Below are 122,069 nucleotides of genomic sequence, written 5' to 3' on the forward strand. Positions count from 1 at the left end.
GAAGGGTGCACATCACAGCTTGCACGGCCCATGGTGGTGCCTATTTATTACAGTAGCACCAAACTGGAAACCCCACGTGCTAGGCCCTATACACGCACACGTAGCAGGAGAGTCCCTGCTGCAAAGAGTTTACAGATTAAATAGACACGGCAGATGAAAGGCAGGAGGGGAAACAGAACCACAGAGAAGTGAAGTAACTTGCCCAAGGTCACAGAACAGGTCAGTGGCAGAATAAGGAGTTTGAATTAAAAGGTGGGGTTTTTTTTTTTGGAGTGGTGACAATCTTTAGTTACTCATCCAATTTCCTTGTGCTCTTTGAGTTCAAAACTTTAGCCATCCTTTCAAATTAAATCATAACCTTCTAGAACCAGTGACTGAATTATCGTGGAATACCTGCGTAAAGAGATCAAAACTGATTGGAATAAATTGGCAGTTGTATTATTTTTAATACAAATTATTTGGTTCATGAGGTTTTGAGCAAATTAACCCATGACAGAATTAAGTGGAAGGCTCTTAGTGGTAAATGTCTTGTGAAATCCCAATGTACATAAAAACACAAGGAAGCATTTATCCATGGTTTACTCAAGGTAAACAATGCCGTGTGTGTCTGGTTAGAAAAATATTTTACCATAAGTTCTGTAAATGTTTTTCTCCTCAAAGATACTGAGAAAAGACGGAGTTCATTGTATTGGCATTATCATCTCTACCCACAAAACCACTCTGCTGTGATGAGAACACCCTTGCACCGCAGAAAATTGAGGAAGTGGTAATGAACAAAATGAAGCAAGACACTGCCTCTGATGTTTGAAATATTGGAAAATAGTGGCACCTAATGGCCAAATGAATACTATATTTCCAAGGAACGCCTCTATCTTTCTACGTATTCTTATTGATTTAACACATTGTATTGTAGCTCTGATCAGGGTTAAGGTCCTACTGTGCTAGGCCCTGTACAAACACATACAAGCCACAGCCCTTACCTCGAAGACCCCTAACTTTTCTTTCCCTTGATAAAGATGGTGGCAATGGTTTTCTAACCATCTCATGCATCTCATTCCTGAGAAAAATAAGAATGTATACTGTGTAAATACTGTCTACATGTATTCATAGCATGGGGTTTGCTAATCCTGCCACTAGATATTTTGTTATGTGTGGTTATATGTAGCCTAGTAGTGACATTTCACATAGAACACAGATTCCGTCTTCACACCTCCGACATCTCTTTGGAGAGCCCCTTTGTGGTGTGACATGGCATTGTAGCAACCCAACCCCACTCTCCTCCTCGGGACTTCAGCGGTCTGGTAGTGTGGTGAGGTGGCCCTCTGGCCACTTCACATGATAGTTCGACTCCTTTCGGGGTATCAACATCCCAAACAAAGAACATCCAACAAAATAATGGCAGATACCAGTGTCTTTCGCTCCTCCTCCCCCCCAGTTTCACTCTTCTTCCAGGACAGTGGCTCACAGGGATTCTGCTTAGAGTCCCTCAGCAAAATCCAACCACCTGACAAAAATACAAGTTAAGCAACTTCCACCCATCCCAGGCTAGAACTCTGAGTCCATCTTAAGTTCTCCTCAGTGCTCCGCCCTTCTGCCAAACGCCAACCCACAGGAATACCCACTACAGGAGCTAACTCCCTCCTGTACTTCTCCCATGGTTCCCCCTCCACCAGGTTCCTGTCAGGCCTGCTCCACAGAGGGGGAACTCAAGATCCCCTCTTTCCTAGGTCTCCTTCTCTAAACTGAACTCCTTTTTAACTCCTCCTTGAGCCTAACACCCCCTCCTATTGGAACAAGGTGGGGCTAAAAGTGCTCTCAAACTGTACTTACCCCCTTCTCAGCCAGTGTAGAGTTTGTATATCCCATCAAACCACTTTAGAGTGACAAAAACAAAACAAAAACCCAGGCTAGCATTTAAGTGCCAATGGTGTGAAATGTGTTGCTGGTCCTGATTTTCTAGTGGTCAAGTGTCAATAGCACCAAAAGGTCTAGAGAAAGCTTTCTTGCATTTGTGTGTATAACTGTATGCACACTTTGCATGTGCACCTACAGATGGGCATGTGATTTGTGTGCGTGCACCTCATGTGATAGATACCTGTTGAGTCAGATGCGCTTGCACACGGATCGTTAGTCAATGACTGTACATGGGCTTGTGTAACTGAGAACCCCAAATTGCCATTCTTGATCAGACAGTAACCCAGCAACCTCGCTCGGACAGAAGCCAGTACAAGAAACCCTGCAGTAGGCAGTTTTGGGATAATTTTCCTAGGAGCAAGTTGTCTTCCTAACCTCCACTAGTTAGAGGTAGTTTAAGTCCTGAAGCATGAGATCTGGTCCCTTCATATAGGAAAACCACTACAGAAAACCCAATTATATTGCACCATACAACTGTAGTCAAAAGCTAAATGCATCTCGAGAACACTCATTGTAATGCTTATTGCATAATGTAAACTCAGAATAAACTGTTTTTGATTGCTTTGTATGCCTTAGGCTGAACAATTAAGCTATTCCACAAAAAACCCACCTCTTATTAACATACCCTCAGTATTTAGGGGGAGAGTCTTACTAATGATTATTTTGTCTCGCTCTGTCTCACAAACACACAGGTATGTCTACACTGCAGTGTAAGCCCAGGGTTAATAAAACTTGAGTTAGCAGACCCAGGGTCTGCTAACCTAGGGCTTGAGCATCTACACTCATTTGTAACCGCAGGTTAGGAATTGTTGAACCTTGGGTCCTAACCTGGAGCTTCAGTGCTTGCATTGCATTGTGCGGGCCCAAGTCCAAACCACTCATATCCCAGACTTCCTAGCAGCCTCCCAAAATGTGGTTGCTCTAGGCCTTTGTTCATGGTGCAGTGTGGGAAAACATGACTGTCCAGAGGACAAAGAAAGTTAGTCCATAAGATTGTGGGATACTTTCAACAGACTCCCAGAGCATGAGTCTAGTCGTGCTGTGTCTACATTGCAAAGCAAAAGGATTGAACCCTGAGTGCCAGCTTGACTCAGGCTCAGATCCTCCATCCCTGTTGGATCTGGGTTAGTGCAATTTGTGTGTGGACAGAAGCTTGGGTTAGGCTTGAGCCTGACTTTGAACCCTGGGCTTACATTTCAGCGTAGACAAATCCAGACATCTAAATACAGTTAGTTAGTTACCCTTCAGCAGCCCTCCACAAGGGGTGGGGGGGAAACAGTTCCATAAGGGGCGGAAACATTGATATTTATTGTATAGGTGTTTCATATCAGAAAGACTTGCAGATGTAAATTCTAACCTTCTGGAAAAAGGGTATAAACAATGCTGCTGTAGTGCCCAGAAAAAGTGAATGACTAACTCAAGTGCAGAGCATCTCATTTCCACCGAAAGCTCTTGTTGTTTAAAAAAAAAAAAAAAAAAAACAAAAAAAAACACCCACCACCAACAACAAAAACCACCCACACACCAAGCGGCATTTTTGGCCTTGCTTAGAGGTTGCTTAAAATCATGGGATCCTCTCAGCCACACCAGCAAAACCCAGTCTCCTAAAAGTTAAGGGCTAGGTTGCACTACCTTTACTCATTCACATAAAGCCCTGTTGAGTAAGAGCTCGCTCACATGAATGAGAGTTCGTACAAATGAGTTCCAAATATCTGCCATTTCAGAGAAGCAGATTTACTTAGGTTTTACGCTCTTGGGCGTAAAGAACCATCTTTTTTGTTACACCTGTGCGTACCTGTGTTACACCTGGTACAACAAGGTCCTGATTATGGCCCTTTGGTCCTAGTGCAATATAAACATCCAAGCTTGCTGGGAGCTGTGAGAGTGGGGAAGTGAAAGAGACCTGGGAGTGGGTTAAAAAATTCAGATATCATTTTGGGTGCAAACCTAATGATCTGCTGTAATTTCCACGAAAGTCCTTCCTGGTAGGTTATTCACAATGTCGCTCTATTCTCATCCCCAGGACTGTTTAGCGCTACGTCTCAAAAAAAACTCTTTAATCAGTTACTTTGGTCCCATTTTCCAGCACAATTATTTCATTAATGATGAACTGCATTTGTAAAGCTGTATATGAAAGGAACCCATTTGCACAGATTAGGGCTGCCAAGTTGTGGGAGAGTTAAGGTTCTTTTCCTCTACTCCCCAACTCTTCAGAGTCCATGGTCAGACAAGCTTCCCATATAAATTGAAGTGATATGCTCTTCTAAAACTTTAATTAAGTGTATTTCTATGGAATCTCAATTTGATCATAAAAAAATAATGTTTAAAGTAGTTTAATGTTCACCTGCCTTTCTGTGAAGGAGATGGATGAAATAGTTTTGATTAATTTTTCCATTAGTTGCCTGTTAATTTGAATCATGAAGACAGGTGAGAAGGAAACTTACTTAACGTACCCATCCTGAGAAGATGAAGGCTCGATTCTAGTTCCCTTGCTGGTCCCCCTCCCTTCCTCCAGCTATTTTCTGTTATCAGAAAGTGGGCCAACAATGTAAAAACTTGCTTGTTACTGCTCCCTCAACTACGGATACTCATGAAGTGCAACTGGGCATAAACCATCAACATCCTTCTTCCAGAAAACCTGCCTTACAGAGACAGACAGAGACACTAAAGCAGCAAAATCTGTTTAGTTTAACCTTCTCTTGGCTAAGAGGTGGCTCAAGTATCCACAACGGCAAAAGACTTCTATTAGTTGAGGGCTCTTTAAAATTTAGCAGGGAAAAACAAAAAACAAAAAACAAAGATGACCCAATGGCTGGAAGATGAAGCTAAACAAATTCAGACTAGAGATAAGGTGTGATTTCCCCCCCCTTAAAATAAAGAGGACAATTAACCATTGAAACAACTTTCTTAGGAAAGGAGTTTTTCTTCATCACTTGAAATCTTTAAATCAAAGAGATGCTCAAGCAGAGCCAGAAGTTATGAGTTTCATTCAAGAGTCGCTGGTTGAAATTCTATGGCCTGTGGTACGCAGTAGGTCAGATTAGACCATCAGAACAGTCCCTTCTGGTTTTACCACTAACTGTATCACACTGACAATTTGTGTCTCCAATACAGCTGCTTTATTCCAAGTGGTATGGTTTTCACACCACATCATCTGGAAATGACATTTAAAATTTGCTATGGACAACCGTCATCAGAAATTCAGGAAACCTATAAATTCCTTGCACTTAAGGTCAGAGGTGCCGGAGTATTCTGGATCCATTTAGTCCAGTTTCAGATTCAGATATGCCGCTGGTAATGATGAACTGGGAGGTGTATTGTGATTCTACTTGAACATATTTGCATAGAAAGTGTCACATGGGAAAATTAGTAGTTGGAAAGCTTTATTTTTAAGCAGTCATAAAAGCAATAATTACTAATTACAAGGCAAGGTAGGGAACCACAGTGAAAGCATCACAGCGGAAATGATTGGAAGTCCAGAGTAAGAACAGAGATACCGCAGATGAAAACTGAAATGCAAGAAATTAGTGTGTTAACTTCCAGGACCTTAGAACAGGTGCACAAAACACCCACAGGAAATAAGCATGCCTTCTGAAATGGTGCTGTCTTTACACCTAGAGTGGAGGCGGCAGAATTCTGAATGGCAAAGTCAGAGGATACTATTTCAGGACATCATGACCTCATTTCCAGCCCAAATAAGGATAATAAAGACCTGACCAGTGTGGTTGATGAGCTGGAAAACAAAAGAATTAAAAACTGGAGGGTTCTTGGTGCTCCTAAAAAGGATAAAGAGGATTATCTGCGAGGCTTTTGTGCTCACTCATTACCAGACTTACAAAGCCCATCAAGGGGTGTAGGGAAAAGACTTATTTACAGCTGCCAGAAGACTCTTTGCTGAACCAAACCAAGACGTCGTTCCACTATTTCACTCTTTTCTGTCCTGTGGCAGAATTCAGGAAGCTGCTGGAGTGGTTGCATTATTAGGATCCTGGGTTTTGATAGAAATATTCTCACAAACTAAACCCGATCCCGCAGTAGTGAAGGCTGGTTTGCCACAGTGTAGAAGGTGCTGTGTAACAGCTCCTTTACTTTTATTATTAGGTGTACAGAGAAAGGGAGAGGAGCAGTGGGGGAGGAAGAAGGGGTCATTTGGCCCCATCTATGGTTTAAGGAGAGCCAAACAAGAGATGTGGCTACTGTTGCCCAGCGAATCCAGCCATGGAAGGTTTTGATTTAGCGAGCAGGCTTGGTAGATGTCTGAAAGTAGAATGAGAAATGCCAGTGTAGGACAGTCGTTCTGCAGTTTCCTTGCATGTCTAGTCCAGGAAGATGAAATAGGAGGAAAGGCATCCTGAAAGGAGATGCACCTGAGACCAGGGAGACAGGCTGGCAAAATGGGTCAGTGCTACTTTGACTTCAAAAGAGCATGTACCCCAACTGTTCTCTGATGGGAAACCATGCAAAAATAATCCACGTGCTAACGCAACACCATTTTCATGGACCTGAAGTAAGCATTGGCCAGGAAAGATTTTTTCACACTCCGATATGAAAGACACCCCATGTGGAAGGTTCCATAGTCAATAGGAAATCATCCCCAATTAGGCTAGAAAAAGGAGGATTGTACCATCATTTATTGGCATTAAAATAATGCCTAAAGACCCCAACCAAGATAAATATGCCCAATGGCCTGTGATGGAACACTAGGTAGGGTGGAATCTGAGTTACTACAGAGAATTCTTTCCTGGGTGTCTGGCTGGTGAGTCTTGCCCACATGCTCAGGGTTTAGCTGATTGCCATATTTGGGGTCGGGAAGGAATTTTCCTCCAGGGAAGATTAGCAGAGGCCCTGGGGGGTTTTCACCTTCCTCTGCAGCATGGGGCACGGGTCACTTGCTGGAGGATTCTCTGCACCCTGAAGTCTTTAAACCACAAGTTGAGGACTTCAATAGCTCAGACATAAGTCAGGGGTTTGTTACAGGAGTGGGTGGGTGAGCTTCTGTGGCCTGCGTTGTGCAGGAGGTCAGACTAGAAGTTCATAATGGTCCCTTCTGACCTTAAAGTCTCTGAGTCTATGAAGGCCCTATTGTGCAAGGCACTGTACCAGGTAAGAGATAATCTCTGCCCTGAAGAGCTTACAATCAAATGGAGAGCAGTTCATAATGTAGGCCAAGTACTACTGTACACCTGGAAGTGACTCAGTGTGGTGCCTCCTCTTGAAAATTCCTTAGATGTCACTGAAGTTTGGCTGAGGGTCAGGAAAGGTAGCATAATAAAAGAGGAGCAAAGAGCATTTGTCCTCAACTTTCCCAGATCCAGCCACCTGGGACGGCACTTTTTACCCTGCAAATGTGTTTCTTGTGAATGGGAATCTAGAGGAGATAATGGCGTTTGCATTTGATGAGAACAAGACCAAGGGAACGCACAGAAAAAAAGTCTATTTCAGGTTCAGACAGAATGTGACTGCTTAATGGATGAGTGGGATGCAAGACCTATTAAGGGAAAGTAGAGCTATCACCACTACGTCAGCAGACAGAGGGTAGACGACTGTGCTAATGGACACAATGGAATACCAAAAGGTGGTACGGGACAAATGGTTAATGCAGGGGTAGGCAACCTATGGCACGTGTGCCGAAGGCGGCACGCGAGCTGATTTTCAGTGGCACTCACACTGCCTGGGTCCTGGCCACCGGTCCGGGGGCGCTGCATTTTAATTTAATTTTAAATGAAGCTTCTTAAACATTTTAAAAACCTTATTTACTTTACGTACAACAATAGTTGAGTTATATATTATAGACTTATAGAAAGAGACCTTCTAAAAACGTTACAATGTATGACTGGCACGTGAAACCTTAAATCAGAGTGAATAAATGAAGACTCGGCACACCACTTCTGAAAGTTTGCCGAACCCTGGAGTAATGTATTGTGTTATCAGAAATGCACAGGTGACCCAACATTGCAGTATAAAATGGAAATGAACAATATGATAATGGGAATTTATAATTTGCATTGGTAAGGACAAAGGCATGTTTCATACACAGGAGTAGTCTCTTCCCTCCTCCCCCTCCCCCACAAAAAAGGCTACTGTACTCCATAAGAAGTATAAATCTTTAATCAGCTCACCAGAGCTAGCCCTGTCATTCCTGGTATAGATTCACTAGCACAGCCTGCTTCTTGTTTTATGAACTATTTCACTCGTTAAGAGATTTACATCCTATTTCCAGGATACAGACTTATTGAAAGAGCAGATCTTATCAGATCAATACAAGATTTCTAATCTAGTTCCACATCGATAGTCCCTAGAGTGAAGTAGAAGAGCCAGTTACAAATATTTTAATTAGGTCTGTCAAGCAATTAAAAAAATTAATCGCGATTAATTGCATTGTTAAACAATAGAATCTCATTTATTTAAATACTTTTGTATGTTTTCTACATTTTCAAATATATTGATTTACAACACAAAATACAAAGTGTACAATGCTCACTTTATATTTTTGATGACAAGTATTTGAAATAGTATTTTTCAGTTCACCTAATACAAGTACTGTAGTGCAGTTTCTATCATGAAAGTTTAACTTACAAATGTAGAATTATGTACAAAAATCTGCATTAAAAATAAACCAATGTACAATTTTAGAGCCTGCAAGTCCACTCAGTCCTACTTCTTGTTCAGCCAATCGCTCAGACAAGCAAGTTTCTTTACATTTGCAGGAGATAATGCTGCCCTCTTCTTGTTTACAATCTCAATTTCAGGTGACAAGAGGCATTCTCATGGGACTATTGGAGCCAGTGTCACAAGACATTTACATGCCAAATTCGCTAAAGATTCATATGTCCCTTCATGCTTCAACCACCATTCCAGGGGACATGCGTCCATGCTGATGACAGGTTCTGCTCGATAACAATCTAAAGCAGTGTGGACCCACGCATGCTCATGTTCATTATCTGAGTCAGATGCCACCAGCAGAAGGTTAATTTTCTTTTTTGGTGGTTCGGGTTCTGTAGTTTCCGCATCGGAGTGTTGCTCTTTTAAGACTTCTGAAAGCATGCTCCACACCCCGTCCCTCTCAGATTTTGGAAGGCACTTCAGATTCTTAAACCTTGGGTCTAGTGCTGTAGCTATCTATAGAAATCTCACATCTTCTTTGTGTTTTGTCCAAACTGCTGTGAAAGTGTTCTTAAAATGAACAAGATGTGCTGGATCATCATCTGAGACTGCTATAACATGAAACATATCGCAGAATTCAGGTAAAACAGAGCAGGGGACATACAATTATCCCCCCAAGGAGTTCAGTCACAAATTTAATTAACGCATTATTTTTTTTAAATGAGCGTCATCAGCATGGAAGCATGTCCTCTGGAATGGTGGCCAAAGCATGAAGGGGCATACGAATGTTTAGAATATCTGGCACATAAATACCTTGCAATGCTGGCTACAAAAGTGTCATGCAAATGCCTGTTCTCACTTTCTGTTGACATTGTATATAAAAAGAGGGCAGCATTATCTCCTGTAAATGCAAACAAACTTGTTTCTTTTAGCGATTGGCTGAACAAGAAGTAGGACTGAGTGGATTTGTAGGCTCTGAAGTTTTACATTGTTTTGTTTGAGTGAAGTTATGTAACAAAAAAATTCTACATTTGTAAGTTGCACTTTCACAACAAAGATTGCACTACAGTACTTGTATGAGATGAACTGAAAAATACTATTTTTTATCATTTTTACAATGCAAATATTTGTAATAAAAATATACACGTTTGTAACTGAAATCACAGAATACAAGATATATGAAAATGTAGATAAATATCCAAAATATTTAATAGACTACCAATTGGTATTCTATTGTTTAACAGTGTGATTAAAATCACGATTAATTTGAGTTAATCGCATGAGTTAACTCAATTAATCGACAGCCCTAATTTTAAATCACTGATAAATTTTCAAAAGGAGATCCAATACCACCCAATGTGATCCCAAACTTTCCTTGTGGTGGTGAAAAGAATAGGACCACAGTAATAACTGTCTCTTTATGCACAAAGTCTGTGAAGAAAGGGTGGATTCACACCATACTTTACTATCACAGAGGCTATGATTAATGAGAATTAACAGCTAATTATACAACACTTGGATGTTACAGTTTGTAAGAGAAATTAACAGATGTACTGAGTAAGTTTCATAAATATTTGTCCAATAACCATTTGAGGAATGCTGCTACTTACGGAATATATTATTCCGTATGTATTATTATGTATAATTACATACATATTTTATGTCTGTCTATCACGGGATGTGAAAGCACTTATAAACCTAAATAGATATCAACTATATAATGAGATCACTAAATCCATCACCAAAAATGCAGACACCTTTGAGGAGAAAGGCAGCAGCTGTTTAACAGCACTGAACAACATTGCATAACCGTTAATTCTGTTGTAACCACATAGAGAATTAAAGTAGCAGAAAGTAGCTCCTGAAGGTAGAATGTGGTGAGGACTGGAATTAATACCTCTCCTTTCCTCTCCTCATATGAAGAGTGCCAGAGCATCCTTAATGAGCACAGGTGGTCAGAACTCCACTTTTACAGGTGACCCCGAAAGATATTACTATCAACAAAACACTACTGAAAAGAGGACTGAGGAAGTTATGTGTGAGGTTCTCTGGTCTGTGTTATGCAGGAGGTCAGATTAGATGGATCATAATGGTCCTTTCTGGCCTTAAAACTCTATGGAGTTATACAAGAATCTATTGTAGTGTTGACTTTCTAGAATGAATAGCAAATACAGGGCAAAAGACCATTTAAGTATGCTAGTGCATATTTGGGAAAGATGAAAAATTAGTAATACATTTAAAGACTGCCTCTAATTTCACAGACAACAGGAGAAAAATTATTTTGAGTTGTGTTTGGTAGAGAAGTCCTAGTATGTCCTCTAAAAGTCACTTGTATTCCACCACTCCACCAACCTTTGTATTTTATAAGCTGCTCCATTTATTAACAGGTAACCAGAATCCAACAAACACAACGTAACAATCCTAAATTTCATGATTTGAATCTATATGTAGCCCCTGAGCATGCAAAAGGCAGCATTGGTTGCAATGGGAGTTAGGCACCTAAGTACAGTTGAGGATCTGGACCTTTAAACTGTTCCCTTCCAGGCTAACTGACTGCAGGGATCTTTGAAGTAAGAGTTTCCATATGGGGGAAAAGCAGCAAATCAGTTGGTGCAATCAGCAATAGTGGTCCCAGCCCATTTGGTTGACGGGGAAGGTAGTCCCATCCCTGTGGGCTTTTTGTCAGGCAGTGAGAACAACTTTTGCTTAATATTGGTGTTTGGGTGAATGTGGCTTTCTTCAGGCTAAATTAACTTGGTGGCCAGGGTGGACCTACCACCCTTCTCTCTGTTCTGTTGTAAGCAAGATGATAAAGGAGAGTTTATGTTCAAATGTAGATACCAATGAACAATTTCTCATCTATTATGAGCAGAAGAAAGCTGATCTTCTCTGGGGTATGTAAAGGTGAACTGAAATGCATTAAAAAACATATGGATTAAAAAATCCAACAGAATTCAAGCATATTTTGACTATGATGTGTTTTAAATGAGAGAGTTGAAAGTTAGTCTCTCCTAACCTATCAAGATCTGGCCTCGAAGAGCAGTGCCAATAATGAGGTACACCTCTACCCCGATATAACGCTGTCCTCGGGAGTCAAAAAAAAATAAAATCTTACTGCGTTATAGGTGAAACCACGTTATATTGAACTTGCTTTGATCCGCCGGAGTGCGCAGCTCCCCCCCCCCCCGGGAGCACTGCTTTACCGCGTTATATCCAAATTCATGTTATCTTGGGTCGTGTTATAACGGGGTAGAGGTGTAGTAGATTATACACATCCAAGGCTAACTTTTAAGGGTGACCACTGTATTTACAGTTTTTAAATTCTGCTAGTGTATTCTGCTAGTGATTGAGGGGAGAAGTGTCAGATAGCTGGTTTTTATTTTACATTTCTTAAAAAGCATTTTATTTCACCTTCATCGGTCTTAAATGGCCCTTCAGAGTGTACCCATGTGATGGAAGTAAAAATTAAACAGCGATCAACGATAGCTGCAGAATCACTTAGCCAGATGAGTTAGTGGGTCACAGAGAGAGAAGAAAGTTAACCAAATAAACCAGCAGTAGGTGCAGCCTCCAAAATTTGCCAAATGAAGCTACCCCTTGGGATGACAATCCCATCTGAAAATAACCAAAAGGAAACAGAGTGGATTGAGTCTTGCATCCTGATCCTTGCTTTTTCATTTATCTTATCTCAGGCAGACTATTTATGCAATTGATTGGTTCTACTGGAAGTGTTGAAGGCAAAGATTAGTGAGGGGAGGTGGAGGAATAGGGAACAGGTTGCCTGAGATGGATCACTCTGCAAAGCTGTATATGAAAAGTACTGTTCATATCAATAAAGGCTGGGTTTTTCAAAGGGACCAAAGGGAGTTAGGTGCTTAAGTCTAATTGAAAGTCAATGGGAGTTGGGTGCATGGCTTCCAGTTATACTTTTGAAAAAATCTCCAACATTAATATTTTCCTCATTCCCCCCCTTAAAAAAACTACATGGCAATTACCGTCTCTCAGTTGGCCTGGAATCAGCAAAATGTGCAAGTCTGAAGGCTGGAAGTGAGGAGTTTGTGGTTTTAAAGGCTTATTTTGTAGTCTCAACTACTTCCCTTCCAGAAGAAGGAAAATGACTAGGACATCACCTCGAGAGGGAACAAGCCTCTGTCCAACGTTCCTCAACGCCAAATGGCAACTGCCTCAGGAATAAATGCCCCTCCCCCAGGCAGGCTGACTCCCCTGCATTTAAAGGTGAAAACAGTCTGGAGACTAACCCTTTCCATTACAAAGCTTCATCCGCCAAGCACTCCTCTTTAAACCAGTCGTTACATATCGAGCTGCAAAAGGAGACAGAACAAGTAGGATAAACTCCTCTCTGCCCATCATATACAGCTCAGGCCATGGGAGGGTGCAGCAGATAGCTTATTTATTTCACTCCTCTGCTTGGCTTTCACCGAGGGCGTGCTTTCCCTTAAAAACCCCCAAACATTCTCCCATGTGCTTCATTCACTCCTGACCGGGTCAGCGTTAGCCTGCCAACACAGTTTGTGGCATTTTATATAAAACTTTACTGTTCCGACTTTCCAACCGGTTAACAGCCCTTGCCAGCAAATAAAAGCCTCTGGTGGCAGGTGAGTAAAGCGATTGAGAAAGCCATTAATAAAAAACACCCTGAAAAGGAGGAAGCCACCAGTCGTTTAAAATGAGTCTGATCCTCTGTACCCCCAAACAAACTCCCTGAGTAAAGATGGAGAGCTAACAGGTTTATTATCCTCTCTTTGGTTGTAGGTCATTATTACGGCATTGTTTTCACACATACCAATTCCATCTTCACTCATACCTGCCATAAAACAATGTGTGTGGGTGTCTTTTTAAAGAGGACTAGATACAGCTGCCCTCGGATTGGAGACTTGTAAGGTGGCTGAATATTGCTCTGCCAATTTCAAGTATGTGGCCACGGAATTGGTCTACGATAGCAGGACGGAGCTTTTCTGGGCTGTGAAGCACAATGGGGCAGGGCTTTCATCAATGAGGGGGAGTGGACACAGCCACACCTCCCATGGGTTAGGGATGATGTTGAATAAGGCCACTGTGGCCAGCTACAGAAATATTAAGTGTTAAACTATTGCATGAATGATAGTATCTCTCAAAATTCATGTGTTGAGGTTCAGCGACTTTGGTCCATTGGTAAGGATTGAAGTGACCCTACCTCCAAAGGCTATGCGGCTATAGTCTCACTTGGTGTAAATCAGCATCCCTCCACTGACCAGAATGGGGCGATGCTATTTCACACCAGCTAGGGAGGTGCCCCTTGATTTAGGGACACCACCAGTTTAAATTAAACACCTGCCCCCTCCCTCCGTCTCTGTTAATATGGTGCAGCTAGCCCTGTAACGGACAGTAAGGCTCACTCTACACCACTCTGGCAGCCCACAGGGGCTTTAACGTGGGTGGAAATGGCTCTCTAAGTCCCAGAGGAGGGGACCTCCCCCCCCACAGCCAGTGCAGAATTGGCTCCAGGGTTTTCCACTGGCCGTGCTCCCAGTCCCAAGCTTACGGGCAAGCTGAGGACTCATCCACGTGTGCCCAGCGTGTACTACATTACAGCTTTTCTCTGTATCCCGGGGCCCATGGAAACAGAGCATAAATTAGAGCAACCTCAGCGCTGTTCTAACTTGGGTCTAGGCACAGACCCAGAATACAGAGAGCTCAAAAGTGGTCATTGCCCCATGTGCAAAGATGGGATAGCTGAGAACCAGGCCCACTGACTGTCCCTAGGAAACCACCACAGACATTCTCTTACGAGCATTACCTTTCTTTTCAGCATGTCTGTTGGCTGCCGTAAATGGAGCAGTCAGTATTTCTTGCCAGCACCATTTTTGATAGGTTTATCCCAACATGCATTTCACCAAGTCCCATGGAGACTTTCAGGCTGACAAGGAAGAACCAACCCCATTGGGTGAACAGCAGGAGCCATCGGGGGCTTGTTTGGCAGTTCCCCCCCGACCTGGAGAGCTCTTCATGTTAGCTGTAGTTACTAGGTCTGCATTTAGTATTCATTGCAATCTTCGTGAATTCCTGCACTGTTCATGGGGCTCTCGCATCTTTTTCTATCAGTATCCTATCGCTGTAATTTATTATTAGTTAAGAATTAATAGACACTTGGAAGTATGTTACTTTTTCCTCTTATCTTCTGGCGCTTAAAGGCATTTCCTGCAGGAGATCAGACATTAAATCTGTCATGTAAACACATTATTTTGTCATGTAATGCATTATGATCATACACTACCAGGAAAATGAACAGCTCTTAACAGCTTGTGTTTGATGTGTACTGTCACCAAAACCCAGGAAGAATTTATAAGGTGTTGCAGTTTAATGTGTACCTGTTTAATAGGGTTCTGTGTATAATTCAAAATATGGTTCTTACAAGAGGTATGAGATACAATGAATTTCAATGTGAATTATAAAGCTTAATCTAAAACTCCATGTTTTCTCACGCTGCTGATAATAAGATACAGGGAGTTGTTTATATGCAAATAAATCATGACTCTCTCATTTTTTGTCTCGGAACGTTCCTCTCTTCATCAAGATTTGTGAAAGTATAGACGTCACACTGAAAAGTGCCACACATCATTACTGCATGAAAGTTCAATTGTACTGGGGAAATTGATGAAAAACTGGAGTGGGAAAGTTAATTGGAGAATGCTGCCCCTATGGAATAATATTCAGCCAGTCAAGCTTGGCAAAGTGCAGAAGAAAGGAGTTAATTAAGGGCTTGGAGAAGTGGTGGTGAGTAGGTTTTGTGGGGGCGGAATCTCCATGCATTGTATTCACATGTGCTTCCTACAGGATTTATCATACAGCAAGTGATAGATTTTTTTTCATAACAGGGCTTCCTCGGCTGAGTCCAAGAACATCAAATGGTATCTGGGCATCTAACTCCTATTGAAGTCAATGGGAATTAGGAACCCAAATACCTTTGAAGGTCTGGGCCTGAGAGCCAATATGAAATACTAATATGGTCATCATTAGCACCTGAGAGACGCAAAGAAGTAGTGTTTTCTTCCTTTAATATTATATAGACACATCCACAGGAGACATCCAAAGGTGAGCCAGGGATTTTTGCCCTTCATGAGTCTGGAGTCACTGTCACAACCACCATCTTTGCAAGGTCTTATTCGCTAGTCCTTATCCACTTGCAACCCTCACTTGGTAGAAGGTAGAGCAAGATCAAATTTTCTGTTTGCCTTCTCCAGCTAATGGGCCACATGGTTTTATTGACTTAATGAATTCACAGATTTGACACCACTCATAGATGAAAGTATAACCCGCACAGACTCTGAAAGTGGTCTACTCCTCCCCAGGTTCTACATTCATCACTATGTCCCTCCTTGGGCATCTCTCTCGTGAGAACTGCTCAACAAACCTTATAAACCAGTTCCATTGATATCACTGGCACCGGAGAGTCCGGACTCCAAAGCGATGGAAGCGTCAATTCCAAGGATCAGAAGTTGCTGCAGTAGGCGCTGTTGTGAGTCACTATAGAACTAATGGCCCAGCACGGTGTAAGATGGGCAGTGGGAACTGGTTGGTTGGCGGTGCTCTCTCTCTCAAACAAATTCCTGACTACATTAAGCTCCCATATCCTTTTTTGTAACAGGATTGAACTGAAGTAATGTCCCAGTCTCTCCTAGCATGCAATAGCCGTGGGCCCTGCACAAGACCACGAGTAGGGAGTGTTCTCTTCCACCCATGGAGAGAGGGGCAGCTGGAGCTATAAGTTGCCTGGGAAAATAGAAATGAAAACATTGTATCCTGCCAAGGTATATTCCCTTGGCACCTACAAACAAAGAGACTGGGACAACACATGTGATCACTCACAATTAATAAGGGAGGAAAATGCCTAAATATAAGAGCAAGAGCCTCTGATAAATACGTGCTGTTAAGAGCTGCTTTAAAGATTTGCACACGAGGAACAATTTGCAGTGCACAGAACAAAATGTTGTATTGGTCCTACAAAACCCAGGAACAATGCTGCATGTGTTTGAGCACTATTTCAAGATACACAAATCTCCCTATACATCACTCCTGTGACAAGGGCCAGGCTTCAACACTCAATCAGCACCAATTTGCACCCCCCTCCCCAATGAACACATCTCTGGCCTTCACATTCTCCATTGCCAGAGAGATGGAGAAGTTTAGCAGTACCCCGCTCAATAAATCTCAAGCACTGGAGAGCAGACTCCTCATAATCCTCCCCCACTTTGGGCTTTAAATTAGATACTGGCTGACCTGGAGAAAGGAGAGGAGACATGAAGTAGTGGTCAGGGCTGGATTCCTGGGTTCTCCTGCCGGTTTTACCATTTGTTATTCAGTGATAAACAGGTTGCCCAAAGTCAGAGAAGCTAGGATTCTGAGAGATCTGTAAAATACTGAAAGTGCTTTACAATAATTCATTAGTCTCTCAACAATCTTGAGAAATTTTAATGGACGATTGTTAAGCACTTTAAGATACTCAGATGAAAGATACTACCAAGAATACTTGGGAATTCTTCAGCACCTTGGAATAAAGTGTGAATGACCTTAACATGAACATTTGGAGGCCAAGAGAGTGATGCGGATTTACATCAGCTGGGCATCTGGCCCCTGATTGGCAGACTAACCTTTTACCAAAGATAAAGAAACAGTTAAAAAAAAGCACAGTGCTATATGATGTACAGTGCAGTCTTACACATATTATTAAAGAGGTTTTATTTTTAAATAGGGTTGCCAGTTTTGGTTGGATGTGTTCCTGGAGGTTTCATCAAATGACATTCATCTTTAATGAAAGATTAATCTTTAATTCCTGGAGACTCCAGGTCAATCCTTGAAGGTTGGCAACCCTATTTTTAAAGCTAGGATGCCATAACTGACGGAGGACATCTAGTCCAACAGCTAAACCAGGGAGTCCGAGCCCCAAAGAGAACTGCAGAATTACCAACAATGTCCGTGTTAGCGGGATCAGATCTGAGGAGGTAGCTGGAGCACATTGTGTTTCTAACAATGGTTTTAGAAGCTTTATCAGTGGGAACAAGAACCCCAGCAATCAGGGGTGCTGGAACAATTTGTATAGTGGGGGTGCTGAAAGTCATTGAACTCAACTGCAAACCCGGTATATGATGGAAACCACTTCAAGCCAGGAGGTGCGGCAGCACCCCCAGTTCCAGCAAGGGTATTTTATTTTCAAACCAGTTGATAAATGAAAGGCCTCATACTATTAGCCCTGATTCATATGTAACCCCCCTTTGACCTTTTGGGTTTGTAGAATGGGGTCCTAAAACCCTCTTCCAAGCCCTTGGGTTAGAATTCAGCCCAGCTTGAGGCAATTCTAAGATTTATAACAAAGTTGTTCACATTTAACTGCTCCCCCCATTTCAAATGAATTGTGCTTATGTATTCTCAGAACATGGATCACCACGAATCTCTCTGGTATTCAGGAGGTTGGGATTTGTGCATTTCCTTAATTACCTCCTCAGCTTCTACATTAGAGAGATAATGGACCAAGGACAAACACTGAGTGGCTGCTGCTTGTATTCCACTCCCAGCTCACCTGAGAAAGAGATTCCCCATTTCCTGGGAGTGGATTTAACAGGGCGAGGGGGCACTAGCTTAGCTTTCATCTCTGGGCCGATGAGTTCAATATCAAAAGGGCAAATGGTCGAGAACCTGCCAGTGAGAGTTTTGTACATTTAAGAAGTGGATCCAGTGACCAAGTCCTCAACTGGTGTAAACTGGTACAGTAGTGGAGCTCTATCAATTCATGTACATTGACAATCTGGCCCAGCAGTCTTTACCCTTCAGATTCTAACAGTTTTAGAAGTAGGTTAAAAAAAAAAAAAAAAAAAAAACCACCACGAGGCGTAGGTGATTCACAAGTGCTCCTTTAGCACTCGAGCGCTAAGCAAGGTGGATTGCCAGGTCTACCATGCAATAATGTCAGGCACATGGGTTTTGTTTCACTAAACGAAAACTTGACATGATGCAAGGCTAGGTCAGCCTGAACTCCATGAATAATTCAATGGCAGATTAAAAAAAATAAAATAAAGGATTTTGTGTACATGAAATCATCTCTATGTATTTAGGAATGAATCTGAACAGATTTAAAATTAAACAGCTTAATTCACTGCCAGGCGAGTGATCCAAAAGTCCAATAAATAATTCATCCTGGCAACAGACGCCGTTACTCAGCCAGGTCTATGACGCAGATCATGTCAGGGGGGGCTTGTTTTGTCTAAGAAAGACAACTTAATTCAGTGCAAAGTGAATAATCCAAAATCCCATAAATGATTCATCACTGGATTAAAAGCTATAGATTTCTCCATAGAAATTCTCTGCCTTGCATTAAATATGCATGTGTGTGTGTGATGGGTATTATCTACTGTACAGCTTGGCTAAGATTGATACCAGCTCCAGAGTTCTTGGGAGTAATTTTGAAGCCATTAATCCTGATTTGATGTATATCAAGGTATGAAAAGGGGTTACCTTCAGGGAGCTGTGCTCCAGTGTTAGCAGCAAATGAGGGGGAAGGGGGACGTGAAGAGAAACACTAGGCTAATTTCAAAGCCTACCACAAAAGTTACTCAGTGAAAGAGAGAGAGCTTGATTCTCCTTGCCTTCCAACTCTCCACTGGTGTAACGCTGTTGATTTCAATGGAATTACTTCTGGTTTGCACCAGCATGTGCAAGAGAAGAATCAGGCCCCCTGAGTTTTAATTTCACAGAACTGACGATACATGATTTTTAACTGGTTCTGCTGTATAGTGCTCTGACTGTGCAGGGTGCTTCAAGTGGCTGGAAGATACGGTTATGTACCTGCCACAAGGGCCTGATCCAAAGTGGTGCTGAGGTGCTCAGAATTCAAAATCCAGCAGCCTGCTTGTTAAGTAGCATATCTTGCCATGAGTACATTAAAGCGGTGCTCCATGATCTCTTCTGTCTGCCGCTTGCTTTCCAAGCTGACTTTAAGGTGTGGTGGGTTGTTGTTTTTTGGGGGTGGGGGAAGAAGGAGGAAGGGGTGCAGAGAGAAGGGGTTGTTACTGATCATGACCTAACACAGGGGTGGGCAAAGTTTTTGGCCCGAGGGCCACATTGGGGTGGCAAAACTGGATGGAGGGCTGGGTAGGGATGGCTGTGCCTCCCAAAACAGCCTGGCCCCCGCCCCCTATCCGCCCCCTCCTACTTCCCAGCCTCTGACTGCCCCCCTCAGAATCCCTCACCCATCCAACCCCCCCACTCCTTGTCCCCTGCCCCTAACCACCCTCTGGGACCCTGCTCCCTGGCCCCTGACTGCCCCGACCCCATCCACACCCCCGCCCCATGACAGGCCCCCTGGGACCCCACGCCTATCCAGGGGAGGGGATGGGGGCTAGCCTCCCCAGCTGGGAGCTCAGGGGCCGGGCAGGACGATCCCACGGGCCGGATGTGGCCCGCGGGCTGTAGTTTGCCCCACCTCTGACCTAACAGGTCCTGAACTAGAGTTGGCCTGACAATGGGAATATTCCCTTTTGGAAATAAAATTAAAAATACCACAGTAAAACCAGTAAGAAAGAAGAAAGAAACCCAAAGGCTTCCCCCCCCCCCCCGCCCTTTTGACTGTTTTCCAACTGGAGAGAAAGAGAGACGCTCTTCCTGGGACTAATCTTCCCGAGAGACGTCATCTCTCCATCTGCTATGCTGATGTAGCTATAATCAGCAAGGACCCTTCAGTTGGAGTGAGAACACTCCTGCCAAGGCCCTCCCTGGGGGCAGAACTGGGTGAAAACTCTTAGACGAAGAGTTTATTTGCAAAAGCATTTTCAGGTTGATCAAAACTATTGTGAATTTGGGTGAAACTGGGTAAGTAGTTTTGACCTATAAAAGGGGAAATATGTCAAAAGTCCAGGTGGGGGAGGTACTCTCTTTTATTGGACCAACATCTTCATTTAGAAATATCAGACATTACCTCCCCCGCCTTGTCTCTCTAATATCCTGGGACCAACATGGCTACAACACTGCATATGAAGGAGTCAAAATGTTTTGTTTCGACATTTTCTAAACGAAGCAATTTTACTTGGGTTTCAGTCACGATGTTTCGAAATGTAGCGAGATTCCATTTTATTTATTTAAAACAAACACGTTAAAACTAAACAAAATGAAAGACATTTTGGGTGGAACACAATTGTTTTTTGGTTCAGCCACCAAACTGAAATATATTTATTTTGCTCAGCTCTCGTTTAAAGGCCTCTCATCTCTGTAACTCCCCTCCCCCCCTCCCCCAAACACACAGCCCTCTGGCCAGATCATTTTAACATCTCTCCTTTCCGGGGTATCTGTGTCCCATACCAACAGAGTCCCACACAACAGTGATCATTGCTAGGATGTTCCACCCCAGCAGGGCTCTCTTCCATCCCAATCTGACAGACTAGCCTTTCAACAGAGCTCAAAAGCAAAACAAACCACAACAAAAGCAATTTCTGCCCCTTCCTCACATTTAAGGTTTTAATCCCCCCTGGGTCCTCTCCTAGCAGTTTTTCCTGCAGAACTCTGACTCGCCAGAGTTACCTCCCTGCAGTCTTCCCTCTACTCTGGATCCTCCACTGCTGTCTACCACCAAGGAGTCCTCTATGGATTCTACTTCACCCCTCCTAAACACCCCGGTGCAGGTCCCACTGGGAGAGGAAACTCCCTCTTGAAGCTCCTCTTCAGTTGAGCACCCTCCTTGGGTTTCTTCTCTGGAGGTCCAGCCCGTTGTCAGGGCTCACCACTGGAGCGTGCTCCACCAGGTAGCTTCTCTGTATCTCTCTGGGCTCTGCAGTACTTAGGGAAGAAGGCTGCAGTCTCTCTCTTTCCCTGCAGCACCTTCTATCCTGGGTTTCCTCCCTTTATGGGAGCCACCCAGGTCCTCCCTCAGTTGGGATTCATCTTTGACTTGGACAAGACTCACCCTCCAGGTGTGTTAACTGGCTGTCAGCTCCCATTAATCTTTTCACCTCCTGTGTGGGGAGTAGACACTCTGTCACAATAAGATGCTGAATCAGACTCTTTTTAATTGGTCCGGGGCAGCCCGAGCCATGGATAGTGCTGCTCTTCAAGGAGGTTAGAAATCAGGAGAAATAAAATGAATAAATCATGCAATGCATCGCTCATACCACGGACATAGGCAGGAGCTCCAGGAAGAAGTTGCATCACTGACAGGTGCAGGAACCTATTTCATTGTAGTATTAGTAGAACTAAGACAGCCAAAGGAGCAGGCCCCTGAACCAAAGTCAGTTGAAAGATTCCCAATTAATTCAATGGGCTTAGAAAGCACAGCCTGATTCAACGACCCATTGAAGGCACCTCATCGACCCTAAGCAGCGTCACACTCTAACTTGGGCAAGTCTGCATGTCTTGTGCTCCGTCACAGTGAATTCCTAATGCACAGTAGCAGCCTCATCCACCCGTGTCATCCTTGCTGCTCCGCAGTGAAGTTTATATGGCTCATTTGTGCCACCTGCTGTCACTTGTGAAAACATCCTCCAACGACTCATTTCAATGAGGGTTGAAATATTCCACTTTCTTGCATGCATTGTTGGTTCCTTCCCCACCTCCTGGGATGGTGTTTATTTTTACTCCTAATTCCCTATGCCCTCACCCTCAGTAACATTCTTGTGTTATTTCTTAACCTGCAATTATAGACCACGCTTTGAAACTAAGATTTATTTAAGCATCTAGAAGAGAACATTAAAGTCAGGAACCAAGTACAGGGAAGTAATGAAATACACCACTAAGATGGAAAGGGACCATAAGTCTATTACGAGAGGTCTCTTATTAATCTTAAAATCTTTTCATTTGTTCCTCTGGTTTCTTCTTGGGGGATTCTTAGTCCTATCTTAAAAATGCAGACAAGCCAGGTAGTGGTTCTTTCCTGTTTTCCGATTACCCAGTCCTATTCCTAAATATACCTCCGTTTTTAATTCCTTTTCTATACCTCCTCCATACTAATTGGAGTAGTTCAGACAGTATCTTCTCACTTCAGACTTCCTTTAGCCAACTTAAAAATTGGTCATTTTGATACAGCCAATCACTCACAAGTGCTAAATCCATGTAAGATTACTATGGTAAATCCTGGATTAATTAACCACATCACTTCATGGAGCAGCGCCATCCTCCCTTTAGACGTCCCAGATATAAATTCTATTTAGTCCAGACATTGAATCTAAACAAATCAAAACCCACTTAGGTCCAACTGCAGCTTCCCAGCGTAATGCCATCATTATTGCAATAAATTCAGCAATGCAGAGTGGTTGGGGAGCATTAAAGCTGGAGGATATTTTGCTAATTTAAAAAGGTGGTGATGCAGAAAGTCTTGTGGGCTCCGTGGTAGACACATGCCAATGTTTCAGCAAACCGCTTGGCTTGCTGGCAAGCGGAGATGAAGGAGTCTCTTAAAGCTCCTAGGCTTCTACCTTTCCCTCCACTAGGCTCACCCAGGCGTAGGCAGAAAACACAATGAGGGGTGTGCATAATGATGCCTGGAGAGGTGCAGAGACCAAACCACAGTGGCGTTCATCACAGCAGGACTGTTCTTTGTTAAAGCCGGAAGTGGGTGTGTCAGTTGGTTGACTTTTGGGAAGCTGAAAGAGGAGGAAGGGGCGTAGAATGCATAAACATCATTGCCACTCCCACTGGCCCTGCAGGAGCGGCTGCTGCAGCAGCAGCGTTGAGTGGTCAAATATTTTTGATAGACCAAGTATCAGAGGGGTAGCCGAGTTAGTCTGGATCTGTAAAAGCAGCAAAGAGTCCTGTGGCACCTTATAGACTAACAAACGTATAGGAGCATGAGCTTTCGTGGGTGAATACATCCGACGAAGTGGGTATTCACCCACGAAAGCTCATACTCCTATACGTTTGTTAGTCTATAAGGTGCCACAGGACTCTTTGCTGCTTTGATAGACCGGTTTATTCTAAAGTGAAGCCTCCTGCAGGAGTGGGTTGTTTTTGATGAAAAGAAGCCTAAAATGTTTTCTCTCAACAGGGTTATGTTCCATTTTGTTCTAATATTTAATAGAATAGTTGTTTTTAATATGAAAATATATACAGACCACCACCACATGGGCTGCGTGTTCCAGGTTGGAACAAGGCATTGCAAGTGTCTGAGTTCCCATGGAACAGAAATTCCAGTTCCTGAACAGCTCTACTGTCGAGGATCGACTGGCTGCCCCTCCTCACTGTCTGCCTAGTCAAGGGTGGGAGTTGGGAAGAAGCACTGATCACCAGAGACCCAGCGTTTGAGGAGAAACAGCTGCCAAGTCTCCTTCACTGCAAGAGTTTTCCCACTGCTGTTAAAGTAGGAAAATGCACCTGGCTGCTCCTTTGAATCTGACAGCTCATCTGCATGTTTTTGGCCCCCATTTCCTGTGACAGTCCATGGAACAGTTATAGAAGGAAGGTGTTTGGCCAGGCTGGCACATGCATGCCCATGGGAGAAGCAGGGAGCCCCATTTTTGCCAGGCACCAGCAGAAATAGCAAGTGGGCAGAGACCCTCGAGAGTTGGGTGGGGAAAGGCTGAGAGACACCTTAGAAGGAGCAGGAGATTGAAAGGAGTGACACTATGGACTAGTGGGATCCCTCCAGCAGAATATCACAGGAAGACCCTTATTCAATGAAAAGACATTAGATTTAACACCCCACCAATCAGTTTACAGTGTTTCTGGCCTCCTCGGAAATCTGCCTTTGCCATTAAGGAGTTAACTTAGAAATCTCAAATATTGGACAGAGTAAATAGTGTTTCCTACTGCATCACATAGGATTTTAAAGCACCACCTTAAAAGTTAATTCTGCCAGCAATGCTTTGTATTACCTTCATGCCTAATCCTCCTTCCCTTGATCTGGATTCTTCTCCTAGGCTTTCTAAAAAAAGTTTCCAGATGCTTATGGCTCATTTTTTAAACACTCTTTCCTTTCTGAAAGCTGCTGCTTTGATCTGATTTTTCCCCCCTATTCTGCTCTGGGATTGAATTCCTCAGGTTTCTGTTTTCTTTAGAGAAAGGCATAACTTCCCTAGTTATCTCTCAAAAGACTCCCTTTAACTTTTCATTAAATGCACAGACAGCTGGTATCAGCTCCTCATGAATTAGTTCAGCACATTTCCATTTAAAATATGTCCCACCTGACTTCATTAAAATTCCAGCCAGGTTCCTTTCTGTCTTGTCATTTCCTTTGTGCATTCAAATCGGAGTAAATAATGGGGGGGGGGGGGGGTGGGAGGGAGAATTGTTAGAAACCCAAGTTATTTATAGCTTCTCAGTTGCATTTTTGGGATTTGTTTCCACATGGGCAGATTAGATCAAACTGACTTCGTTGGCTAAATCCCTCAATTCTAGTGCTGTGCCCCAAAATGTTATAAATACAACCGTCATCACAGAGAGAGTGCCAGATCCTCAGCTGGTATACACTGGTCTCACTCCACAGAAGACAGTGCTCCACTGAAATGAGAGATTCTGATTTAAACCAGCTGAGGACCTGATCAAACCCTTAATTGGTAGACCCTGGTTGAAATGAAAAATTGACTGACTTCATCATCAGAGGCTCCTAGATTTTTGTTGTTTAAGGAATTGCTTCAAAACCAGGAGCCCCTCCTTATCCTTTAAACATATGAGAGTGTGTCTTACTCACACCACTTTCTGGAGCCAGGCATATCATCTGCAAACTCCCCATGAACAGCTCAGCCACAATACCCCAGCTATTCTAGTCCAGGGCACAAAAATGGTTTCCATGAGGACTGACTCCAAATTGAGGCTTTTGATCCCGGAGTCAGGACCTAAATAGCTTTGAGACTCATTCCCCACTCTGTTACTACAGTTCTACTTCGCTGTCCTGCCCCTGAAGGTGGAACAGCAGAGTAATGAAACTGGCATAAACAACTGGGGGGGGGGGGGGGGGGGAAATCAGGCCCTGTTAATTCAAGTAAGCCATTTCTTCCACTCAAATACCATTTCCAGAAAGTCACTTTCCATTAAAACAGCTGCCACCTGAAGCTTAAAAAAAACAACCCCCCCCCCCCCCCACACACACACATTTAACTTTTCACACAACCAAGAACTTCCCACTGTACCAGCCTCAATTCATGATTCTTTCCTTTGAGGCCCAAATGTTTCATTGGCTAATCTATTGTCCTGCACCTGAATTTCCACAGAACCATGCTACTTACATCAATCTACTGCAGGCCTGCTTTCGCTTCCAAGCTGAGAGTATACAATGGATCCCAATTTATCAGCCACCCAGCCAAGTTGATTATGAGAGCACGTACAAATTTAGCTGAAGACGAATGCTAGTTGAAAGACAGACAGGCAAAAGCACCATGTGAACAGAGGTTCTCTCCCTGCTGATTGTCAAAAAATGACACACTTCATTCTACAGCAATGTATCAGCCAGGTGGCCCTGGAGCTATACAGGGGCTACACTTGCAATAAGTTGACTGGAAGAGAGGTTTAACAGTGCACCGCTTCCATTATTGTCCAGGGAGAGACCGCATTTTCAGGGATTTACACAAAGGAGAATTTAACCGTATCCCAATACTGACCATGTCATGATACCTTGCAGTGTTGTCCTATTCCTATAATGTAATACCACAGTGAGCTGATAAGACAAGTGTTTGTTTCATTCTGTAGCACTGTAGGTGTCTAGTACTTGTGTTAGTGGCAAACAGTCACCCCCTGGCTTTTCAGACACAGGAGATTAAGTCTGGAAATTAGCCCCCCAGCCTTAATCCTTCAGTAGTGAACAACTTCAGAGAGCAGATCTGAGTTTGAGAGGCATTGAAAGGGCCCAATCGGCATGCCTGTCCCCTGGGAACACCTACAGAAGGCAACAGGGGGATATGCATGGGGGACTTGCAAACAAAGTCTTACTAGTTGTTTCACCCTGTAGAAGGGTTGACTCACCATGGGTGCACCCCCTCATGGCAGGGCACGGTGTAGCAGCCCTTTCTGCCCTCATTCCCGCTGCCAACAGTCACTCTGGTGGTCTCTCTTCTTACCGCTCAGCCCTCCAGCCAGGTTGGGTTTTAATCCCACTCTTTCCAGGGTAACGGAGCATTCAACTAGTAATCCTGTGTCAGGTCTGTGGCCCCTGACTCTGGGCCCAGTGGTCCTTACACCTTTCTCTCCAGGCTCTGGGTTGTCCTTATCCCCTTACATCAGGGGCTCCATATTGCCTTCCCCCAGTGGCTGGTGGGGAAACCCAGGCCCACCCTCTCTGCTGGGTTCTAGACCAGGGACTCTAGGACAAGCAGCCATGGTCTGCTCGGTCAGTCACCTTGCCCCTTCCTCCCTAGGCGCCTTCCTACCATTAGTCTTTCCCAAGGCTTTTCCCCCAGCCCCTTCCTGGGCTCTGTGTAACAAGCAACACCTCCTAGGGTCTCTCTCCAGAGGGCCAGTTCCTGCTCCTTCAATCAGGGTCAGCCACAGGAACGACTCCAATCCTGTGTCTTCTGGATAACTCCACTTATCCAGTGCCCAGAGAGTCACTGCAGAGCTTTTCCCGCTCTTCCTGCAGCCCCAAACTCCAGTCCAAATGCCCCTGAGGCTTTCCCCTCACTGCCTCTGGCTTCCCCCTGGCTCAGAGCTCTCCAGCTCTGGCTTCTCTCTCTGCCTTTAGTCCAGGAGAGGAAACGCCCAGCTAGTTGTCTCCTCCCTACCTTCTTTCACTGCCCCGTGCTGCTTTCTTTATGGAGAGCCAGCTGGGTTCGATCCCCCGTTAAGCCTGGCCCACCCTCCAGGTGCAGCCAGGTTGCATAACGGGCCTCTCAGGCCCAGATTAACCCTTCCATTGCCTCTGTGGGCTACGCACTCATTAAAATGAACCAATAAACAGGGCTTCACTTAGTGACTATTCACTGCCCAACCTTCCCAGAATCAGGGCTGAACGTGTCATTTCTAAAGGGCCCAGGGGCTCCCATCAGTACTTTGGAGGCGATGCTCTGCTCTGCTCCCCTTATACCACTTGGGCTGTGCAATGGGGAATGGAAACCACCCCCAAGCCCTTGCTTGGGTCCCGCAGTGGGTGTGGGGGAGGTGGGGAATGTGGAACCCCAGTGGGTGTAACTCAGTGGTTCCCAAACTATTCAGGGTCATGCCCCCCTTACCCCTCTCTGTGCCCCTCCCCCCCAGAACTGGGGCCAGGAGCGGGGCTGAGGCTTGGGGGAGGAACATAGATGGGGTAAGGGGGCTGCAGCTGGGGGTGGGGCTGGGAGTAGGGATGGAGCTGGAGCTATAGCCAGGGGCTGAGGCTGGGGGCAGGGCCGGCTCCAGGCACCAGCAGAGGAAGCACATGCCTGGGGTGGCACATGCTAAGGGGCAGCATTCCGGCCATTCTTGGGGCCGCACAGTCACAGTCCGGGTTTTTTTTTTTTTTTTTGCTTGGGGTGGCAAAAATGGTAGAGTCGGCCCTGGCTGGGGGTGGGACCAGCGGCAGGTGTGGAGCAGTGGCCAGGACACGGTCATCAGGGGCTGAGGGCTGAGCCACAGCCAGGATGTGGTCAGGGGTGGGGCTGGGGGCGGGGCCACAGCCAGGACATGGTCAGGGGCAGGGCCACAGCCAGGATGTGGTCAGGGGTGGGGCTGGGGGCGGGGCCACAGCCAGGACATGGTCAGGGGCGGGGCCACAGCCAGGACATGGTCACGGACAGGGCTGGGGGCGGAGCCACAGCCGGGACATGGTCAGGGGCAGGGCCACAGCCAGGATGTGGTCAGGGGCGGGGCTGGGGGCGGGGGACACAGTCAGAGGCTGGCGGCGGGGCCAGGCATACTGCTGGGAGCCAGGGCAGCAGCTGGAGGTGGGGTTGGTGCAGAACTGGCCTCCCTCCTGACCTGCCGTGGGGGCTGGTCCAGGCCCTGTTGTGCCCCCCCAAACGTTCCTCACTGCCCCCCTCAGGGGGTGCGCCCCACAGTTTGGAGACCTCTGGTGTAACTGATTCACACACTTCAGTTTTAAAGTCTCACGGTGCAGCCCAGGGAACCCAGTTTCAATTTGTAATCAAATACAAATTGTTATTAACCCAGGCACATTTAAGGCCATGATGTCCAGCCCAAGGAACACAAGTAGCCCCGATCCACAATTTGGTCACATCTGATTTAAACCATCAGCAACCTCATCTCTTAATTTTTCTTTGATTCTGCAAAAGGAATAAGAGTTAATGTTTTGGGTTTTTGACATTGCAAAACTATTAATCATCCAGGTTAGTTCTTCTCTTTATTATTGCTCACGCCACAGCATGTATTCAGGCAGTCAGGTTAGGAGAATATAGGGAACGGTAAACTCTATTCCAGCAGTAATACAGCACCCCCTGACTTCAAGTGGTTTCCATCACATACAGGGTTTACAGTTTGGTTCAATGGCTCTCAGCACCCCACTATACAAATTGTTCCAGCGCCCCTGCTGTTATTAGTAAATAAGGCTCAGATCCTAAGCATATGTGTAGTCCAGTTGACTTCAGCAAGATTACTCATGTGCTTTGAAGTTACTCATAAGCAAGCAGTTCCAGGGTTGGGGTTTAAGAGACTAAGAATTCTGAGATGCAAGCAATAGGTAAAATATCTTCTAATAGAGGCCACTTTATCCAGCAGTTTTAAAGATGTCTCAAGAGGAAAAGGCCCAGATCCTCAGGGGATCCCCTGGAAGTTAGGTGCCTAAAAACCTTTGAGTAAAATCTGCTTCTAGGTTTTAAAGTCCCCACAGTTCAGGTGTTTGGATCTGGGTTTTGGTTTGTACCCATCATTATTTCCAGGGTTAGCAAGGAATTAATCCTTATTTTCCAGCCTAGCATGAAAGAGCCTCTTTTAGATGCTGGATTCCACAGGATCGTGACATGTTCCCTGTGATACTGAATGGCCGTCAGGTATCTGCTGCAGTGTCAAAAGGGTATTCTCTTCTTCTACTCCATTGGGAATTTGTTCTCCAGATAAGTCTGAGCTGTAACAAGAAGTGCAGATTATTATTGGGGTAGCAAACAAATACATGGGCCCATCATGGTGGGCCAAATCCTGAGATCCTAACTTAATCTTTGCCTGGGCAAATTCCTATTGAAGTTTGGGGAAAAGAAAACCATTGGGCCAGATCTTCAGCTAATGCAAATTGGCATCTCTGCATTGTCGTTAATGGAGTAATGCCGATTTACACCTGCTGGACCATTTCCATTTAAAAAAAAATAAAAATTAATGGCGATATCCTATCTCCTAGAACTGGAAGGGACCTTGAAAGGTCATCGAGTCCAGCCCCCTGCCTTCACTAGCAGGACCAAGTACTGATTTTGCCTCCAATCCCTAAGTGGCCCCCTCAAAGATTGAACTCACAACACTGGGTTTAGCAGGCCAATGCTCAAACCACTGAGCTATCCCTCCCCCCACATTAAAGTGCAGGTTAAGCGAGGGCTTCAAGTCTCAGGCTTGTAGGTGTAAACTGATCTCCATAGGGGATCGGAAAAGAATTTCCCCTTCTCCCATGTTCAGCACAGTAGAATTGGTTATGTGCACGATAAGGCGGATGGCTGGGGGCCGCCTTCCACTGAAAATTCAGCTACTGACTACTGGTAAACATCTGCACTTGATGTGCCAGTAGTCAAATTGTTTACAGACCATCCTCTATTCTGACTAAGCAACAAAACATTTCAGAGTATGGTGAAACGATCAGAAATCTCAACTCCTAAAATGCATAGAAAGGAATAAATTATTTGCGTCAGTGGGATCCAAAGAGGATGCTAAATTGTACAGTAGCTGTGAGATAAACCCCTGTTACAAAGAAAGAATTAGAGTTGCCTTACTCCTCTACTGAGACCTTCATCACGCATAGTATCCTCTTTTGCCTCTTTGGCATGAACACCTCTTCACTGTGGACTGAACATGAAACTCTTGTGTTGTCATGTGTCAGCAGAAGAAACTGTTTTCCTGGTTGGGCACAATAATGGGCCAGATTCTGCCTTCACTTGCTCTGGTGTAAATCATAACTCACCCCATTGAATTAGATGGAGTTATACTAGTGTAAAAGTTGTGCAAGACAGAGGAGAACCAGGCCAGTTGTGCACACCAGATTCTCTTCTCTCTCGTTTACCCCAGTGTAATACCAAAGGGATTATTCCTGATTTACACCCATGTAGCAGGTCAGTCAGGTCCTTATGTGCCATTTCCTCAAGGTGTTTGATCAAATCTTGAAGTGGGTTATTTAGTTCACTGAACTGAGGTCACTACATGACATCAAGCACCACCATTAGCAGTTCTTCAGTGTTCTGGTTGTCAATTTGTTACTCCATTATGTGCAATTTATAAGCAGCAATGCTGGAGTGTCTGGAGTAAAGTGGTCTGGAGGTCAGTGTTCTAACAGCATGTGCAAACTGTCCTGCTCCCATTGCAATCAATGGCAAATCCCATATTGCCTTCAGTAGGATCACGCTTGGACCCTTTCTTGGGAAATGACAACACAGATTACCTTTTTATCATATGCAGTTGATACTTCCTCGAGCGTTTATCTAGAAACAAAGCAGTGCTAATTAGAATCTGACGAGGAAAAACAAACCCATAATTCTTATGAAATTCTAATGCACTCCGACACAAAGACAATGTTGCAAATGTTGCAAAATTTGTAGCAGCTAAGCAGGGACCAGTGCCCTTACCTAAGGGTGTGTCTACACAGCAAATAAAGACCCATGGCGGCAAGTCTCAGAGCTGCGTCAATTGACTCAGGGTCGCCGGGCTTGCACTGTAGGGCTAAAAATAGCAGTGTAGACATTCAGGCTTGGGCTGGACCCACACTCTGAAATCCGGAGGGGATGAGGGTCTTGGAGCCTGGATCCAGCCCCAGCTTGAACATTTACACTGCTATTTTTAGTCCCACAGCGTGAGCCTCATGAGCCTAAGTCAGTTTACCCCAAGCTCTGAGACTCGGTGCTGCTGGATTTTTTGCTGTGTAGACGTACCCGCAGTTATACCGGCCTGTGTCAGGAGTAACTCCAGTAAACTCAATGTATTTTCACAAGTGCTAAACCTGTGTCAGTCAGATCAGAATCAAGCCATGTGTGATGAACGGGCTTTGGCTCCTTAGAGGTTGCTTCCTACCCATTACGGCCAGCAGTGAATTCCTCCTAAACTCTTCCAGTCCTGCCTGTCAGGAAAGCAAACCTCCACCAAACGAACGGGGTGACATGATCTCCAGGGGAATAAAGTACACTGAAGTGTTTAAAAGTCAACTCACATGGATACGTGTGTAAGCAGTAATGTTCTGGAGTGAAATAGGTTCACTGCACTTGTACAGAAAAACGTCACCAGTGCAGGTTTTACTGGCTGCCACTTCATCAGGATTCTCCTCACTCGAGGAATCAAGGTAACACCGTGATAAGGTTAATTCCCCTAGCCACTTGCATGAGAGATCATCCTTTTGATAAGCAATAAGTGCTGTGAGCCTCATTCTCTTTTCACGTTGCTTTTCCATTACACAGGTGTTACTCCATTAACACCACTGGGAGAAACAGGCTCTGTATAGCCACCAAACTCTGCTTCAATTGAGTCACTCCAGATTTAAACCACTGTAACCGAGAGCACAATTTGCCCATTGTACATATCTATATATCGAACTGCTTCCAAGAACAAATTCTGTAGTTTTGTAGTGCTGTTACTTATGTATTAAGCTTAAGTTTTTAAGCATCTGTTTCCCTGTGTCTGGATTTGCAATTCAACATCAGCCTTCCGTTATGCAGCTCCAAAATACCTTCAACCTGATTCTCCTCTTTAACGTCAGTGGTTTTACATCCGTGTAAAACTAGCATGAGGTTAGAATCAAGTTCCTTCTCCATAGTGGGTTGGTTATGACCAGACCCCACTTTTGGCCCAGTTTTCACTAAATAAGAACAAACTGTTTTCACATATTTGCAGGCAGCAAGAATCAAAAGCACTCAGGCAATGAACAGCAAGATCTAATGTATAGTTCACATCTGCCTTGTGTCAGCAATTCAATATTTCAATTCAATATTTGGAGGACAGAAAGATGCAAAAGAGATCCACATCAGACCAGCAGCCAATGCAGAGCATTAAGATGGACACCTACCCTCAAATACTTACATGTCAATAACACTACCAGCAAGAATGTGAAGAGAAGAATGACCGTCACTACCACACTGATGATTACTGTTGGAATTTCATTTTGTAGGTGCTAATGGGGGGGAAGAAAGCAGAAAAGATTTTTAAACTATGATTTTTCTCTGGTAAGTTTAATTGAGGTCTGGTTGCTCTAACCAATAAGTACTCTGAAATGTCTGCAATCAGCAGGAGTTTGCAATGTAAATTTCAGGATGGATTTTCTGAGCCTTCCTCATGAATACTTAAGAAAAATCAGGAATTCTACATGCAACTTTGTGGTATGTTTTGAAAGGTAGTTGGAGTGTGTATTGTGGTAATTCCAAGCTTATTTTTGTTTTGCATAAGTTGGAGATTTGGCAAAACCACAGGTTGCTTTTGCAAAATCTCCTTGGGTGGGTTTTGGTTAAGCAGACCCCAAACCCAAACTAGGCCTCCGTTTATCTGAACCCACAGGGCCAGATCCTGGCCCCCATTATGAAATGGTTGTCTCTCCCAACCAACAATATGCAGTGTTGCTGTAGCCATGTCGGTACCAGGATATTAGCTAGACAAGGTGGGTGAGGTAATATCTTTTATGGAACCAACTTCTGTTGGTGAGAGACACAAGCTTTCGAGCTACATAGAGCACTTCTTCAAGTCTGGGAAAGGTATAGATCTGTGTAGCTCGAAAGCTTGTCTCTCTCATCAACAGAAGTTGGTCCCATAAAAGATATTACCTCAACCAACTATAGATTTTTAGACTTCACTAGCCAAGAAGGAAAAAGTCAGATTCACAGGTTGTAGCACAAAGCCATCAGTGAACACCACTGGCTGAACCTCAAAGATGGGTTACTTGGTGTTTGTCCCTTTCAAACACTGCCCTGTTCCCATGGCAGCAGACAGAATGGTTTGAATCTGAGGAATTTTATCTGCAAAGTACATGAATATTTTATACAGTGAGAAAAACTTAATTCTGGAATGGAGGGGAGGCAGCAAAGAATCATGGTGCCCAGCACATCTGGAACCAGGGCCGGCTCCAGCTTTTTTGCCGCCCCAAGCAGTGGCCAAAAAAAATAAAATAAAGCCGCGATCGGCAATTCGGTGGCCAGTCCTTCCCTCCGAGAGGGACTGAGGGACCCGCCGCCGAATTGCCACCAAAGACCTGGACGTGCCGCCCCTTTCCATTGGCCGCCCCAAGCTTCCTGCGCTGGTACCTGGAGCCGGCCCTGTCTGGAACAGTTCTGGGGTGCGAGACTGGGGAGGCATAGGAACTTTTCCTTGCCACTCACACAGCCATTGGCATCTGATCTTATAAAAATCTGTATGTTGCAGTTGGTCAGACTCAACATGACACACACTCTAGCCCTCTCCCCTTTCATGTCAGGTCAGCTGGTACAGGTCATCCACACACAACTGATCTGTAAGGACAAACTAGCCGAAAGGCTGCTGTATGGAACAGTAGAGGACAAAAGGTAGGTGACATGAAAAATGGCACAACACATCAGCCAATTAGGGTGACCAGATGTCCCAATTTTATAGGGACAGTCCCGATTTTGGGGTCTTTTTCTTATATAGGCTCCTATTACCCCCCACCCCCTGTCCCGATTTTTCACACTTGCTGTCTGGTCACCCTACAGCCAATGTTTCTTGCACCTTCCTTTGAACCATTTGGTTCTGGTCACTGTCAAAGACAGCATACTGGACGAGATGGACCATAGGTCTGAGCCAGTCTGGGAATTCCTATGTTCCCACGTAACAATTTTAAACCACCTACCATGCTACTTTGCAGGCAGTGTGAACTTAACATAAAACACTATTTAAAAGACTGACAGCTCAGGCAGGCTGTTAGCTAATCAGACATTTCTGAGCAGGGCTGGGCTAATAGCAGATTTTTGAGTTCTGTGGTTGAGCTGAAAAATAACAATCAAAGAAATAATTTTGTTCAACTCAAAATACATTTTGGAAGGTTTTGTTTTGTTTTCCAGGGTTTTAAAACTTTCAGTTTTTTACATTCTGGCACAATATGTCTTTCTGAAACTAAAGGCAAAATGTTTTTGACATTTCCAAAAAGTAGATTTTAAACTTTTTTTTCAGCTCAAACGCTTCATCGATTGTGACCTAAATTTACAAATGGTTTCAGTCAAACCAAATTTGCATTTTTTGGTGGAAAAACTGTTTGCATGAAAATTTTTGCCCAGCTCTGCTTCTCAGACTTAGAATAGTTTTTACCTGTGCTGGATTATCTACACTTTCCTCTGACTGGAGTTTTGAATCTTTTGAAGTCTCTGACAACAGAAAAAGCAGAGAATAAAATGAGTATGGGCCAAAGTCTGATACCCTTGTCGAACAGAACCTAACTATATGAAGTCAAATTTGTGAAGGTCCTACTCACTGTGAGTAAGCATGTCAGAATCTGGCCCCAAATAAAAAAGAAGCTTTAAATTGTAGGATGACTCTCATTCATAGCTTAGGAATGGCAGATATTCATCAGGAAATGTGTCAATATTCATCAGGAAAGGGTGAAGTCACAAGAACTAACAGTGAAGAACAGCAGAAAGAAACTTACCTTCCTGTGACGAAATTTTCACTCCGGTGAGCATGCCAGTAAATCAGATGTGGTGAATAAGGGCTAAGACCATTCAGTTTAATTTCTGTTAGAATTATGTGTTACCACGGTAACTTGAAGATGCTGATACGATTTAAAATATCACAGGAAAAATCTGTAGTGTCAGGTGTTTCCCCACAAATGCCCCTGCAATTATATTGCAGCTTGATCCGTCTATCTGAGGTGTCTATATGGTTTTCATTACTGGGGTATCGGAGCATCTCACAATCTTTAATGCATTTATGCTTACAAAAGCCCTGTGAGATAGGGATGAGGTATTATCCCCATCTGTAAAACTGAGGCACGGGCAGACTAAGTGACTTGCCCAAGATCCCACAGAAGTTTTTGGAGTATGGAATTGAACCCTGAATTTCTGAGTCATAAGTTAGTATCCTAAGCACTGGGCGGGCTTTCCTCCCTTGCTCTTAAGCAACATATAACCAAACAACGTTAAGCAATGTTAAGAGGGCCTAACATGAAAGTGCAAACTGCTGTAAAATGTAAAAAGCGAACAATGTTAAGAACCATTAAGAAAGGGATAGATAATAAGAGAGAAAATATCATAATGCCTCTATATAAATCCATGGTACCCCCACACCTTGAATACTGTGTGCAGTTCTGGTCACTCCATCTCAAAAAAGACATACTAGAAATGGAAAAGGCATAGAAAAGGGCAATAAAAATGATTAAGGGCATGGAATAGCTTTCATATGAGCAGAGATTAAATAAAGTCTGGGACTGTTCAGCTTAAAAAAGAGACAAATGAGGGGGAATATGACAGAGGTCTATAAATCATGACTGGTGTGGAGAAAGTGAATAAGGAAGTGTTATTTACCCCTTCACATAACACAAGAACCAGGGGTCACCCAATGAAGTTAATAGGCAGCAGGTTTAAAAGAAAACAAAAGGAAATACTTCTTTACACAACACACAATCAGCCTGTGAAACGCATTGCCAGGGGATGTTGTGAAGGCCAAACCTATAACTGGGTGGAAAAAATTAGATAAGTTCCATCAATGGCTATTAGCCAACATGGTCAGGGACGCAACCTTATGCTGTGGGTGTTCCTAAACCTCTGACTGCCAGAAGCCGGGACTGGACAACAGGGGATGGATCACTTGATAATTACCCTGTTCTGTTTATTCCCCCGGAAGCATCTGGCACTGGCCACTGTCAGAAAACAGGATTCTGGGTTAGATGGACCATTCGTCTGACCCAATATGGCTGTTCTTATGTATTTTCTTTAACTTGTAAAATAAGGAAACTGTGGTCCCAACACAGTGAATTTCTGATGCATCACAAAGTGCAATGCTCTGCAAAGCTTTGTTTGCTCATTTCTTATTTAAACCATGTTCACAGTGAACTTTAAATCACGCCCTGGTGATATAGTGCTAGCAATGGACTGGCCTTTGTTTATAATGGACCCAGTTCTGCAAGGTGCTGACGTCTTAGAGTTGAGAGCAGTAAGCTCCTCACAGGAGGCACTTAAATGCCTCACAGGATCGGGACCCTTGTGATTAAAGAGCAGCCCACTGAACTCAATGCGTTACTGGGTTGGGCATGTTAATATTCAAACAGACTGCTGCCGTGACATTACAGATCATGCTCGGAAGGCAAATGTGTGATATAAAAAGTAACCACATGATCTATACTGGCAAAAACATGCTGATGCCTGAATGAGTCACATGCACATTCACCCGTACATAGAAAAAGACTTCCTAAGACCACATGTGTGGTAAGTGTTTGAGCGTGGGACTTCACTAAATGGTAACTTAACTGACTACCATTCTAGACTCAAGCCAATCAATGTGGTGAACAAGATATCATCAGTATTTCAATTTATAATGAAGATTTAGATGGATGTGAGGGAAAGTTTGTTATTTAGAATTTAATTACTGTGCTGAATATAATTACATTTGTTATATTAAAAAATGAAGCTGTGTTTTTATGTATATTAAATCCCCCATTGTGGACAACAGTTTTCCATGTACTTCTGATATAATATTCTGTCCTCTTTGCTCCCCCTGGAGCTGTTTCCCTTTTTATTTATCTTGAATGAAACAAAAATAAAAATTTTAAAAAGACATGTGAGTGGAGCAGTGGAAAGGTAGCTAATAAAAAGGGACCCGATTCTGACTTGACTTACAACTCCACTGCTTCCGGACTGGGCCCCTCCTAATACAGAAGGTTTTATCAGTTGGGGCCTGCGTCTAGCATTCTTCTGATCCAACTTCAGGCTACTGCGTTCCACCACCTTGGAGTTCATTAATTCCAGAAGCACATTCCTCCAGGTGCTGCTTTTGCAGGGATATACAACAATGAATGAAATGATGTGTGATGCTTGTCATTAAAATAGTAGGGAGCAGTTTGCCAAACTGGCCTCCTAAATTACACATGCAAATGTAGAGTTCGCCTGCTTACGCGGGAATTTAGGTGCTCGGTTAGATGGGGATATTGGACTTGTGCATGCAGGTCAGCTGGCTAGGTTTGAGCATTTAGCCCACAGAATTTGAAATGTTTGTTTAGACAGAGAGGTCAATTTAAATCCTCGCTTTCACTCCAAGATTTCACTAGCAATGTACTAACCTTAACTTATACCACGCTTAAAGAGCAGTTTGCTTTTAACCAATGTATTGCGTTGAACACATCTGTTTACAAAGGACCTAATGCAATGGCATGATAAATGGAATTAAAGCCAGCGGCAAAAATTGGCCTCTCTTTTTGTATTCGATATCATTCAGCTGCTCTTCCGTGTTTTGTCACTTACCTCTACTTCACTCCGTTCTTGGGAGAAGTAAGTCATAATTCCTTTGAATGGGTGTGTGAGAGTGTGACTCATTTAAACAGTGGTGTGTTGTTTGCTGGTTCAGGCTCTGTGGTTGCTCTTGATACCACACTGTTCCATTTAGAGTTCCAGCTAGAACATCAGCAGGGCAGCCCTTTTGTAAAATAATGTACTCAACACAATAACACATTCACTGCATTTCCTCCTGGGTTGGGTCAGGTCCATCTGTGCTGGATTCCCATCCCGATCAAAAAGCAATATTCATCTGATTTCTGGCATAAATTCCTCCTTAGCTATACTAAAGAGGCTGCTCTAACAAAACATGCCTTCAGCAAAGGACCAATTATCCAAGGACCTGCTAAAGTAAATGAGAACCATCAGGAGACATAGTACCCCAGTAGGCAGAATACTGCAGGTCTCAATCCAGCAGTCCCGCTACGTGATAAATACCAGTAGTGGTCATGAGAATGGCTTGGATCATTGTATTTAATTTCAATAATGTTCTCCCTACCCATAGAGCAATCTTTTTTTAGGTATATAAGAAATGGATGCACTTTTATTCAATCCTTGTGACTAGCAGGTGGAAAAAATGTGGTCACTGAAACAAAACGGATGTTTAAAAAAAATACAAAATGTGCCACCAAAACCTAGAATTAAATTCAAATATTCCATTCTCATAACACCAACAAGACAATTCAAAGAGCGGGCATTATGGGTGTTCACTAAAACAGAGAGATCCAAATTAGCTATCAGGTTGAGTCTCTAAATATTGGACAGGCACTAATTAAGGCTCCATAGTTAAGTTAGGAATAGCCTCATGGTATGAAATAAGAGATTACTGTACTGGCCGAGCGAAGAGGGGAGTGGGGGCACACGCAGCCCCTGGCATGGGAGGGAGGATGGGGATTATGGTATGGGTGGAGGGGGAAATGGAGGGTACATATAGCCCTTGGCATGAGGGGCAGGGGGTGCAGAGAGTCCCTGAAATAGAGAGGGATGGGAGTGTGGCACACAGGTAACTTGTGGAGGTGGGCATGGGGCGGTGCAAGGGGCCCCTGGTGTGTGGGCAATGCACAGCCTACAGAAGCAACAATCCCACTTCTCCTTTCTACAGGATGTAGCAACACACTCAGGGACAAACAATGCTTCGCTGGAGTCGTGGGGGGGAGGGGCTTGCCACCGACTTCAGTGCAATCAGACCTTTGCCCTAAATGAATGGCTTGTGAATTTAAAACTGCAACAATAACAGAGACAGAATAAATGTGCCTCTGAACTGCTCAGCAACCACCTGCAGAACCATGCTGTGCTCCACAGATTAGGCTGTGGAGTGCAGAGATGAACTATTTAACCAGAAGATGGTACAGGCCATGCATATATATTGGATTTCCTGCCCCAACCACAGGCTGTCCTTATGAGGAATAAAGCAGTGTACTTTTCCTAAGGGCAGTAGAAAGATTTGAATTCCATGGGTCATATTCGGCTCTCAGTCAGATAGCTTTCAGTGGAGTTACCCCGCATGTACACCTGAGAGGAGGGGCCTCTCCTTATGTCCCTGTTCTCTATTGTTTGTGCAGGATAATATAAAAAAATGGAACTTCTCAGCTTTCTTCCTAAACTGCCTGTCCATCCCACTTAATTAATCTCCACTGACAACTCCACTGTCCTCCGCAAACCCATAGACACCTACAAGGCTACAGCAAATATAAAAATTAATTATACTCTCCAGACCTTCACTGAGTTCCTCTTTCACCGAGTCTCCCGCAGATGTCAAGGGAAATGTAGCGTCAGAAATAGCATTCACTTCACTCGCCTCAGGGACTGTCTGGACCGTAACTGGGGGAACTGTCCCTGGAATTAAAATAAACAGAAACTTCTAACAGAGTCCCAGGACTCCTGGGGTTCACCCCAGATTTCAGAGTTTTCACAATACAGTAGGCCTGTCCTGTTATTTTGCTGAAATAAGCTGTGCTACATTTAATCAGTATGCATGAGTAGCATACTGAAGTCAGAGCCACTGTAACAAAGAGGACCAAATACTGTCAGGTCACTTTCCACAATGTATTATTTCCAGCCACTGATTCCCCCTAGAGCAGACCACACCCAGATCAAATCTAGCCACTTTACAGGATAATTTGGCTCATTCCCTGGAAGGCACTAGCATGTAAACATGGTGACATTCTCTCTACCTGTAGCAAATGGATTGTCTGTGGATGTGTGAACATGATCAGGCCTCACAGTAGATGTTTGGACAGCGGCAACTGCAGTCACTGAAACAAAGCAGAAGAAGACAACAAGCTAAAATCAGTTCCTCGAGTAAACACTGCTTGGGAATGCAGAAGCTCAGAAGAGGAAGGACGACAACACGTGATTTCATCACCTGTTGCTGCCTTTCTCAGACATGGAATGCAGAAGGAAACAGACAGAGGGTAGGTCCTACACTGCATGAAAAGATCCACAGCATTGCATCTCAGAGCCACGGTCAACTGACTTGGGCTCGCAGGACTCAGGCTGAGGGACTAAAAATAGCCGTGTAGACTGACCTGGGCTCTGAAACTTGGCACCACAGGTTTTTATTGCAGTGCAGACATACACTGAGTGATCTGATTATGGAGTTTAAGCTGCAATGTTTTACTATGTTTTTCTACTCCAGCAATGTGCTTTGCAGACCATTTAGAACACGGGTTACCACTTACAGAGTAAGCATTTTCACATGTTCTTTGCACTGGATCAAATACATCACTTTAGGCTACAGCATGTGAGAAGATATCATTCAGTGGTTCCTCCAAGTAACCTAATAAATGTTTCATCGGTCAGCTTAAAAATGATGTTTTTTACTCCAGTAACGTCCCTGCAGAGCAATGCCCAGCTGATGGAGCATAAGGAAGGAACGTGGAAGGTACAGGATGTAGGCCTGGGCCCAAAGTGCGAAATGTAGAGCTGAATATGGAGCCAGCCCTGGATTTCAGTCTAGCCACAAAATTCAGATCAGAGTTAGATTCAAACACCTCATCCCCTCACCCTGCTACCTCTGAACCTTGAGGGTCCTGCTAGCAAAGGCTGTGCAGAATGCACCTATGGTGCTTTGCCTCCACTTCGGATGCTGAAAGAATGAGGGGCTAAAAGCTCAGTGTAATGCTAGGAACTGTGTGGGCTGACTTTGTGGGTAAGCTGCTCCCACACAGCTCTACCCATCGCTACTCAGTCCTGATTTGCAACACCTCCTGCTGCTCGAGTTCTTAGCCTTTCCCAAACAAAGCCTGCCAATGGGGGCTAATGGGCTAGGAGACTTGAATGAATATCCACAAGGGCCAGCAAACTCCTGTTCACTTGTGTCTTAACCAGGGAGGGAGCTACAAGGCCGGAACAAATGTTTCCCTCAAAAAGTGAGACAGCGTTTTTAGAAAGCCCATGTTCTCCTCACACATCAGCTGTGTCTGAAAAAACAGGAAAGCAAAATGTGCCTACAAGAAGTGAATGAACCAAGAGAATTTCTCAGATCTGTTGTTCTTGGGGCCCTTGGGAGACAGTATGGCGCTAGCAATGGCTTTCCCAAGGTCAGATTTCCTCTTTTTTAAGCCCTTATTTGCTGACATTTCCACAAGTGGGCTATTGACATTGGGGAAAAAAAAACACAGGTCACTTTTCTAAGTGTCACTCTTCTAATTTGACCTTTCTGGCAGCTTGTGAATTTTAACTGTTCTGTGAAAAAAAAATCCAGTGTTTGAATTTCTTTCATCGTTTGTTTCAAATCAGTTTAACTGCGAAACTGTGGTGTTGTAGGACTGAAATCGCAGCCTCTATATTATTATATGCAGTAGAGGAAAGAGTTGATGGTGCCTCATGAGAAAGTAATGAGCTCATATGCAAATAAACGTAGCAGTGAGAGTGTTGAAGTATGATTGGCCAGGGTGAAGGAAGCATCCAGAGTGGTCAAAGTTAACATGGCCTCGTTTGTTCAATTATGAGACAAAGGATCTATTTTGCATCCCAATTATTTCTACCTTGAAGGAGGACTGGAGGTGACATTATTCGAGGGTTGTTGTAATTCCCTGCTGCTTTCCGTAATCACAAGGAGTTAAATAATTTAGATAGGAGGGGACTAGTGTTGCCTACATACTGTGTGCCACTGAATGTTCTGTGCCAGATCCAGTGTCAATGGGTGTTTTTCTTTGACTTCAATGGGCTCTGGGTAAGATGCTTCATGAGCCTGCATAACCCGCTGGTGAGTGTGTGGTACAGGTTGCCCCTGGGGCCGATCCACGCAAGCTGTGGCAGCTCCAACTTACAGAGGCTTGGCTCTTTAACTCAGGCTGTAGCAGCTCATGCCTTTAGATCTGGAAGTCGCTGGTTCAGCCCCTGGTGTGCTGGCCAAGAGGGCGGCTGCCACATTTGAACTGATGTCAGATCAAATCTCAGAAAGCAGTACCTTGGACCAGGACAGGACTCAGGAACAAACGAGGCCCGTTCCAGTTAGTGAAGTGGGGAACTGTTATGGCCTGACAGAGATCGACATGCATTAGAGACTCTACGGTAGTGAACTACTGGCCTCCAATTTCCATTGGGATACTAGAAACTGTGTGTAATGGTGCGTCGTCACCTCAAGAGTGCCCCTTGTGTCAGGATGCGGTGTTGCAGAGGTTTGCATCTCCAGCACCCCCTGCAGGCCTTCTGTCTTTGTGTGTCACTCAGCCCGCTGGCTGAGAAGCGGCTAGTTCAAACCCTTCCAGACTAACAAAATGTGCAAGTGTAGTCCAAAGTCCCAGAGAATCAACCTATCCTCTGGGCCACCTGTTCAACCCTTCCCATGGGTTTCCCCACCTTCCCTGGCTCAGGTATCAAGCACTGTCCCACCCAGCCCAAGTTTTCACAGGAACCAGCCAGCCTTCAGGTTCTCCCTCCATACTGAACTCCCTCAGCCTATCTATAAGGCCCAGGTGTCTGTTGAGTTCATCAGCTGATTGTCCTTTAGCCCCACGCTCTCTGGCTGACAAGTAACGATCTAATTACTGCCTCAGTGGCGTGAATGTGCCTAACTGGCCTTTAACCCTTTCTCACCCATGATGTGGATTCACTCATCATACTGTGATTTCCTTATCAGCTGTAGCATTTTGATCTGAGTCAGCATCCACAGGGACACATGATACAGATTGTTTTCAGATTATTAAATAACTATAAATGAATCTTTGATACACATTCAAGAACAGCCAACACTTCTGGTTATGACGACTTGTCAGAGCTCTGAACCCAGTGATCAAATGTCTTCTGCACCTGTATTATTATCACACATACCTGTACTGAGAACACCTTCTGTAATGAAAGCAGGATCGACATTTTCAGTCCTCTCGGAGATCAGAACTGTAGTTGGTGATTCTGTAGTCATGGAGACAAAATAAGATGCTTAAAAAGACCATTTTTTAAAAAACATGGTGTTCCAAATTGCTGGTGCAATTTTGAGCTGCTAGCTAAATGTGGGTGAAAATTTGTAGACACCATTTATGTCTGCAGTTCAGGTGCCTAACTATGTTAACTTACTTCACTGGCAATTCTGGTGCATAGTCATCTAAATGCATTCAGCTGTGGGCATAATGAATTGTGCCTGCCTTTAACTGTGGGTACAAAGTTATGGGTGCAGTATTGGAGGCCATTTGTGAAAATCTGTCCCAAAATGTTCATGTTACAATGAGTATCAAACAAGATAAAAACTGGAAAGAGTTGCAAGCAGCATTGTGTGCAGACATCAGTCTGGGGAAATGAAGTCACTGACACAGATAAAATTGGAGATAAACAAGACCAACATAAGCATTAAGAAAATGAATGAAAGAGCAAGTATTTTATCAGTGCTGCCAACTAATTAATAATAAGGCCCTGATGCAGGAATGCCCTGAAGAATGTGCTTCATTTTAAGTATGTTTGTGAGTCCCATTGACTTCATCAAGCACAGCAGGTGCTTAAGCAACCTTCCTCAACAGGGGTGTTTTCCTGAATTGGGGCCCAAGTTAGTACAAAGACTAGAGTGGATCTGTTGTCCCACCATCACTCACTACCAGCCTCAGAGGCCCTCTAAACAAGAGGATCTAGTCTCCGGAAAGTCTCTAAGTGGCATGGGTGTTCACAATGCAAAGGTGCTTGAGGAAAACAAGAAAGAGCAGAAGGGAAGGCAAGTGGAACTGGACTTTGTCTTGTGGAGCAGGGAAGACAGCACAGAGAGAGATGTATGAATGCAACAGGGATAAGTGTATATGACACAGAAGAGTCAGCACTACTTCTGGGCACAGTGAAACCTACAACATTAATTCTTAAAGTGCCTTCCAGGAGAGAATTGAAGCTGATGGAGTTACTGTAAATTTATACCAGTATCAGTGAAAGGACATGGCTCAATAGCATCAAAACGAAACAAAGTTACATAAAAGCTTTCAGTCTAAAATAGGTGGCAAAGTAGACTGAAAGCATCCCCCACTTAATAGATAAAAGAACAGGTAATTCATCAGCGTGTGCTGGGGTAACAGGAATGCTCCATATTAAGGTATCTTTTTCTGCCCTTTTTGTGCCAACCTCGCCATGGCACAGTGAGAGAGGTGCTCAGAGCCATCTGTTTTTCATACCTGCAGTAGGGAGAACATGTTCTGTTGTGAAAAAAATGAAATAATCATCTTCAGTGCACGCAGAAGCTGTCTGAAAAATGGTTCTCAGGGAAGGAAAGGTTGTTGGGAGGGCAGTTGTGGTTGTCGTTGGGGGAGCAGTGGGTGTTGGGAGTGCAATAGTGGTTATCAGGGGCAGAGTAGTGGATGTTGGGAGGGCAGTTGTGGTTGTCTTTGCGGGAGTAGTGCGTGCTGAAACGAAATAAAGAGAAGCCGGATCAGAACATCTTCAATAGAACTTAAGTAAAACAAAGCCAAACCATAACTGAATTTAAACAATCTATTTGCCAAAACTCTGAGAAGAGGCTGATGAACAGGTGCTTTAAAAGGCCAGTTAACTAGGTAAGAAATGAGTCCCAAATAGAGCTGGTTGGAAAACTTTTTTTTTGCATGGCCAACGTTGACTTTTTGGGGTCCAAAAATGGATGATCCAAAAACTGAAAATTTACAGCCAAAATCCCTAAAGCCGAACATTTCTGGGTTTGGAATTTTCAGTTTTTTGATGAAAAATCAATTTTTTTCAAGGAAAGCAGACACTTTCTGTGAATATTTTTGTTAAGTTAAAAAAAAAACCCTCAATTTTCTGTCAAAAAAAAAAAAAAATGTTGAGAGAACGTTTGACCAGCCATTATCCCAAGTTGTGCTGTGACTTTACTAGTTCCTCCCCATGATTAGAGGCAGCTGTGAATTTTGTAATAGTTTTTTTGTCGAAAAATGCTGATTCATGAAAATCAAGACTGTTCACAAAACAGGATTGGGTTTGATGAATTTCCTGACTCAAAAAAATAAATAACCCCCCCCCCCCCTCCAAAAAAAAAGTGTTAAGAAAAGAACATTTCAAAAGAGTCAAAAGGAAACATTTTGATTTTTTTTCAAAATGAAAAATTCCAATCTTCCAGTTCAGAATGACTCTTCATTTTGAAATTTAGACTAATTAGACTGAAAAAGGTTTTAAAAGGTCAAAGTAAAAAAGAAACATTTCAAAATTTGCATAGCAAAATGTTTTGATTGACCTGAAATGGAAAAAAAAGAACAGTTCTTTGGTTTGTGAATTTTTCGGTTTGTGAATATTTTCAAGATTTTGACTTTTTGTCCCGATTCAAGACAAGAAAAAATTTCATTCTTGAAAATATTCATGGGATGAGAATCCGTTTCCCACCCAGCTCTTGCATGATGAGGTAAGATTGTTCGCTCCTGTATGCCTATACGTGTCCGCTCATAGTTTAGGGGAACACAGCACAGATCACTGGCCTTGAATGTTCAGTAGTCACCAAGCACACCCCTGTTTCTCTATAAAGAGAGACAAAGAGGGTGAAGTAATATATTTTATTGGACCATGAGAGAGACATGCTTCTGAGCTACACAGAGCTCTTTGTCAGGTCTGGGAAAGGCACTCAGAGTGTCACAGTTAGATACAAGGTGGAACAGATTAACATAAGTAGTTAGCACATACTCCAAGGGACCATTCAAGATGAAGTGCCCCATTAACACTTCTGAAGTCATAGGACAAAAAGGGGGGTCAGTGGGTTACAGATTGTTGTAATAAGCCTTAAATCCAGTGTCTTTATGAAGACCATGATTTTTAGTGTCTAGCAAAGTTATGAATTTATTCTCCCAGACTTGTCTTTTGAAAGTGCTATGCAGGTTTCCTTTGAGGATGAGGACTGAGAGGTCAGATATGGAGTGATCTCTTTGTGAAAAGTTTCAGAGTAGCAGCCGTGTTAGTCTGTATCAGCAAAAACAACGAGGAGTCCTTGTGGCACCTTAGAGACTAACAAATTTATCTGGGCATAAGCTTTCGTGGGCAAGAACTCACTTCATCAGATGTATGGAGTGGAAAATACAGGCACAGGTATAAATACATGAAAAGATGGGAGTTGCCTTACCAAGTGTGAGGTCAGTCTAACAAGACAATTCAATTAACAGAAGGATACCAAGGGAGGAAAAATAACTTTTGAAGTGGTAATGAGAGTGGCCCATTTCAGACAGTTGACAAGAAGCCATCACCTACAGCCTCCAACTAAAACCTCTTCAGCGCATCATCAAGGATCCACAACCTATCCTGAAGGACGATCCCTCACTCTCACAGACCTTGGGGGACAGGCCAGTCCTCGCTTACAGACAGCCCCCCAACAAGAAGCAAATAGTCATTACCAACTACACACCACACAACAAAAACACCAACCCAGGAACCAAACCCTGCAACAAACCCCGGTGCCAACTCTGTCCACATATCTATTCAAGGGACACCATCATAGGACCTAACCACATCAGCCACACTTTCAGGAGCTCGTTCACCTGCACATCTACCAAGGTGATATATGCCATCATGTGCCAGCAATGCCCCTCTGCCATGTACATTGGCCAAACTGGACAGTTTCTACGCAAAAGAATAAATGGACACAAATCTGACATCAGGAATCATAACATTCAAAAACCAGTAGAGAACACTTCAACCTCCCTGGTCACTCAATAACAGACCTAGAAGTGGCAATTCTTTAAGAAAAAAACTTCAAAAACAGACTCCAACGTGAAACTGCAGAACTGGAATTAATTTGCAAACTGGACACCATCGCATTAGGCCTGAATAAAGACTGGGAGTGGTTGGGTCATTATAAAACCTAAATCTAATTTCCCCAATACTAATTTCCCCCTACTGTTACTCACACCTTCTTGTCAACTGTCTGAAATGGGCCATTCTCATTACCACTACAAAAGTTATTTTTCCTCCCTTGGTATCCTGCTGTCAGTTGAATTGTCTCGTTAGACTAACCTCACACTTGGTAAGGCAATTCACATCTTTTCATGTATTTATACCTGCTCCTGTATTTTCCACTCCATGCATCTGATGAAGTGGGTTCTAGCCCACGAAAGCTTATCCCCAAATAAATTTGTTTGTGGAAAGTGGTCACCCACAGGTGATATGGTGTTTTTGTCTTTTATCATTTTTCTGTGTGAGTTCCTTTGAGAGCATAGTGATCGGCTGGTGTCACCCACATAGTTGTTATTGGAGCATTTCTCCATATGTTTTTTTCTAGGCTTTGGAACTCTTTTCACTTTGCTACCACTCTCTAAGGTACATAGTCTAAGCCTCAATGGCAGAAGAATGGATTTCTCTCTACAGAGAGAGAAGAGGGTTTTGCTCACCTCTGTAAACCTGCAAATTCAGGTTTCGTTTGATATCATTGAACCATCCAGGGATCTCTATGCGACAGCAGTATGCTCCTCTGTCTTCGGGGTCCACATTTCTTATAGTCAGAGACACATCCCCTTTGGTGATAGGACCCTGGAGTTGGTATCTGCCAGACTGTTTAGATATCACCTTCTGCCCATCAGTGCGAACAATTTCACTGCTGCATTTAGATGACGGACAGATCCCCCGGCCCCAGCACATGACATTGAGGTCATGCGTTTCTCTAACGCTGTAGGTGCAGGGTAGCCTGACAGACTGCCCCACCTTCGCTCTCACTATCGTAGATACACCGTGTGCTGGGGAGGAAGAGCAGGAAAAGCAAAGTCAAGACCTTTTACTCCATGGATACACAGCCCTACTCCTCAATCTCACACAGTACCGTATCCGGAGAACAGGACAGTCAGGTAAATATTTAAGTAAGAAGGGGAGAACACTCCTTTTGCCTTTCCGCCACGCACCTTGCATTAGTTACTTTGTTTTAATAGTGGAATAGTGACCCCTTTGGGTCATCCCAGTCTGAGCCCTGCCTGAGAGACCTTCTAAGATACCCTGGGAAAGGACATAAGCAAGTGTTATTAGCAAAGAAGATGGCAGCCTTCCCAGTCTTGACCAGAGGCCTGCATCTTGTAGTATATTAGTCTTTGCTCTCATTGTCCTGCAGCTGTGCAGTGTAGTGGGATGAGCAGACTTATGACCACCAGAATGCTCCCTACTCAACCAACAAGGTGAGGAACACTGAGCCAATGGCTCCAGTGTGGGAGGAGAAGGAGTTACAAGGTGATGGGAGGTCAATATTCACTTACCCTGAGGGAAGGGCGGGGGACAAAGACAGGGAATGCTCCCATCTCTCCTGAGCTGTGGAGAGTACTATTATTAATTATTATTATTTTTTTCCAGGCATCCTGGCAAAGGAGATGCCTGAGGAGGGAGTACACAGCAACCATCTTTTAAAACCTGTGGGGTGCCAATTGGCGGGTCTATTGAAATGGAGATGATTTTACTTGTACTTGAGCACCGCAGATTCCACAGGGAAGCTGATAAAATGGGACCCAGGTTACTCAGGAAAAAGTCTTTCACCTTTCAATCCCAGCCCCAATTGGTCTGAAAGTGGTTGTCATCTATTTGGTGACCTGCTGTGAAATGAATTTGGCAGTCTCACTCCATCCCCATCCCTGCTCCCCCCCCCCCCCAATGTTGTTACAATTGGATCTAAATGCCTGTCTCAGCAGTAAGGCCAAAAATCACCCAGGTGTGTCTAGAGGTGGTCTCTCCACTCAGGGTTGAGGTACACTGGCGGGCCAGTGCTAGAAACTTGCTCTGCCGTTGCTTATGCTGTGCCTGTTCTGAGAATAAATAAAAGTAGGTCTTCATTCTGCAGAGCTGGCTCCACACCCTCTCCCCCCCCCCCCCCCCCCAGTTATCAAATGGGCCAGCACCTTTCCTGGGCACTGCATTCACCTGAATACTAAGCATACTGAACCGGATGCTCCTCACGTAGCCCACTGTAAACCTGGAGTAACTCCACTGGAGCTACACGGCAAGAGCCGGCTCGGGCTATCAGTGTGTTCAGCTTTACTTTGCATTTATAGACAAACCCGTCTCATTTAGCCCCGGGTTTGTCTCCCTGCCACACAGCACCCCCGGCTGGAGGGCTGTGGGTGTAATTCTGAAATCAGAGCTAACAGGGATGGTTCTTTTAGCTAAGGGCACTATAATAAAAAAGAAGAATTCACATATTGGGGCAAATTCTCTGCTGGCCTAACTCCATTGACTTGAGGGGACATTAGCCAATGGAGGATTTGGCCCCTCCTGTCTATTCCAGGCTGTATGATCTGCCCCATGTCCCCTGAAGTTTTAATTATGATTTCTACCTTCCCTATATTCTGTCCCTAGTCATTTCTAGCATCGTTCTGAACAAGGGCCATAAGGAGGAGCATGTCTCCCTGTGTTTGCCTTGCTCCAGCCCAGACCCTGCCCTGCACCTGGCCTTGTTCCTAGCCTGAGTACTAACCCGCCTGAACCCCGAGTATGCATTCAGGAGGGTAGCCTGAGCAACCGCCCATGCTACCCCCAGCTTCACGGCTATTTTGAGCAGACTACTGGAGCTGGGAAGTACCTCCCAGCGGCAGTGTAGATGTACCTTTAGTTCAGTTAAACAAAATCACACTATTGGCTGTATCTAGGGCCCTACCAAATTCACAGCCATGAAAAACGCGTCACAGACCGTGAAATCTGGTCTCCCTCCATGAAATCTGGTCTTTTGTGTGCTTTTACCCTGCACTATACCGATCTCTTGGGGGAGACCAGGGTTTCTCCAAGGAGTTGCGGGGGGGGTGGATCACAAGGTTATTTTATATCAGAGGGGTAACCATGTTAGTCTGAATCTTTAAAAAGCAACAGAGGGTCCTGTGGCACCTTTAAGTCTAACAGTCTTCTGTTTAAGACTACTTCTGTTAGTCTTAAAGGTTATTTTAGGAGGTCACAGTACTGCCACCCTTACTTCTGTGCTGACTTCAGAACTGGGCGGCTGGAAAGCGGTGGCTGTAGGCCAGGCACCCAGCCCTGAAGGCAGTGCCCTGCAGGCAGCAGTGCAGAAGTAAGAGTTGTGATACCATGCCAGGCCATCCTTACTTCTGCGCTGCTGCTGGTGGCGGCTCTGCCTTCAGAGCAGGGTTCCCAGCCAGCAGCTACTGCTCTCCAGCTGCCCAGCTCTGAAGGCAGCACTGCCGCCAGCAGCAGCACAGAAATAAGGATAGCAGTACCACAACTCCCCCTACAAAAACCCTGTGACCCCCCCCAACTCCTTTTTGGGTCAGGACCCCTACAGTTACAACACTGTCACATTTCAAGTTTAAATAGCTGAAATCATTACATTTATTATTTTTAAAATCCTATGACCGTGAAATTGACCAAAATGGACTGTGAATTTGGTAGGGCCCTAGCTATATCTATACACAAATACTTCCATTACAGGCCTGATTCTTGGCCCAATACTCACATTAAGTAGCAACTGCTCATATGAGTCCCACTGAGGTCAGTGTGCCTACCCAGTAAGTCTACTCAGTGCAATTGTTGATGAATTGCCCTTCTATGTTTAAAGTCATATAAACGTCAAAACACAACTGAGCTCATAATTGGCTGCTTACACCATATTTATCAATGTCTCTTTTGGGTCATCAGCAGTGTTAGAACCTGTGGCCTCCAGTGCTAAAAGCATACACCTCTGCTACTTGATATAAGGGAGTAACTCCATTAGGGGGTAACTGTAATAGACTCTTTTCTTCTTATGTAGACTAGCTACTAAAGGGGACGCAAAAATGCATATGCTTCTAGTGTGGGTTGTACGTTAGAGCTGGTTGAAAAAGGAATAATTTTTGAAAAAAAATCTTTACTTTTTTTGTTGAAAAAATATTGATTTTTTCCCTTCCAGCTCTATTGTTCATATTTGCTTAGAGCAAGTTAGATATAGCATGAGTACCAGGTTCTCCAGGGGCTGAGTTGATAAAAGGATAAATATTGTTTGACTTCTCACTCTGTTGTGTCGAAACCTGGCAGTTCCAAGATTTAGCAATGCTGAGCTAGGTTAAGATGGGTGAGAAGTGACTAATGGTCATTTTGACCCCTATGTTTCCATATAAAGATACTATTGACGCAACCACAAATGAAGGCCTAAAAACTGACTTTCTTTCAGACTGAAGGAGTAGTGGGTAAAGGGTCCTCCTAGTTAGGTCAATAATGGACATGGTAATGGGTTAGAAATATTTTGGATTCCCTGTGGCTGTGGCAATCCCAGTGTGATTCTGGCTCAACAGAAAGCATCAGATACCCTGGAGCTAGGTTAGCTTGCCTGCTGAATCTCAATGGGACTGGTGAAGGGGCAAAATCAATTCTTGTCTCTCACTGTTTTCTACCAATATCCCAATCTTTCCCTGGTTGTCAGATAGTGATTTAAGAATATTGCAGTTACTGTAAGTATTAGAATGGCTACTTCATCCTGTTTGGCATTTTAACAGCTCTATACACCATGGACAAAATTTCCAAACCTGGGTGACTAAGGTTAGGCTACTCAGTCCATATTTAGGCACGTAGGACAGAATTTTTAGAAGTGCCTAAGTGATTTAGGAGCACAAGGCCCACTGAAAGTTAGACTTGTGCTCTTAAGACACATAGGCTCTTCTGAAAATTCCCCCTAGATGCCTAAATATGGATTTAGGAGCCTAACTCAAGGCACCCAGGTTTGGAAATTGTGGCCAGTATACTATCCAGTCTCTCGAGTTTTTCTAATTCTCCTTGTAACATGCATCTCTTGTAGTACTTCTGCACCAGATTTTACATGGAAGATAATTAAACATTTTGGGTGGGATTTCTGAAAGTGTTCCGTGTTGCTATAACTCTGCTCCCACTTTACTTCCATTGGGAGTTTTACCGTTGACGTTAATCTGAACAGAGTGCAGCCAAGGCAGAGAGCTTTACCAAATCCCGTGCTTTGTCTCACTTTATAAAATCATTACTCCATTAATATTTAAACCTGGGGCTGGCAGCTCAGCTCAGGGCAGGCAGGAAAAGTTAGATTTACAAAAAAAAAATTACTTCTGTGTTGTTGTTATAGTTATACAAAGCTATCTTAATAACCAACAGAACCTACACACAACTTTTGCATATAAAGGGGAACCAAATAGAACATCTGAATAATTAATAAACTGTTTAACTAATACATTCTTCTGCATTGGCACTAATTCAAATAATTTTTACAATCTTCTAAGAGGTCACGTATATATTTACAATCTTATACGTGTATAGGGATATACTGTATATACACATACAGAAACAATGAATGTGAGTCACGCACATGTTTACAACCTTATACGTGGATAGGGGTGTATATACAAATAGAAACAATGAATACCATTTGCTCTGTAACTTTCCAAAAATAAAATGAATCTCACTTTGTCTTCTGAAGACATACACTGGTAAAGCAAGCAAACACTCACCTATATACAGCTGTAGCACGATCCAGCGAAGCAACAGGGAATGGGCCATTTAGGCTGATTAGAAACTCCAGGAATGTACCAGAACTGACAGAGGACCAGCCCGTACACTTTTCAGAAATGCTGAGTGAGCCTGGCTGTAGTATAATTTCTCGTTTTTTAGGCTTTACATACTGCAGCCGCCTCTTCTCCAGTAGGAAGTAACCCTCCTCTTCAAATCCTTCGACTAGCTCCTCTTTGCACAGGGTATGAAGAACAAAGTTCCCTGTCCTTGCATTCACAACTCCTCAATCCAGTCTATTTCTCTGACCTTATCTCTTTCTGAGTTTCCTGGTCCCCTACATTGTGCCAATGCTGCCTTCTGCTTGATGACCCCCGCATTTCCTCCTTCTGCCTCCAAGCTTTCTTCCCTGGCATTCTCCATGCCTGGAGGGCCTCTCAAAACCTGTTCAGCAAGGCACTTCCTCACCTGATTCAAATCCCTCCTCAAAACTCTTGCCAGGTCACATATGAAAAGAAACATTTTTGCTCTTTTTTTGACTAGGTGACAGAGCTCTGGTTTTTGGGCCTTGTTCTCAGAGATTCACTTACCTCAGAACTTGTCTCACAAGAGGATGTATGGCGTGGCCTTCCAGTTTAATACTACAGGCTTGGATTTTCAAAGCCTCCAAAGTTCCATAGCCCCCCAACTCCCATTAACTTTCAATGGGATGTGGGTGCCTAAATCCCTTAAGCTCTTTTGCAAATCTGAACCACAGACTATTAAAAGCATAGCAGGCATATTTCTGTCAACACTGGTGTGGTGGAAATTATTGCTCTGCCACGGCTTGGGTGAAACCTCGTTGTGACTAGTGGGCATAGTAGCCGCTCCTCATTCAGGATAAATGTAAAAAAAGCAATTAAGCTCCTTTCTGGAATACAGAGCTGCCACAATAGGACCCACCACCCAAAATACTGGCTGCAGGAAAGACCTGTCAGGAATCTTAGCTATGTGGGTGGAGGGCTGAATGCAAATGCAGGGGACGGGGTGTCGTTTGAGGGTGTTGTGTGAGACAGCGCAGCAGATAGGTGACAGAAGCAGACAGAGAAGGCAGCAAGGAAGCCCCAGACACAGCCAGAGAAGCACTTGTAGGATGACCCTGAGAAACCAGCTGAGGCCATGTTTACACTATGAGGGAGGCATGTGATGCCTTGCTTGGGGACACACAGTCATGCTAGCCCTCACTGACAGTGTAGCTATGGTAGCACATGTAGCAGCTGCAAGTACAAACCTGCCTCAAACAAGTGGGTCTGTATCCAGCACAGCCCCACCATGTCTCTGCTGCCACAACCCATTCTACCGTGGCTACCCAATGAGAGTCAGCGTGTGTACACAACCAGGGGAATCACACACCTAGCTCGTAATGTAGATGTAGCCAAAGAGAGAGCTTCTGGGTAGAGTGCTGGCTGAAGAGAGACTTGGAACTGTGAGCAAACTGCCTCCTGTTGTTTGATTCATGCTGTAGCGGAAAGAGAGAGCATGAGACATCAGGCCTTGTATAAGAGGCCTGGTATGAGGCCTAAGGCAGTGGTCAAGCCCTGCTAATATAAAGCAAAGTAGTGGTCAAGCCCTGCTAATATAAAGCAAAGTTAGCAAAAGTCAGGCTGTAAGCAGAAGTCAGAGCGCAAGCTCACAGAAACTGGCAAGAACAGGGCTGATATTGCAAAATAACACACATTCCTGAGACGTGCTAAGCGCAGGACACTCATGCAAGCACATTCCAGAAGGGTGGTACCAGAACACCCTGCTACTAAGTATGATACAAACACACTCTCCGAAGATGATACAAGGGCACACTGACACCCCCCCCCCCCTCTTAAAGATAAGGTCAGATGACAGCGTGATGGATAGAGATGTTTTGATTAGGGTGACTAGACAGCAAATGTGAAAAATCAGGACAGGGGGTTGGGGGGTAATAGGAGCCTATATAAGAAAAAGACCCATAAATCGGGACCGTCCCTATAAAATTGGGACATCTGGTCACCCTAGTTTTGATCAAACCAACATGTACAAGGTAAAGGGTGGTAACTAATCACATCAGAGGGGCAATACGTAACTTGTTTGTATCGGTGTATAAAATGGAGCCTCAGAGGGGGTGTCTTTGGCCAGCCGAGGTGGGAATGAAAAGTCCTGCCATTCACTGAGCTGTGTCCATTACAGTTACACTAGCACGTATATGTCCATTGCAGACATTGATCCTGAGTCAGCTGACTGGGGCTCCGAGACTCAGCACGGTGGGGTTTGGGGTGTTTTTGCTGTGATGGAGACATACCCTAAGGGCCAGATCCAGAGGCCACTGAAATCAGTTGAAAGACTTGCAATGACTACAGGGGGGTTGGAATCAGGGCCTTCCTTTATGTATATTTATAATGTTTTATTATTCCAAATACAAATATATCCAAATACCAGATTCATCATAATACCCAGAGTAAGCAAAGAGGGGTAGGATAAAAAGAGGAGAGGGGAATGCCAGTCTTTTGTTAGCTGTGAGTTCCAGCTGTATCACAGAGCCACACATCAATGTTTGATGGGGAGCGATTTAAGTTCTTCTTCGAGTGCTTGTTCACGTCCATTCCACATTAGGTGTGCGCGCGCCGCGTGCACGAATGTCGGAAACTTTTCCCCTCAGCGGCTCCCGTCGGGCCCGCAGGGTCTCCCTTCCCGCCAGAGCGGCGCCCCGCCCCAGCATATATATACCCCTGCTGGCCCGACCCTCCCTCAGTTCCTTCTTACCGCCCATGGCGACATTGGAACAGCTCTTCTCTCAACTCGAGAGTGTCCCTTAGCATAGTCATTAGCAGTAGTTATCAGTTCTTTGTTATAGTAAGTGTTAGAATTAAGTAGTTTTTTAGTTGTTACAAAGACCAACCAACCAAACTCTTGGTGATAGGGGTTTGGTCAACCCCGGCACCGGCCCTGGGCGGCGGGGCATGCCGCACGCCCAAGGCTTCAAGGCTTGTGCCACGTGCCGCAGGCCCATGCCAGTGAGCGACCCGCACGAGTCGTGTCTCCGTTGCCTGGGGGAAGCTCACCAGAAGGAGCGCTGTAAGATTTGTAAGGCTTTCAAGCTCAGGACTCAAAAAGAGAGAGACTTTCGCCTGAAACAGCTCCTCATGGAGATGGCGTTACAGCCCTCCGCTCCCACGGCACCGTCGGCGTCGGTGCGAAGTGCCCCGGCATCGGTCCGCGACCCAACGCAAGCGGTGCAGACTAAACCTGCGGTGCCGCCTCGGCGCGATCACGCCCGGCACCGGTCTGCTTCGCCGGCCAAGCCCAAGAGCCAGCCCAAGGCCCGGGGTCGCTCCCCGCACAAGAAGGCGGCACCTACGAAGACCGCTAGCGCGCCCAAGGCCGTGCCGGCCCCGGCACAGGTCCCGGTACCAGTGGCTCCGGCGCCGAAAGGCCCGTCGAGCCCCGGGACAAGCGCGTCGAGTGAGAAGGAGGGGCTGGAGGAACTGTTGAAACAGCCCTCCACCCCGGACACATTTGAGGCGGCGAAGGACCTCATTGAATTGTCCTCCGTCAGCACACTCCGCGCCAAAGACATTCCGCCGAGACTGCCTTCCAAGGGCAAGCCGGCGATGATGCGCCCGTCGCGGTCGCCATCTCGGCACCGCTCCCGGCGCCGGTCCCGGTCGAGCTCCGCTTCGGTGGACTCCCGGCTTCCCGCCGCGCAACGGGCCTCCACGCAGAAGGGCCCCGGTGCGAGCGAGGCACCGTCCCAGCAACCCGGCCCGAGCAGGCACCGGGGCGCTTCGACGGCGAGGACCCCAAGACCGTCCTCCCGCAGCCGTTCCTGGTCCCGCGGTCAACGGTACCGTTCCAGATCCAGATCGGTACGGCGCTACTCACGGTCCCGGTCCCGACAACACCGCTCCCCGATACCGGATCGGCACCGCTCCACGGCACCGCCGTGGCCCTCCAGGTCGCCGTCGCTTGCGTCGGAAGTGAGCTCGGGGCGGTCGAGATACGATCGCAGAGGGCATTCCGCTACACGGCGCGAGACCTCTTGGCAACCGCACTGGAGCCATCCGGGACAGTGGCCGTTCTGGACCCCGTGGGCCTATCACCAGCAAGGCCCGCCATCCAGAACTTCGAGGTTGGGCCCTTCGGGGGACCGGTCCCGCTCCCCACGGTACCGTCCCACCTCCCGTGCGGAGGCTACGGTCTCCAGACCACCTGAGGCCGAGAGGGCGGACTCGGCACCGAGCCAGGCACCGTCCGTGGCCCAGGGCAGGGGACGCACCCCGGAGGGTCAGCCCGCTGAGGAGGACTTACAGGAGGATGAGGACGCTCAAAAAGCCATGACCTCCTCCTCCTCGCCAGATGAAGCCGTGGCGGGCACAACGGTGTCCGGCCCTCCCCCAATTGACCACCGGGCTCACCAGGACCTGCTCCGCCGGGTGGCCCTCAACTTGGGGTTGCAGGCGGAGGAGACGGTCGAGCAGGAGGACCCCATGGTAGACATTCTCAGCCCGGAGGGTCCCTCCAGGATTGCTCTTCCATTGATAAAGACCGTACAGTCGAACTATAAGACTGTGTGGCAGATGCCAGCCTCCTCTGCGCCGACCGCACGGGGCGTCGAGAGGAAGTACTTTGCCCCATCCAGGGGGTTTGACTTCCTCTTCTCCCATCCGGCCCCATGTTCGCTGGTAGTTTCGGCGGTCAACGAAAAGGAGCGGCATGGCCAGCAGGCCCCGGCCCCCAAGGCCAAGGAGGCGAAACGATTAGACCTCTTCGGCAGGAAGGTCTACTCGTCGGGAGGCCTCCAGTTGCGGATCGCGAACCAGCAGGCGATCCTCAACATACATAACTTTAACTCCTGGGCGTCGGTGTCCAAGTTCAAGGAGGCCCTACCTCAGGGGTCGCAGCCCGAGTTTGCGGCCATTGTGGACGAGGGAAAGGCGGTGGCCAAGACTTCATTACAGGCCTCGCTCGACTCGGCCGATGCGGCCGCCAGGACTATCGCGTCCGGAGTGGTGATGAGACGTTCAGCGTGGTTGCAAGCGTCTGGTCTTCCTCCAGAGGTGCAAAACACCCTCCAGGACCTTCCGTTTGAAGGGACGGGGTTGTTTTCGGAGCAGACTGATGCCAGGCTCCATGGCCTCAAAGATTCGCGGGCTACCCTCAAGTCCTTGGGGATGCATACCCCCGTGACGCAGAGGAAACCCTTTAAGCCACAGCCTCCACAGAGGCAATACCAGCCTCGCCCTCGACACGAGCCTTACCGTAGGCGGGGCAGAGACAATAGGCGTAGGCGCAACAATACGCCTAACCAGGGTCAAGGCCAGGGCAATAACAACGGCAAGCCGCAGCCGGGCAATAAACAAGGATTTTGAAGACGCGATCGAGGACAGCTTACCGATCTCTTCCCCGAATCCTCCCCTGTGTTTCAGGGACCGCCTATCCCGTTTTTTCCGTGCCTGGTCCCATATAACATCAGATCATTGGGTCCGCCGCACGGTAGAGTCAGGATATGCCCTCCAGTTTTCCTCGCCCCCCCCCCCTCCCACCCACCCCCCCCCCCGTCCCTCTTCAGGGACCCCTCTCACGAGCAACTCCTTATGCAGGAGGTACGGACCCTCCTCGCTGTAGGGGTGGTGGAAGAGGTTCCTCCAGACCTCAGAGCAAAAGGGTTCTATTCCAGATACTTCCTCATTCCCAAGGCAAAAGGGGGCCTCCGTCCTATCCTGGACCTTCACAAGCTGAACAAATACTTGCAAAAACCACGTTTTCTTATGGTCTCCCTCGGTACCATCATTCCTTCCCTGGATCCGGGGGATTGGTACGCTGCCCTCGATATGAAAGACGCGTATTTTCACATCGCTATCCGCCCGGCCCACCGGCGGTTCCTGCGCTTCACTGTCCAGCAGCGCCATTTTCAGTTTGCGGTCTTGCCCTTCGGCCTGGCAACGGCCCCACGTGTCTTCACGAAATGCATGTCCGTGGTGGCGGCCTTCCTTCGAAAACGACGGATGTGCGTCTACCCATACCTAGACGATTGGCTCCTGGCGGGCCAGTCAGAGGCAGAGGTTCACGCCCACGTGACATTGGCGCTACAAGTGTTCCGCGATCTCGGCCTGTTGGTCAATGTGCCCAAGTCCTCACTAGTCCCCACACAGAGACTGGAATTCATAGGGGCAGTCCTGGACTCGGTGGCGGCGAGGGCGAGCCTTCCCGTATCTCGTTTCCGGGCAATCCAGGAGGCCGTGACCTCCATTCAGAGATTCCCCACGACCACGGCCAGACGTTGCTTACAGCTCTTGGGGCACATGGCGGCATGCACCCACGTGGTTGGACACGCCCGCCTCCGGCTCCGGCCTCTGCAGCTGTGGTTGGCCCAGGTATATCGCCCCAACAGCGACCCATTAGACATGGTTGTCACGATCCCGGCTCGGGTCTCGGACGCCCTCTGTTGGTGGCTCGACCAACAGCAGGTCTGTGCGGGGGTCCCGTTCGCCCCCCCACAACCAGTTCTGACGTTAGTGACAGACGCGTCGGACCTGGGTTGGGGGGCGCACCTAGGGGACCTACGCACTCAGGGCTTGTGGTCCAGGGAGGAACAGTCGCTTCACATCAACCTGAAGGAGCTGAGGGCGGTTCGCCTCGCCTGCCAGACCTTTCACGCCACCATAAGAGGGCACGGCGTGTCAGTTCTGACGGACAACACTACCGCTATGTTCTACATAAACAAGCAGGGCGGGTCCCGGTCCTCTCCCCTCTGTCGCGAGGCGCTCCTCCTCTGGGACTTCTGTATAGCCCATTCAGTACACCTCCGGGCTGCATATCTCCCCGGGGTCCAGAACGGATTGGCGGACCGCCTCAGCCGGTCCTATCTCACGCACGAGTGGAGGCTGAGGCGGGACATCCTCCGGTCAATCTTCCTGAGGTGGGGATTTCCCCAGGTGGATCTGTTTGCCACCATGGACAACAGCCAGTGCCCACAGTTTTGTTCCTTCCAGAACCGCAGTCCAGGTTCTCTGGCGGACGCCTTTACAATCCCGTGGGGAGGGAGCCTGCGATATGCCTTCCCCCCGTTCCCACTCATCCACAGGGTCCTTCTAAAGACCCGCAGGGACAGGGCGAAGGTCATTCTCATCGCCCCGGCGTGGCCTCGCCAACACTGGTTCACAACTCTCTTAGAGCTGTCCGTGGCCTCTCCAATAACCCTCCCCCTCCATCACGACCTCATAACACAAGATCGAGGTCGCCTACTCCACCCGAACCTGCCATCGCTGCATCTCACGGCATGGCTGCTCTCTGGCTAAATGAGGCGGAGCACAGATGCTCCCAGGAGGTCCAGCAAATCCTCCTGGGTAGTAGGAAACCCTCCACAAGGGCAACCTACCTGGCCAAATGGAAGCGCTTCGCCCTCTGGTGTGAGTCTCAGCGCGCCCAGCCCTTGCGGGCCTCGATACCGATGATCCTGGATTACGTGCTGAGCCTTAGGCGCCGGGGCCTGGCCCCCGCTTCTATTAAGGTGCATCTAGCCGCCATATCGGCGTTTCACCCGGGGGAATTGGGGCTGTCCGTGTTCTCCAACGCTACGGTGGTCCGATTCCTCAAGGGGCTGGATAGGATGTTCCCCTACACTCGCCCACCTATACACCCGTGGGACCTCAACCTGGTCCTCACTAAACTCATGGGGCCCCCCTTTGAACCCCTGGCCTCTTGCTCCCTCATGCACCTTTCCTGGAAGGTCGCGTTCCTCGTGGCTGTCACCTCGGCTAGGAGGGTGTCGGAGCTGAGGGCCCTCACCTCAGAACCTCCGTATACTGTTTTTTATAAGGATAAGGTGCAACTCAGGCCTCACCCTAAGTTCCTCCCTAAGGTGGTCACGAGTTTTCACATGGGGCAGGACATCTGTTTGCCGGTGTTCTTCCCCAAGCCCCATACGGACCCGCGCCATCGTAGCCTGCATACCCTCGATGTGCGGCGGGCGCTCGCTTTCTATCTGGACCGTACCAGGCCTTTCCACAAATCAACTCAGCTATTCGTGGCCATTGCGGAACGGATGAAGGGCCAGCCTATTTCAACGCAACGCCTGTCGGCGTGGATCGTGCTTTGCATACGCACGTGCTACGAGCTCGCCAACGTGCCTGCACCTCCGATCCGGGCTCACTCTACTAGGGCCCAAGCGTCCTCGACGGCCTTCTTGGCGCAGGTCCCGCTTCAGGAGATCTGCAAGGCAGCCACCTGGTCGTCGGTTCATACCTTCACGGCCCACTACGCGATCCACCATCAGACCAGAGATGACGCGATGGTCGGCAGGGCGGTGCTTCAGTCAGTTATTCCTTGACTCCTACCCTCCTCCAATGGTAAGCTTGTGAGTCACCTAATGTGGAATGGACGTGAACAAGCACTCGAAGAAGAAAAGACGGTTACTTACCTTCTGTAACTGTTGTTCTTCGAGATGTGTTGTTCACGTCCATTCCACTTCCCACCCTCCTTCCCCTCTGTCGGAGTCACCAGAAGGAACTGAGGGAGGGTCGGGCCAGCAGGGGTATATATACGCTGGGGCGGGGCGCCGCTCTGGCGGGAAGGGAGACCCTGCGGGCCCGACGGGAGCCGCTGAGGGAAAAAGTTTCCGACGTTCGTGCACGCGGCGCGCGCACACCTAATGTGGAATGGACGTGAACAACACATCTCGAAGAACAACAGTTACAGAAGGTAAGTAACCGTCTTTTTTTGCAGCATTAATTGTTTACTGACCAATGTTGGAATCACCCTGTCTTGTTACCAGGTAACTTCCAGGTATTGGGGGGTTCAGAGACTTCCTGCAGTTGGCATGCAAAGGCAGAAGGAACTGTGAACTCTTTGAACATTTTTATAAGCATACTATACAATCTCAGACTGTTTCCTCACATTAACAGAGATCCATTTTAGAGATAAAGGTGTGGAGTAGACAAACAGGAAGGATGCTCTAACCATAACTTTTATCTTCATATAACCTAGACATAATTTTGTACAAAGATTCTCGAAGGTGCTTCTCAGAGAAAATTTTGTAATTTTGATTTAAAACAAACAAACACAAAGATTTTCAGGTAGTCAGGATGATTTCTGGTAAGAGATGAGCAGACTCGATTGTTAAAGTATTGGAAGAGCGACTGGTTAGGACTCGGTCTGGTGCAACACACAGCTGATCCAAAGAACAGTCTGTGCTGCAATGGACCTTCAGCATGGGGTTTTAAAAATCCTTCATTGTTGGCCTAACTGCTCCTATTGAAGTCAACAGCAAGTGCTGTCAACAGCAAGTGCTACTGTAAGTCCTGCTGTCAGACTACGGAGAGGATCTCACTTTTTTGACTTTCGAAGACAGATTCTGACTTCACTCGCACCAGTGTAATGCAGGAGTAATGCAGGTGTGAGACCAGAAGCTCATTCTAATGTATCAGTAAAATACAGACTGGTTTTCTGACAATCCCAGTGATATAGCAAAATAATTAGGCTATTACAATTATAATGACCAGGAAGGTGAAGTTTCTCTAAATCTCAATCTCATCCTGTGTTTTGTTTCTCATTGACAGATACCGCTGCTCTCTTAACCCAGAGTTTAGGGAGAGGGACTCCAGACCCAGTTTCCTTTTTATTCTAAACACTTTCTCTGAGCCAGCGAATCTCACATACAGGATGTGATTAAAATCAACACTGTCACCATAATATTTATTGCTCAGCATTATTGTCTCTCTATGGCTTGGTGGACAATAAGAGTGAATGAAGGTCATGCCTAGTGTAACTCCACTGAAAGCAATGACTGACGATGGAAAGTTTGCTTACTTTAATTTTCCTAATCATTCCTTTAAAAGTACCCCCCACATTGGCTTTCCTGGATTAACTCTAAGTAGTTTATCTTGACTGATATCAGGAGATATTTGGCTCTCTCTTGTACATATTAGGTCTTTACATTCTCAGGAAATCTGCTCTAGTTTCCTAGATATAGCTTGTTAGGATATAGATATTTAGGCCTGTCTGTAAAGGCCAAGACTTTAAGAATTTAGTTGTATTCTTATCACTTAGCTAGTTATAGAGGTATAATAGAAAGAATCAAAATCACTGTCTGTCTGTGAAAGGGCCTTCTCGTACTGTGACAGTCTGAGGCTCTGTTCTTAGGCTAAGTAAGGCTTTTGGCTAAGCAGCAGAGGCAGCCATAAGCTGAGAAGTGAACGGTCACATCCTCACATTCCAAACTAGTCACATTAAAACAAGGTGCTATTGGGCTGTTAGGAATACAATCCTGTCCTGATATTCCCATCACCTCCAGAGAAAGGGAAGAGCCTAGAAGATGTAAAAGGAAACTTAGTGTAATAGCATCCTGTCTGGCAAGAACTCACTTATCAATAGCTGGGATGTGAAATCCTCACTTCTGTATTGTTTTGTATGTTTATTTGTATGGTCTCTGTCTGGTTCTGTAATTGTTTCTGTCTGCTGTATAATTAATTTTGTTAGGTGTAAACCAATTAAGGTGGTGAAATATAATTGGTTAAATAACCATGTTACAGTATGTTAGAATTGGTTAGTTAAATTTCAGTAAAATGCTTGGTTAAGGTATAGCTAAGCAGAACTCAAGTTTTACTATATAGTCTGCAGTCAATCAGGAAGTGGGGGGGGGAATGGGAACAGGGACTGGGGGTGGGGGAATTGGGATCATGTTTTGTTAAGGGGGGGAATGGGAACAGGGAGTGGGAACGGGAACAGGGACATAGGCAAGGCTCTGTGGTGTCAGAGCTGGGAAGGGGGACACTAAGGAAGGAAACTGGAATCATGCTTGCTGGAAGTTCACCCCAATAAACATCGAATTGTTTGCGCTTTGGACTTCGGGTATTGTTGCTCTCTGTTCATGCGAGAAGGACCAGGGAAGTGAGAGGGTGAAGGAATAAGCTCCCTAACATAGCTGGTGAAAAAGTGGGTTTTAAAAAACAGCTGAGCAAAACTGTTCTTCCCACCAGAACGGCCTGAATTTGTATCAGTTAGGTTGTGTTCTATTGCATGACTGTACAAAATGAAATATGCTGACTCATCCCAATCCAGTTCATTATGGGACATCCTCATTCTTTGTTTGCAGTGTTCCTCGACCAAAAAGCATGGGGGCCACATGTCCAAAACCAGTTCCATTAACTGGGGTGCCCGTTACATCCATGTCTGCGGGAAGCAGAATTGCAGTCCCCTTACATGGCTTAAATCCAATTCAAATTTCAGTACGGTTAGTGGAGTTATTTTGGATTTATACTGATGTAAGTGGAGAGCAGAATTTAGCCCAACATTTGTTGCGTGACATACCCTTCCAACATGACTCGGTTTCCCCTTGGTAACAGCAGTGAGAGGAATTTATTATTCATTCTTCAGGGTAGCTAATGTTTTTTCTAGTTTCCTAGAGTTCTGGAAATGGGAGAGCCTGTCACTAATGTGGTTAATGGTATGAATCATATCAGTTTCTTTAAAAAGCACAGAGGAAGAACTGGATGTATTGTTTCCAAAGTAAAACGTGCTTAGTCATAATTAACTGAGACAACAAAATGGACGTATTCTATGTATTAAGAGCCTGACCTGCCAACGTGCTGAGTGCCTTCTGGGAAGTGCTGAGTACTCTCCATTCGAATTGACTTCTTAGAAGTTGAGGAGTTTCAGCATCTTCCTGGAAGCACTTAGGACCCAGCAGGATTGAACCCTCTCTGGTAACCAAGAATGAATATATTTTGCCTTAGCAAAAACGCAGTTAAACTTTTGTTGCTTGAAACATTCATGTAAACAAATCCCTCTTTACATCTACATCATCACAACTGCCACAGCCTGCTCATCCCTGCAGATGTCTTCAACACTGGGACACATGACCAGCCTTATTTAGGAGACATCAAGTTTAGTCCATATTTACTCTCCAGGAAAATTCGGTAACTATTATGCACAAATTGCTTGTCAAAGCCCCATGCACTATTTGTTATTCTCTTATTCACCTTAGTTACCTATAAATAGGACCATTACGGTCCATTCCAAGATGAAATAAGGAGCCATGGTGATAACTGAAGAGAAGGCAGAGAACGGTCTTTAAACTTCTCCAGCGCTTGAGGGGGGAAAAAATGTACTTTTCCAACACAATCATTTATTTTCACTTCCCTAATGTCACAAACGACGTCACACTTAACACACTGAATATTGCTCATAGGCCTAATCAGGGTTGACTTTTCCTGTGGTTAGCCTTTTGCTCTCTTTCTCCGTGTCCACACTAGCAATTAGCTGTTGCTGACAGTGGGTGCACATGGTTTAACTGCAAGAGCAAACCGCTCAGAAGCATTTCAGAAGCCCCGGTTACAACCTGCTTGACCACAGTTTCTGAAATAGCATTGAGCTCAAATTGTCCTTATTGCCACTTGCAGTTAAACTCTGTTCAGCTGCACCTGTTTCTTACACCCAAACTGTGGTGACATATAGAATATTTTTGATGTTTCTCCCTGTCCCCCATTGTCCCCGTTTGTTTAGCCACATTGCATAGATATAGCAAAAGAGTTCACATGAATATGTACTGCAGAGAGACGGATGAAAAGGAGATACAAAGGAGGGAGCTCCTAGGAGAAACATTGGTATTAATGAATTCCCAAGTGTTTCTAATTCATTCTACCCTAACACTTAGGCATTGTGGCGTTGCTCTCTTTCACTATCAGAAGTGGCAATTTGCATCTGATAAATGTAATATACTCATATCGCTCCCATTCGGTGAATGGATTCTGAGAATGGCACTAAACAGTGGGAGCCTTGTGTCTGCAATAGACTGGCAAAGTCTTAGCCTCGAATTTGTAGACCAGGGGTAGGCAACCTATGGCACGCGTGCCGAAGGTGGCACGCGAGCTGATTTTCAGTGGCACTCATACTGCCTGGGTCCTGGCCACTGGTCTGGGGGACTCTGCATTTTAATTTAATTTTAAATGAAGCTTCTTAAACATTTTAAAAACCTTATTTACTTTACATACAACAATAGTTTAGTTATATATTATAGACTTATAGAAAGAGACCTTCTAAAAACGTTAAAATGTATTACTGGCACACAAAACTTTAAATGAGAGTGAATAAATGAAGGCTCGGCACACCACTTCTGAAAGGTTGCCTACCCCTGTTGTAGACACTTCTTGCTTAACTGGAGTGATGCAAGTAACAGTTTTTCAGTCCATGTGCTCTCCACCAGGAGCACCCCTCTTCAGTATTCTCAGTTGTATCAAACAAGGGTTAAAAGTGGTCAGTAGAACATATCGTTTAGAGTGCTGTATAAACTGTGCTCGTTTTGTAGTAACTGGCTAAAGCCACAGTGTTGATATGGGCAAGCATCCAATCATTCCTTAGTCCATCGTATAAATGTTCTCTTCTGCATGGACCCCAACTTCCAACGTGCTCTGGAAGCCTCCTTGGTCTGCATTGGAAAACGAGACTGAGCTGCAGAGAGAGTAACAGACCCTGACCAGTAAAACATAAATAACAAAACAGAAACACAAGAAACCCGATCTCCAAAGCAGCCGGTGTATTGGAAAAATATGAACCATAGTAGCATTTACTATTAGACGCCGGTAATAATTAATCATTATGTATTTATAAGGCACCGCAGGCCTGAAGATCTCCTGCTGCTTAATGTAATATCAAGATATCAAGATATCCAACCCACGAGCCAGATCAACTGACTCATTTTCGTTTACTATGGGCACGTCTTCACTACCCGCCGGATCGGCGGGTAGCAATCGGTCTATCGGGGATCGACTTACCGCGTCTAGTGAAGACGTGATAAAATCGATCCCTGATGGCTCTACCGTCGACTCCGGAAATCCACCGCGGCAAGAGGCGGTAGCGGAGTCAACGGCGGCGCGGCAGCGGTCGACTTGCCGCCGTCCTCACAGCCAGGTAAGTCGACCTAAAATACGCTACGCTATTCACGTAGCTGAAGTTGCGTATCTTAGGTCGACCCCCCGCTGTAGTGTAGACCTAGCCTAAGCAATGAAGAATAGCAATGATAATGAATTTCTCGTTTTGCATTGTTGTGTCTGATTATCTGTCCTGATATGATAAAGCCAATCAAAGGAAAAGCATGCAGCTCTGGAAATGTCAGCATGTGTCCAGGAGTGTCTGATTGGCACATTTCCTTCTGTCCTACCAAAGGTGCAGACATTTGGGGACCTAGTTTTTGATTACGGCTACAGCAGAAATAGCATAGTGAATAGCATTTACCTTGCCAAAGTCTTCAGCTTCTGTCTGTTGGGGAAATACCCTGAGGATCGTCCAAAATAGCAAAGCGGGGGTGGGGGGGGGGGAAGAGAAATGAGTTTGAAAATCATTTTTAAAAAGCAGCAGGTTCAATGAGAAAAAGTGCAAAAACTGAAATAAGGGAGCTTTAAAGTGGGTCCTTTAAATATGTGAAACACCCATTATTCACATGAGGCCAAACTCACGCAGGGGCTACCCACGTGTATACCCTGACCGAGAGCCTCCATGGGAGAAAGTCTGCAAAAGGGAACATCATGGCTGTAGTCGCACAAAGCAGCTGCAGCTTCCCTTGGGATCAGGTAAGGCCAGGAGAGCACAGTGTACAAACTGGGCAGCACGGACTGGGGTGTTGGCAGGGCTAGTGCAGCATGGAGATGGGTCGATATTAGGGCGGGGGGGGCCAAACGTACTGACCCTCTGATACGATCATCTTCACAAGTTCGAGAGCTGGGCACGACTGCTGGGGCTCGGGGCTTCAGCCCTGTGGGACACGCCTGCCAGCGCTCCTGCCCTGCAGCGGGGTGGTGGGCTGGGAAATCCTGCCCCAGGGGAGGCGCCTGCCGTGGCTTGGGGCTGAAGCCCCAACAGGCACCTCCAGTGGGGCAGAAGTCCTGAGACCCCCATCCCCGTTGGACAGAAGCCCCCAGCCCCTCCACCCCACCACAGGGCAGAAGCCCCAAGTTCCCCCTCCAGTCTGGTAGTCGGAGAATGGGGGGGCTCTGAGAGCCACATTTTAACTGTAAAAGAGCCGCATGCGGCTAAGGAGCTGCAGTTTGGTCACCCCGATATAGGGCATCCTCTGAGTAGCCATCATCGTCTGAGGTCCTAGGGAAGCAGAGAAATAAAACTATCCATGTCCTTGGATTATCGTCTCTCTCAAATCACTTACTTTTGGATAGAATTAGGGCCAAAACCAGGATGACTAGAAGTACCACAAAAATGCTGATTCCAACATGCATCCCTGCCCCCGTGGATTCTGGCTCCATTAGCTGATGGATTGATGTGGACACAGTCTGCTGAAACACAAAATACGAGGGCATGAGGGGCAGGAATAGAAATCATATACACGACTTGAAAAACCATTTGGTTGCAAGGTAAATGGTAACCACACCCTTGAGATAATGCACCCAACTTGAGACTGTGCGTGATTTCCACAGACACACTGCCAAGATTCCATACAGCTGGACACTGATTACGGTTGGGATTTTCAAAGGTGCCTAAACGGAGTGAGGTGTCCAAATCCCATTCATTTATGTAGAATAGGTGTATATTATATTTTATTTATAGTTTAAAGCAGCAGTTCTTCATTGCAAGAGCCTGCGTTTAGGGCCAAACACTGTAGTCCTTATTCAAGCCTTGATCCTGAGAAGTGACGCGTGCCTTCAATTCCTATTGACTTCAGTCTTTAATTAGACAAAACTCCCTTTCAGCTCAGTAAGGAGTGAGTAAGGACTCCAGGATTAGCCCTTTCTACATGTCATTGGAGTTTGTTTGCATTTTGGTAACAAACGCATCAGCTCTATTTCCCAGGCACCAAATGGACAGACTCTATTTCTCTTTTCCAACCAAAAGAGAGAATGGAAAGTGATCTGCAGAGACAATACAGTCACCGTTCCGATCTGACCACTTACTATTGAAACATCCTCAGGGGCTTCTGAACTGAAAACCAATGGCCACTGTGGGGCAATGGTGGAAGATGTGTCACTGGCATTCGCAGCAGCTGAGCAACGATAAGATAAACCAACATATCACTTAGCACAGCTAATAATTCTTTCCTTTTTCATAGCTACACAACACCTACTTCTCTATCTAAAGTAAACGGATATCTCCTGAGAATCGATGGGCTTTCGATGGCACTGTAAAGGGCAAGTGGTGTTGCATACAAGACTTCACAAAGCCGAGAACACCTTTATGTAGCATTGAGGCTGGCCACAGCGTGACAAACTTGCAAAAGCCACAGCTAGAGCATCTTGGCATGTTGCCTATTTCCTGACTTAAGGCACCGTACAACATTTAAAACACAGAGCTACAAAATGCAATATCTTTACTACAGTGTTTCAATGAATTTGTCATTTGATTACTGAATAACCCCACGAGCAGTAACACCAACCCACCAATCCCAAGACTGAAAATATGCTATCTGAGGATCTACAATTAGCGAAAATGGAGTCCCCTCCTCTTTAAATTAAGGGGACCCCAAAGTCAAGTGCCTCCGCTGTTGCAATTGAAATCCACTCCCGAATGCTCTGATCCTAAAAGGGATGGTCTGCTTCAGCTCCTGTCTATGCTTGGGAAAGGGTGGCATTACCAGACATCAAAGTAACACAACGGTCTGTCTCTCTACAGCTAGAGAAACATCACATGCTGAGAAAGGTTTCCACTTCCTCTTCTGAGAGGGCAACAGAACTATCTGGAAACACGTTAAAGTTGCTGAACTCACAAAATCCAGATGAACGAAGCTGGCATTTCTGGTTTGAAGTTCAAGCTGAGCTCAGAAGGCTCAAAAGCAAAATATAAAGAATAAATATTAAAACATAAAACAGTTTTAGTGGGCTGCAAATTGTTTAAAAGACCCCTGCAGATCTTCCCATCTTCGCTTGGGGCTTATTGTTAGATCACAGGGGATCAGATTTTATAATATACAAGTCCAAGGGAATAATATTTTCAACATCAATGAAAATAGATCTTTAATATTAAAACAAAGTTTTGGAACTTGTGAGCAAGGTGATATATATATATATATATATATATATGTATGTGTGTGTGTGTGTGTGTGTGTGTGTGTGTTTGTTTGCGTTTGCAGGATGGGACATTATTTCATAATTTTCAGTTAGTATTTACAGGCCCAGTTCTGATCTCAGTAGCATATCAGTACAGCTATTATATTTAGTTCCCCTTCTGGGATCCCATTACATAGAGACTCACACACAGAGAGGTTGAATCCTTGGCTAACCATTACCTGAGGTGTTTTCAGGTGTGTAAGCATGAGGGCCTGCAGTGGAGGTCCTAGCTGGTGTTAAAAACAAAACAAAAAACACACATATTACAACAGTCAGCAAGATGTGTCCAACAAACTGAAAGAAATAAAATGTTTTTAACAACAACAACATATCACCAGCAATAAAACCATATCCCATTGTCCATCTGGTCTATTGCAAGAAGAAAATTACTTTGTAACTTTTATTTGCAGGCCAATACAGTGCAGCAAAAGGAGAGAGAATGAAAATCACAGTTACACTATCAATGTATCTGTCTTGGGGTTTATCCTCCCACCTGTCACCATAGCCTCTGAGTACCTTCCATGTAAAATCAATAATGAAGATCCTGGTGGACTTCCTGGAGCGTCTGGACTTCGGCCTTTTCCAGGTAAAATAAATCAGCTTGGGGTAAGGTTTGAGGTTTTGATTTTACTTGTTGCCACAACTGGAGTTGTACATTTTAAATTTTGTTATTTGCCAGACAACAGAGCTGTAGGGGACCCCGTGTTGAGATTAAACTTCCACGTATAAAAATCAGTCATTACTTAAGGCCGAGTTGTACAAACTTGACTTATGTCAATGATCGCTGGCTCCAACAGAAGTATTTTCATGAGTGCTCCCCAAGGGCTGGAATTCACCTATATGTGGAGAGCCAGCACCAGGCCCTGGCACTATTTAACTCCTCCTCAGCCAAGAGAGACGGCTAGATTCATACCTGGTGCAAGAGTACAACTCTGAGTTCAACAGAGCTGCACTTGCTGATGCCAGGTCTGAATTTGGCCCCACAAGTTTGAAAGGCAACGTGGCTTGGTAGGGGAAGATATAGAGGTTCTGTGGTATGGCTAACAGATTAGATTAGGTTTCTAGGGCAGGAACAAAAGTCAGGCAGGGTCTGCACCAGGCAGGTTTCCCAGTACCATGGTGAGGATTTGTAATATTGGAATCCCACAAATCAGAGAGAGGGCCAGGCTTTCCAAGGAGAACATGTCACCAATGGCTCGGGAGCCCTGCAGAACTGTGTGATGTCTCATCACAGCATGCACAATAGTATCCTTTTTATTTTCATGAATTAGGGTGTGACCCAGAGCCCATTAAGGTTGATGGGAACCTTCTATTCATGTTCATGGGCGCTGGATCTGCCTGAGAAGGGGGAACGTGAACACATCTACCCACCAGAGGAGATTATTGTCCCTAACTAATGAGAGGAGCATACTGTGCTGTCCACTCTCCTGGATGCTACATGCCATATTGCTAAGACTGCTAGTAAGAGCGGTATGCCATGGCACAAGGGAACAAAACCACCAATCCCGTGCACTGGCTCTGCTGGGGTGAGAGAGATGGCAGAGGCTCCTTTCAGCAGTGGTAACGGTACAGCTTCAATGCCATAATGGTTAACACCACAGGACATTATTACATTGTTTCTCTCACAAGCTATGCAAGTCAGCCAGATGGCAGGAGTTTTACCATTCAAGGACACTATACAAAAGCTCTGCTCACCTGTCTCAATCACAACTTCCAGATTGTTCCGCTGATCATTGAACAAACCAGAGATCTCCACACGGCAGCAGTACACCCCTCCGTCTGCTTCTGCCGCATTCACTATGGTGAGGGACACATCCCCCTGAGCGAGATTCCCTTCTAACCGGTACCTGCTGGACTGACGCTCTGTTACCCTCCATCCATCCGTCCAGAGAATTGTCTGAGAACATTGGGAAGGAGGACAGCTGCCCCGGCCCCAGCACATTGTGGTGATGTCCTTTTGGAGATTAACTTGGTATTTACAGGGCAAAGTGACGTTCTGACCCACCACTCCTCTCACTGGAGAGCCTGACACTGTGAGACCTGCAGACAAAGATACAATAGTAATTGAAACGGGGCTAGGATACAATGCACAGGCTAATGGAACCTGCCTGGCATCTCCATCACAACACAACACCGACTCTGTAAGCTTGCCACGTATCTCCACTGCAGGTGGGTCCACTGAGGTGTGTGTTTCCCCTCCTCCCCCCAACAGGGGAGGATGACAGCAGGACACACAGCGTGGTCATGCTGTGTTTGCCCACAGCGTGGTTCTGTCCAAGCCCAGGAAGCACTGATGTGCCCAGCTGCTGCCTCACCCTCCTGACCATGGCTAGGAAGATGCAGGAAGAACAGCTCTTGGATCAGCCCCACCTACAAATGGGCAATTCTCTCAGCAGCTGTGTGTGCGGCTCCCTGACCTAACGGGAGTTCAGTTGTCAGGACCTAGGACAGTTTGGGAACCGTGCAAAGGCACACAAATCCATCTTCATGTGGGTGTCACTTGTTTGTGAGGGAAGCTATCCTGGCCAATCCTCCTGACAGTGGCTCACGACCCCTATTGTGTCCCTGGATGGTTCCCACAGGCAACTGTTACAGATCCCCGGACAGCGGTGACTATAACCACCGCAGCTATAATACGGCTTTGCGCATATGCAGTTCTCCAGACCCCCTCGTCTCCTCACTCACAGGGGTTCAGGAGAGTATGAGCCTCCCCAGGACCTGTGCAAGACTTGTTCCTGCAGTACCTGGAACTGATAACTCAGACCCGGTAGTTCTTAATGGGAGGATCTGGTTGGGTTTTACTCAGTCCATGATCCTCCCCTCCCTTTCCCTGTCCTTTCTGAGCAGAGCCCAGACAGTGTGAGGTGGAAGCATGTTGCTGCTGCAGGGTCACAAACCAGATTACTGTTTGTCTCTGGCTGCCGGGAGTAACGAGTTTGGTCTAACAAGCGAGCATAGGGCAGCTGGCATGGGCTGGTCTCCTGGTGGAGGCAATACTAGGAGAAACTGGCAAGACAGACTTCGACGGCTGAATTCCACTTGCAAGAAGACGCTGTGGTTTCAAAATTCCCTAGTGGGCACATATTCTGGGCTAGACGCTCAAGATAGCCCTCAGGGCATGTGAAATTCACCCCAATGCACAGATCCAGCACAAAGTATATGCACCACTTACATCCTGCTCACTTTGAATTTCATCTCTCATGGAAGAGCAGACTTGTGCTGGTCCTCTGCACAGGGCCGATCTTCACCCTGGATCTGCAGCTCCACCTTCCTTGAAAAATGCTGGGCCGGTGAACTTGCATGTGCACCTGATATTGTGTTTGCAAGTAGCCAGTTAAGTGGCAGAAACCCTTGGAAAATATCCTTTTAGTGAGCTAGCTTTCACTCTTTTTCCTCAATAGTGGGTGTACTCATGCACATGCTCAATAGAACAAGGAATAAAATACAGAGCTAACTTTAAACCCCCCCATGCACCTTATAACCCTGTCTTCCTCTTTGGACACATGGCATCAGGCTGCATTTCCTTTTAGAATTACCATAAATCTAACATCCTCCACTCCCACCAGATTACAAACTTTCCCATTGATATGAATAGGGATTTCAAAACATTTTCTGCCCTGCTTTTCAACTTCTATATTTAATTCACATACTCTGTGTATGCGAAGTTTTGTCTAGTCACCTAATTCACTAGTAAAAATCCCTTTGGTTTCCCTATAAATCGAATGTACTCAAAACCAACACACAAGAGCTGTAGGAAGCAGCAGTATTTCTGTGCCAGCTGTACTGTTTCTCTCTGTAACAGTTCCAGGATACTGTGTATTTACTCCTCCCTCCAATGCATTAAATCTTCTGTGTTAAGGGTGTTAATCAAAGTCATTCCTGGTCGGTTGATCCAGATGTCAATCAAAGCCAGCCCTTAACTCAGCACACAAAAGGAGAACTCTGAATACTTATTCTAACTCCTCACATTTCAAAGGAAGCTCTGCTTTTGGTAGAACAGGTTTTATAAACTTCCTATCAAATGGAACAGTAAGGTATCAATAGCCTTAATTCCTCAATCAAGTAACTCCTAATGCTACCAGGGTAGAATGCTCTGCAGTGGGTGTTAATACTTTCCAATGCAATTTTTCCAAATGGTCCAATATAAATCAGGGTTTGTATGTTAAATGAGATCAATATTAGGAAGGGGTTAATAAAGCTAATCCTGACCTTTTCCCAGTGAAAACAGTCGAACACCTTTAAGCTTGATTTAGATGGGCAAGTTTGATAACATTAGCTAATCAACCTCTTGTCTGAAAAAAGACAGACCTTTTCAGTAATAACTCTGCTTCCTACTGCAACTTTGCCACAGTAACTTGTGAGAAACTCAGCTCTGACAACAGACTGTATTAGTACTTAATAAAGAAACATTTTTGAATCCCACCTCTTATTTTAAAATAAATGTTTTAAAATAAAAAACGGAAGGAGACAGAACATGTAATCTCACTTTACAGCATATGGACCATATCCTGCCATTTTTTATTTTTTAATTTAAAGCAGATCTCCCTGTACTGATGGCATTACTTGGCCCATTATCTTCACAACTGTTTTCATCACAGTCCTCCAGCAGCACACCCTCTCAGCTCCTTGCTCCCAGCTCCTTGCACCTCTTCCTCCCAGCTCCTCACACTTGCACCACAAACTGAAGTGAGCTCCTTTTAAAACCCAGGTGCCCTGATTAGCCTGCCTTAATTGATTCTAGCAGCTTCTTCTTAATTGGCTCCAGGTGTCCTAATTAGCCTGCCTGCCTTAACTGGTTCTAGCAGGTTCCTGATTACTCTAGTGCAGCCCCTGCTCTGGTCACTCAGGGAACAGAAAACTACTCATCCAGTGACCAGTATATTTGCCCTCTACCAGACTCCTGTACCCCACTGGTCTGGGTCTGTCACATCACTAATTGCTTCTCAAAGCCCCATCCACTATCTGTTAATCTCTTATTCACCTTAGTTACCTGTAAATAGGACCATTAGGATCCACTGCAAGATGAAATAAGGAGCCATGGTGATAACTGAAGAGAAGGCAGAGAACGGTCTTCTTTAAACTTCTCAACCGCTTGAGGGGGGGGGAAAAGTTCATTTCCGACACAATCTTTTATTTTCACTTCCCTAATGTCACAAATGTCGTCACACTTAACACACTGAATATTGCTCATAGGCCTAATCAGGGTTGACTTTTCCTGTGGTTAGCCTTTTGCTCTCTTTCTCCGTGTCCACACGAGCAATTAGCTGTTGCTGCCAATGGGTGCACATGGTGTAACTGCAAGAGCAAACCACTCAGAAGCATTTCAGAAGCCCCGGTTACAACCTGCTTGACCACAGTTTCTGAAATAACATTGAGCTCAGATTGTCCTTATTGCCACTTGCAGTTAAACTCTGTTCAGCTGCACCTGTTTCTTACACCCAAACTGTGGTGACATATAGAATATTTTTGATGTTTCTTCCTGCCCCCCATTGTTCCCGTTTGTTTAGCCACATTGCACAGATATAGCAAAAGAGTTCACATGAATGTGTAGTGCAGAGAGACAGATGTAAAGGAGACACAGAGGAGGGAGCTCCTAGGAGACACATTGGTATTAATGGATTCCCAAGTGTTTAGAATTCATACTACCCTAACACTTCTTCATTCTTTGGAATAATGTATTTCTGACTATTTCCATCTGGCTGCTGGTGTTGCAAAAATGCTTTGACCATCCAGATTATTAACCACCCAGATAAGACTGTGGGTCCCACCACCAAAAAATATTGGAAGACCCACACTGTCCCACTGCTGTAGCCTATAGGGAATTGCAGCATGTTGTCATTAAAAACACTCAAGTGATGGGAAAGATGACTGGCCTATTGGACTTCTTCTCAAGACCACTGCTTGCCTACTTCCCCCTTCGACAGGATACAGGGAGTGCACCATTCCCAGAAAACATCTTTAAAAATGTCTTTGAGGCCAAATCTTTAACAGATTTCCTTTTCTCATTCTTCGGGTGGGATCTTGGAGGCAGATGCTGCTTTTTTCTAATCTCTCTCCTCACAGGGTCAGTAATGGCAAATAGAGTTGCTGTTACCGGATAATCACTAGAGAAAAATATCTACATCTAGCACCTATTAGCCGCCCCCAATTTTCCAGTAATCGGTTGGATGATTCTGCAACAAATTGCGAATAATTAAATTAAACCTCGACCATGGATTTAAATTAACAAAACATATTTCTGAACCATCCCCCTCAACATTTCCGCAGTTGAGGTGTGAGAGTAGTACAAATTTCTGCTATTTACAACTCACTAGAAACCACTATGCAGAGAGGGGCTGTGAATCCCATCACTGGTATCAGGCAGTGTGATAAATGAGCCAGTCTGATTAGACACGCGCCATTTGGTTTTGAAGTTTAAATGTCAAAGATCAGGCTCTAGTTATTCTTGTTAGTGTGACCACAAACCGTTCAAGATCTCAGTAATGAGGGTTAAAAACAGGGGTGAAAGTAATTTAAATGACTTACCGGTACGCAGGGCGGCTGGGGTCCTGGGCAAAATAAGGGGGGGCGTGGCTCTGGGGCCCCAGAAGGGGCGTGGCCTTGGGCAGAAGGGGCGGGGCTGGGGCCAGATTCCCGCAGCCAGCCCTTCAGCGCTGCCCGGCCCGCCTCGCCCGGGACTCCGGTGGTGATTTAAAGGGCCCGGGGCTCTGGCCACTGCCGGGAGCCCCGAGCCCTTTTAAATCGCCGGGCCCCGGGGCAGCTGCCTTTCCACCTCCCCCACCCCCCACTCCCAACAGCAGCCCTGCCAGTACTGTCGGCTGTGTACCGGCAGCCACTTCCCTACCGGTATACTGGATCAGACCAGCTTACTTTCACCTCTGGTTAAAAACCAAATAAAAGGCTTATCCAGACATTCATTTTATATCAAAAGCACAAGTTAATAGATTCCCCAGTTAAGAGACCTTTATTTAATTCTGTTTGCTACCAGAAATTGGCAAAACACCAATTAAAACCTTTGTTTCACTTCAGCAGCTATTCACCACATAAAGATCACTATGACGACTGACCATTCTACCGGCAGTGGCAGCAGAGGTGGGCACCGGCCTAGAAAGACTTAATTCTACAGCAGTCTGTCAACCCGGAAGTTTTCTGCACCCACTAGAATTCTCTTTAATATTTTAAATTATATACAATGTCACTGAAATGATCCAAGTCCTTCATTCAGCCCAAGATACAGTGGGTGACATTTTTAAAAATTAAACATTGTTAGATTTTTCACAAGAATTAAGTATTTAATCAGAGACAGGTCTCAAGGAGTCTTGAAGTCTGACATAGACTCATAGACTTTAAGGTCAGAAGGGACCAATATGGTCATCTAGTCTGACCTCCCGCATGATGCAGGCCACAAAAGCTGACTCACCCACAACAGAATCTTCCAGCCTGCGACCCCTGCCCTATGCTGCGGAGGAAGGCGAAAAACCTCCAGGGCCTCTGCCAATCTACCCTGGAGGAAAATTCCTTCCCGACCCCAAATATGGCGATCAGCAGAACCCCGAGCATACAGGCAAGATTCTACAGCCGGACCCTCATTTTACCCGCGATGGCCCGTTAATGCCTAATTGACTAAAATCACATTATCCCATCAAACCATTCCCTCCATAAACTTATCAAGCCTAATCTTGAAGCCAGAGAGGTCCTTCGCCCCCACCGTTTCCCTCGGAAGGCTGTTCCAAAATTTTACCCCTCTGACGGTTAGAAACCTTCGTCTAATTTCAAGCCTAAACTTCCCCACGGCCAGTTTATATCCATTCGTTCTCGTATCCACATTACTACTAAACTGAAATAATTCCTCTCCCTCCTTGGTATTAATCCCTCTGATATATTTAAAGAGAGCAATCATATCCCCCCTCAGCCTTCTTTTGGTTAGGCTAAACAAACCGAGCTCCTCGAGTCTCCTTTCATAGGAAAGGTTTTCCATTCCTCGGATCATCCTAGTGGCCCTTCTCTGTACCCGTTCCAGTTTGAGTTCATCCTTTTTAAACATAGGAGACCAGAACTGCACACAGTACTCCAAATGAGGTCTCACCAGCGCCTTGTATAACGGAAGCAGCACCTCCCTGTCCCTACTAGAAATACCTCGCCTAACGCATCCCAAGATCGCATTAGCTTTTTTCACAGCCACGTCACATTGCCGACTCATAGTCATCCTGCGATCAACCAGGACTCCGAGGTCCTTCTCCTCCTCCGTCACTTCCAACCTATGCGTCCCTAACTTATAACTAAAATTCTTGTTAGTCATCCCTAAATGCATCACCTTACACTTCCCACTATTAAATCTCATCCTATTATTGTTACTCCAATTTACAAGGTCATCCAAGTCTCCCTGCAAAATATCCCGATCCTTCTCCGAATTGGCAATACCTCCCAACTTTGTGTCATCCGCAAACTTTATCAGCCCACTCCTACATTTGGTTCCGAGGTCAGTAACGAATAGATTAAATAAAATCGGACCCAAAACCGAACCTTGAGGAACCCCACTGGTGACCTCCCTCCAACCCGACAGTTCCCCTTTCAGTACTACCCGCTGCAGTCTCCCCTTTAACCAGTTCTTTATCCACCTCTGGATTTTCATATCGATCCCCATCTTTTCTAATTTAACCAGTAATTCCTCGTGCGGCACAGTATCAAACGCTTTACTAAAATCTAGGTAAATTAGATCCACCGCATTTCCTTTATCTAGAAGGTCTGTTACTTTCTCAAAAAAGGAGATCAAGTTGGTTTGGCACGATCTTCCTTTCGTAAACCCATGTTGTAATTTGTCCCAATTGCCATTCACCTCAAGGTCCTTAACTACTTTTTCCTTCAAAATTTTTTCCAAGACCTTGCATACTACAGAAGTTAAACTAACAGGCCTGTAGTTACCCGGGTCACTTTTTATCCCCTTCTTGAAAATAGGAACCACATTAGCTATTTTCCAGTCCATCGGTACCTCCCCCGAGTTTACAGATTTATTAAAAATTATTGCCAAGGGGCTTGCAATTTCTCGTGCCAGCTCCTTCAATATTCTAGGATGAAGATCATCCGGTCCACCCGATTTAGTCCCATTTAGCTGGTCAAGTTTGGCTTCCACCTCTGATACTTTAATGTCAATTGCCCCTCCTTTATTCCCCTCTGTCCCGCTCCCTCTATTCCTAAGCCCTTCATTAGCCTTATTAAACACCGATGCAAAATATTCATTTAGATATTGTGCCATGCTTAGATTGTCCTTAATCTCCACTCCATCTGCAAGCTTCAGTGGCCCCACTTCCTCTTTCTTTGTTTTCTTCCTATTTATATGGCTATAAAACCTCTTACTATTGGATTTAATTCCCCTCGCGAGGTCCAACTCTACACGGCTTTTGGCCTTTCTCACCGCATCCCTACATGCTCTGACCTCAATAAGGTAGGTTTCTTTGCCGATCTCTCCTCTCTTCCATTCTTTGTACGCTTTCTGTTTTTTCTTAATCGCCCCTTTGAGACGCCCGCTCATCCAGCTGGGTCTAATTCCCCTGCCTACTGACCGTTTCCCCTTTCTCGGGATACAGGCCTCGGACAGCTCGTGCAACTTCAGCTTGAAATAATCCCAGGCCTCATCTGCCTTTAGCTCTCTAAGTATGTTAGCCCAATCCACTTCCCTAAGTAGTTGTCTTTTCATCTGCTTGCAAATGTAAATTGTTGGATTTTGGAACCTTCCTGCTTCTCTTGGGTGCCTGGTAACGGAGGATAAATTGTTATGAGGCGGGTGGAGCACAGAGCAGAACAACTGATGCAGGCTGCTTCTCTAGTCTCAGCTGGGTAATAGCCCCCAGAGCTGTTTCATTGAGAAGGGTCATAGGGATATTGCACTGAAGTTAACCTCTGAAAAATCTATGATGCCTCAGAGATGTGAGAAAACTCATAGGGACACATACAGGTGTGTAGGCAGAGTCTAGCAGGTGAGTGGGAGAAAGGGACCCTGGGACAATCTGGGAAATAGCTGCAGAAAGGGTCTGTATGTTTTGCTCAACAATTGTCACTGTCTGACAGGGTCTGATCCAACTCCCATTTACTTTGACAGGAATTAGATCAGACCCTTAGTCAAGAGAGCATAAAAATCTTTTTGCACAAGTGTATTTGTTTTTTGTTGGCGTTGGGACTAATTAGTTAAAGTTCGCATGATGAAAATGTGCTGTGTAAATACTAGGCATTATTGCATTAAATCCTGCTGTCCTTGCACACAGCTTGATTCTGTATATAGGGAAAGAGCCATGTCGCCATCTGGAGGGATGCTGGAAACCCAGAGTCACTATGGAGATACAGAGCTTCGGTGCAGATGGTCTTGACTTCTACCGGGATCCCCATGGTTCTCTGTGGGAACACATGAGCATTGTGGCTTCCTCTTCTCAGCTGCTCAGTCACTGTGGCACTTGCTCTCAGTCAAAGAAAAGAAGGAACAGTTTGCATCTAATAATAAATATACGCTTGTGTTCCATGATTGAATGAACGAATTCTGAGAAAGGTGGTTTGGTTTCTTACACTCAGAGACTGGAGCCTGGGCTAGACTGGTGAAGTTTAAGCCTAGAAATCATAGAAGTTTGTAGCTTGACTGGAGGTGATACCTGTAACTATTTGACAGTCAGTCAATTTCCCCAACACAGGGAGCATCTCTCTTAATTTCGCTGCTTGATAGAACTAAGAATATGTATAAACAATGATTAACAGTGATCAGTGGAACATACAGTTCAGGGAGCAGCATAAAATGTGCTCTCTTTGTTTTTAGTGGCTAATAGTAGAGTTTTTCAGCCAGGACGGCTCTCTAACCTCACACCCTCTCTATGGACAGGTTTCAGACTGCTGTGTTGGCCTCAACCTTTGGATCCTGCATGCGTCCATGCCCACTGGGTCTGAGCAGAGTCAAAGCACAGTCTCTGGGTTTGGCCCGTCAGGCACCCCCATCTGGGGATGTTGGATGCAGCTGTCGTAGGCCCCATGACCTCTGCTGAAGCTCCCAAGTGTCCCTGGTAATTTATGCACACTACCGCAAATTCCAGCCTTGTGGCACTCCAGTTTATGGTTTAACCCTTCAGAGACCATGTGACAGTTAAATCAAGGAACAATTTGCAAAGGAATTTCACACGCGCGCATCTTAGACTGCACAAGCGATTTACAGAGCTACAGAAAAAACAAACACCTGAATGCAACGGCCCCACCCCGCAGATGATCCCTTCCTTCCGTTTGGGTCTGAGGTCTGCCTGGTCAGGTGAGGCGGAGACTCCCTTGTCCCTCTTGCTGCTGGCAATGGGTGGCTCCCTCTACACAGAAGCCCCCGTTTATATACACGAACTTGGTCTTGAACCCCAGTGTGACACCTCATGTCCCAGCCATGGTTCGGTGGGGCTGAGGCTGGTAAGAGTCATAAGCAAGTCAATAATTCTTTGCAGCCATCCGGGTGACCCATCCTGTGTTAGTTCTGCGTAAGGTGAGAAACACCATCTCCTCACTGATCACCACCTCAGACTATGCATACCGCAGTCCAAACCTGCTCTCTGCCCAGGACACACTGTAGGATGATTCACAAAATAGAGGTTATAACCCAGAATGCAGTTTACAACCACAAACGATAGTCACAAAACAAAATGAGGAGCATAAACTGACACATTCCCAGAACAGTCACACGCAGTATCTATCTCTCCATCCTATACTCATTTTGCTCTGCACTGATCCCATCTTCCAGTGTGCTTCAGATCCCGCCATGTTTGGTGCCAGAAAAGGAGACTGGGCTGGAGCGAGAGTAATAAACCCAGACCTTTAAATAACAAGGTCTTGAGAGTAACACAACAGGCTGGGTAGCAGAATCAACCAGCTCACTAGGAAAATGGGAATCAGAGCCGAACTTATTAAACAATACTTATAATTAATACGCGAGTATTTGTAAAGAACTCCAAGCCTAAAGCTCTGCTTCTTAATACAATGCAAGCAAAAAGAGTTCTGCTCATATTTTGTTTACTGGTTAACAACACATAGCAGTGATCATGCCTCGTTGAATGAAATTTCAGATAACAATGCAAGAAATCTTATCTATCCTGATATGAAAAAGCCACTCAAATTTAAAGAATGCACGCGTGAGAAGCCATTGTTTTATTTTTCAATGCAGTTATTTTTTGTACATAATTCTACATTTGTAAATTCAACTTTCATGATAAAGAGTTTGTACTACAGTACTTGTATGAGGTGAATAGAAAAATACTATTTCTTTTCTTTTTTACAGTGCAAATATTTGTAATCAAAAATAAATATGAAGTGAGCACTATACACTTTGTATTCTGTGTTGTAATTGAAATCAATATATTTGAAAATGTAGAAAAACATCCAAAAATATTTAAATAAATAGTATTCTATGACTGTTTAGCAACGCAATTAATCGTGCAATTAATTTTTTTATTTGCGCAATTAATCACAATTAATTGTTAATCACTTGACAGCCCTATAAACAACAAATAGCAATGATTATGCCTCATTGAATGAAATTGCAGATAACAATGCAAGAAAGCTTATCTATCCTGATATGAAAAAGCCACTCAAATTTAAAGAATGCACGTGTGAGAAGCCAGCGTGCGTGTGGGACTGTTCTGAACAACCGCGTCCTAACAAAGGTATAGCAATACTGGCTTCTTCTTATAGGTACAGAAGAGACAAAGTGAATAGCACTTACCTGGCCAAATTCTCCAGCTTCTATGTATTGTGCAAATACCCTGAGGATTATCCAAAATAAGGGGAAAAAACGCACATGGTTATTAGAACAAAAGTTTTAAAAAAGCAGAAGGGACAAGGAAAAGAGCCAAGTGAGAGAAATTCAATAAGGGAGATTTAAACCCAGGTTCTCAAAGCATAAGAGGACAAATTCACCCAAGAGTGACTCCACTGTACACCCTGATGGGCAGCGTCCCAGGGAAGGTAGTGTCCGTAGCTGCAGAAAGCAGCTGCAGCTCCCTTTGTGATAGGATACAGCCATGCAGCATGGTGTGAAAAGTGGGCAGCAATGACTGGGGAAGGGCCATTTCCAGGGCACCCTGGGGAAGAGTTGATTCGATGCATCCCCCGACAAGTCGCTGTTGGTTGAGTTAGAGAAATAAAACGATTAATGCCCTTGAGTTGTTCTTTCTCTGATTTACTTACACGTGAAGATTAACAGGGACAAAATTAGGAGGACTAGAAGTGACAGAACGACACCAATTTTAATATACATCCCCGTCCCCCTGGATTCAGCCTCCAGTGGATGGACTGATGTAGACACATTCAACTGAAACACAGACATGAGGGTATTAGTGGGTATTAATTCAAAATGCCATTTGGGCATTTTGGAAAAATCTGGTAGAGACACACTTGAGGTGATGCACCCAACTGGAGATAATGCTCTATTTCCATTGAGTTGCTCTATTAGGTTACATGAACCATGAGTCAGAGTTAAATATTTATTTTAATTTTAGACTTGAAATCTGAGATTTTTGCCTTTGTAAGGATGGAATAAGAAATCCCTTAGATTTGTTATTGGAGTTGGTTTGTTTTCTGACAATTAAACCATCAGGACTATTTCCCAGGCAGCAAATGGACAGACTAAATATGTGGTTTGCAGCGTGTTGTGCCTGTGCTGGTCCCAGGATATTAGAGAGACAATGGTGAGATAATATTGTTCACTGGACCAAGAGACAAGCTTTCAAGGTCCGGTGACTTAAAGAATAGCTCTGTGTAGCTTGAAAGCCTGTTTCTTTCCCCAACAGAAGTTGATCCAATGAACTACTTATGAACATTTCTCTGTTCCAATCAAAATAGAGCACTGCAGATAGTGGCCCGTAGGGAAGATATATGCACTATTTAATTGACAACAGAGATACTTACAGCCCAAGGGGCTTCTGAACTGGAAATCGATAGCCATCTTGGTGTGACAGAAGAGGATACCTGGGTGGCTCTTGCAGCAACTACACAAATAAAAAATAAACATCACTCAATACAGAGGACAGTTCTTCCTTTGTTTGCAGCTAGTCATCTTCTACTTCCCTGAGCATCTAAAGCAAATGAACATCTCTTGACGATAAACAAATAGATGGACAACACAATTTAAATAGATTTGCGCCTTAGCCAACATCCATCTAAGTCAAAGGGGAGTCTGCCCAATGCCTTCAATGTGTTTTGGGTCAGACCCTTTAAACAGTGCGGTACTGTCCAGGGCAAGTGTGCTGCATAATTTATTCAAGCAAGACGTCATACAGCCCAGAGCACATTTATGTAACATTTAGGCAGAGCTCAGTGTGAAAAAACTTGCAAAAGTCACAGCTGCAGCATCTTGATCCAGTGCCTATCCCTGGCTCAAGGCACCTCACAACATTTAATCTCTGGGGCTACAAAATGCAGTATCTTTAGTACAATGGTTCAATGGACCTACTATTGATAATTGAATAACCCCACAAGAAATGAAACTAACCCACTAATCTCAAGACTCTAAATGTGCTGCCCAAAGATCTACAACTAATGAAAACGGAGCCTCCTCCTGTATAAATTAAGGGGATTCCAGGATCAGGTGACTCCTCTGTTGCAACTGCGCCAATTTTCACTTCCTCTTCTGAAAGGGAAAGGTGTAAGTTGTGTGGTTACACTTTAAAGTTACTGAGCTGATGAAACTGAGAGCAATTACAAACTGTAAATGGCATTTCTGGTATTAAGATAAAACCAACAAAGCATCATAAATCTCCAAAGCTAAATATCAAGAATTAGATTTTATTAAAACATAGGTTTCAGAGTAGCAGCCGTGTTAGTCTGTATCCGCAAAAAGAACAGGAGTACTTGTGGCACCTTAGAGACTAACAAATTTATTAGAGCATAAGCTTTCATGGGCTACAACCCACTTCTTCGGATGCATATAGAGTGAACCATATATTGAGGAGATATATATACACACACATACAGAGAGCATGAACAGGTGGGAGTTGTCTTACCAACTCTGAGAGGCCAATTAAGAGGAAAAAAACTTTTGAAGTGATAATCAAGATGGTTCAGTACAGACAGTTTGATAAGAAGCAAGTGTGAAAATATTTACAAGGGGAGATAGATTCAATGTTTGTAATGGCTCAGCCATTCCCAATCCCTATTTAGCCCTGAGTTGATTGTGTCTAGTTTGCATATCAATTCCAGCTCAGCAGTCTCTCGTTGGAGTCTGTTTTTGAAGTTTTTCTGTTTTAAGATAGCCACCCGCAGGTCTGTCAAAGAATGGCCAGACAGGTTAAAGTGTTCTCCCACTGGTTTTTGAGTATTATGATTCCTGATGTCAGATTTGTGTCCATTAATTCTTTTGCGTAGAGACTGTCCGGTTTGGCCAATGTACATGGCAGAGGGGCATTGCTGGCACATGATGGCATATATCACATTGGTAGATGTGCAGGTGAACGAGCCACAGATGGTATGGCTGATGTGATTAGGCCCTATGATGGTGTCACTTGAATAGATATGTGGACAGAGTTGGCATCGGGCTTTGTTACAAGGATAGGTTCCTGGGTCAGTGTTTTTGTTCAGTGATGTGTGGTTGCTGGTGAGTATTTGCTTTAGGTTGGGGGGTTGTCTGTAAGCGAGGACAGGTCTGTCTCCCAAGATCTGTGAGAGTAAAGGATCATCTTTCAGGATAGGTTGTAGATCTCTGATGATGCGCTGGAGAGGTTTTAGTTGGGGGCTGAAGGTGACAGCTAGTGGTGTTCTGTTATTTTCTTTGTTGGCCCTGTCTTGTAGGAGGTGACTTCTGGGTACTCGTCTGGCTCTGTCAATCTGTTTTTTCACTTCAGCAGGTGGGTATTGTAGTTTTAAGAATGCTTGATAGAGATCTTGTAGGTGCTTGTCTCTATCTGAGGGATTGGAGCAAATGCGGTTATATCTTAGAGCTTGGCTGTAGACAATGGATCGTGTGGTGTGTCCTGGATGGAAGCTGGAGGCATGTAGGTAAGTGTAGCGGTCAGTAGGTTTCCGGTACAGGGTGGTATTTATGTGACCATCGCTTATTAGCACAGTAGTGTCCAGGAAATGGACCGCTTGTGTGGATTGATCTAGGCTGAGGTTGATGGTGGGATGGAAATTATTGAAATCATGGTGGAATTCCTCAAGGGCTTCTTTTCCATGGGTCCAGATGATGAAGATGTCATCAATGTAGCGCAAGTAGAGTAGGGGCGTTAGGGGACGAGAGCTAAGGAAGCGTTGTTCTAAGTCAGCCATAAAAATGTTGGCATACTGTGGGGCCATGCGGGTACCCATAGCAGTGCCGCTGACTTGAAGGTATATATTGTCCCCAAATGTGAAATAGTTGTGGGTGAGGACAAAGTCACAGAGTTCAGCCACCAGGTTAGCTGTGACATTATCGGGGATACTGTTCCTGATAGCTTGTAGTCCATCTGTGTGTGGAATATTGGTGTAGAGGGCTTCTACGTCCATAGTGGCCAGGATGGTGTTTTCTGGAAGATCACCGATGGATTCTAGTTTCCTCAGGAAGTCAGTAGTATCTCGAAGATAGCTAAGAGTGCTGGTAGCGTAGGGTCTGAGGAGAGAGTCCACATAACCAGACAAGCCTGATGTTAGGGTGCCAATGCCTGAGATGATGGGGCGTCCAGGATTTCCAGGTTTGTGGATCTTGGGTAGCAAATAGAATGTCCCTGGTCGGGGTTCTAGGCATGTGTCTGTACAGATTTGTTCCTGTGCTTTGTCAGGGAGTTTTTTTAGCAGATGGTGTAGTTTCTTTAGGTAATCCTCAGTGGGATCAGAGGATAATGGCCTGTAGAATGTGGTGTTAGAGAGCTGTCTAGCAGCCTCTTGGTCATATTCCAATTTATTCATGATGACGACAGCACCTCCTTTGTCAGCCTTTTTGATAAATAGGGATTGGGAATGGCTGAGCCATTACAAACATTGAATCTATCTCCCCTTGTAAATATTTTCACACTTGCTTCTTATCAAACTGTCTGTACTGAGCCATCTTGATTATCACTTCAAAAGTTTTTTTCCTCTTACTTAATTGGCCTCTCAGAGTTGGTAAGACAACTCCCACCTGTTCATGCTCTCTGTATGTGTGTGTATATATATCTCCTCAATATATGGTTCACTCTATATGCATCCGAAGAAGTGGGTTGTAGCCCACGAAAGCTTATGCTCTAATAAATTTGTTAGTCTCTAAGGTGCCACAAGTACTCCTGTTATTTTTATTAAAACATAATCATGTAATTTTTTTTGAGTGTTGGAAATTGTTTGCAGCGAGGCCTGGGAGAACCCTACAGATCTCCCCTCTGTTGCCAGGAGCTTATTCTCAGGTCAGAGGAGATAATTTTCTACACCATTTAAAATAAGTTGCCTTGACTTGAACACCAATAAAATAGATTTTAATCTTGCAATTTGTGAGTGAAGTTACTCATGTGTATGTGTTTGCAATATTTATGCTAGGCACAAATTTGACCCAGAAGGTTTAAAAGGAAAATCTGCTTTAGTGCGCAAGATGCGGAGATTCTGTGACACAGATCTGAGACTAGTCTAGGTTTCTATGTGCAGGCAAGAAAGTCAGGTAGGGGTTGGATGAGGCAGGTTTCCAGATAGCAGGGAGAAGATTTTGTAAAAGGCACGTTTGGGAAAGTTTAGCTTCTGCATTTGTCCCATATGTAATTTTGTTCCCTTTCCGTTACGAAGAGGCTCACACACACCAGAGAGGTTGGATAAACATTACCTGAGGTTATGTTCAAATGTAGACGTGTGAGGGGCTGTGGTGGAGATCCTAGCTGGTGTTAAAAACAAAACAAAACCCACATATCCTACAACAGTCTGCAAGATACGCCCCACAAACTGAAGGAAATAAAATGTTTTATTAACAATAGAAATGTATAAAAAGCAGCAAAAAAAAGTGTCCTGTTAACCACCTGGAATATTTTCAAGTAAAACAAAAATTATAACATCTGTATTTTCAGGAAAATACAATGCAAAGGAACAGAATGAAAATCGCAGCTACAATATCTATCCACCCATCCATATTGGGGTTTTATCCTGCCATAGCATCTGAGCAGCTTCCACAGAAAATCAGGAGTGATACAAAGTCCCTACTGGGCTTCCTGGAGTCTCTGAATTGCTGCCTTTTTGGGATAAAGAACCCGGGTGGGGTAGGGTTTTACTTTTAGATTTTACTGATTTCCATACCTGGGGTTGTGCCTTTTAGATCTGCAGCTTGTCAAAGAGAATTTTAAGGGATCCCCGGCTGAGATTAAACTTCCAGCATGAAAATGTGTCACTACTTAAGGCCAGGTTGTGCAAATGTAGCTCCTATTGATGAGCCATGGCTTCAGCGGGACTATTTGCACGAGTAAGCAGTCACCATGGGGCGGAATTCACCCCTGTGAAGAACCAGCTCCAGGCCCATGCACCACTTAAGTGCTCAGCCAAGACAGGGCTAAATTCATACGAGGTGAAAGTGAGTGACACCCATCTGAGTTCAATGGGGCTGCATCTATTTATGCTAGGTCTGAATTTGGCGCCGGGAGTTTGAAAGGAAATGCTGCTCGATAGGAGATGATACAGAGGTTCAGTGGAATGGAGTAGAGACCAAGTGAGGTTTCTAGGTGCCAGGAGGTAAGTCAAGCAGGTTTCCCAGGACCAGGGTGAGGATTTATATTATCTTTGATCCCTGGGATTCCAAGATGTGCAGATTTTGCAAGGAGGATCTCTCTCTCAAACGGCTGAGGCGGCCAGGAGTCCTGCAGAACTTTGTCACATCTTGTGACACCAGGCAGCATCTTTTTCATTTGTATGAATTAGGACCTGATCCAGAACCATTAAAGCGCACGGGAATCCTTCCATTGTCTTTAATGGAGACTGGATCAGCCCTAGTGGTGTTACCTGGGATTCCCTAAACCCGAAGCTCTTGCTAACTTTACTCTCTGCGAGGCGGTATCAGGAAATAAACCCAGGAGATGCAGCACCTCCATCTGCTCCATGGTTGGCACAAACTAATCAAGATCAAGTGCTTTTTCTTAAAACCTTCACTTTACTATTCTCCAGCACTCTCACCAGAATGCCTCTTCCCAGAGTCTCTGCTTTAGTTAGTCACAAGCACATACAAACACAACAGATTATAGATCACCCCCAAACAATAGTTACCCACGGTCGGGAAGGGTCTCGAGTGGTCAAACGACAACGTTCAATTGGCCAGCTATCCGCCTGTCCCTGGGGATTCCAAGAGATGTCCAGAAGGTCAAATCCAAATTCCTCAGACCTGTCTACCCCTTTTATGTTAGTAACTGCTACAATTGCCTCAACAACACGTTAATCATAGAAAAACCATTAAGGGAGCACTTTTTAATCCATTAGGTAGACAGATGTGTTTTTGCAAAGTCTGCAGTCTCATGGGCCCCAACACACGTACACCAAAAGTCAAATATAGACAGACTTCCAGTTTTTCCACAGACACTTACCCCAGCATATCAGAGAGGAGACAGAGTCAGGTTTGCTCCATGGGATTGCTGCTTACCCCCGCCCGGCTTGCCTTAGTTAAGTTCTTGCAAAGGCCGACTACATAGCTACTCTTGGCAATAAGCAAAATAATCGATATTCCAGAACTGGCAGTTGGCAGTGGTTTGGACACCTGGCTGGTTGCTAAAAATGCCCCTTGTCAATGGAAAGATTACTGTGCATAAGCCATGAAAGAAACATACTCCATGGCCCACTCTCTTGGATGCTACATGTGGAGCAGCTAAGGGTATGTCTACACTACGAAATTAGGTCGATTTTATAGAAGTAGATTTTTAGACATCGATTTTTACAGTCGATTGCATATGTCCACACTAAGTGCATTAAGTCGGCGGAGTGCGTCCTCACTACCGTGGCTAGCATTGACTTACAGAGCGGTGCACTGTGGGTAGCTATCCCACAGTTCCCGCAATCTCCGCCGCCCATTGGAATTCTGGGTTAAGCTCCCAATGCCTGATGGGGCAAAAACATTGTTGTGGGTGGTTTGGGGTACATGTCGTCAGTCGCCCCTCCCTCCGTGAAAGCAACAGCAGACAGTCGTTTCGTGCCAGACACCAGGGCGATTAGAAGAGCACAGCAAGGCGCGCTGCGCATCAGAGAAGCTTTGAAAACCAGTTTCATGACTGGCCAGGCTTCGGTGTGACAGTTGTGTGTGTTTCTCCTTGATGCAAACCTGCCCCCTTTGTTGATTTTAATTCCCTGTAAGCCAACCACCCTTCCCCCTTCGAAATAAAGTAACTATTGTTTTGAAACCATGCATTCTTTCTTTATTAATTAAAAAAAAAAAGAGATAACAGACAAGGTAGCCCGGGTGGGGTGAGGGAGGAGGGAAGGACAAGGCCACATTGCTTATTGTAGCCACACTAAAAATCAAACTGTTTGAATAACAGCCTTCTGTTGCTTGGGCAACATTCCTGGCCTCTGCCACTGAATGCCTCCATGCATTAAGCTGTGCCCTATCAGTGCGGGAGGACTGCATGAGCTCGGAAAACATGTCATCGTGAGTGCGTTTTTTTTGCCTTCTAATCTGCGATAACCTCAGGGACGGAGATGATAGGGGGAGCGTAGAAACATTCTATGCGCTACGATTCTGGGGGGACTGTATGGTCACCTGTGCTGCTGAGTTCGCCACGCTGACCAAACAGGAAATGGAATTCAAAAGTTCCCGGGGCTTTTCCTGTGTACCTGGCTAGTGCATTGGAGTTCAAAGTGCTGTCCAGAGCGGTCACAATGGAGCACTCTGGGATAGCTCCTGGAGGCCAATACCGTCAATTTGCGCCTGCACTACCCCAAATTCGACCCAGCAAAGTCGATTTTAGCGCTACTCCCCTCACCGGGGAGGAGTACAGAAGTTGATTTTAAGAGCCCTTTAGGTCGACAGAACGGGGTTGGTTGTGTGGACGCAGTCATTTTTAAATCGACATAACGCGGCTAAATTCAACCTAACTCCGTAGTGTAGACCAGGCTAAGAATGCTGATGAGTCATGTGCCATGGCTCAAAGGCCCGAAGTCTCCATTCCCGTGCACTGGCTCTGCTGGGGTTACCCCGATGGCAGAGGTAACGATACAGCTTCAATGCCATAATGGGTAACACCACAGGACATTATTACATTGTTTCTCTCACAAGCTATGCAAGTCAGCCAGATGGCAGGAGTTTTACCATTCAAGGACACTATACAAAAGCTCTGCTCACCTGCCCCAATCACAACTTCCAGATTGTTCCGCTGATCATTGAACCAACCACGGATCTCCACACGGCAGCAGTACACCCCTCCATCTGCTTCTGCCGCATTCACTATGGTGAGGGACACATCCCCCTGAGCGAGATTCCCTTCTAACCGGTACCTGCTGGACTGACGCTCTGTTACCCTCCATCCATCTGTCCAGAGAATTGTCTGAGAACATTGGGAAGAAGGACAGCTGCCCCGGCCCCAGCACATTGTTGTGATGTCCTTTTGGTGATTAACTTGGTATTTACAGGGCAAAGTGACATTCTGACCCACCACTCCTCTCACTGGAGAGCCTGATACTGTGAGATCTGCAGACAAAGATACAACAGTAATTGAAACAGGGCTAGGATACAATGCACAGGCTAATGGGACCTGCCTGGCATCTCTGTCACAACACAACACCGACTCTCTAAGCTCGCCACATATCTCCATTGCAGGTGCATCCACTGAAATGTGTGTTTCCCCTCCTCCCCTATCTCCTCTCTACAGGGGAGGATGACAGCAGGACACACAGCGCAGCCATGGTGCTTTTGCCCATGACGTGGTTCTGTCCAAGCACAGGAAGCGCTCATGTATGCTGCAGTTTCACAGCCTCACCCTCCTGACCCTAACCAGGACGATGCAGGGAGAACAGTTCTTTGATCTTCCCAGCCTACAGGTGGGTGATTCTCTCAGCAGCTTTGTGTGCGGCTGCCTGACCTAACGGGAGTCCCATTGTCAGGACCCAGGACAGTTTGGGTACCACACAGGTCTGTGTTGATGTTGGTGTCGCTTGTTTGTGAGGGAAGCTATACTGACTAATCTTCCTGACAGTGGCTCTCAAACTGTGCCATGCTAATGGAAGAGATGAGGCACAGTGGCTTACGATACCTGTGGTGTCCCTGGATGGTTCCCACAGGCAACTGTTACAGATCCCCTGACAGCGGTGACTATAACCACCACAGCTATGATATGGCTTTTGTGCATATGCAGTTCTCCAGACCCCCTTGTCTCTCCTCACTCACGGGGGTTCAGTGTAGTAACATGGGCCTCACCGGTACCTTTGGAAGACTTGTTCCTGCAGTACCTGGAACTGATAACTCATACCTTGTAGTTCTTGCCGAGTGGATCTGGTTGGGTTTTACTCAGTCCATGATCCTCCCCTCCCTTTCCCTGTCCTTTCTGAGCCAGAGTCTGGACCCAGTGTGAGGTGGGAGCATGTTACTGCTGAAGGGTCACAAACCAGATTACTGCCTGACTCTGTCTGGCTGCAGAAGGTAACACGGCTGGTCTAAGGAGCCAGCATAGGGCAGCTGGCATGGGCTGGTCTCCTGGTGAAGGCAATACTAGGAGAAACTGGAGAGACAGACTTCTACTGAGTGATTCCACTTGCATGAAGATGCTGTGGTTTGAAAATTCCCTAGTGGGCACATATTCTGGGCTAGACTCTCAAGATAGCCCTCAGGGCATATGAAATTCACCCCTATGCAGAGATCCAGCACAAAGTATATGCACCACTTACATCCTGCTCAGTTGGAATCTCATCTCTCATTTAAGAGCCGACTTGTGCTGGATCTAAGAAGCACTGAAGGAAGCAGAGAAGCTAAATGAATTCTTTGCATTGGTGTTCACTAAAGAGGATGTGCCACCGATTCCCACACCTGAGCCATTCTTTTTAGGTGACAAATCTGAGGAACTGTCCCAGGTTGAGTTGTAAATAGAGGTGGTTTTGGAACAAATTGGTAAAACTAAACTGTAATAAGTCACCAGGATCAGGTGGTATTCACCCAAGAGTTCTGAAGGAACTCAAATATGAAATTGCAGAACTACTAACTGTGGTATGCAACCTAGCATTTAAATCAGCTTCTCTGCCAGATGACTGGAGGGTAGATAATGTATTTTTTTTTACACAAAGGCTCCAGAGGCAATTCTGGCCATTACAGGCTGGTAAGAAGAGAGAAAATAAATATAATGCCACTATATGAATCCATGGTACTCCCACACCTTGAATACTGTGTGCAGTTCTGGTCACACCATCTCAGAAAGGTATATTGGAATTGGAAAAGGTACAGAGAAGGGCAACAAAAGTGATTAGGGGTATGGAACAGCTTCCGTATGAGGAGAGATTAAAAAGACTGGGACTGTTCAGCTTGGAAAAAAGACGACTAAGAGGGGATATGATAGAGGTCTATAAAACCATGACTGATGTGGAGAAAGTGACTAAGGAAGTGTTATTTACTCCTTCACCCAAAGAAATTAATAGGCAGCAGGTTTAAAAGGAAGTACTTCTTCACACAATGCACAGCCAACCTGTGGAACTTGTTGCCAGGGGATGTTGTGCAGGCCAAAACTATAACTGGGTTCAAAAAAGAATTAGATACGTTCATGGAGGACAGGTCCATCAATGGCTATTAACCAAGATGGTCAGGGATGCAACTCCATGCTCTGGGTGTCCCTAGCCTCTGCCAGAAGCTGGAATTGGGAGACAGGGGATGGATCACTTGATGATTACGTGTTCCATTCATTCCTTCTGAAGCACCTGGCATTGGCCACTGTTGGAAGACAGGATACTGAGCTAGATGGACCATTGGTCCGACCCAGCATGGTCATTCTTATGTTCTGTGTACAGGCAACAGATTCAAGCTAGATGTTCAGTTCCAGTTCCACCTTCCTTGAAAAATGCTGGGCAGGTAAACTTGCATGTTAGACTGGATATTGTGTTTGCAAGTGGCCAGTTAAGTGGCGTAAACCCTTTGAAAATGTAACAGACCTTTTAGTGAACTAGCTCTCTCTTGCTTTCTTGATTGAGCATGTGCATGAGCATACCCACCATGAGACAATAGAACAGTGGATAAAATACAGAACTCACTTTAAAAATGCTGTGGAAATCCCCAGTGCTCCTTATAACCCTGTCTTCCTCTTTGAATACATGGCATCAGGCTGCATTTCCTTTTAGAATTACCATGAATATCATTCTGCACTCCCACCAGATTACACAACTTCCCCATTCACTTCTATATTTAATTCACATTCTGTGTATAAGAAGTTTTGTCTAATCGCCTAATTTAGTAGTAAACATCCCTTCGGTTTCCCTGCAAGTCTAGTGTACTCACAGATAAAACCAGCACACAAGATCTGTAGGAAGCAGCAGTATTTCTGTGCCAGCTAGACTGTTTCTCTCTGTAACAGTTACGGGATATTGTGTATTTACTGCACCTCCAATGCATTAAATCTTTTGTGCTAAGGGTGTTAATCAAAGTCATTCCTGGTCACATGATCTAGATGTCAATCAAAGCCAGCCCTTAACTGGGCACATAAAAGGGGAGCGTTGAATGCTCATTCTAACTCCTCACATTTCAAAGGAAGCTTCCTATCAAATAAAATAGAAGGCTATTGATAATGCTACCAGGGTAGAATGCTCTGCACTATGTGTTAATACTTTCCAATGCAATGTTTCCAAACTGGTCCAATATAAATCAGGGTTTGTATGGGAAAGGAGATCAATATTAGGAAGGGGTTAATAAAGCTAATCCTGACCTTTTCTCAGTGAAAACACAGTCGAACACCTTTAACCTTGATTTAGCTGGGCAGGACTGATGTGTTAGCTAATCAACCTCTTCTCTTTTTTTCAGGAAAAGACCTTTTCAGTAATAAATCTGTTTCCTACTACAACTTTGCCACAGTAACCTGTGAGAAACTCAGCTCTGACAACAGACTGTGTTAGTAGTTAATAAAGAAACATTTTTGAATCCAATCTCTTATTTAGCAAAAAAAAATGTTTTGAAACAAAATCTCACTTTACAGCATATGGACCGCATCTTGCCATTTTTTATTTTTAAATTTAAAGCAGATCTCCCTGGACTGATGGCATTATGTGGCTCATTATCTTCACAACTGATGTCATCACTGTTTCCCTACGACTAAGACAAGATGGCTGAGGCAGCATCTTTTATTGGACCAACTTCTGTTGGTGAGAAAGACAAGCTTTTCATCTACAGAGAGCTCGTCCGCCAGGACTCCACCACCACTTATGTCGGTGAAACTTATATCGCTCAGGGGTGTGAAAAAACCAGCCGGCTGAGCAACATAAGTTTCACCGACATAAGTGCTCGTGTGCACAGCGCTATGTTGGCAGAAGAGCTTCCCCCTCTGACACAGCTACCGTTGCTCGTTGAGGTGGGTTTACTATGTCAATAGGAAAGCTCTCTCCCATTGGCACAGAGTGGCTACACGAGCCATTTTATAGTGGTGGAATTGCATTGCTACAGCTGTGCTGCTTAAGTTCGCTAGTGTAGACCTGGCCAGGCGACATTTTTGTCCGCTGACTATTCGGGTGTTAACAGGACACTTCACCTTGAATAGTCCCCTAGAATATGTGCTAACTACTTATGCTAAATTGTAAGCATCTTTCCCAGATCTGAGGAAGAGCACTGTGTAGCTCAAAAACTTGTCTCTCACATGAACAGAAGCTGGTCTAATAAAAGATATTTCCTCAGCCACCTTGTCTCTCTAATATCCTGGGACCAACACCAGCATCCCCCTGAGTAAGGCTCATTGTTTATAGTGTAGAATTGCAGAAATCAAGGCTTTGTCATGACAGACACAGAACAAGTCACTATTTTGGCTCCCCAAAGTTGCAGTGCACATTTTTTCCCTAACATATTAACTGTACATTTTTAAAAGGCACTCAAACATTAAAGTCATTCAAATAGGAATAATGCATAATGCGGACAGAATATCGATGAAACCTTTACAAAAGTGAAATTAGCTCTTTAAATACATTTCTAAATGCCATGGCTATATAGATCTCAGAACCCAGTCTAAACAGTATATAAAGAAAGAAGTTCTGTGCAGATGCAGTTTGTCAGTAGGACTTTCAGCCCCTGCTGCTCGTGGTTCACATTTGGATGATTATTTCTGCAACCATAATGCCCAGAAATTTATGTTTTATAAAATAAAATGAAAGCTGGAGGAGCTCCACAGAAGGCTATTGAGCAGCTCCGGCTTATTATTAACGTTGCAGAAGATTGCAGACACTGTGGCAAACTACAACACTGGGACACATGACCAGCCTTCTTTAGAAGACATCAAGTTTAGTCCAGATTTAGTTCTCTACAGGAAAATTCAGTAACTATTATGCAGTAGTTACCTATCGAAGCCCCATCCACTATCAGTTATTCTCTTATTCACCTTAGTTACCTGTAAATAGGACCATTAGGATCCTCTTCAGGATGAAGCAAGGAGCCATGGTGATAGCTGAAAAGGTGGCAGAGAACACTCTACTTCAAACTTTGCAAGGGCTTGAAGAAAAAATGTTCATTTCCAAAAAAAAAAAACTCATGATTTTCACTTCCCAAATGATGTCACTTACACTTACCATACTGAAAACTTTCGCATAGTCCTAATGAGGGTTGGCTTTTCCTGTAGTTAGCCCTTTGCTCGTTTCTCCTTGTCCACATTAGCAATGGCTGCAGCTGAAATGAGTTAGCTTCAAAAGCAAACTGTTCAGCAGTATTTCAGAAACCCTAGTTAAAACCTGCTTGACCACAGGAGATTTTAATCCAGGTCCTCAAAGCCTCAGGGGACAAATTCACCCAAGAGTTACTAAAGCATATACCTTGATGGGGAACGTTCAACCGAAAGTAGCATCTGCAACTGCAGAAGGCACATGTAGCTTCCCTTATGATTGGGTAAGTACATTGTTGTGATGTTATTTTTGTTATCAATGTAGTATTTACAGGGCAAAGTGACGTTCTGACCCACCACTCCTCTCAGTGGAGAGCCTGATACTGCAGGACCTGCAGACAAAGATACAACCGTAATTAAAACGAGGATAGGCTACAATTCAGTGTAATGGGGCCTGCCTTACATCTCAGTCACAACACCATCCCAATAAGCTTGCCACATATTTCCATTTCAGGTGGGTCTATTGATGTGTGTGCTCCCCCCGAGCCCCCAAATCAGGGTGAAGGTGACAGCAGGACACACACCAAAGCCATGGTGCATTTGCCCATGATGTGGTTCTGTCCAAGCACAGGAAGCACTCATGTGCCCAGCCTCACCCTCCTGACCATGGCCAGGACAATGCAGGGAGAGAGAGAACAGTTATTTGATCTGTCCAGCTTACATATGGTTGATTCTCTCAGCAGCTGTGTGCAGCTCCCTGACCTAACCAGAGTTCAGTTGTCAGGGCCCAGAACAGTTTGGGAGGCATGCAAAGACACACAAGTCTGCATTGATGTTGGTGTCGCTTGTTTCTGGGGGAAGCTATCCTAACTAATCCTCCTGACAGTGGCTCTCAAACTTCTCCATGCTAATGGAAGAGGCACAGTGTGTTATGACCCCGAAGGGTCCATTGATGGTTCTCACAGGCACTTTCTGCAGGACATCCTAAGACAGCAATGACAATCACCACCACAGCTATTATATGATTTTTGTCTGTATGCAGCTCTCCAGACCAGACCCCCACATAACTGATTACTCACAGTATGAGCCTCACCTGTATCTTTGCAAGACTTGTTCCTGCAGTACCTGGAATGGTTAATTCATGCCCTGTAGTTCTTGTTGTGGGGATCTGGCTAGGTTCTACTCAGTCCATGACCTTCATCCATTTTTCTGTCCTTGCTGGGCATTATAGATGCTGTGAAATCCGCCACTGACCCAGTAGCCCGGTCGTATTCTTTGGAAAAAATGCCCTTAAGCAGCAATTCCTTTTAGAATGACTACCATTCTAGCACTCCACCTCCTCGTAGATCACACAGCTGCCCTATTCATATCAATGCAGGTTTAGAAAACTTTATTTTGTATTATTATGCTGGAGGATGGTGTTCGCTGCCAGCAGGCATCTCTGATCTATGCACAACCACAGACCTCATTGCAGAGGACGGGCCTGCTAGCCACCTTTCATTCAGCCTAACTTGGGGAGCAATTGAATGCCGCTTAGTTTAGTGACAGCTAAAACCATAGAAGTCAACACGCAACGCACGGAGCAGTGTGGGAAGGCTGGAGTATAAGCTGCACCATGCTAGCGCAGAGGTTTCCCTGAGACTGACAGCAAAATTCAGGGGGCAGGACATTGATTTGATTGCACCTGTAGCTACGTCTACACTACGGGGGGGGGGGGGGGATCGATTTCAGATACGCAAATTCAGCTACGGGAATAGCATAGCTGAATTCGACGTATCTGATCCGACTTACCTCGCTGTGAGGACGGCGGCAAATCGACCGCCGCAGCTCCCCCGTCGACGGCGCTTCCTCCTACCTGGGCTGGGTGGAGTACGCGCGTCGATTCGGGGATCGATTATCGCATCCCGACGAGACGCGATAAATAGATCCCCGAGAGATTGATTTTCTACCGCCGAGCCGGGAGGGTAGTGAAGACCAGCCCTGTGTGTGTCTGCACATGAGAGGTACAACAAAGCAGGGAGAAACCCAGAGCAGCATTGTAATAGTGTAGTGGGGCTCTAGGAAGAAGCCAAGAGAACTTCTTTTGGGAACAGGAATAGCAAGAGGCAGACTTGGATTTCTGAACAAGGACATTGCCTCTTGTTTATTTGTACTGCGTTCAGGTTAACAGGACATTGTACATTTCTCATTAACAGGGATTCACCATAGAAATACCTGTCATCTTCTCCTCCTAACAACCAATCCCAGTAAGGCCCTGAATATTGGCTTGGTGCAATGGTACTTTGCTTTGGAACTTCTTCCTTTAATTCACATATTCGGAGTAAAAGAAACATTCTGTAGCCATCTAATCCCGTAGTAACGAACACTTGGGTTTTCCTGTAAGTCTAGCATATTCACAGGTACATCCAGAGCACAGGGTTCTAGAAAGCAGCGACATAGCCGGGCCAGACAGATTCTTTGTCTATAACTGCTATAGGAGACTTCACTTCAAACTTATTAAATCTTCTGTATAAAAAATGGTAGTAAGTCATTGGTAGTCAGATGATCCAAAGCCACCCTTCACTGGACACCATCAGCATATGGGGAGCTTTGGATACTCATTCTAACCCCTTATATTTCAAAGGAAACTACCTTTATAGTACTAATTGTGCCCAAACATCCTATGAAATGAAAGAATATGTTTCAATTGCTTAAACTCTTCACTCAAGCACCTTCTGACGGACGCTACAGAGGCAGAATGCTCTGTAGTGCACTTTCCAATGCAATTTTTTTCCAACCATTTTCAGTATAAATTAGGGTTTGTCTAAACTGGAAAAGGAGATCAAGGTTAAGTAGAAGGCTAACATAGATTGGGTAATCCTGACCGAACCATGACCTCTCTTCCTAAAATAGACAAACCTTACACCCAATAACAACAATGGACAATTTTGCAAAATTAAAAAAAGGCAGTTTGTTAAATTAAGTGAGGACATGAAAATGTTGTCCAGCAGGAGAAACTCCTTTTTCCAACTCTGTCATCCCAACAAATGACTATTTTTAATTTCCCAATCTGACAAATAAAAAGGAAACTGAATTCACAAGAAAACTACATTACATCAAATAATATGAAGGAGACCGGCACTGGCTCCAAAACAATGGTGGATGGTAGAATATTTTTGATAGTTCTCTGCCCATTTTCCCCTTTTGCTTAGCTGCATTGCATAGATATCAAAAAAGTGATTATCCTAATATGTACTGCAGAATGGAAGAGGAAAAGGAGACAGGGCTAGAGAGTTCTTAGGAGAAAAATCAGTATTTTTTAATCGATTCCGTAGTTTTTATCATTTAAATTACCCCAAAACATACCTCAAATTATTAATTTTTTGATTAAATATAATTTTGGCTACTTCCATGTGGTGGAACATAGATTGATCACAGTATTTTTGCAGCAGATTATTAATCATCCAGGTAAGTCTATAGGTCACCAAAAATTTTTGGAAAACTCCACCTGCTAAACTGCTGTAATGTTATTAAACAAACACTCAAGTAATGGGTAATTACAATGGCTTACTGGACAACTTCACAGGACCAGTGCATCTTTCTCTTCAACAGGGAACAAGGAGTGCAGTATTTCCAGAATGCATTTTTAAATGTGTTTGAGCCCAAGACTTTAAAAGGTATTTATCAAGAATGGGCAGGGGGCAGTAAACAAGGCAAACCATCCCATAAATCTGTTGACCCTAACCATCAATACTGTTTGATGCCCATATAAAGATCTGATAGCGTATTATGTGATCCTAGGAGTGGTGTTATATTTTTAGAAACGTTAGGACTCAGGTAGAGTAACTGCAAATGTTTCCCATTAGCACTTTAGAAGGCATATCATTAAAAAGGTTAAATTACACAGCATAAGCTGAAAGCCATCTTGACCTCAGATAAGAACAGTAGTTTTCAGTTATTGCTCAATTGTTTCATTTTGTACAGCCAAATGTGGCTAGGTGGCCAGATTTTGAAAGATTTTTCGATAGGACTTAAACACGTATCCTGCTTAGGAGGTGCTTTTGAAATTCCTACTAGCTGCCTGTCTGGATCTTTATGCACCTGAATACCTTTGTAAAGCTGGCCCAAGGTTTACTTTTTTCATTTTTCTGGTGGAATCTTGATGGGAAATGCTGCTTTCTTCTCATCTCTCCTCAAAGGTTCAGTAGTGACTATATAAAATGTCTGTTACTAGATGAGAAGCTTTATTGTATGATCTTAAAATTACACACATCACTTTTTATCCCCCAAAAATTTCAGTAATCATGTTACATGACTGCGTACTAGATTTCTTAGAATTAAATTAAATCTTGACCATAGATTTAAATTAACAAAACGTATTTCTGAACCACCCATCTTAACATTTTCTTAGCTAAGGAGTTAGAGTAGTGCAAAATTGTTATTTACAGCTTCCTTGAAACCACTAAGCATAGACAACCTTTGAAACCCAAAAGAGATATTGGGCACTTTAATAAATGAGCAAGTATGATTAGACATACGCCATTTGGTTTTGAACCTTAAATGTCAAAGTTCAGGATCTAGTCATTCTTGTTAGCTATAACCAAACACTTCCAGACCTCTCTAATCAGGGTTAAGAACTAAATAAAGAGCTTACCCAGATATTCATTTTATACAGAAAGCACAGGTTAATAGATTCTTCAGTTGAATTACCTTTATTTCAACACTATCTGCTACAAACTTATTAAAAGCATTGTTTAATTTCAGCAACTGTCCACAAGATAAAGATCGCCATGGTGACTGGTGACTCTACTGGCAGAGGCAGCAGAGGTGGGCATGGGCCTCAACTCACTACAGCAATTGAGGCACTTCATCACTGCTAGCAGTGTACTTTTGTGATTGAAGTGTGTGATCCTGCTCCTACTGAACTTAGTGTCAACATTTCTCATTGACTCCAATGGGAGGAGGATCATGGTTGAAGGTCTTCATTTTACAACAGTGTCAACCTAGGAAGTTTTTGCATCCACTAGAATTTGCACCAAAAAATATATTATGTACAACTTCATTGAAATGACTTGAATCCGTCATTAAGCGCAAGATACAGTGGGTGAAATTTTTAAAAACAAAGCATTTAATCAGAGACAAGTCTCAAGGGGTTTTGAAGTCTGAAAAGTCTTTTCATCTGTTTGCAAAGGTAAGTTTTGATTTTAAAACCTTCCTGTTTTTCCTGCCTGCATGCTATTAGAGGATAAGTGGGTAGGAGTAACATGTATGCTTCTCTAGTTTCAGTTGGGAAATAGTACTCAATGATGTTTCATTTCAAAGGGCATGGATATTGCACTGACATTACTCCCTGAAAGTCTATGATGTTTCTAAAAGGAACAAGAGAAAAAAAAAAAAAAAAGGTCATGGATATATACTAGTGCACACACGGAATCTAGCATGTGAGAAGGATAAGGGGAGGCTGCAACATTCTGAAAAATAGATGCACAAAAAGGTTTTGTTGTTGTTGAACAATTGTACTGTACCAGCGCCTGACTCACCTCTCAGTCACTGAAAGGAATTAGATTAGGTTTCATTCAAAACAGACTGTAAAGTCTTTGTACAAATTGCTGGGATTAATTTGTTAGTGCTCTCAAGATGAAAATAATGAATACTAAAAAAATATTGGTTAAATCCTCCTGTCTTTACACGGGGCTTGATTCTGTGTCTTGATCCTGGCTAAGAGGGAAGTGGCGAGTGCTCTCACTTCAGGTATTTTCAGTGAACGTGCACATTTAATAAAGAGTTAGCATTTAAAGAATATTCCTTGTTATGTTTAAAGGAGTGAGTATCTAGGAATCTCCTGTTTTAAAAGAATTACTGCTCATTAGTCCTTGGAAAGTTTAAATCTATTTTGTTACCAGGACTGTCTCCTGCACAGAGTTTATTGTAGAGTTACTTATGAGTGTTAGGCTACCAACACTAAATTTTTAAGCCACTAAAGTGAGCATTCTTTTAGACAATTATATTGACTTTACAAAACTAAAAAGGAGAGAATTAAATTTTGACCTACCAACATTGTCAGTAATAATAATAAACCCATCTTTTATACCAGAATATAGTTTTATAGTTATTTACCATAACATTTTTACAAGGTACCTTTAACTTATTTGAAATTGTCAACTCCAGATTCCCTGCAGAGACTGATCTTTTCTCAATCCCATATTTCATGGAAATTCATAAAATAAGTGCATCTATAAAACCAGCAAATGAGTGATTGAAAATATAATAAAGCCACGGAATAAAGCTTACTTCAACTGACGTGATGCACTTGTTTCAACAAAATAGTATAAGACTTATTCTTTTTTGTTCTGAACAGCACACCATACAAATTGCATCTACAAAATATCAAGCAATGCTTCTGTTTGTTTGGTCACCTGCAAAATCCTTACCTAGGACTACAAAAATAAGACTTCTGGGTTATTTTATATACACTAAATTCCGTGATTGTTTATTTACATAGACACCAAAAGCAGAAGAAAAATAAATCAAAAACCCCACACCATATGACCTCTAGCATCAAGTCCACTTCTTGCCTCCAAGAACTTTATACAATTACAAAAGTGTCTTTTCATGTCATTTCATCAATAATGCTACACATAGCAGCATCTTTGTCTAAAACCTGATCTTTCTTGCAGCCAGCGCTCTCTCTCTGCTGTTCATTCTGTCCAATACAACTGTTGCGGTCATCAATTTCCATGGGTTCAGTTTTTAACCTCATCCCTCCCTCTGAATGAGGCAAATCGTCAGGTAAGGAGGCCAGGCAGTTCTGGATCATTTCTACAACTCGCTCTAAATGCTTCTGAAACCTCTCAGCAGTCTCCAAACGCTGACGTTTCTGCACCTCCATCATAACCCTTAGCGTCTCCCTGGCTTGGTGGGGTCGATATTCATTTATAAGATGATGGACATGGACAAAAAGCAGTTTTAAGTCTTCCAGTTTCTCCTCCCGTTTTATGCTGCCTGGGCTCCTTATCAAGATATCCAAGAGGTCCAAAAAGTTTATCAGGATAGACATATTGAGTTTCCTTAGTTCCTTTTTGTGGTCAAACTGCATGGGATGCAATCGTTCAATGCCTTGGCTTTCCAAGGGTCGAATAATGAGATCATCACACTGGAATTGGTTACCAAACATCATGTAGCTGTCTTTCACAGGTGGTGGAGGCTTAGGGGCTAGACCTTTCCGAATATTTTCATCTGTATATTCCTTTATATACTGCATTGGAGGTGGAGGGAGAGCACTCACTTGCTGAGGTTCCCCCATTGTGGCGGATGAAAGTACCTGTGGAATAACCCATAAAAATGTAGGATTCGGCTAGTTATAAATTAGTTTTACAGCATATCTAAATATAGTTTAGAAAGCTACCCCTTTCAGCAAATGTGATGTGAGGTCACTGCTAGAAAGATACCACCTGTCCCATCAAGATCTCTTGGCTTTCAATATTAACAGTGATTTCTTTAATAACTTCTTATGCTGGCAACTACAGGAAAATGGACTACTATAAATGCTACAAGATACATTTTTACAACCAGCGTTGTTCTTTAGATCCAAATTTAGTATTTACCAACCATGGTAGGGACTGGTCTATCAAAATTACAATCTGAAGTTCTCTGTTTATCCACAGAACAGGTATAGCAACATTAGAAACAGAGCAAGCTTTTCTCCCACTAGTTAATGTACCCTGGTCTCAAAGGGCTTCTTGAGGTGAAAGTAGGGTTCAGGCTTGACACTCATTCAGCGCTTGGGATCTCTGCTCGGCCTGTAGATGAGGGTGCTATGTTTGGTGTTTTTTGAGAGTCAGACACTTGTCCACTACAAACGAGGCAGAAACCTTCCTAAATTTCACACAGGCCAGTAAGCAGCCGTCAGATGTAGGCACTTTCCATTCCTGCCACCTTAAGCCACATCAAAGATAAAAGGCTCCATCATATCCATTACCAGCCCCCTGACCACACAGCCCCCAGCTTTGGAGGAGTCACTCCAAGGATCAATTTAAAAACAGACACAGCATAACTCCCCTTAAAAAGACAAACTTTAAACCCTCCCCTTTATAAGGATCCCAAATGAGGGAGTATCCCCAACTCTCATCCTTGCGAGTGAGGCTAGGGCACTGAGTCGACAACATGCCACCCTGAAATGGTCTCCCCTGGGCAGTGACAGGCCGCCCCCATCCCCAGAGAGCATCCCCAAGCCCTTGTCAGCAGGGAGCAAAGCCCCAGCCCAGGGAAGGGTGGTACAGGGGTTAGGGCATTCGCCTGGCACCAAGGACACCCGGGTGTAATCGCCCACCTCTCCACTCATTTCCTGCCTGACCTGAGGCAAGTCACTGCACCCCTCTCTGTGCCCCAGGCTGCATGCGGGGGAGTGAGGAGAAACCACTAGAGGTTGCGAGCTGCACAGTGCTTCAGGCGCCAGGCCCTGTACATCTTAGGCGGGCCCCAGACACAGCTGCCAGGTACCTGCCTGGGGCCATGGGTGCGTGTGTGGGGAGGGCGGCTGGGCTCTGTGGTGCAGAGGGGAGGGGGCGGGCTCTAGGGTGCCCAGAGGGAGCCATTGGGGGGGGGGGAAGGGAGAGAGAGAGAAAGGTGGCTGGGCTCTGTGGTGCAAGGCGGCGGGAGGAGCAGGCTCTGTGGTGCCCCAAGGGATGGGGTGGGCTCTAGGGTGCCCGGGGGGGGCGGGCTCTAGGGTGTCCAGGGGGAACAGGGGGGCAAGCTCTGGGGGGCCCGGAGGGGCGGGCTCTAGGGTGCCCGGGGGGGCGGGGATGAGCTCTGTAGTGCTTGGGAGGGAGGGGGCTCTGGGGGACCCCAGGGGGCGAGCTCTGTGGCGCTTGGGGGGGCGGGGGTCTCTAGGGTGCCCGGGGGGGCAGGGGTGAGCTCTGTGGCGCTTGGGGGGGGCGGGGGTCTCTAGGGTGCCCGGAGGGAGCCGGGGGGGCGAGCTCTGTGGCGCTTGGGGGGGCGGGGGCTTTGGGTGCCCGGGCGGGGGGGGCCGAGCTCTGTGGCGCTTGGGGGGGCGGGGCTCTGCGGTGCCCGGGCGGGGGGGGGGGGGCTCTAGGGTGCCCGGGGGGGCGGGGATGAGCTCTGTGGTGCTTGGGAGAGGGGGCTCTGGGGGACCCCAGGGGCCGAGCTCTGTGGCGCTTGGGGGGGCGGGGCTCTCTAGGGTGCCCGGGGGGGGGCTCTAGGGTGCCCGGGGGGGCGGGGATGAGCTCTGTGGTGCTTGGGAGGGAGGGGGCTCTGGGGGACCCCGGGGGGCCGAGCTCTGTGGCGCTTGGGGGGGCGGGGCTCTGCGGTGCCCGGGCGGGGGGGGCTCTAGGGTGCCCGGGGGGGCGGGGGTGAGCTCTGTGGCGCTTGGGGGGAGGGGGCTCTGGGGGACCCCGGGGGGCCGAGCTCTGTGGCGCTTGGGGGGGCGGGGCTCTGCGGTGCCCGGGCGGGGGGGGCTCTAGGGTGCCCGGGGGGGCGGGGATGAGCTCTGTGGTGCTTGGGAGGGAGGGGGCTCTGGGGGACCGAGCTCTGTGGCGCTTGGGGGGGCGGGGCTCTGCGGTGCCCGGGCGGGGGGGGCTCTAGGGTGCCCGGGGGGGCGGGGATGAGCTCTGTGGTGCTTGGGAGGGAGGGGGCTCTGGGGGACCGAGCTCTGTGGCGCTTGGGGGGGCGGGGCTCTGCGGTGCCCGGGCGGGGGGGGCTCTAGGGTGCCCGGGGGGGCGGGGGTGAGCTCTGTGGCGCTTGGGGGGAGGGGGCTCTGGGGGACCCCGGGGGGCCGAGCTCTGTGGCGCTTGGGGGGGCGGGGCTCTGCGGTGCCCGGGCGGGGGGGGCTCTAGGGTGCCCGGGCGGGGGGGGGATGAGCTCTGTGGTGCTTGGGAGGGAGGGGGCTCTGGGGGACCGAGCTCTGTGGCGCTTGGGGGGGCGGGGCTCTGCGGTGCCCGGGCGGGGGGGGCTCTAGGGTGCCCGGGGGGGCGGGGATGAGCTCTGTGGCGCTTGGGAGGGCGGGGCTCTCTAGGGTGCCCGGGGGGGGCTCTAGGGTGCCCGGGGGGGGCGGGGATGAGCTCTGTGGTGCTTGGGAGGGAGGGGGCTCTGGGGGACCCCAGGGGCCGAGCTCTGTGGCGCTTGGGGGGGCGGGGCTCTCCACGTGCAGGCCCCTCGGACGCGGCGCTCACCTGGTGCCTCGGCGGCTGCTCCCCTGCCCGGCCCGGCCGCAGAGATGAGCGCAGCCTCCCGCCGGCCCCCACCGCTCCGTCCCGCACTCACTTCCGGCGACCGCTGCGCCCTTCCTTCTCCCATTGGCTCGCAGGGACCGCCGTGGGGCGGAGACGTCGCCGTTTGACTGGCTCTTCCCAACGCCAGTAACAGACCTGCCCCGCCCCTTTGCCGAGGCAGCGCGGAGCATGCTGGGAGTGGATGCCAACGGGGGAGTGAGGGAGCTGTGCTTGGCGCGCATGCGCACGGGGTGTATGGCTCAGTATCCCTCTCTGGGGCCATCTCCACAGGGCAAAGGGCAGAGTCACAAAGGGGGGGGGGGATTTGTGTGACTAGCCCTCCCTCCAACCCTGCCCCCCATTGCACCCCCAAAGCCCCCCCTTAGTTGCACTTGCACCTCAGGAGCCCTGGCAGCTTCCTACAGCTGGGCACCCTCCTGCTCCTGGCCAGTGGGGGGTGAATGCGTGTGGCCCGCGAGGGGCGCCTGAGCCGAATGCCCCAGTGGTGGGGGGCCGGGAGCTCCCACCTCCCAGGCCAAAGCAGGTCCCCCCACTTGTTTTCATCTCTGCTCCAGACTGCTTGCCCAGAGTCCCAGAGGCCAGGGCCATCAGGGATAGGGTGACCAAACAGCAAATGTGAAAAATTGGGACGGGGGTGGGGGGTAATAGGAGCCTATATAAGAAAAAGACCCCAAAATCGGGACTGTCCCTATAAAATCGGGACATCTGGTCACCCTAAGCAGCGACCAGATCATTTGGTCTGACCCCGTGTGAGAACTGCCCCCAAAGAATTCCTAAGCCAGATCTTGTAGGAAAAACATCCAGTTTTGATTGTAAAATGGTCAGTGATGGAGAACCCACCTCGACCCCCAGTAAATTGTTCCACTGGTTCATTATTTTCACCTAGGGTTGCCAATTTTGGTTGGATGAAACCTGGAGGTTTCATCACATGACATAATCTTTAATTAAAGGTTAATCTTTAGTTCCTGGAGAGCCCGGGACAATCCTGAAGGCTTGGCAACCCTACTCTCGCCGTTAAAAATGTACACCTTATTTCCAGTCTGAATTTGGCTAGCTTCAACTCCCAGCCATTGGATTGTGTTAGACCTTTCTCTGCCAGATGGAAGAGCCCATTATTAAATATTTGTTCCCCATGCAGATACTTATAGACTGTAATCGAGCCACCCCTAAACCTTCATGGATTCCATTCCATTGTGGTAGAATCTGTTCTGCAGGACCGCTATGGGTATGTCTACACTACAATGAAATATCCCTGGCTGGCTCGTGTTGGGCTCACAGGGCTCAGGCTGCAGGGCGATAAAATTGTAATATAGACATTTGGGCCCAGGCTCTGGGACCCTCCCCCTCATGGTGTTCCATTGCTCAGGCTCCAGCCCAAGCCCGAACATCTACTGTGCAGTTTTATTGCCCCGCAGCCCAAGCCCCAGGAGCCTGAATCAGCTGACGTGATCAGCCATGGGTCAGCTGTTTTATTGTGGTGTAGACATACCCTATGAAATGATTTTTGGTGCACTGATATTCATGCTATGTTCCCTTCGTGGCAGCAGAGGGCAGCAATGTTACTGGAATGACCGGAGTGAACCCGTCCTATGTTTGTGGCTTGCAGTTTTGTAGCCGTGATATTAGAGAGACAAGGTGGGTGAGGTAATAGCTTTTACTGGACCAACTTTTGTTGGTGAAAGAGAAGTTGGTCCTATAAAATATATTACCTCATCCGCCTCTAATACATTTGTGGCATCATTTAGTGACAGTCCCTTTTCAGGATTAGTCATATTGAAAAAAATTCAGTAAGAAGACAAATTTCTTTTGTTAATGTAGCAGCGCCACCATCTCCAGAGCACCCCTTCATAGCATGGGGTTACCCTACAGCAACCCCTTCAATTCCCTCCTGCGTGTTCCACTAAATTTCCACTATCCGAAGTATTTAGAACAAGATTCCCTTTCTGGGGTATAATTTATTCGGTCTTTACCGTTTCTAGTGGCCTTCCAGGCTCAGACCCTTCCCCCTTTGCTAAGGGGATTTCATACCCTTCCTTACAGGCTTGTGCTGTGCTTCTCCCTCACCCCTTTAAATTACCCTCCATCCGTTCCACCCCTCCCCACTTGGTAACAAAGGGTAGGTATACGCTCCAATAAAAGACCTGCGGCATGGCGGTGGCTGGCCTGGGTCAGCTAAGTCAGGCTCTCAGGGGTGATGCTGAGGGGCTAAAAATTGCCGTGTAGATGTTCAGCTCAGGTGGAGCCCAAGCTCTGAAACCCCGTGAGGGTGACTACACTGCTGTTTTTAGCTCTGCCGCCTGAGTCAACTGACCCTGGGCTCTGAGGTTTGGTGACATGTATTTTTTATTGCACTGTAGACGTACCCAAAGGTCTAACAATAGTCCTTCCTCTGAGGTATCTGTGGTGAGGGGCAGTCTGCCAGCATTTTTATTATGGCTTGGAGACCAGGTCCCACCAACAAGCAAACAGACTTCCCTGCTAGAGTCTCCCCTGCCATCTCAGGGGCTTCTGCAGACCCCATTCCCATTCCTCTGACTCAGGGCTTGTCTACACTTACAAAGCTGTAATGCTTCAGTGAAGACAATACCTACGCCGACAGGAGCAGTTCTCCCGTTGGCACAGGTAATTCACCTCCCCAAGAGGCAGCAACTAGGTCAATGGGAGAATTTTCCTGTCAACCTAGCGCTGTTTACACCCAGGGTTTAGTTGGTTTAACTGCGTCACTCAGGGGTGTGGATTTTTCACACCTCTGAGCCATGTAGTTATACTGACCTAATTTCCTACTGTAAATCAGGCCTTAGATTTCTGATTAATCCCCCTCCCCCCCATGCATCTCCCTTATCTACCCCAGAAGCATGACTTGGTCACATGAGCCACCTGTCAAATGACCTTAATTTTCCCCACCTAGGGAGGAGAGTTGGCTGTGTCACAGGTGGGGCTGAGACCCATCTTCCCTTAAAGGGCCAGCCACCCTGCGGCAGTTAATTATTTCAATTATATTGATATTGCCCAGAAATAATGCAGTATTTGTGACATCAGTCTCAAGGGTTAGACAAATTCATTTGAATGGAAACCTGCAGAAAATTTGTTTTACACATGAAATTGCATTATGTTTAATGCTTATATACACCAGATTGAACAATTTATATTTGAGACAAGGTCAGTGGTGACTGTGACTCTGTGGCAGCACCATAAACTTTGACCTTTTTCCATTGGTATGGTGGGAACATTTAAAAATGTTAGTTTGATGCCCTCCATGACTTCAGGTGCTCAGTTAATACAACAGGCACAATAAAATAACCAATGTAGCTCCCCAGTAAGAGGGTTATAGCCCTTAACTTTAGGAAAGTTGCCAAGGAGTTGATTCATCATGCTTTTTAAAGAAGCACAGTCACACTTAAACATTTCAAACAATGTCACCAACGGCTTAATATACAACTGTAATGGGAATAATTTTCTGTAGTTCCTGTCCCATCAATGCTTGTTTCAAGACTTTTATTGTCAAAACAGAGGCTTGTGCTGCCAGCGCTACCTTTTCGTGCTGCTTGATTTGGTCGATTATAAGCTCTTTTTGTTCTGTGTTTGTACCATACCTAGCACAATGGGGCCTGATCCATGACTCGGGATTCTAGGAACTGCAATAATACAAATAAAATAAAATAAAATAATAATAATAAATAATAATAGATGCTATTGTAACCCACACACCTCCTGGGTGTGGTGTTCTGTCCCATCTAGTGGCACCGAGACCGCTTAGAGAGAGAGTTAAATGAGTCTGCTCTACAGCCTTAGCTAAGAGGCAGTTGGCTTTTAGCTCATGCGGTAGAGGCTCATGCACTAAACTCCAGATGTCCCCCGTTCGATCCTGCCCGCTGATGACCAGGGTCTGTCGGCATTACACTATCAAATGTAGACTACAGGGTTTCCTTTTCTGGTACGATACCAAGCACCAGTTTGCACATTATTTTCTCTCAAAGCAGGTTTCTTTGCCATTTGGTAGTGATTGGTTACTTCGGATTCAAGGGCTGCTGGTGGGCAGTTTACTTCAGCACAGTCTTTCTATGGTCATTTTCACATTTTCTTCTTCTGGTGCCAATACCTCTATGGACAAAACTGGACAAAGGACCTGACATTCTGGATCTGGTAAGTCCAGAAGTATGAATTAATCCAGTGTTTCTGACATCAGAAACACTTCCATGGCAATACTGATGTCACAAACACGGGATTGTATAATTACTGAATGGATTTATTCAGGCAAATGAGGGTGGGTGTAGAAAGTTCCTATTCTTTGCACACAGATAGCTTGATGAGCAGCCAAGGTGGGCAAGGCAGTGCAGAAAAAGCACATGACAGGATAATGGTGGTTTGGTGATGGTTTTGTAAGCATTTCCCCACCCCCACCTTCCCTTGGTTGCGTGTATGAATGTTGTTAACTATTTACCATGGCTTGGGGCAAATAGTCACACTGTGTTGATGTGGAGGAGTAAGTTTTAACTGTAAGATGTCTGAGACATTAAAAATAGTTTTCAGATGTGTTAATTTTGATACGATTAGAAGACACAAGGAGTAAGTGAACTCCTTTAACTTGCCTAACAATCAAAATGTTTTTAAAAATTGAAAGAAATAACAACAGTATTTAAAAGTTTCTGACGTTTCCCCCATCCTACATTTGTATACCAAAAGCTTTGGGACTTCAGTTCATTTGAGGATGATCTTGGAGTTGTGGCACTGGGCTAGACACAGGACATCTGGGTTCAATGTCCAGCTCTTCCACAGACTCACTGCCTGACCTTGTGCAAATAATTTAATCTCTCTGGATTCAATTCAAGGACCAATGGGGTCAGTGAAGAGATTCCCATGGCTTTTGTGTCTCAGTTCTCCATCTGTAAAATGGGCATAATAATACTTCCTTTCTTCAACCAGAGTTGGATTGTAAACTTTTGTGACAGGAATAGCTGTTTGCTATGTTCATATAATGATGGTGTCCCAGGTGGCCTATCACAATGGTTCCCTGATTGCTGCAGAGGGTGTGGGCAGTCTCTACACTACAAATAAACACCCACAGCTGGCCAGGGTTAGGTGACTGAGGCTCATGGGGTTCAGCCTGTGGGGCTAAAAATTGCAGTTTAGACATTCAGGCTTGGTCTAGAGCCTGAGCTCTGGAACCCCGCAAGTGGGGAGGGTCCAAGAGCCCAGACTCAAGCCCGAGCATAAACATCTATACAGCTTTTTTTAGCCCAGCCCAAGCCCCTGAGCCTGAGTCAGCTGATCCAGGCCAGCCACGGCCATCCTGTGGGTCTTGTTTTCCAGTGTAGAGGTATCCTAAATGCTACTGTAATACAAATAAATAATAATTTCAGAAAGGAAATAATTGGTCTACTGTAACATACTTCTCCATAGAAGAACACATCCCATCAGCACATACAGGAATAAGAAGACAATTTGTAAGTCACAAACTGAAAGAAAGATGGAAAATGGAATTAAAAATACCCCTTGACATGATGAATGGGAAAACAGCTGTCAGGAAATGCTAACTGTATCAGGCAACCTATTTGGATTTAGTGGTTTTATATTCCTGTAACAAAAACTGGGCTTAATTATCACTGCCTTGTATTCTGTATTGTCATTTACAAAGAGGAAGCAAACTGCAAAATGTAGAAGTCGGTGGAAAATCAAGCCCTTTTCTCCTTTTGAATGCTCACCGTGGTCTTCTTGAGTCACTCCCCCAGTTTGTGTGTATTGGTCAAGATAGATGAGATAAAGCTGTCAAGTAATGAGTTAAAAAGTGTTTCAGTCTCATTCCTGGAAGCAAGATGGTGATTTTCGTAAGGTAGGAAGGGGAATCCACTCAGCATATACTGAATGGCCAATGATGGTTCTAAAGGAGAAACTAACATCAGCTAAAAGCAATGGGGTAAACTAGGGCTGTCAAGCGATCAAAAAAATTTATCACGATTAATCACACTGTTAATAGTGTGACGTTGTGCAGTCTATATGGTTTTATAAAAACTTGATAATAAGTCAATATAATGTAACTGGGATAGTTTTATAAAAAATTAATAATAAGTGACTATAATGCAAATGGGATATGCTTCGTGCAAAAGGTCTCTTGTAAGGTATCATTACAAAGCTTATAATCTACTGAGTGTGATCATCCTATTTGTAGAAATGTACCACTCTTGTATCTAAAACTAGAAATATAAAACATAACTCTGAGGGCCTATTGTAATTATGTAAAGTGTGGACCATTAATGATGGTCTGGAATCTTGATGACTCCCATTAACAGGACCATTATCCGCAGATGACTGTGTTTACCTGTGAGTCTTCCTGTATATGTGTGTGCTGGCAAGTGAGTAATGAAGTCTTGCAGTGACATGTGATCATGTCACCTGAACTGGAATCCATCTTTAACCTGGTGCTTTTCCAGTGGGGGGGTGGAAACCCAGAGGGACAAAGGGTTCCCGCCTTATGCAAAAGATATATAAAGGGGTGGAAGAGAACAGAGAGAGAGAGGAGCCATTATGGAGAATCCCCTAGCTAACACCTAAGCTGGAACAAAAGCTGTACCAGGGGAAAGAATTGTGCCCAGGCCTGGAAGGTGTCCAGTCTGAGAAAAACTTACTGAAGCATCTCTGAGGGTGAGATTATCTGTATTTAGTTTGATCAGACATAGATTTGCGCATTTTATTTTATTTTGCTTGTGACTTACTTTGTTCTGTCTGTTACTACTTGGAACCACTTAAATCCTACTGTCTGTATTTAATAAAATCACTTTTTATTTAGTAATTTACTCAGAGTATGTATTAATACCTGGGGGAGCAAACAACTGTGCATATCTCTCTATCTGTGTTATAGAGGGCAAACAATTTATGAGTTTGCCCTGCATAAGCTTTATGCAGGGTAAAACGGATTTATCTGGGTTTAGACCCCATTGGGAGTTGGGCATCTGAGTGCTAAAGACAAGCACACTCCTGTGAGCTGGTTTTCAGGTAAACTTGCAGCTTTGGGACAAGTGATTCGGACCCTGAGTCTCTGTGTTGGAGTCAGACAGGAGTGTCTGACTCAGCGAGACGGGGTGCTGGAGTCCCGAGCTGGCAGGGAAAACAGAAGCAGGGGTAGTCTTGGCACATTGGGTGGCAGCTCCCAAGGGGGTTTCTGTGATCCAACCCGTCACAAATAGAATACCATTTATTTAAATATTTTGGATGTTTTCTACATTTTCAAATATATTGATTTCAAATACAGCACAGAGTACAAAGTGTACAGTGCTCACTTTCTATTTATTTTTGAATACAAATATTTGCACTGTAAAAACCAAAAGAAATAGTATATTTCAATTCACCTCATACAAGTACTGTAGTGCAGTCTCTTTAACATGAAAGCTGAACTTACAAATGTCGAATTATATACAAAAAAAACTGCATTCAAAAATAAAACATTGTAAAACTTTAGAGCCTTCAAGTCCACTCAGTCCTACTTCAGCCAATTGCTCAGACAAACAAGTTTGGTTACATTTGCAGGAGATAATGGTGCCCGCTTCTTGTTTACAATGTCACCAGAAAGTGAGAATGGGCGTTCACATGGCACTGTTGTAGCCGGCATTGCAAGATATTTACGTGCCAGATAAGATACCCCTTGGCATTTACGTGCCAGATAAGATAAACATTCATATGTCCTCTCATGCTTCAACCACCATTCCAGGGGACATGCAACCATGCTGATGACGGGTTCTGCTCAATAACAATCCAAAGCAGTGCAGACCGATGCATGTTCTTTTTCATCATCTGAGTCAGATATCACCAGCAGAAGGTTGATTTTTTTTTTTTTGGTGGTTCGGGTTCTGTAGTTTCCACATCTGAGTGTTGCTCTTTTAAGACTTCTGAAAGCATGCTCCACACCTCGTCCCTCTCAGATTTTGGACGACACTTCAGATTCTTAAACCTTGGGTCATGTGCTGTAGCTATCTTTAGAAATCTCGCATTGGTACCTTCTTTGCATTTTGTCAAATCTGCAGTGACAGTGTTTGTAAATCAAACAACATGTGCTGGATCATCATTTGAGACTGCTATAACATGAAATATATGGCAGAATGTGAGTAAAACAGAGCAGGGGACATACAGTTCTCCCCCAAGGAGTTCATTCACAAATTTAATTAACACACTTTTTTTAACGAACATCATCAGCATGGAGGCATGTCCTCTGGAATGATGGCTGAAGCATGAAGGGGCATACGAATATTTAGCATATCTGGCACGTAAATACTTTGCAACGCTGGCTACAAAAGTGCCTTGCGAACACCTGTTCTCACTTTCAGGTGACATTTTAAATAAGAAGCAGGCTGCAGTATGTCTCATAAATGTAAACAAACTTGTTTGTCTTAGGGTATGTCTATACTACCCGCCGCATTGGGGGGCAGCGATTGATCCAGCGGGGATTGATTTAGCGCGTCTAGTCTAGATGCAATAAATCGACCTCTGAGTGCTCTCCCGTCGACTCCAGGCAGAGTAAAGACACCGCAGTGAGTAGATCTAAGTACATCGACTTCAGCTACGTTATTCACGTAGCTGAAGTTACGTAGCTGAAGTTGCGTTACTTAGATTGAACCCCCCCCTCCCAGTGTAGACCAGGCCTTAGTGATTGGTTGAACAAGAAGTAGGACTGAGTGGACTTGTAGGCTCTAAGTTTTACATTGTTTTGGTTTTGAGTGCAGTTATGTAACAAACAAAAATCTACATTTGTAAGTTACACTTTCACGATAGAGATCGCACTACAGTACTTGTATGAGGTGAATTGAAAAATACTATTTCTTTTGTTTATAATTTTTACAGTGCAAATATTTGTAATAAAAAATAATATAAAGTGAGCACTGTACACTTTGTATTCTGTGTTGTAACAGAAATCAATATATTTGAAAATGTAGAAAAACCTCCAAAAATATTTAATAAATTTCAATTGGTATTCTATTGTTTAACAGTGTGATTAATCGCGATTAATTTTTTTAATTGCTGTTAATTTTTTTGAGTTAATTGCGTGAGTTAACTGCAATTAATCGACAGCCCTAGGGTAAACATAATATTTGAGGCCAGATGAAGAAACTTCACTGTCCCCTACATTCTAGCCCCCTTGTTTTCCAGATTCTCTGAGTTCCCCTCAGAAATATGCATTGTGTGGGTTGCTTGCAAGAGATCCCTTGAAGCCAGGTCCTTAATTTACCTCTTTGGTTACACTTGTTCAGTTATTCTACATCATTGGATGCCTGTACAGTTTTGTATATTTCACTGTCTTGCACTTGAACAGGATCAGGTTGTCTATTTTTATTAATCCCATATATACAGTACACTTATTATATCTATTGCAGTAGTCCATAGGGACCCCAATTCAGGGATCGGGTCCCCATTGTGCTAGTCACAGTACAAACACATGTGCGTATCCCATTTTTTTCCAGCCATGGCGATAACTGTGCCATCCTCCGTTTTGGAACATACTTCTCACATTTTGAGTGCTGCCACAATCTAAATAATAAAGAATAGTAAGAAGCTTCTACTCAAGCTGTCTGAAGAACAACAAAAATACGAAGCCCAAGCCAAGTCTCTTGGAAGAGTTTGCCCAAAGTGGTATGTATTTGCAGCTTAAAGCGATGGACTCAGGAAGTTTTGGTGGTCACTAAAGCCTAGATTCTCAGAAGGTGTTAAGCTGCCTACATACTTTTTTGAGGATCTGGGTTTGTGCCATAAGTTTTTCCATAAGGCCCATAAGCACTTCCAACTCACAACATACACTTTTAACATTATTGTGCCACAAAGGTGGTTTGTTTTCCCCCCCCATTTGGTCATGCGCTGACACTGCTTGGATTCACAGGCAATTATTGGTAGAATTCTTCAGCTTAGTTTCCCCATGCTGATGGTTTTAAGGCTGCTTCTGGACCCAACAGCCCTTTTTTAGCAGCAAGCAGGAGGTCAATGTTGATATTTACATGATAATGACTGGAGGGTAAATTACCCACTCTAACTTTCCAATAAAAAAATTATTTGGAAAAGAATGATAAAGATAAACCTTAAGCACTCGCATTTTTTCCACGGCACTGAAGTCTTAACGGAATTACATTAAGGAGGAATGCTAATCCGCTTTACCTCTTTACCTCGGATTTGTCTGCACTATGGGTTTGCTTTAAATTCAGTCACTGATAGCCAGCAACCAGTCAGAGCTGCACAGGCATAAACCCCTACTGTGGTCAGGGTAAACTACCATAAGTTATGGTTTGCAGCAGTTCAATGTACCTGGGTTGCTCCACGAGTGCAAATAGTGGCTTTGCCTGTCTACATTAAGGGTTTGTACTGGTGCAGCTATACTGGTGACTGGGATTGAGGCAAATCCCCAGTTTAGATAGGACCTCAAAAAGCTGCGTTTTCCTTTCAGTATTTTTGTTGAAGAGGAAATCATCATAAACAGAATAGGTGCTCTTGCAAGCTATTGAGGAAGGTCCTGTTTGTTCCTACGGCACTGAAGAATCTGTACTGTTCAAGTGCAGTTAATCCATGTGAAAATCTGTGCTCTGTAATACTGCCAAGGTCAGTGAGCCCTGGCGTGATCTGCTCCAGGCTTACAAATCATGGATAATTTACTGTACCTAGCCGATGCCTTGATCCATGCATCCAATTTTTCCAAGATTCCCAAAATATTCAGGGTCAAATCCTGCCTTTAGACCCATGAGATCAACTTCCACTGACAGCAAGAGGAGCTGGGCAAGTGCATTGACTTGGGAGTTGTGAGCCCTAGAGAGAAGAGGAGGTGTAACCAGTTCATTTGGACCAGCCTAATTGCTTACTGTTTTTACTTTTTTAAATAGTCCTTTGGTCTCTTTCTCTTTCCATGAGTGTACAGTAGGAGGCACATTGTCTGAGGTGACCATAAATTGCAGAAGAAGGAAGAAACTGAGTGACTTAAACAGAGCCTTTGCCATGCCCTTTAAGAAAAATGGCATGAAAATGCTTGACTGAGACGGGAAAGCAAGAAGATAAGGCACTGACGTTAAGTGGATACCAAATGACAAGTGGGTACTAAAAGAGCTGTCTGTACTGTAACCCTACAGATGTTTTAAACCACTATCAATATTAGCTTTCTGTAAATTGTCCAATGACATTAAAATTGAGGGTCTTTCATTCATTTCAGGGAATCAATCCCAATGACACACAAAAGTTACTAAGATGACTGTAAATGGAACAGTAATAGAGAGATAACACATTGCCTTCTAAGTACAAGATTCTTCTGATACCCTTCCTCCAGCTTAGTAGCACCTCACTCCATGAGTAGTCTCACTAGTCACCAGTCCTAGAGGAAGGCACTAGTCCATGTTTGTAAGGACAGCAAAATTTGGATCCAAGATTATATAAGGTGAAAGCCTGCACGTATTTTATCGAGATCATAAAGATATTTGCTGCCTTGTTGTCTGTTTTTTTAAAACCTCCAAACTAGCTATATTTAACTTTTAAATTTCTCTGCCGCCTTCAGGACACCAGCACGGGTACCTGAGCAGGATGTGCGGGTGGGGAGTTTTCCACTGAGCCTACAGTAATAACGTGTGAACTGCCGACCCTGGGAAAATCCCCTGACAAAAATCCAATTTGCAAAATGCCACTTTTCAAAGCAGAAATGGGGCAGTCTACAAAAGGGAGAAAGGAAGGGATGAAAGTGAAAAAAGAATCAGTGTGATTGGGGCTGTAAGTAGTAAAATAAACTGATCTGAGACCTGGGCTTGCCAACCAGAAATGAATGTCCTGTGCATACACAGCCCAATCCCTTCCCTGTGAGAGTTATTCTTTCCTTTTTCAAAGATATTTTAATTTGCATTCAAGTTTATATGAAAATGTACAACAGTGTTAAAGAGACACAGGGTAAAATTTTCAAAAGCACTGGAGAGTTAGATAAGATATTAGGAAAAACTTTCTAACTCTAAGGGTAGTTAAGCCCTGGAACAGGCTTCCAAGGGGGGTTGTGGATTTCCTGTCATTGATGGTTTTTAAGACCAGGTTGAACGAACACCTGCCAGGGATAGTCTAGGTTTGCTTGGTCCTGCCTTGACACAAGGGGATGAACTTGATGACTCTCCAGCCTCTCCTTTCAGTGATTCTATAAATTACTTACACCCAGGTCTTCAGAGGTATCAGGCACCTAATTCCCACTGAAAAGAATGTTAGACACCTAGATACCTTTAAGAATCTGGCCCTTCGGAGTCTAAGTCCCATTGACTTTCAGTGACACTTGCGCTCCTAACACCTATCAGCTCCCACTGAAATCCACTACCATCTCTATTGGGAATACTCATGAATCAAGCTGCCCACCCCAACTTGACTCCCTTCTTCCACCGCATCCAGTGTTTCAGCCTGTCTCACCGATGTCTCATTATCTGCTTAAACGTAAATGGACAAAGCCAAATGACTCATCTTTCCTCCCAAACCCTCTCCATTTTGCTCCTTCTCCGCTAGTCTTGACAAAACTACCATTTTCCGTCAGTCCGGCCCACATTATTGGGGTTGTTTTGGACTCCTTTTTCTCCCTTGCCCCTCACATCCAGGCCTTATTGAAATCTGGCATGTCTTCGCCCTCAGCATCTCCAAGTACCATCTTTTTCCTTCCATCCCCCTAGCCCCATCACTAGTTCAGGCCCCACCTTGACTATTGCAACATCTCCCTCTCTGGCCTCCCAAACACAGGCATCACACCCTATTTACACTGTGAAAATAGCAGCTGCTAAACTCCCTGCCTGTCGATCTGATCAAATCGCTCCTTTCTTCGAATCTCTCTGCTGACTCCCCATCTCTTATCGCATGAAAATCACACTTCATATCACCACTTTCTAAGCTCAAAATAATTCTGCCCTCCCTATCTAGTACCCTTGTCAAGCTTCTCTTCTCCCCCCACATCCTCTCTGCTCCACCGGTGTTACTACCCTCAGCTGTGTTTTTTCCAGCTTCTCACTTCTTTGCCTCATCTCATGCCGTCCCTTATGTATGACCTTATCTGCCAGGCCTCTACTCTGTCCACATTTAAGTCCCTCTTGAAGACCCATTTTGGCCATGCTGTCAACAGTGCATCTAGCTGTCCCATATAGTCATTTTTAAAAGGATATATGATTTCTGCGTCCCGCTAATCTCTCTCTGCTGTTAGATTATGGAGTTCCTCATGGCATAGGCTGTTCCTACTTGCCTTTTCGGACAACATCTAGCACATAGTGGGCATGACCATAAACAAATTAGAAACAACACTAATAAGTAAGTAATCATAGCTAGCCATGTTATGTCATGAAGATATGAGGCCTGATTCTGATCTCGTTTATACCAGTGTCAATCAGGAGACATTCCAGTGAGGTTATTGGAGCTAAAACTCACAAGAGATCAGAACCAGGCTCAAAGTCAGTAATGGTTAACAAGTGGTCATATCCTCCAATCCTAATTCTTTTAATTGTCCTTTTTTTTTTAATTCCCTAGCAACAGACTTCTATAGAGCTTATTATAGTACCGTAATGTCTACATTTTCCCCTCCTGCCTGCATGACCAATAATCCTTGGGGGTACATTTCAGACTCTACACTTCACATGTGTGTATGATAAATTATGTGCACCCATATATGTGCATATACTCTGCAGGCACAAACACCAAAATAAGTAAATAGTTTGAACCCTTGCCTTTGCACAAGTGTTACAACTCTGTAACACTCATGCAGGTATTTGCACCTATAAAGCATGTGTGCATGTATGTGAGATGCACTACTTTGCAGATCAAGCTAAAAATTTGGCCCTTGATTTCTGTTTTCGTCTCCTGACATGGAATTCCCCTTTACATCAACGATGATTCTGTGCATACATTAAATAGCATTGCCTCTGGAGTTTGCAGACAGCCTAAAAGAATAGATCAAAGAGAGCTATGAACTGTCCCCATTCAGCTCAATTTGGCGTTAACTCTGGAATCTAGTGGTGCCATTTAAAAAGTCAGCATTGCTAAAATGATCAACCATGGAATAATGATCACAAACACCCAGCAAAGTGCTTATCCCACAGCCCTAATTCAGAGACAGAGTAAAATTCAGGGGCAGAGTAAAATTAATTGCAATTAATATCAAATAAAACAATGAATCTATGCTGATTGTATTAGTCACTTTCAGATTAATGTAATAAAACCCTCCACTTTTTTTTAAAATTCACCTGAAATTGCCACAGATTTTCCAGTCCAGCCCCAGTGGAGTGTTGCAGTAATGAGCAGCTCTTGGTACAGTATTTAGGTTTACCTTGCCACAGATTACATGGGCCTTGATTGCACCTAGAGCATGCAGCATGTATATTCTGCCTAAACTTTCTTGGAACATTCAGCATCAGATTAACTGCCTCCCACCAGGTCACATCTGGAACATTCAGCAATCGGTAAGCGGTTAAGTCATTTCAACTCCCCGTGCCTCAGTTTCTCCCAAAGCGCTTTGATTTCTACGGATGAAAAGCGCTCGGTGTTATTGTTATCAGTAATGATCCATGACAATATTTAAAAGGTACAAACACATTTCCTTTTTACAGCAGCTCAACATATAGAATGAGTGGAACTTCATTTATACAGCATGGTTTAATTGCTGGGATCGGCAAGTCCCTTCTGCTCACATGCCAGAGGCTTTGTAGTTACATACGGAATGTCTTTGAAATACTTCAAACGTGTGGCACCAACACCAAGTACGGTGCATGAGGTAACAGACAGGCTGTAGGCAGGGCAGTCCCGAGGGGGGCGGGGCCTGAACAACCCCGCCCCTCTGACCCAGGCCCCGCCCCCTTCCTCCAAGGCCCCGCCCCTCCCCCATCCCACCAAGCCCCCGCCCCCGTCTGCCTCTTGCCGGCTTCTGCCTCCTCCCGGGGTGGGGGCGGGTTGCTCGCTCGCTGCTGCCGGCACCAGCCCCCGCCCCCGGTAACCCCTCCCCCAGGCCGCCCTGGACCCTGCATCCCGAAGCATGTGGCCCCCCCAGAGCACGGGGACCGGAGCAGTTGCCCCGGTCGGTCCATTGGACTGGACGGCTCTGGCTGTAGGTAGCACAGACCGCTCCATCCATCTGGATCAGGAGCGTGGATGTGTAAAATACTCCCAAGGGCATAGAGAAGATGCTGTTTCAGTCTAGCCCATTATACCCTAAGCAGGTATCACTGTCTTTACTAAGTGGGCGCCGATTAGACCAGGTATCTAATCACGCCCCATCTTTTTATTGATCCCTGATCCTTAAAGATCCCATTTGTCAAGCGTGCCCATCAAATATTTATTTTTTTCCACAACATTCACTGT

At 45.2% G+C, this 122,069-nt stretch overlaps 3 protein-coding genes across 3 annotated transcripts; all 3 read right to left on the reverse strand.

The window, feature by feature from the left end:
- Window positions 1–29,340: 29,340 nt before the first annotated feature.
- LOC135882834 (T-cell immunoglobulin and mucin domain-containing protein 4-like) lies at window positions 29,341–52,865 on the reverse strand. The gene is made up of 10 exons (XM_065409863.1): window positions 52,817–52,865; window positions 47,780–48,121; window positions 44,597–44,824; window positions 43,284–43,364; window positions 40,181–40,261; window positions 39,723–39,842; window positions 34,834–34,889; window positions 32,608–32,698; window positions 30,983–31,022; window positions 29,341–29,473 (listed from the first exon to the last, which is right to left on the reverse strand). The coding sequence occupies exons 1-10, from the start codon at window positions 52,863–52,865 to the stop codon at window positions 29,341–29,343; spliced, it is 1,221 nt and encodes a 406-aa protein (XP_065265935.1).
- Window positions 52,866–66,175: 13,310 nt separating this feature from the next.
- Window positions 66,176–74,907, reverse strand: HAVCR2 (hepatitis A virus cellular receptor 2). The gene is made up of 7 exons (XM_065409864.1): window positions 74,859–74,907; window positions 71,564–71,908; window positions 70,048–70,098; window positions 68,720–68,808; window positions 67,978–68,104; window positions 67,053–67,092; window positions 66,176–66,269 (listed from the first exon to the last, which is right to left on the reverse strand). Exons 1-7 carry the CDS (start codon window positions 74,905–74,907, stop codon window positions 66,176–66,178), a joined length of 795 nt encoding a protein of 264 aa, XP_065265936.1.
- Window positions 74,908–102,455: 27,548 nt separating this feature from the next.
- Window positions 102,456–106,754, reverse strand: MED7 (mediator complex subunit 7). The gene is made up of 2 exons (XM_065409493.1): window positions 106,701–106,754; window positions 102,456–103,834 (listed from the first exon to the last, which is right to left on the reverse strand). Exon 2 carries the CDS (start codon window positions 103,814–103,816, stop codon window positions 103,124–103,126), a length of 693 nt encoding a protein of 230 aa, XP_065265565.1. The 5' UTR covers window positions 103,817–103,834; window positions 106,701–106,754; the 3' UTR covers window positions 102,456–103,123.
- Between the last annotated feature and the right edge of the window lie 15,315 nt (window positions 106,755–122,069).

This window comes from Emys orbicularis, chromosome 8, assembly GCF_028017835.1.
Source record: "Emys orbicularis isolate rEmyOrb1 chromosome 8, rEmyOrb1.hap1, whole genome shotgun sequence".
Taxonomy (NCBI): domain Eukaryota; kingdom Metazoa; phylum Chordata; order Testudines; family Emydidae; genus Emys; species Emys orbicularis.

What these genes read in the sequence shown, in the direction of transcription:
- LOC135882834 (XM_065409863.1), bottom strand. Translation starts at nt 52,865, where the DNA reads ATGGCCCATTCCCTGTTGCTTCGCTGGATCGTGCTACAGCTGTATATA. An exon ending in GAAAGAGGAACTCAGTGAAG is followed by an intron (nt 34,890 to 39,722) that starts GTCTGGAGAGTA and finishes TTCTGTTGTCAG; the next exon opens with AGACTTCAAAAGATTCAAAA. An exon ending in CAACTGCATATGATAAAAAG is followed by an intron (nt 29,474 to 30,982) that starts GTAATCTGTGTT and finishes TTCTTGTTACAG; the next exon opens with CTCAGACTTATCTGGAGAAC.
- HAVCR2 (XM_065409864.1), bottom strand. Translation starts at nt 74,907, where the DNA reads ATGGCTCCTTATTTCATCTTGCAGTGGATCCTAATGGTCCTATTTACA. An exon ending in CCTAATGGTCCTATTTACAG is followed by an intron (nt 71,909 to 74,858) that starts GTAACTAAGGTG and finishes CTTTGTCTGCAG; the next exon opens with GTCTCACAGTGTCAGGCTCT. An exon ending in GGAAGTTGTGATTGAGACAG is followed by an intron (nt 70,099 to 71,563) that starts GTGAGCAGAGCT and finishes TTTTAACACCAG; the next exon opens with CTAGGACCTCCACTGCAGGC.
- MED7 (XM_065409493.1), bottom strand. Translation starts at nt 103,816, where the DNA reads ATGGGGGAACCTCAGCAAGTGAGTGCTCTCCCTCCACCTCCAATGCAG.